At 53.6% G+C, this 119,679-nt stretch overlaps 4 protein-coding genes across 6 annotated transcripts; all 4 read right to left on the bottom strand.

Annotated features, from left to right (window-relative positions):
* Positions 1-570: 570 nt before the first annotated feature.
* UBE2G2 (ubiquitin conjugating enzyme E2 G2) lies at positions 571-31,373 on the bottom strand. Of its 2 annotated transcripts, XM_028504615.2 has the most exons (6): positions 31,220-31,373; positions 17,297-17,332; positions 17,159-17,204; positions 8,518-8,636; positions 4,843-4,983; positions 571-2,266 (listed from the first exon to the last, which is right to left on the bottom strand). In XM_028504615.2, the coding sequence occupies exons 1-6, from the start codon at positions 31,260-31,262 to the stop codon at positions 2,154-2,156; spliced, it is 498 nt and encodes a 165-aa protein (XP_028360416.1). In that variant the 5' UTR covers positions 31,263-31,373; the 3' UTR covers positions 571-2,153. The 2 variants fall into 2 exon arrangements, with proteins under 2 accessions (XP_028360416.1, XP_035873392.1); XM_036017499.1 differs by lacking the exons at positions 17,159-17,204; positions 17,297-17,332 and having other exon boundaries at positions 31,220-31,348.
* A 1,882-nt stretch (positions 31,374-33,255) lies between these two features.
* On the bottom strand, positions 33,256-50,049 carry SUMO3 (small ubiquitin like modifier 3). The gene is made up of 4 exons (XM_028505102.1): positions 49,858-50,049; positions 43,597-43,725; positions 37,125-37,196; positions 33,256-34,662 (listed from the first exon to the last, which is right to left on the bottom strand). Exons 1-4 carry the CDS (start codon positions 49,876-49,878, stop codon positions 34,570-34,572), a joined length of 315 nt encoding a protein of 104 aa, XP_028360903.1. The 5' UTR covers positions 49,879-50,049; the 3' UTR covers positions 33,256-34,569.
* Positions 50,050-60,214: 10,165 nt separating this feature from the next.
* LOC114490784 (PTTG1 interacting protein) lies at positions 60,215-82,873 on the bottom strand. Its single transcript, XM_028504839.2, has 6 exons — positions 82,689-82,873; positions 75,285-75,337; positions 70,257-70,365; positions 66,396-66,570; positions 65,352-65,398; positions 60,215-62,203 (listed from the first exon to the last, which is right to left on the bottom strand). Exons 1-6 carry the CDS (start codon positions 82,801-82,803, stop codon positions 62,157-62,159), a joined length of 546 nt encoding a protein of 181 aa, XP_028360640.1. The 5' UTR covers positions 82,804-82,873; the 3' UTR covers positions 60,215-62,156.
* Positions 82,874-84,264: 1,391 nt separating this feature from the next.
* Positions 84,265-111,423, bottom strand: ITGB2 (integrin subunit beta 2). Of its 2 annotated transcripts, none has more exons than XM_036017501.1 (16): positions 111,257-111,423; positions 100,644-100,704; positions 100,289-100,377; positions 97,769-97,949; positions 97,374-97,544; positions 96,458-96,699; positions 95,305-95,460; positions 93,612-93,707; positions 91,249-91,338; positions 90,225-90,365; positions 88,273-88,460; positions 87,942-88,186; positions 87,564-87,777; positions 86,921-87,156; positions 84,984-85,150; positions 84,265-84,770 (listed from the first exon to the last, which is right to left on the bottom strand). In XM_036017501.1, the coding sequence occupies exons 2-16, from the start codon at positions 100,699-100,701 to the stop codon at positions 84,708-84,710; spliced, it is 2,337 nt and encodes a 778-aa protein (XP_035873394.1). In that variant the 5' UTR covers positions 100,702-100,704; positions 111,257-111,423; the 3' UTR covers positions 84,265-84,707. The 2 variants fall into 2 exon arrangements, with proteins under 2 accessions (XP_035873394.1, XP_028360331.1); XM_028504530.2 differs by having other exon boundaries at positions 86,921-87,150; positions 87,558-87,777.
* Between the last annotated feature and the right edge of the window lie 8,256 nt (positions 111,424-119,679).

A 119,679-nucleotide genomic window follows, 5' to 3' on the forward strand; every position in this document is an offset into this window, starting at 1 on the left:
CCTCTTCACGTCTCCACATGCTAAGGAAGCAGCTTCAGAGGCAGGTCTGAGACCGTGACTTCGAGCCCAGGGAGGAATCCAAGTGTGGCCTTGGCTTCCTGCTGCCTCCCACTGGAGCGACTGCTCTTTGCTGCCTGCGTCCACAGTAAGAGGCTGGGAAACACGGACATCCCCTCCACCCGGGTTCACAGCCCTGAGTGCTGTCGTAGACCCCAGCTCGGAAACCTGGGAATTCCAGACGGAAGACATGGAGAGTGGAGAAAAGGAACTAAAGAGAATGAACCCTGCAACACTCACACAGGCCTTCAGGACGAAGCGACCCCGGGCAGTCCTGGGCGTGGGGTCCCGGGGCCCGTGCGCACTGCTCGCAGGAGGGCAGCCCCACAGAGGGGCTGCTGGCGCACTCCACATGGGTCTCGTGTGATTATAGCACAGCGTGACAAAGAGAAACACAGTGCAGAGTGGGGAAAAATATATAACTTTATTTTTAACCAGGGGATTCTCTCTTTTCCATTTAATAAATACAAACTAATAAAAATACTTTGTTTTGCAAAGAGACCGCCTCTCTTCTCCCCCCAGATTTCATGGAAGCCCCCGTGGCCACTGTCGATGTGGCCGCAATGCCCACGCTCCAGCCGCGTCCACACACCACACCCCCACATGCTCCTCCTCCCCGCGGAGAGGGCTCTGCCTCCTACGAATGGGCCTGCACATACAACTCAGGTGAGTATGTCTCCTTTCCCCCCTTCCAAATGCAAGCCCTGCACTGAATTCCTGACCTTAAAACGTGCCCTCTGCGAAGGAGAGACCCTGGTTTCCACGGGGCCCAACACGGAGCCCTTCAGCCAGAGCCCACTGTACTGACCCAAGAAACTACGTGAGGCGGCAGCACAGCAGAAGCCACTCCTGTCCGCCAGACGCATGGCGAGAGGGAAGGGAAGGAGAAATTACAGTAAAACCTATTCTGTGTCTTGGAGGCCGTCCCTTATTTCAAAAATAGAAATTCCTATTTAAGTGTAACCTGTCTGAAACAGGCCAGGTGTGTGATTCTGCACGCAGCAAGTCTGCTGTTATTACTCACAGTGGACCCTGGCAGCGTGCTGCGGAGCCGCCCACTTCGGAGCCCGGCCGCGTCAAAACCACAAGCCACAGCACGCGATCTGCGCCCACGGGCCCGGGCCCCGCGCGCCACACTTCCCCGAGTGCCGGTCGAGTTCGCAGGTAAGCCACGCCTCTGCGCTGCACTAACAGTAGATCCCTTCCGACCCCGAGTCACAAATCACAATTTTGCCCTAGTAGTTCCAAGTTCCTCTGCGACCAAGCATGTCCAAAAGCTTAGAACTCCCGGCTTTGAGAACGGGAAAGACAAACTCCTGCAGTTCCAGAAGAAGCTGTAACTAAACCTTCCAGTCTCCCCCTTTTCCCGCACTGGTAACTGAGACAGGGCCGTATTCTCTGGTCAGCGGGACCCGGAACGACCACTGGTCTGCGGGGTCGGCAGCGAGCTTCTGCACGCGCCCACTGTTCATCGGCCCGCATCTGAGAAGCATTTATCTCCTGGAAGTATTTCTAAGTGTGGGAGGCTGTGGTGCGGAACAAGTGGCGAAGGCGGGACCGGGGCGGAAGGAAAACACCTGCTGGTGAGCGGGAACACACTGCAGCAGCGGCACACCGCTCCTGGGGCGCACAGGGGGCCGGGGGGACCCGCAGAGGCGCCCGCCTGGCCTCTGGCTCGGCACCAGGCCCCCGCCCTTTGGAGAGCGCATCATGGGTTCCGGTCCCGGGAAGGCCAGCGCACACCCTCCCCAGCCCTTGGGGTGGGGGGTGGGGGGGGTGGGGGTTGGAAGCCATTCACTGTGAGGCGCACAGGCGCGTCACAGCTGGGAGAGGTAGTGGAGACGGCTTGCCAATCTACCTGGACCACCTTGCCGGAACACTCTACAGCTGCGTTCAATGGTCATTATTCTACATAAGTTGTAATTTCAGAAGAGAAGCCTGTTTGGGGTGGGAGAGGTGGCAAAGAAGACCAGAGCTGCGGTTCTGCAAGCTTGCCTTTTTGGTGCCAGCACACAGTGTCACTGTCACTAAGTGTCCTAGAGGAGAAACACTGGAGACCGCTCGGTGGCAGGCGCGCGCACACGCACGGGCGGGGCTCAGAGCCCCAGAGACTTCTGCACGATCTGCTTGGCGATCTTGTAGAACTGCTCCCGGTCATCCCGCCACATTTTGGAGGCATCCACGTTCGCTCCACTTTCGTCATTGGGCTCTGAAAGAGAAGGCAGGCATTGCCACTTGAGAGGGGCTGTTAAAGGGAGGTCTCGACTGGCAAGACTCCACTTCACTCAAAAACACTGCTGGATCTCCCCAGAGATGCGTCCCAGAAATAAGCAAGAGATGCTGACCACTGAAATGCTGGGGGGGGGGGGGGGGGGGAGAGTCTGCTCTTGAAGAAGCAAACGAGAGCCCCGCGCCTGAGCAGCAGTGTGAGCTCAGTGGAAAGACGCATCTTGGGGTGAAATCCACTCTCACGACTCCTTCCTTCTGAGGGTCTAAGTGTGCCCGCGGAAGTCATCTACTTCACTCTGGGCACCCCAGAGAGCGGGCCAGACGAGCCACCGGCCGGCTTACTGCCTCCGGAGCGCCCTGTGCAGACCGCGTCTGTCTCAGAGCCCGTCAGTGCAGCTGCCTCCTTGCTCCTACAGGAGTGCACGGCCAGGCTGACGTGGCTGCACATGGACACCTGACCCCAGGGTAGCTAGTCCCTGAACTGGCCAGACAGGGCCAGCAGTGGCTCCAGGGGGGAATCCGGAGACACACAGAGAGGCAGCCGGGGCCTGGGGGAACGGGACAGGAGAACAGTCAGCCACAGACGTGCAGGCAGTGAGCCCGGTGCTGGTGGCCAGAACTGAGAAGCGGCTAGATCAGAACAGAGGAGGCTGCCTGGAGGCCAAGAGGGCGGCGAGCGCAGCCCTGAGATCAGCCCCGGGTCCAGCCTGGCCCGCTCCCTCCCACTCCAGCCCTCCTCCCCAAGCTGCACCAACCCGACGGACAGGAGTGTTTCCCCTCCTTCCATGCACTCACAACCCCCTCCTCACCAGGTCCCCAGTGCAAGGCCTCATTCTGGGCACTGCTATGCAGCCAACCCCACTACCTGGGCCCTCAGAGAGGCACCGCCTAGCGGGCCCACAAAGGCCACATTTCAAACTAAGTGCTACAGCGGGGAGGACGGGACAGCAGCAGGCAGAATGACTGCTGGCCTCCTGGAGAGGGCGGCACTCAAGGGACTCCCGACCGGGCCAGGCTGCGGGAACACCCAAGCACGGGCAGAGCCTCCGACCGAGGGAACCCCAGGGCCCCAAGGGCACGCAGCGGCCCTAGGGCAGCCCCGGGACGGAGGGCACACACGGCCGCACAGGGGAGGGGCCCGGCCAGCCTGAGCACGGTGACAGCGCTGGAAAAGCTGCTCAGCGCAGGGGACTGGTATTCCGAGAGGAGTGTGTAAAGACTACATTAAAACCTTTAAAAGAAGAATGTATAGCTGACATAGGAAGACGGCCAAATCACTGCCTCCCCCCATCTTCAGACCCTTTCTCCTGATTCCAACCGCTCAGTGGATGAATGGGGAGCACCGAAATCCCGGACCTCAGCGCATCCCAAGCAGCCAGCTGAGGACATCCACGGCCCAAGCCCAGGGCCGCTTGGGATGGCCTCCAGCTGGGCCCCCCCCACCCCCCGCCCAGAGGGGCCTTCCATTCCACAGCACTGTCCACATTCTCCTTGTGGCAAGCCTCCATCTCCTCCGGATTTTCCAGACCACTCCACCCACGCTCCTCTGAGGACCCCTCTCCGTCCACATGCCCTTTCTCTATCATCCCCTCTGTACTACCGGTCACCCACTGTCTTACCCACAGATGACCCCACACCCTTACTTCCACGACCCACCCTCAGCTGAGTGGCTTCCGGGCAGGCCCTGGAGGGTGGTGGACAGTCACACCCCAAACTGTCCCCTTCCCCAAATCCCGCTCCCTTTGGATACACCTGTCCCCAAAGCAGCACCCCTTTGCCCAGGCACTTGGGTCACCCACCCCCTAGTTACCCGAGTTCCACAGCCTGTGTCTCCCATGCCCTGGCCCTAGGCCCCAGGACGTCCTGCCCTGCCGTAACCACGGCCACACCTGACCGCCTCTCCTCCAAGTCGGCGCCGTGGCCACAGGAGCATTTTCCTAAGGCTCAGCACGCATGACCTGACACCCGGGGGGGCCCGGCTCCGAGGGAGCGCACCGCTGCAGGGCCCCCTGCCCCAACTGGGTTCCGGCCATAAGGGGTCCTGGCAGTGCCCTGCCAGAGTCAGCGGCCTCCCCTTCTCCCTTACCTCATAACTCCCAAGTGTCCTAAACTGATCCCACACGGTCCCAGCTTGGGACCTGACCTGGGAGCCCCGGGTGTGTCATGCCCACAGGATTTATCAGGGTGGCCTGCAACTGCTGGTGAATTTGGAACATTTCCTGAGAAAGTGGGGCCTTAAAGCTGGGGTCTACATATCACACTGGGCTTCACACCCCTGGTACACTGTCTGCCGCAACACAGCAGGCCCCCTGACGGATGACTGAAATAAAGGAGACACCCACAGTCACAGTGTGGCTACCCCTGGTCTGCACTGTGATGCACACACACTGCTGGTCTACACAACACGGCATGCACGACACGAGGCCGTCCTTGAAGTTCAAGATTATGGAAAGCATCACAAACGGTGAAAGTGAGTTACGAAGGCAAGGATGAAATGAGCTGTCTGGCTGCTACAACTAGTGGCGAGCCAACCGAGCCAACCAAGGCCCTACTCACCCGCCAGCATGCTCACCACCGACAGGAGGATCTTCTCCACACTCTGCACAGGGCTCCACCTCTCGGCGCTGCTCTCGTAGCCCATGGGGTCGTCGCCTGGCGCGTGGAGGATGGAAATGCAGACTCTGCCATCGGGGTAGACTGCAGGGGCCAGAATACACCAGGTGAGCAATAACCGGGCCAGTGACACGGCAGGTGGTCAGGACCCAGGGAGGAAGTGAGCAGGAGGTGCCAACCCAGCAAACCATCCACACAGCTGGGGCACGGCCTGAGGCCCCGCCCACAGGGTCCTGGGGAGCCCGTGCAGGCCCCTCAGGGCACTGCTCACCTCGACGGGGCTCTGGGCTGACCTGTCCAGTTCTAGTCATCATGGGAAAACTCACCTTTGTATGTTTTTTTAAAAATATTAAGAGTATCAATTTCTCTTCATCCATTGATTACATTTAAATAGCCCCCCCCCCCCTTCCTGGGGCCAGTGTATTTGACTTTTTAAAATTGTTGTTCAAGTAAAGTTGTCTCCATTTCCCCCCTGCCACCTCCCACCTCACAGCATGTAATCAGTCCCACTAACAAAGTTAAAGCCATCTGGTTTTTTTTTTCCCCCTTATACATACTTGGAGAGATTTTCAGAGGCTTTGGCACACGCTCAAATTACCCAGGAATCCATCTGGAGAGACTCAATTGTAAACTTACAAGACTGTTAAGTTTAATTTAAAATGAAAATGCATCTAAATCACCTTCATGAGAATTCAGAATTGTGAGTAGTTCTAAACGGCCTTCCTTTCACACCGGCCCCTCACTTTCCCCACCACCCGTTCCAGTGCTTTCAGCTCTCCGGCTACCCAGGCACCGCACTGCCAGCTCCCGCCGAAGGACCAGGCTCAGGACACTGCACAATGGTCTGTTGTGGGCACCAGGACATCCCTCCACAGGCCCCGCCCACAGGCCCTGAGCACCCAGAACGCTTTGAACAACTCTCTCTGCCATAAAAGCAGGGTAGGTGTCAAGGAGTTTTCAACTCAAGAGTCACTTCTTCAAGGTGACAGCATTACGCAGTGACCCAGTACACCCAAAAGCACTGTGTCCCTTGCCACCTCCTCCTCACGGGGTTCCATCAGTTTTGTCTCCTAAACCTCCCCTGAACCTCCACATCCACAGTCCTCTCCCCGGCCCACCACAGCTGCGCCCCGGCCAGGCCGTCCAACTGGACTCGACCCCACACCAGAGTGGCTCCTCTAAGGCCACACTGACCACGCCAGCCCGCATACGCATCCCCCAGCAGTCAGCCATGCTCCTCAAATACACACCCGGATCTGAATCATTGCTCAAAGGCCTCAAGTGGTTTGGCCCCTACTCTCCTGTCCCCTCACCCCTTCCTCTGCTAGGTCCCCCCCTCGCCTGATGGATGGATGCCCAGGAACTCCCACTGCTCTTCCCCCGCAGACTGAGCTTGGCCACCACCTCTGCAGGGCACGCCCCCACCTCACCGACAGTCCAGCCCCCCACTTTTTATTATTGTGTTCACCACTGTATCCTAGCAACTCAGTAAATGTGCTCAACTATTTTTTAAAGTATTTATGGACTGATCGGTTTTTATTACAGTGAGACCTATCTAATAGCTCTTCTCAAAAATAATTTTTATAAAATAAAAACAGCACACATCTACTTACGGTAAGGCCAAATTTAAAAGCTATTTGTGCCCTGGCTAGTGTGGCTCTGTGGATTGAGTGCTGGCCTGCACACTGAAAGGTCACCAGTTCGATTCCCAGTCAGGGCACCTGCCTGGACTGCAGGCCAGGTCCCCAGGTGGGGGTGTGTGAGAGGCAACTACCTGATCACACAGATGTTTCATGTGATCCCATGAAACATGTGAAGCATCACATAGATGTTTCCCTCTTTCTCCCTCACTTACCCTCTCTCTAAAAGTAAATAAAATCTTTTAAAAAAGCTATTTTTATTAATTATCTGAACATTAAAATAGTATTATCAGACTATTCCTACTATACATTCACATAGTTTAATACTTTAATCAGTTTATCAGCCATATTTGTTTCTAACACTATGTTACAAGCAGTGTTCTAAAGACCACTTATCTTCTGTAAAATCTTATTTTTAATTACCCACAGTCCTCTATATAGTTGCATTTTGCCATTAATCAACTTGAAATTGTTGATCCTTCAATCCACTCCATCAACCATAATATATTTTTAAGCTCCTGGAGGTCTTCCTTCACCTACGTCTCCCCCCTTCCTTATGGCTGGATCTTTGAAAAATGCCTGTTAGATCTCTAAGCAAAATGTGACTCACTACTGGTACCATTATCTGAAAACTGAAAAACCCCACTCACCGCTTTGTATTACTCAAACGCCAAGGTGGCGGCGGCATAATGAACGCGTAGGCACACCTCATTCAACTGCCGCAACCAGCAGCCTGTGGCCAGCCTTCCCCACAGACTGCAGGCTTCTGAGCTCCCCCCACACAGAACCGAGAACTGCCGCTGAGCTAAGGAAAGGTCCAGACTGGCCACTGGCATCGGCAGCAAACAACAAATCCCTAACGGGGGCGTGAGCAGCAAGTCCCACAGGAGAGAGCGTGCCCACCAGGTGGGCCATCCTGGGCCCATCGGGAGAGTGGAGAGTCCGGGCAGGGCTTCCGAGTGGGGTGGGGGTGGGGCGTAGAAGGTGTGTCACGGGAGTTCATTTGCAAACCGAGAGAGAAGTCAAAAGCTGAGAACATCCTCTAAATTCTCTCATGATATGTAAAAAAGTACAGGAAAAGAAACTGGTTTCAAATAGGTAAATATTTCATTGCTACAAAAAGAAACATTTTGTTGTTGCCACAACTATTAAGAACATGATTAATGGCAATAATATTCATTTATAAAAAGGAACGTTATTTTAAACATGATCACTGAAAACGTATTTCCTTATTAACTCTCTTAACTATAATCCCTAGCTGTACAAGGAGGAACTAAAACCTGCAGCCATTCAGGAATTCTGATCCCTGCCTGCTACTAGACACTTTTTCAACCAAAGTATAGTAAGTTTATTTAAATGACCTTATTTTTTCCTCTTTTTAAAATACATATTTTAGGGAAAAAATTTACAAAAAGAAAAACTCATCCTACCACTAAAAAACAATCATTTTTGACATTCTTGGGCTACATTTCCAGTTAAATTATAACAAACTAACAGATTATAACCTGCTATTCTCACTCAATTAGCACAAATACCACCCCATATCATTAAATATTTCCCAAATCATTTAAATATCTATGTAGTCCTCTAGCATAGGAATCAGTACAACCTAGCTCATGCTCTGCTGCTGAAAACCTAGGCTGCCGCCAACTTGCCCACGTGAAGCACAACGCTGTGGCGAGGACGGGGAGCCCTCTCTGCGCACACTCCCCACGCGCACTCCCCACGGCCGCACTGCCAGCAGGGCGCCCGGCGCGAACAGCGTCTCGCTGGAGGGCCACATTCTCTTTCATCCACATTGAACTGTCCTCCTAAACTGAAACCACCGACCAACACCACCATGATTCATTGGCTACAACCCAGAACACAAAACCATTTCCTGCGGTCTGGGTCACTCACCGACACCACCTCTCACGCGGTCACGCGATCTCTGGGCCCCTCCTGGCACCCTCAGGACGGCTCCCTCGAAAGCACTTACTGTTGGGGTGGAACATCTCACAGGTGAATCTCATCTTTGGGGGACTCAGCGGGTAATCGAGCGGGAAACTCAGGATGGCAGGAAACACTCCAAACTCAAAGCAAGTGTCTTCGGGGCCCCTGGAAGACGTAAAATACACAGGACTTGAAGGCAGGTTTCCCCATGTCCACCACACTTAGAAGTGAGTTCGGGGAATTTTTACTGCACTGTTGCGCATGAAAAGATTATATCTAAATACTAATGACGAATAGCTACTTTTCTCTGAATGGAAAATAATGTCTCCCTATCCTGTTCCACTCTGGTTTACAACTCAGGTACGAGCACGAGACACAGTTACAGGTGGTTTTACATCGACAGAGGTCGCAGGGGAGCAGCAGAACCTCCACCCTCACGGGGTCACAGGAAACGCTAAGGCCAGCGCTGCAGGACCCCAAGGACTCTGCCTTTCTGTGTGTGTGGTACAATTACATTTTCGGAGAAGGGCATAATCATGGCACACATTACAGCAAGATTCTATTGATGCAAATAAACAAAGGGTTGGGAGTTGTTGTCCAAAAGCTATTTTTTATTTTTAAATGCTCCTCGGCAGAAATTTCTGTCACCTTCCAGAAACAGTTAAGGAGCACACGCGTGGTCCCTGCCAGGTTCCCCGCAGAAGCCCAGATGTGCACGCGTGCAGCAGTGCGGCAAGCAGGCCCCGCCCCGCGGGCCTAGGCTCGGGGCCACACCCTGCACCTGCACGGCCACCGGAGCACTCACGGTGGCTCAGCACGTGCGCGCCTCGTCTGCCTGGGCTTACTACCTCCTCATGGGGAAAGTGGCAGAAACGGACTAAACCACCTCTCAAAGTCCCGCCACATTTCAGAACTCGACGTGCACAAACGAGCACCCTCTTGCTCCATGCACAGCACACTGGCCGGCAGGAGAGGGGAGTGAGAGCCGCCAGCTCACACCCTGACACAGACGAGCTCCTCCACCCCACATGAAGGACATATACAAAATCCGCCCTGAGGTCGTGAACCCATCTCAGACCATCTTTCCCGTGTCCACTTGGACAGAAAACAGAGCCACCGAATGACAGCTACAGACCTACACAAGCAGCGATCACGCTGGCTGTGGCCCCTCAATTCAGTGAGAAAAGAAATCCCACACCGCTCCTGTGACCGAGAGGAAGCCCCCTCAGGACTGCCCATCCCTGTCCATGCCACGGCCCAACATATTAACTCCGCACACGGTGAGGGCCGCCGCAGGCCCACGGCCTCTCAAAACACTGGGCTGGCCAAAGAGGTGGCTTGGGTTTTTCTGCAGGATGGGTTAGCTGTCTTTAACTTCATCCAAAACCGTGTTGTTAGAGAGTATTGTGACGGCTGTCATACCAGCATGCACTTATAAGAAAGCAACACCAAAACTGGTGAACTTTTTGTGTAGCCAAATTAATATTGAAGATGGAAGACAATACGCAACACTGTCGGCATAGTATGCTTTATTGTTTCAAGAAAGATAAAAATGCAACCGAAACACACAAAAAGATGTGTGCAGTGTGTGGAGAAGGCGCGGTGACTGACTGAACGTGTTAAGTGGTTTGTGAGTTTCACGCTGGAGACGCCTCCCCGGACGACAGTGCTCCACAGGCAGGAGGGCCAGCTGAGGCTGGCAGCGACCACACTGAGACGGTAACTGAGAACAATCAACATCACACCATGAGGGAGACGGCGCATATGCTTGAAATATCCAAGTCAATAGAGTTACTGGTGAAAATGAAAAATGTGTCTTTCATTTTAAGGAAAAAAACTAAACGGACTTCTTGGCCCATGCAATAAATAAATAAAAGACAAGACATGGCACAGGGACGAAATTAAAATATATTAATTCTAAAACAATCTACCTATGTTTTTAAAATTGTTTTTTAAAAGTACAAGTTTATTTTGTCTTAGTAAAATTATTTTGATTCAGTGAAATTTTAAAAATTTATATAAATTTGCAAATAGTAGGAACAATATTTATTTCCACAATTAAAGGAAAAAGACAAAATTTCAGAAAGAAACTAAACAGAGCTCCATGTTCACTTGGTGTTGACACTCGAGCTCTCCCGATGACACCGCCACAGCAGAGCCAGGCCGAGTCACCAGCCCGGGAGGCTGGGCTGCAGTAAAATGGTCAAAATGGGAATGAGGCAAGAAATGCTCAGTGGAGGTAAATATTTTCAATTTAAGAGACAAATCTTGGTTCTGAAAACTTGTCTTTGCTACTTTGGGAGAAGCCACAGTGAATAGCTACTTTGTTTCGGAAGGTGTCACAGCACAACAGCGCCCAGAGCCTTGGCCTGAAACCAGGACAGGAAAGCCACATGAAGAGGCGGGCGTGGGGGGTGAGGCTCTTGGAAGAGGGGTGGCCCAGCTGCACCGCAGGGAAGGGCGTCCAGCCTGGGACAGGGCTGCAGGCCACCGCCGGGCAGCTCCGGCCCTGCTGGGCTCTTCCCCAACAATGCTCTGGAAGCCCTTCTTTCTGCACACAGGATCAAGCCCTTCTTTCTGCACACAGGGTCAGCACGGCCCGCACACATGCGCGTGATTTCCAAACAGCCCACGCTTCTTCTCCAGCAGGAGAACTCAAAGCAGATGGCGAGTGCCTTTCCATCCTTACTCCACATGTCCTTCAGATGAAAGGTGTAAGGAAGCGCTGCTTTCACTTGAGCAAAGCTGGGACACAGTGACTGGCCCGGGTCCTGAATCAGTTCAGTCCGGGAGTTAGGAGAACACCGTCCACACTGCTAAGCCAGAGGCTGGGCAGAGATGCTATCTTTAAAAGCAACAGTGTTACTATGTCAGGAATGTGTGCCAGTGCTTCAATCTTTCTGGCACCTCTGGTTCAGTGGAGAAAAGTATGTCTGGGTAATGTTTTTGGAATGAGCCAAATAGTACTTGCTCAATACTTTGATAACAGTTCTTTGTTTCTCATAATAGTGCTTTCTTTAAAATTAAAAAAAAAAAATCCCCTGGGTCGTCTGCAGCCTCATAAACATGATCAAACATTTCCTAAAGTGCTCCCACATCTTAAATATCAAAGCCATTTTCCAATGCTCTGGTTCACTACTGGTTTAAAACCAGGCTTCCTGTCTCCTCCAGAGGCCCTGGTGCCCGGGACAAGCCTGCAGCTGGGCCCATGTGGGCAGCGGCATGCCAGCTGACTGACGGAAGCACTAGCGAGTGCATTCCTGAGCCCAGAGAGGGAGACATAATTAGTGTTATTTTTGGACAAGTGTTAATGCCATCCTCCAAGTAACAAAGAAGCAACAGCCTCACTTCTTCACTGAAGACCTCATATCAAAATCTTCAGGGAAAAAAATGTACAAGAAAAAGGTAACAAAACATTTATCTGAGACAATAATATACTCTTCAAAGCCTGAAAATTATTTTCCATCTTCCTGATTAAAATAATGGTCTGAATCATGTCAGAGCTCTGAGACAAGTGTGTATCTATTTGTTGAGACAGGTATTAAAACAGAATCCCTGCGCTCCACTCTGTAAAGGAAACTGTTCTAAATCACCCCCTCTGAGGACTGCTCAGGCGAGTCGGATGCCAAGGAGCAAAAACTGAGAGCAGCACCAAGGTCCAACCCTAACCACCGTTCACAGTGCCCGCTCCGTGTGGGGGACAGCTGCCTGCTGCCGCCGCCCAGAGCCCCGGCACCCCAATTCCGTGCCATCCGTGACAACTGATCACCATTGGAGCTCGGCACACCTGGTGTGAGCCACCTGCGCTCAGGCGTGTCCCAGCACCGCGGCCCACATGACTCTCCAGCTGCGGCAGGTGGTGAAAAAACTGTCTTTTCGATTCCCTTTTCAGGTTTGTCACAGCGCACGAACAAAATGCCTCATACACATGACAAGGGTTTAAATAACAGAGATTGTAAACCCATTCATTAGTACTTAAGCCTGGACTGGATCGCTGTGGGAGCTATGCTCTACAACCACCTGGGGCACGAAGAAAAGCACTCCGCTTCATAAACTCTCCCCGCTTCCAGAAGGGTCCCCAACAGAGCCTGGCAGGCCGTGAGGATGCCAGCGTCACAGGAGAGTCAACACATTCATCCCCCAAGGACAGCAGATCGAATCCACAGTGAGGCCCCACGTCACAGCCAGCGGGGCAGCTGGAACCAGACGACACCAAGTCCGGGGGAAAGCAGAGAAAAGAAAACCCCCGTGCTGCTGGTGGAAACGTAACGTGGTGAGTGAGCCACCGTGGAAAACAGTTTCACTGTTTTATCTTCAAACATCAGACACAGATGTAGTCTACCCTCCAGCAACTCCACTGCTGCGTACCTGGCCGAGAGAAACAGAAACGCATGTCCACGCAGACAGTTCACGGCAGCACTGCAGCCCGAACACAGCGACACCCAAGTGTCCGCCAGCTGGTGCGTGCACATGCCAGATGTGGCCCGTCACACAGCGGGACACACTCGGCAACAAAAAGGGAAGAACCACTAACACTCTGCAGCACGGAGGAAGAACTCAATCCACGCAGTCCTCTGAGTCCCAGAGGTCAGACACAGAGGGCTAACAGTTTGTGATCCCCTTTGCAGCGGAGCAGCGGAAGTCCAGAAAAGGCGGGTCCATTAAGTCCGAAAGCAGAGCAGAGCTGCCGGCGGCTGCGGTGGCGCTGGGGGCTGCCTGCACGCGGGTGTGAGGGCCTTCTTGGAAGCGCTCTAAAACTGGACTGTGGGGGTGGTCACAGAGCTCATGTACTCACTGAAGTCACTGACTTGTACACTTAATACAGGGCAATCAATCTACAGCGTGTAAATTACATATCAACAAAGCTGTGGAAAACTTGACCCTGGGGGACAAGGCCACATGCCATACCAGGGCACCTTGACCTCGGCACGGCGGCATCCTGGGCCAGGCACCCCACGCCGAGTGTAGGAGCCACTGTGCACGCTGCAGGGCGCTCAGCAGTGTCTCATCAGATGCCAGCAGTGGAGGCCCCTACCCCCAGCTGTGATAACCAACAGTGTCTCCGGACACTGCCACATGTCCCACGGGGAAAAACCAACCCCGGGGGACAACACTGGCCTAGGCCTGTTGTTCCCTAGTTTGCTGCTTCTGCTCCGTAACCACCGGGACCCCTCTCTAGGCCACTATGTGATGCTGCCTGAACCTCTGCCGAGCCACGTGGCATCCCGGTGCACGGGTGACCGTGAATTGCACCGAACCACAACGCGCCCGCATCACTGCGGCCATGCTGCAGGGAGCGTCCTCACACGAGACCCGCACAGCGCTTCTGAGGAAGAAGTGCCCGGGGTCGGGACTGCTGGGTCCGAGAGCACACAATACACACTGTAAGCATCTACTTCAGCGTCTCAGGTTTATTTCAGTGGGCACAACACCCACGAGAGACGCTCTGTGACAGTGCTCTGGACACGAGAAAGCCTGAGGGAGGGTGGCAGCTGTGACCACGATGCTCACACCCGGTGTGAGCCAGGCACGGCCCTAGGGAAACGACAGCCTGGAATCCTCACACCCACAATCGTAACGCAGCTCAGCCCCGAACCTGCCACAGTAACACGGGGCGAGTCAGCTGAGGTGGCCAACCATTCTCGAAGGGGAAGACCTTGTCATTCTACCACAGTGGACAGATCCCCCTGGTCTGGACAGGGAACAGCAGCTAGGCCACAGACCGGGCAAGGAGGTCACCAGCTGCTTCGAGAATGCTGGGGCCGGACAGAAACGGTGGCAAAATTCCAAGGTACTTCACGCTTTTTCCAGCCACTGAGGACAGATGGCCGTCGTGCACCACAGAGCTCTCTGTCCCGCCAACGGGCTCGGAAAGAGCATGCCCGCCCCCGCAGTAGAGGACTCAGACAGCACCCCACACCACGGCCGGGGCCAGCAAGCTCGTGAGGCCAGAGACTGAAACGTCAGGCTGCAGGTCTCCAAGGATGCCGGACCTCTTTGTTTTGACCCAGGTAAGTGGAGGTCAGAGAGGCAGTGACTGGCTCAAGACCGTAAAGCCATGGCAGCCACACAGCCTTGCTGCCCACCTCCCTGGGGCCGCAGGGAAGCCCCTGCCCTTCCTACTGAGTGGTAGGCCCCAACACCAACACGGGCTCAACAGAGAGCCCTGGGAGTGATTTAGAGGAAAGGCTGTGGCGCTTCTGTTATTCAATTCTTCCCTGTTTGTCAAGGTGTTGCGCTCCCACCCCAGGCCCTCAAACTCTTGTTCTTTCAGGGTGGAGACCTGGGGTCGCCCCTGACAGCAGGCCTGTATCAGCGACAAGGGCCCGAGTAACAGGCGCTCGGTATTTGTGTCTGGAACGTGTGAACTGATGTTTTCTTCCTGGCACAGGTAAATGGAGGCCCCACAGGTAAGCTGCGGACTCTAGAAAATGAGACAAGCATGGCTTTTATAAACACTAGGGGATGGAAGAAACCCTGGGAATGGTCAAAGAATAAAAAGGAAGAAAAGAGCCCATCGCTAAGGAGGGAAACTCAGCCAGCTGTCTGCCAAGACAAGAGGGCGAGCCGAACCAGCGAGAGGACAGTTAATTCCTTAATAGATGTTTTCAGCACGCTGGTGAACGGCCTCTTGTTTGTGAAAGGGTCTGGAACGGGACCAAAACCCACAAACTCACCAGATCCTGCAGCCGGGGAATTCCACACTAAAGCAAAAGCCTTATTCAAACACAAAAGTGCTCTACCTAAAAAATAGTTCTAATTGCTTTTTAAGACAGGTTCTCAAAATATTGATTTAATTTTATTCTGTTTATCTAAAATTAGTAATAGTTACCCTAACAGATTTTTAACAATAAATACTATGAAAAAAACCAAAGTGAAAGGCTCATGTGTCCCTTTAAGGGCTTTTAAATAGTCTCGTGGCTGCGCGTAGTCACTGTCTTGTAGAGACAAAGGGCCGATCAGGTGCCCGGGGACCTTTGCACTCGGAGAGGCCTCCCAAAACCCTGCCCCCGCAACCCAGCCTGCCGCTTGGTGGCAGGCGTGTGTGTCCGTGTGAGCACCGAGGAGAGCGGGTGGAACAGTGAATGAGAAAAGCGGGCTACACGGCAAGTTCCTACAGCATGATCTCCTGTTTCTTCAAAAACACAGCCCCGGCTGGTGTGGCTCAGTGGATTGTGTGCCGGCCTGCAAACCAAAGGGTCACTGGTTCGATTCTCAGTCAGGGCTCATGCCTGGGTTGCAGGCCAGGCCCCCAGTGGGGGTCACACATGAGAGGCAACCACACACTGATGTTTCTCTCTCTTTCTCCCTTCCTTCCCCCCTCTCTAAAGATAAACAAATAAAATATTTTTAAAAATCTTAAAAAGCCAGGCTAACAGGAGTGTACAGCACTGCAGCCCACTGCACACAGGTCACCTCTGACCAGAAGCCCCTGACCCACTTCTCGCTGCGGGGGGGGGGGGGGGGGGGGGGGGGAGACTCAGTGCCTCGCGGACGCTGACACAGGCTGGAAGACGCCCGCATGCCAGAAACACCGAGACCCAGGAAACTGTGGGTACCACGGACCCAAGCCATAACGGCATCACGAACGATAAGGAAAACGTCAGCATGCTATACTGTCTCTGGAGACTATTTACTGACTTTTAAAATATTTTGCTTTTCAAACTCACCTTCACATCAACTTTCACACATTAATCTCACCTCACAGGCAACAGCTGGCAGCAACCTGTTTCTCAGACTAACAGGTAAGTATTAGGAACTAGTGGTGTATAAGCACCGGGCAAATCCAGCAAGTCTGATGACGGTGAGAACTACATCCCGAAACTAGGGTTCACACTTGTGGCAGCAACTTCATGCCTCTGCCAGTCCCTCCCCCTGGGGCACCGTATCCAATGGGACCTCATCTCCCTAATGAGAAAACTGAGGGACTGATTATAAATCTCAACTCCCTAAAGTTACCTGACCACATTTTCTTGAAATACACTAAGTCCAAGAATAGCTGAAAATTGCACATCACAGGTAAAAAGAAGACTAGCAGCGAGCCTGGGTCACAGCACCATAGAAGACTCTAGAATCAGAGGCCTGTCTGTCATTTTTTAAGCAACATCACTGGATGGGAAACACCATGCAATCCGGTCACAATCTTTCTAGAACGGGGTAGGAGGAGCAGCACTGGTCAGCCCAGAGGAGCAGAGCATGTCTCCTGGTCAGGGACAATGGAAGGCCAGACCAGACACGCAGAGGAAGGAGAGGTGATGGGGGGGGGGGGGGGGTAGGGGGCGGAGGGGTTCCAGTCCTGGTGCACAGGCAGGGTGGTGAACCCCCAGGAAGGAGCCTGTCCCACCTCAAAGCTGCAGCTCTCAGGGCTTCTTGGAACAGAGGCCACGCATGCTGTTCAAAGCTAACTCAGCACAGCACAGAACATTCGACATTCGCTATTTTAAAACTCTACAAACACGTTATGCTCACTAAACCTTTTACTGGTGTTAAGGAAACACTTTCATTTCTTCTGGATAAACATTTGTGTTATCTGTGGCCCTTAGAGTAGCGGACCAGGGAAGAGCTACATTTCAGAGACACGCCTAGCCTTTTTTCTAATCAGCACCTCTGAGCACAGCCGCACTGCCAAATACGATGGACAGATCGGATTTCCGGTAGAGTCCTACGACCAACAACATGTAACTTACATGATCAATGCCTCCCATTCAAAAAAGTTTTCTTCATTCATGGGGCCTGCAGGAAAAGAAAAATATCCACATTGTCACTCTGAAGGCAACTTTAGCTATTAGAAGTAAATTAGAAAAAGATTAACTTTAATACCTCACCTGCCACAATTCCTTCTGGAGGATTCAGTGTTAATTCTATAAAATTAAAAAGTAAAACCATTATGAAACAGAATGAATATTATACTGGCATTTTAACAAAACAACTGTAAAAAGTATACAAATTATAAATTACATAGTATACGTATCAGCAAATCAAAATTCTTTGTACAAAGTGGATTCCTGTTCCAGTTACATTTCTGATAAAGACTATGTGACCAGTTCTTTATACCAGCAAAAAAGCAGGATTTTAGTGCTAGACACCCCTTCATTTGACAAATGAAGAAACATACAAAAAGATTTAACCGTCTTCCCAAAGTACTCCTGCTGGTTATTTTTTTTCCAGATATATATTTTTTAAAGATTTTATTTATTTCTTTTCAGAGAGAGGGAAGAGTGGGGGAAAGAGAGGGAGAGAAACATCAGTGTGTGAGAGATATATCAATCGGCTGCCTCTTGCACGCGCCCCAACTAAGGACTGGCCCGCAACCCAGGTGTGTGCCCTGACCAGGAACTGAACCAGCAACCTTTTGTTTTGTAGGACAACGCGCAGCCGACGGAGCCATGCCAGTCAGGGCTGCTGGTTATTCTGATTAAAGCCCATAACTCAAACACAGTATATTATTTTCCAACTGAAAGGTACCTCCTGTCACTCGGAGACAAACCAGAGATGTGACCAGAGCCGAGGCTTTAAAAGCCTGACTCTGAAGCAAGGGCACCGAGCACCGTACAGCCCACCTGCCAGGCGCGCCATCACTGCACATCTACGAGCCCCGTGGAGACGAGGCTCCGCAGGACATCGGCTGCAGCACTGACAGCAGACACAGCGCGAAACAAGTCCGCAGCAGCGGCGCCGCTCAGCGACTTGGGATTAGCAATTGATGGAAAACCTGAGGCCCAGCTCTGTCAAGGAGGAACTGCCACTAAGAAAAGTCATTTTAACTTATAAGGCTTATTTAAGAGAGCAAAAAGGTAAGCCCCAGAGGAAGATGATATTTGCAACAGATATAAGCAACAAAGGGCAAACACCTGAACTTTTAAAGAACACCTTACAAATCAATAAAAATATAGAAATAATTCAAAAGAGGAGTCACGCACAAGAACTGAACGAGCAGTTCACACACACACACACACACACACACACACGGTCAATAAACCTGAGAAGGCGCTCACCTCATTAACTACAGGGAAATGCAAACTAAAATCACGGCGAGGCAGCGCTGCCCACCAGAATGACCCAGTCACCGCTGTTTAGAAAACCGACGGTAAGAAGTGTCCTCGCGGACGGAGAGCCATGGACACTTGCTCTCTGGACTCCTGCTGGGAGGAGGGCAGATCGCTACTTTGGAAATGAGGGTGCTGTCACCTACTATGACCCAGCAACTCCTCGCAGGAGCACAAACACATATGTGAGCACACGTGCACCAAGAGACATGTCTAATGACCTTTTCTTTCACTTGCTGATGTCATCACTCAGAAAAGCTTCAGATTCTAAGTAGCAAACAACATGCTTCTGTGCAGAGCAACTTATAGCGAATGATAACAACCCCCTACGAATCCACCTCTGAAAAGACATGGGGAAATAACAGGTAAAATGTTCCTGGAATAATTAGAGTTTGATATGTAACATTTTGGCACACTCCCTGAAGAGACAGAGTAGATGTGGACCGGGATACTTACTAGTTTAAGCAAGTGAGCATTCAATGGCCCTAAATCTTATAGAAAAAGAATCATTTAAATATTTCACCGCTGCCCTGGAAATAGTGCTCTAACTGGTTTAGAAGATTGCGTGTGCCTCTATTTTGCTATACAATTTTATGTACTGGAAAGTACACAATTGACCATTCTAATCACAAAAGCACTCAATTCCAGGTGACATTTCTTCTCTTTTACATTTGCATTTTGGTCACAGCTGAAGCTCTGAGGAGCTACACAAAGCCATGTAGAGCTCCTTGGCCAATATGACTAGAACTGGCCAACCACTTATCAAATATCAATCAACATATTATCGATTACCAGTACACTTTTTCTCTGCCAAGCACTATCCTAGGCAGCGGAGATGTAGTGGTGAAAGATACAGACAAGGTCCCCCCCTTAAATGAGCTTTTGTTCTAGTGAACAAAGACAGGTAATGAATGAACAAGGAAACATAAATCAGACGAGTTTCAGATACAGTGAGTGTAGTGAAGAATGTGGCAGAGTGAGTGACAGATACACCAAGGTAGCCAAGACAGGCCTTGCTGGGGAAATGATACTGGAGGTGAGTTCTCTCTCTTTTCTTGTTCTTTTTTTAAACTGAGATGTAAATGATGTAACAGGGCCATTAGTTTCAGGTGTACAACAGAGTGAGTCAATACTTACATATGTATATATATATATATATATGGGAAAGTGATAAATGAAATAACTCCAGTAAACATCCATCAACACACATAGTTAAATTTTTTTTTTAAGATCTACTCTCTCAGCAATTTTCAAAGATGCAGTACAGTATTATTAACTAAGATCATTACGTGAAATGCAGTACATTAACCCGAGAACTTATTTTATAACTGCAAATTTGTTCCTTTTGACCCTCCTTCACCCATTTCACCCACCCTCCACCCCCACCTATACAACCACCAATCTGTTCTCTGTATCTAGGAGTTCACTTTTGGGTTTTCTTAAGATTCCACATATAAATGAGATCATATAGTATTTGTCTTTCTCTGATTTATTTCACTTAGCAGAATGCTCTTCAAGCTCCATTCATGTTGGAGCAAAGAGTAAGATTTCCTTCTTTTTATGGCTCAATAATATTCCACTGGATATATACTACATATTTACAGCAGCATTATTTATAATGGCCAAAAAACAAACCCAAATATCTTATCAATTGTAGAAGAGCCTTGGCCGGTGTGGCTCAGTTGGTTGGAGCAGCATCCTATAACCAAATGGTTGTGGGTTCAATTCCTGACCAGGGCACATACCCAAATTGTGGGTTCAAGCCCTGGTCCAAGCAAGTACAGCAGGCAACCAACTGATGCTTCTCTCTCACGTTCATATTTCTTTCTCCCTCCCTCTCTCTCTAAAAGCATCGGAAAAAAAAACAAAAAACAAAAATGACACACAGCTACACACATTACTTTGTGCACAAGTACACAGACCTAAACACTATATAGAACACTGTGTATGTATACACATACACAATATAGAATATACACACAACACAGAATACACAAGTACATTTACAGACAGATTACATGTGTTAATAAGCAGGCAAAGCTGATCTACAGCGATTAAGGATGCACGCTTTGGTGGAAACACAAAGCCAAACAACGAGGAGACTCTCTTACAAAGAAGAGCTGCTCCTGGGGGCGGGGGCCCACACTGTGGGGCTCTAGAGGGCTGTCCCCCAGCTGCTGGTACTCACTCTGAGAATCCCTGAGTGGAATGTGTCTTTCCTTGTACTTTTCTTTGTTGGTTATATTTCAAGCTAGTAAATAGTTTAAAAGCTGTTACTGCAACAGTCCCAGCAGGGAAGATGACGCCACAGGTCAAAGTGACAACTGTGGAGGTGGTAACAAATGAGGAGGCTGGGGTCTCGTCCACAGGCAGAGGTGACAGGGCTTGCTGACGAAGCCGATGTGCCACGTGAGGACAAACGAGGGGCCCGCACCACTGAGTGAGTGGTGGCACCCTCACTGGACTGAGCGAGCCGTGGCGCCCGCACTGGGCCGGAATGGGGGGTTCTCGCGCCGAGACAACAGTAAGCAGACGAGCCGAGGTGGCTCTGAAGCTCCAGGGAGGGTGGAAGTCGGAGAAGGAAAGCGCGGAGCTACGGCGTGCGGAGTGCAGAGACCGGGGCCTGAAGGGGCTCTCGGGCGCAGTGTTTCCACAGGGGGCTATTTCTAGGCTGCACAGTGACTCGGGGACACTGCTGCCACTTGGTAGGAAAGGACCAGGAACACTTAACATTCTGCCACAAACAAGTCCCATACAAGGAAAACTTATACTCAAAATACTAGTAACACCTGTGGGAAAACTCGGACCCAGTAGACAGGTAAAGGGACAGAAGAGAGACAGGTCTGTTACCCAGGGTGCGCCAGCGCCAAGAGGGGAAGAGGAAGAGACAGCCGATGTTAGGGGAGGCCAGTGGAGTAACACAAACGAGTGCTGCTCCCAAATGCCAAGTGCATTAAGTATTTCACTGAGGGAAAACCCAAGGGCAAATGAGGTCAATTACCAGCAGGGCCGAGACCCTTGGATTTGGCAAGACAGATTCCACCAGCCACTGTCTGTATCTCTTCACAGAAGCAGAAGGGGGGAAGTAACCCCAGGACCCAACTCACCAGGCTTTATCCCCCTAGTCATCCAAATCTCACCTGATTTCTCTAAGTCAAATAGCCTTTTTGGAAGAACAAAAAGCAAACAACAGACTAAGGCAGATGGTTATAACTTGCTAAGAGGAGCGGGCGTAGGGGAGCCAGAGAGGCCGGCGGGGGACAATGTGGATGGGAGTGGGAGTCGAGTGCCGGAGAGCAACACAGAGGAATAATTACACCAATGATTTTAATGGAATCGTACACCAAAAGGAGCTGGCTTTCTTCTTCATTTGCGGAGTTTCCCCTTGGAACTTCCCCTGTGCCGCCCTCCCTTTGGGAGAGGCACAGGGCTGTCTAAACTGCATCGCGCGTCCAGCAGCCTTCCCACCGGCACTCTTACTCAAGAGTGGCACCTGCTGGTGGGTGCAGGACTGCAGCCACCCAACGCTCCAGTGGAGGGAATGCGCCTGACCGCACACAACTATACGGTGTCATGTTTACAGATTAAAAACAACTTCAAAAAGAGAAACAAATCTTAACGATGTCAGAGAAATTTGAAAACACCATGCCACTGGTCCCTTAACAATGTTAAGTTGTTAACAGCATTTTTTAAAAGTACCTTGAAAAATAGCTGCCACAAAAAGTGAAATGCAAATCTACCCTCTGACCCAGCAATCCCGTGCCTCAGAATCTATCCCACAGAAACGCTGGTAAAAATAAGGAAAGATACACGCATAAGGCTATTCATTTCAGGACCATGTGTAACAGCAAAAGCTGGAAACAACCCAAAGACTATCCATAGGGGGACCCATCAAATTATGTTCCGCCCGCCGAGAGAACACCTGCAGCTGTAAAACGGAGCGACGAACCCTCTGTGCACCAGCACAGGACGTGTCAAGTGAAAAAGCAAAGTGGGGGGAAGTGTGTCACTCGGATTCAGGTCAACAACTGAGGTGACTGGAGGGGCTCTAATGCAACCCGACTTGTGTCCTTAAAAGAAGATCAGGCCATAGGAGGTTACATTATACAAAGAATTCTTACAACTTAATAAAACAAACTGAAACATGACCAAAAAACTCAGGACACGTCTTCAAAAAGATATTATGGATAGCAATATAAACACATAAAATGATACTCAGTGTCACTGGTCACTACGAAGAAGCAAATTAAAACCACAATAAGAGGATGGTGACTTAGAAAGACCTTCAGCTCACTGCCCTGAACAGGCACACATTTAACACATATGAAACAATTTCCTTAAAAAAAAAAAAAAAAAAAAAACCCTAAAGGCTGGCTGAGCGGTGACTACACATCGGGCACACAGAGAAAAACGGCCCCGCTCCGGAACACCAGCCTCTCCTGAAAGGGAGCCTCACCACATGCCTGGTGCCCCAGTTTTTGCAGCTGCAGCACAAGGGATGCCTCTTGCCTGTCTGGCTCTGGAAGCCAGGGGACCTTGTGTTCCTGGTCACATGGGACTATAATAATCGGAGTCACCCAGAAAAGAGGTCATACCCTAATCTGGCACCCCAATTTTTGCAAATGCTGCCAGGCGATACCTCTGTATCACCTAGCTCTGGTGGCCAGTGGGGCTTACACTCCTGGGTCCCTCAGAGTGTAACAACAGGGAAAGAGTTCTCGAACAGCTACCACCCCGGATCACAGCAAGGGGCAACAGGCCCAAGAACTTGGTGTTCCTGTGAAGGACTATTAGCAAGTCACCATGGCTACAGCCTGTGGGGCAGGCTTCTAATTGAATTGCACTCCTTTCAGGAGACCAGAGACTGTAGAAGGCAGGTGCTAGCATCGCACTCACCCTCCGCTGAGCTCCAGAGTGCCAGTGTCGCTTGGAGGGGAGCTTTAAGCATGCTCTGGTTCTTGTGGCTGCAAAGGGCTGCCCCTTGGTCACTTTGCTGTGGTGGCAGGAGTTGCATTCTTGGGTCCCACAAGACCGGCAATCAAAGAGATGATCCTGGGCAGGCTACCCTACTCCTTTATGATTCGTATAACCCCCGGGCGCCCCAGGGCACTGCAGAGACCGTGGACTGAGGCACACCCCAGCCACGAAGGAGGCTTCTCTGCTTGTCCTAGAGCTTTGGCCTGAGGGGCAGCCTTCAGGTCTGCACACAGTTAGTGGCCTCCATACTGTCCTTTGCCATGTATAATGTGCACGTCTTACCCAAATTTTTGAGGGAAAAATAAGGATGTGCATTATACATGGGTAGTACTAATTCCAATCATACGTGGGAATTAGTACTAAAACATGGGTGCGCATTATACACGGCAAAATACGGTAGCTGCTCTCAAGGAACCTGGGCTGTGGATGCCATCTTGGCACTCTCCCTCTGCCTTGCTCCAGCTCCAGTTACACCCAGATACACTCGCCCGGAGCCACAGTCTCTAAGACTTCCAGCCAAGGGACACCTCCAGACTGCCTGGCTCTGGTGGCCGGCGAGGCTGATACGTGCCGTCCCACAGGACTTTATACATCTGCATACTTCTAAAAGCTGCTGCCTGAGGGTCTGGCTTACACTCAACCCAGATCGAGGAGTGAGATCTTCCCCTCTGGGACACTCCCGACTGCGGCTTGCACAAGCACAAAGATCTGAGAGACAACTAAGAGCCAAGGCGGGGCTGAATGCCAACGTTCATCTTCTACGTGAGGCCACTCCCCTTCAAGATGGGAGAGGCGACTGTTTCCTGTGCTGGAAACCAACACAGAGTGAAGCAAAATGAAAAACAGAGAAATATTCTGCAAAGGAAAGAACAAGATCAACTTCAGAAAAGACCTTAATTAAACAGAGGTAAGTAATCTACCTGATAATGAGTTCAACGTAGTGGTCATGAAGATGCTCGCCAAACTGGGGAGGAAAATGGATGAACAAAGAACAAACTTCAACAAAGAGAAGAGAAACAGAAAATACTAAACAGAGGTCACAGAGCTAAAAGCACATGCATGCGCGCGCGTGCACACACACATGTGCGCACACACACACACACACACACACACACACATTAACTGCCCTCAAAAAATACACTGGAAGGGCTCAACAGCAGACTAGATGGACCGGAAGAAAAGCTAAGTCAACTTCAAGACAAGGTAGTAAAACAACCAATCAGAACAGCGAAAAGAATGAAAGAAGTGAAGTTTAAGGGAATTATGAGACAAGATGAAATGGATCAACATTCGCATCCTCAGGCTCCCAAAAGAAGAGAGAAAGGGGAAGAAACCTTATTTGAAGAGATAACGGTGGGGGGGGGCATGGAGGCGGGCAAACAAGGGAGGGGGGAGTAATGGGGACCTCTGCAATAGTGTCAACAATAAAAAAAAAGAAGAAGAAAATAAAAAGAAGTAAAAGCTAAAAACTCCTCTAACCCTGAAAAGAAAATAGACACCCCGATCCAGGAAGCCCAGAGAGTTCCAAATAAGAGAAACCCAAAGAAACGCACCAAGACACATTATAATTAAAGTGTTAAAAGTTAAATTAAGAAGACTATTAAAAGCAGCAAGAAAAAACTGTTTGCATACCAGGGGGCCCCCCATGAGACTAACAGCAGATTTTTTCAGCAGAAACTTTGCAGACCAGAAGGAAGTGACATCATATATTCAAAAGGCTGAAAGGAGAAAAAAAAATAAAAACCAAGAATAATCTACCCAGCAAAGTTGTCATTCATCAGCGAAGGAGAAATACTACTGAGACAAGCAAAAGCTGAAGAAATTCATCACCACCAAATCAGATGTTCTAAGAAATAAAAGAACTTCTTCAAACTGCACAAGAAAAGGTGTTAGCAACAAGAACACATATAAAAGAATAACTCATTGGAAAAGTAAATACATAATAAAGGTATCATAATAATCACTTACAAAGCTAGTATAAAGGTTAAACGACAAAAGCAGTGAAAAAACTATAAGAATAACTAGTTAAAGGATACACAAGATAAAAGATGTAAAATGTGAGCCCTGGCTGGCGTAGCTCAGTGGATTGAGCGCGGGCTGGGAACCAAAGTGTCCCAGGTTCGATTCCCAGCCAGGGTACATTCCTGGGTTGCAGGCCATAACCCCCAGCAACCGCACATTGATGTCTCTCTCTCTCTCTCTGTTTCTCTCTCTCTCTCTCTCCCCCCCTTCCTTCTCTCCCTAAAAATAAATAAATAAAATCTTAAAAAAAAAAAAAAGATGTAAAATGTGACATCAAAAACAAAATGTGGCAGTGAGGAGAGAACTAATGTTGAGCTTTAAAATGTGATAAAACTTAATTACCAACATAAAACATACTGTTATAAATATAGGCTGTTATATATGAGCCTTATGGCAACCATAAAGCAAAACCTGTGAGAAACCTGCCAAAAACAAAGAGAAAGGAATCTAAGCATACCACTAAAGACAGTCATCAGACCACAAACAGAGAGAACAAGAGAAGGAACAGAGAAGACTACAACACAAACAGCCAGAGAACAATGAATAAAGTGTCAGTAAGCATGTGGTTCTCAGTAATTACTTTAAATGTGTATGGACTAAATTATCTAATCAAAAGACAGGGAGTGGCCAAATGGATAAGAAAACCCAGGTCCCGGTGGACCTGCTGCCTGTAACAGACTCAACTTAACGTGAGGACACACACGGGCTGAGCATGAAGGGCTAGGAAAAGATGTTCCCTGCAAACAGATAGCAAAAGAAAGCTGGAGAAGCTCTGCTTGCATCAGACAAAACAGACTTTTTAAAAATAGGAAAAAAGGCTGTAATAAGAGACAAAGAGGGGCGTTAGATAATGATAAAGAGTTCGAGCCAACAAGAAGATACACTTGGAAATCGTATGCATCCAACATAGGAAAACCTAAATACATAAAAGGAGTATCAACAGACCTAAAGGGAGACATCACAATACAGTACAGTAGAGGACTTCAATACCCCACTTACATCAATGGATAGATTATCCAGAAAGAAATTAAGGAAACGTCAGCATTAAATAGATGAACTTAGCCAGTATCTACATAACATCCCACCCAAAAGCAAAAGGATACACATTCTTCTTAAGTGCCATAGAGTATTTCCTAAGACAGATCATGTGTTAGGCCACAAAACAAGAGAATTCAAATCTCAGCAGGCATCTTTTCCACCCACAGGGTATAAAACTAAATATTGATTACATGAAGAAAACTGGAAAATTCACAAATATGTGGAGATTAAACAACATGCAACGGAACAACCAATTGGTCAAAGAAGAAATAAAAAGAGAGATCAAAAAATACCCTGAGACAAATGAAAATGCAAATGAACATACCAACATGTGGGACGCAGCATAAGCAGTTGTAAGAGGAAATTTTGTAGCAATAAAATGCCTACTTTAAGAAACAAGAAAAACCTCAACTAAACAACTTAGCATTTATTAACATCTCAAGGAATTAGAAAAAGAACCAAACAAAGCCCAAAGTTAGCAGAAAGAAATAACAAAGATTAGAGGAGAAATAAAGGAAAGAAACTAAAAAGACAATAGAAAATATCAGTAAAACTAAGAACTGGGTCTTTGAAAACGTAAAATTGACAAACCTTTAGCCAGACTGACCAAGGAAAAAAAAGAGGACTTCAGTAAGTAAAACTGGAAATAAAAGATGTCACAATTGCTACCACAGAAATACAAAGGATCATAAGACACCACACTATGAACAACTACAGCCTGACAACTTGGATGGATCACGACATAATTACGCTGAACGAAAGGAGCCTGGCAAAAACGATCTACAGTGACGGAGAACATGCCAGATGCTGCCTGGGACCTGGAGGCCAGGAGGGGAAAGGAGAGCTGGGTTATGAAGAGGCAGGAGGGACTTCAGAGGGCAGTGGTCACGCTCCTCACCCTGATTGTGGCGACAGCTCCACAGGTGTGCGTACCTCCGACTCCACTGCGCGTACACTCCAAATGTACCAGCCTAATGTAAGTCCATTACACTTCAATGAACGGCTTTAGAAACAAGTGTGGCTGTAAGAAGCACCACCACAAAGGCTGAAAGGACGAATCACAAACAGGGATAAGACGACTGTAACATGGATAAACAAAAAAGGACTGGGGATATACACAAGGACAAGAAATGTATAAAGAACTCCCACAAATCTGTAAGAAAAAGGCAAACCAGCCTATGGAAATCTGCTAAAAAAACAGGATGAACATTTTACAGAAGAAAAATTCACAAACGGCCTCCAAACCCGACAGGATGTTCACCTTCGCTCATGATCACAATCAACAAATCACAGCACACCCATCGGCTGACGAAAACAGAGACCGAATGCACAGCTTCGAGGTGTTAGCGAGCGCGCGATGCGCCACATGTGGGAACAACACTCCGAGAACCAGTCGAGCTGCTCACGTGAGCGCTCCAGGAACATGTCACACCCTGCAGCGCGCACCAAAACATTCCTGGAAGCACCACCTACGTAATCATGAAATGCTGGAAATAACCTAAATGCCCAGCATTGATGTAATGAACTTTGGCTCAATGTCAAACAAAACACTACTTAGCAGTGAAAATGAACTCCAGCTACATGCTTCAAAATATTCGATCTGTAGAACATGTACGGTAAAATTATGTTTCTATTAAGCACAGACAGACAGGTAGGTGATATGTTGTTTATAGGTATATTGAGTGGTAAAACTGAAGGAAAAGAATAATTTACACAAAATTTAGTGGTAGTAACTTCTCGTGGTGGTAGAAGGTGCACAGAGATTCCTAAGTCACTCTAGCCTTCTATTTCTTAAGCTCGCTGTCTTGGCTACAACTCTTCATTTTCCTCTTCATATGAACATACACATTTTACATACTTCTACACATACATTTCACAACAAGAAATGTTGTGAAAAGCTAAGGAGGGTTAATGACAGAAAGAGACAACAGTTCCAGGAAGGACGGGCTGAGGCTGGGAGTTCAGGGACAGCTTCTCCAGGGCAGCAGGCACAAGCGATGAAGATACCCAGGAAAAGCAAGTGCCAGCGCCCAGACAGGACTGTGCCAACAGCCAGGCCGACGGGGCTAGAGAGCAAGGTGCCACGGCAGAGGAGTAGATGAGGTCAGAGAGGCAAGAGGAGGGACTGGGCACGTCGAGCCTGACAGGTCACAGCAAGGACTTGGGTTCTTACTACAGCCAAGGGTGCTAGGCAGAGTGACATGACCTGACTTTCTGCTGTTTTAAAACTAGAACCAAGTGAGGCAAGAGCAGAAGCAGAAGACCCGTAAAGACTGAGGTCATCCAGGCCTGGGGACTGGCTTGGTCCCGCACGGGACACCGGATGAAGTCTGAAGTAGGACATCAAGTTACTTGTGGATGGATGTAAAAGAAAGTGAGAGTCGGGATGGGCACAATGTTTTGAGCCTCCAAAACAGGAAGAAAGAAGCTGCCAACACTTGAGATGGGGTTGGGGTGCAACAATGATGCAAGAACAGGGACTCAGTTTTACACCTGTGAGTCTGGGGTTCCTATTAGATACTGTGCTGGGTAGAATCATGTCCCCCAGAATACGTGAAAGTGACCTTATCTGGAAATGGGGGCCTTGCGGATGCACTCAGTAGAATGAGGTCATACTAGGCTGGGGTGGGGCCTCAACTGATGACCGGCAAGTTTAGAGGAGGGGGAGACAGCCATCCACGTGAAGACAGGAGCAGAGACTGCAGTTACACTAGGAAAAGGCCAAGGAGCACGAAGGATCGCAGCGACCGCCGGAAGCTGGAACAGGCAAGAAGGGATTCTTCCCCAGAGCTCTGGAAGGGAGGGTGGCCCTTCTGACACCTTGATCTGGGATTTCTGGCCACCAAAACTGTGAAAGAATCAACTGCTGTGGCATTAAGCCACCCAGCTTGTGCTCCTTTATTTCGGCCACCCCAAGAAACTCATACCTAGGTCTACCCCTGCTATCCCTAGGAAAAGCTAGATGATGTACGAAGACAAAACCTCAAGAAAAGATACCAGCTGAAACCATCTGGGGGTTTTTCCTGGCTCTCTCTTTTTTCTGCTTTTAAGAACTTAGGCAAATCATGTTGCTTCTGTTCATTCAATTTCCTGTAAAATCAGAAGCCTGAACAGAATCATATTTGAGGTCCTACCACCACTAAATTTCTGTAGTTCTAGGGCTATTCTCCAGTAAAGTCGAACAATGCAAAGACTGGATTGAAGCAGCAGCCTGAACTTAAATAATATAATTCCTTCTCTACAGAAATGAGAAAGTAATTCCTGCTTGAAGTCTAGAAACTGGGCAAAACAAACTAATACAGACCCAGAAACAGAGACCAGGGTGACAGGAAATGCTAAATGTTCCTCCACATTGACAGCCCCCCACAAACCAGCATCTTTCCCATATGGAGACAAGGGCACCAGCCTCTCCCCGCAACCTGTGTTCAGAGTGAGCCATCTCTCCGTGTGGTCCCCTCCCATTTCTCTCTTAAATACATGTTCCTACTGTGGAGGACACTAGGTGGTGAGCATTGCTTACACGTTTATGTTAATGACCCTGCATCTGTAACACTCTGATTTGCTCCTGCCAAACGTGGACCCTCCCTGCACAGTGCCACTGATATGGCTCAGGAGGTGGAGCTGCACACATATCTACCCATTATTTGTATGACTTCATTATGTCAGTTTACTTTCAACTCTCTTCTGAAGATACTGTCCATCTAATTATAACAACAACCACTAACATTATCGAGAGCTACGTATCAGGTATCCTGCAAAGCACGTCTTCCCAGGGAAGGAAAATGCAGGGGTTAAGGGCTGAGGCCAAGGTCAGAGTGCTAACAAGTGGAAGCTCCAGAGGCCCTTCTGTCCCTAACCAGGAGGGGGCTGCCACCCTGCCTCACCAGCTGTGCGATGCGACGGCATGCCAGGACTTGTCACAGGCGATCCTCCCAAGGGAGCACGCTGCTATGAAATCGTAGAATACGGAACGTTCCTAGGTTCTCATTTCCTCCCTTGCTCCCCTCAAATACTAGAAAAATCTACTGGCTACGAAAGCACCGAGGTTTTGTGAACACCACCTAGGAAGAGTTAACAGGTGGTGGCACTGTTCAAGGCCGCCATTCCCTTATTAAAGAGAGAACCGAAAGTTAAACTGTCACCTCAGACTCATCGCAGTGCGTTTTTTCTCTTAAAATACTCTTTTAACTTCTCGGTCGGCAATTGAGGCTTTCCTCCCCTCCTCTCACTGCACGTGGGCGAAGCTGGAACTAGGGAATTGTCCCAATGACTAAAAGGGCCAGAGACGAACACCAACAGCAAGCTGATGACTGAATGTAACTGTAAATATTTCTGAACCAGCGCAGCAGTAACGTTTACTTCTGCCCTTTAACGCATCCTCCGCACAAGCTTACGGACACATGGAGGAGGAGGCGGAGGCACAGCGGGGCAGGGCGACCGGAGGAGACCACTGCGGCTCACTCGCTGCTAATTGCGAACAAACGGGGAGGCACCGGGGGTGAGAGGAGTCTGCGCTCCGCAGGCGGCTTTCCCGGCCCCCACTCCGCCCAGGCCTCCAGGAGCAGCGGCAGAACGGGGGCCCAGGGCGGGGCCGAGGGCGCGGGGACCCGGGCGGGAGGAGGGAGGAGGGTGTGAGAGTCGGCGGCGGACGGGCCCGGGACTCACGTTTGTACTCTGCCATAAGCCTTTTGAGCGCCGTCCCTGCCATCGTCTCGGCAAAGCAGTGCCGTCGGGCCTAAGAGCTCGTATCCTCCCGCCCGCCGACGCAGTTGCTTCCGGGTCGCCGCTGGGGCGCAGAAGCCCATCCGGGCTGCGAGGCGCGCGTGCGCAGTGCAAGGCCGGAGGGAGAATGGTGAGTAGAACGGGGCGGAGCGTGGACCGGGCCGGGGCGGGGATGGGGCGGGGATGGGGCGGGCATGGGGCGGGGGAGCTGAGCACGGCAGGGATGGGGTTGGAACGGCTCTGGTTCCTAGTCCGCGAGAAGCTAGGCCCTTCCGCCGCTTTGTGGGGTTCAAGTCGCTTCCAGCAGCCCCAGTTCCTGTAGGACCCGGTCTTCCCGAAAATTCTGCGTAGCAGGTTCCCGGGTTCAGTGCATGGTAACCGCTTGTTCCGTCATAGCGGCCGCACGATGGTCTGATGAACAGGGGACGGGGTGACGGCAGGGTGAATTGGGCAGACGTCATTCAGATAGGGTTTTGGTTTTGTTTTTTTAAGACACCGTTGGGGGCATGGAGAAAGAAACAGCTGCGGTCGGTGGTATCCATCACGCGTGGCCACGACGTCTCCCCCCACCACTAACAGCCACTTTCCCTGGGGCCAACCGCAGCCGAAGGAGACCATCTCGTAAGTCACTGGCACTACGACTACCTTCCGACAGGGGTTAGGTTTGGAAAGAGGGGGTCGGCGATAGTAGTAGGGTTATTCTGCTAGCGTGGCCGGAACTCGGGCTGCCCAGACTCGTCCCCACGGAGAAACCTGGAGAGCCCGAGGGGCCCAAGCCGCAGCCAGCCCGCTCACCAGCATGACCTGGGTGCTGAGTAGCAGGTGCGATATTTGAGGGCCTCCTAAGCAGAGGAGCCCAGCAAGTGCAGAATGAAATGTTTTTCTTTGGCAACTCAAGTTAAGTGTGAAAGGTATCTCCCAGCTGAACCCGGTTTAAGGTAGAGCTTTATCAGTAAAGCTTCCCCAGCTGTGAGCTTGACCAGCACAGGTGACTGACACCTGCCAGGTTTTCCTGGGAGGGTTCCTGGAAAGTGGGGCTTTGGCTGCTACTGGGGAAGGCTAGCCGGGACCTGGGCTCCACTAATAGGATAAACAGGGCGTATCTACTCCTGAAGCATCAATTCAGAGACCCTGCGAGTTAGACCAAGAGGTTATTATTCCAAAGGCACAACCTCCAGGACATGCAGTTCTCCTAAGTCAGTGCTGTGGGTGGGAATTAAACAGCACTGCTCTGACCTCCCAGACTCTCAGCTCCACTCTCTTGAGGGAGTACAGGCTCTCCTCTGCAGATGTAACCCCACCCCCCCATGCACCCTCCAGGGCATCTAGCAAATGACTCAGTCCCTGTAATGTGCTTGGGCCCACCTACTACTTTGGCTAGTGTAAATGATCAGGTTCCACAGTGGACGTGCTATATCCCAGCTGCCCTTGATCTTTCAGCTTGTGTTCACCTCACTGGATGCACTAACTAAAACAGCTCTGTCATTTTCAACCCTGGTTTTGTCACAGCAGAGTCCACTGGGAAGTTCTGTCAAATTAGTAGCAGCTCACTCAGCTTCAGAGCAGGTGAGCAGGTTGTCAACCACACAGAGGAACACTAGTAGGACAGGAAGGCACGAGGCACCAAACAACTTGAGACGCCAGACTGATGCCCAGCTCCATCTGCTGCCTCCAAAACCCATCCTCTCTTTACAGGTGACACCCAAGACAGTGAGTGTCATCACAGTGTCAGCTCAGCTTACTGAATGGGAGAGTTCTGTGGGGCATGAGAGGGTGGACTTCTTGGCAGGAACATGGCAGCCCAACACAGGTGACCTCCCAGGGGCAGGGGGTGTTGGGGGTGAGGCAGCAGGTGAATACTTACTTTTCATCGACTAGCCTTTCAATCAAAATCTAAGTGGCCTCGCTGAGTGGTCATTACAAGTGTTGCATTGTGACAGTTGGCCACAACCTCCAAACGCAGTATATTTAATACAAGAGACAGAATACCAAACTATATTTACTGTGTACAGTAGTAAAGGACAACAAAGAATGTACAAATTGTGAACAAACAGCAGAGCCAGCAGACACCACATCCACACCCCAACAGCAAAACACAAAGGAAAGGCAAGATTCCAGGCAAGCAAGAGATGGTCGAGGTCGCACTGTCCAGGTGCCAGAACGAGGCACAGCAGGGCCACCGGGCAGCAGGGGCTCCACATGGAAGGGCGGGAGGAGAACGGAACGTTTCATAGGTACGGGTTCCAAAATGTCTCACCGAAATGAAATCACAGCTAATGTTGGAAAGTGGCAGAGCACAGTCCGTGAGGACGGGAAGTTGTCTGCCTGGGGCCCGCCTGTAACAGCACTCGGAAGTAGCTCTTTTACACAAAACTGTCACTGCAAAGTCAGCAATACTTAATCGTACTTTTTTTAGAGAGAGACCATAATTACTCATCCGAAGCAAATACTGGAAGAACTTGGAGGCCACAGTACTACTACCAAGTGAGAAACATGGGAATTACCTTCCTCTGTATTAACAAAAGGGGACACCTGAAACTAATACAAAATCGTATTGAATGTAAACGGTAAGTGAAAAAAAATTTTTTTAAAGAAAAAGGGAAAAGCCTATTTCCGCTGCACCCCGCTTTGCCCGTGCACCGCTGGGGGCCCCTGGCCCACCTCTGCCCAAGCAGACACCAGAGGAACAGAACGTCCAGGGCCATGCCATGGAGGGACTTCGTTATTTTTCTTTTCACCTTTTAAAAAACATTCCAGTATTCTCCCTTCAACTTTACTATATTCCCACAAGATTTAAACTTGCAATAGTTAGTATTTAAAAAACCTACAAGAAACAGTAAGTGGAAGTCTGTCGCCCATCCCCACAATGCCCCCAAAATGTGTCCCACAGAAGCACCCCCACTTTGGTGACTCCAGCTCTCTACATGATAAAATAAGCAGGAGGGCTTACTCAATACCTAGGATACGATCCCCATCTAGACTAAGAGGACATTCACACACCACAAGCTTCAGGGAAGTGTCATAGGAGGGGAAAGACAAAAATGAAAAGCAAAAACAAACCCCAGAAACTTTGCAACTCATCTTCCTAAACAAACATGACACTGTGGCTGGCCCGGGTTCAGGCGAGGACTTGTCCCTGCAGACAGTTCTGAGTTGCACCCGCAGTGTGTCGGAGAGGAAAGGAATTTTGGTGGATGTCCTTGGTTCCTGCAGACTCCTTTGTGATTGGCATGGTCACGTGTTCACTATTTGACAGCAAATGCAAGGACAGTGACAAAGTGGGGCCGGTCCCTCTAGAGACCACATCCCGAGAGGCAGCCAGTCACCCGCGAGCCTCCCGTCTGCTGCTGGAACACGTCGATGGTGTCTTCGTCCTCCATCTCCAGCTGGCAGGATCGACGTGGCGGCACAGTGAGAGAGGGGAGAGCTGTTAGTTTCCCCACCATCACAAGAACGGAAACTGTTCAACTGACCACAGATGTGCACCACCCTGTCTCCCTCGCACTGGTGTGCACCACCCTGTCACACCTTCGCTGTGTGGCCCTCCCTCCTGGGTCGTGTGCAGGGAGAAGAGGCTTTGTTTAGGATTTCCAATAAACTGCGTATTCACCAACATTCCCCTAACAAAACGAAGTTAAAACTAACTTTAACTCCTGGCTGGCGTAGCTCAATGGATTGAGTGCGGGCTGCGAACCAAAGTGTCGCAGGTTTGATTCCCAGTCAGGGCACATGCCTGGGTTGCAAGCCACAGCCCCCAGCAACCGCACATTCATGTTTCTCTCTCTCTCTCTCCCTCCCTTCCCTCTCTAAAAAGAAATAAATAAAATCTTTTAAAAAAGTAAGATAATCCAATTGTTTTGAAAAAAAAATAACTAAAATTATTACTTAAATATTCCAGTTAGCAACATCCAGTGAGCAGCACCAAGGCCTGGATGGTGCCTGGCCTGGATGGTGCCTATGGATTCCAAAGCAAACCCAGTCAACAGAGAAGGTCCTCTCAGTGAGGGGCCTGCGGCTGGCGGCACCGTGGCTGCCTGTCCTCACCTTCAAGACCAGGGCAAGGATGGGCAAATGCTCCCTGCCTGCTCCCCTTACTGACACTGTGGGCATGGACACCTGCCCTGACCTTTGTCCATTCTCAGAGCAAAAGAAAGCTTCTGCAAATCATAGGCTAAATAGGGTTGGAGGGCCCTGTCCTGCTGCAGACACTACCTGGGCAGGAGCCAAGTGACAGGTGGGCGGACGGCTTTCCAGCCCCCAGCCCAGGGCAGGCCTCCCAGAAATCTTCACAGAGCCAACCGCCATCTCCATGGTAGGGGAGTTCCTCAACTGGGCAGAAACGTGCAGCCCGTCTACATGAGTCTCACTCTGCTTGTCCCTCCCTGAAGGACAAGGCTAATGAGACTCCACCAGAGTAGGTGTCGGGAACCGCCCTGCCTGGTTTCAGAAGCTGTAACCGCCCCCATGGCTAAGGCTGAGTGAGAGGCCTTGGGACCATAAGCCACTAAGGGGACAAAGCTTACCTCCCTGGCAGAGGGGCTGCCTCTGCCCCCGCCCCCACCCCATTTTACTTCACCCTGCTTGGCCCCTAGCAGATAACCGGTTAGCTAGCTAGTGACGGGTAAGATTCCTCAAGGGAGGGATGACCTAAGATAGGCACGGTCACGGAGGAGCCCTCAGGGAAGGACTTGGGGGGCTATAGAAAAAGAGAGTGATGGACCCTCACCCCTTGGCTTTGACATAGCCTGAGTCCTCATTCTGTCTACAAGAAGTCTCCTAATTTCTTCGCTGCCTACTTCCCCTGCCTGACTTAAGCCTGAAACAATGACAGAGGGCGGTGCAGCCCTGTGCTGGAAAGGGCGGGTCCCCTGGGGGTGATCAGGCCTAAGAAAGAATGTAAAATCCTGTGAAACCTGCTTTGCTAAGAATGTCCTCAGTTTTCTGATTAGGATCCAAGCATGAAATGAGCTTGTTTCCCAAAGTTTTATAGACCCTTAGCTAACTGACCCTGACTCAGAATAAACCTTAATAGTTCTTTGTATGTCATCTATTGTTTGAGCCTTACTGCCTGACAATGATTGATGAGCTTTACCTGTATTCCCGTGCAAACAGAACCCAATAAAAGCCCATTGAGGAACAGGTTCCTGGCCCTTCTCCTTTGAGAGATCGGCCACCTTTCCTCCCCAAGCAGATCATGTCTTGGTAGACTTATTCTCACCTGTGGTGGATGGGGGAATGGGGGGGCGCCTCTGTGGGCAGAGCCCCCCAACAAATAAGTGACTGGATCACAAGGTCATCCAGATGATGAATGACAAGACCCACAGATCGACCCTCGGCCTCCTCCATCCGAAGCTTTTCCACTGTGGGACCACGCGCGGCAACAGGCTGAGCCAGCGCTGAGAGGGTTGCGGGGTGGGGGGTGGGGTGCTTAACAAAAACTAACTCCTGACTGATAAAAACTCACTCCTTTCCATTCATACCCTTTATGCACAAATGTTTACAGGGCATAAGAAGCAAACCACTAAGTTAGCTACAAACTGACTAGTGTCCAGACCACCAGTGGGTGTGAGTACTCAGCCCATCTCTCCTGGACCTCCTCTGCTGACCCCCCGGCCCACCTGCTGCCCCTCCCGGCCTGGAGGAGGACGGCCGACAAAGCAGCATCATTCCCATTGGAAACACTGAGCTGCCCAATTAGAAAGGTAAATAACCTAATGAGTAAGAACATTGAGAAAACATGCGCATCCCATGTGAGCACCCGTCAGTAGCCCCCCACAAGCATGTCTGGAACAGCAGTCAGTCAAAGTGCAGGTGGGAAGCAGCCCAGGGCACCTGAACCCTTTCTTACCTGGGCCGGGGTGTCTGCTTCATTAATTGGCTGACCGTCAAACCTGAATCTGATCTGTCTCATCGACAAGCCCTGAAAAGAAAAGGCAAATGCCATTAAATATTTCCAGGTAATGAATTAACTAAAACACATCAAATGTTTTACATCAAACTACCAGGATTCTGAACATGCAGACTGATGATACAGTGGACTGCAAACCCACCAGGGGGCGTGCAGTCCATTTCCCGTGCACCAGCACCTTCAGAGAGCGCTGCTCCAGCGACCTGTAGCCCCAGGAACTTGCCCTCACTCCTTCCCCGCACTTCCTTTAGAGGCCAAACGGGATTTCTACCACCGACACCACCACTTTCCCCCTTTAAAACGCTCTCAGAGAAAAACTGGGTCTGGACTCCAGGCCAAGACAGAGGCGTAGGCAGACACACTGCGCCTTCTCGCACCACCAAAAGTAGGACAACAACAAATTTAAAAACACAAAACAATCGGAACTGACAGAAAATCGAACTGTATGGAAGTCGGACAACCAAGGAGTTAAAGAAGACACATTCATCCAGACCGGTAGGAGGGGCGGAGTAGGGTGGACGGGTGGCGAGTGCTCGTGGCAAAGCAGCAGCTGGGGATGTGACGGTCCCACGTTCTCGCGCAGAAAAACCAGGAGGAACAACTGGGGAGGGAGATAGACTGCCCAACCCAGGGCCCCCGTGGGGAAATAAAGCCTGAAGCCTCTGACTGAATAAACCTGTGAGTGTTGAGGTGGCAATGGGAGAGACTCCCAGCCTCACAGGAGAGTTCGTTGGAAAGACCCACAGGGTCCTAGAATGTACACAAACCCACCCACTGGGGAATCAGCACCAGAAGGGCCCAGTTTGCTTCTGGATAGTGGGAAGTGACAAATCCGTCAGAGAGCGGAGCAAGCGCCATTGTTCCCTCTCGACTCCTTCCCCACAGACAGTGTCACAACGCAGTGACATGGGTTGCCCTACCCTGGTGAACACCTAAGGCTCCACCCCTCACTACGTAACTGGTGTGCTGAGACAAAGAAATATGGCCCAAATGAAAACACAGATCAAAGTTCCAGAAAAAACACAACTAAGCAACGAAGAGATAGCCAACCTATCAGATGCACAGTTTGAAACACTGGTAATCAGGATGCTCACAGAACTGGTTGAATATGGTTGCAAGTTAGAGGAAAAATGAAGGCTATGCTAAGTGAAATAAAGGAAAATGTACAGGGAACCAACAGTGACGGGAAGGAAATTGGGATTCAAATCAATGGTTTGGACCGGAAGGAAGAAATAAACAGTCAACCAGAACAGAATGAAGAAACAAGAATTCAAAAACATGAAGAGACGCTTAGGAACCTCTAGGACATCTTTAAACATTCCAACATCCAAATCACAGGGGTACCAGAAGGAGAAAAGGAAGACCAAGAAATTGAAAACTTATTTGAACAAATAATGAAGGAGAACTTCCCTAATCTGGCAAAGGAAATAGACTTTCAGGAAGTCCAGGAAGCTCAGAGAGTCCCAAAAAAGTTGGACCCAAGGAAGTACACACCAAGGCACATCATAATTACATTAGCCAAGATTAAAGAGAAGGAAAGAATCTTAGAAGCAGCAAGAGAAAGGGAGACAGTTACCTACAAAGGAGTGCCCATAAGACTGTCAGCTGATTTCTCAAAAGAGATCTTACAGGCAAGAAGGGGCTGGAAAGAATTATTCCAAGTCATGAAAGGCAAGGACCTACATCCAAGATGACTCTATCCAGCAAAGCTTTCATTTAGAATGGAAGGACAGATCAAGTGCTCCTCAGATAAGATCAAGTTAAAGGAGTTCATCATCACCAAGCCCTTATTATATGAAATATTAAAGGGATTTATCTAAGAAAAAGAAGATAAAAAATATGAACAGTAAAATGATAGCAAACTCACAGTTATTAACAACCACACCTGAAACAAAAACAAAAACGAACTAAGCAAACAAGTAGAACAGGAACAGAATCACAGAAATGGAGATCACATGGAGGGTTATCAGTGGGGGGGTGGGAGGGGAAAAGGTACAGAGAATAAGTAGCATAGATGGTAGGTAGAAAATGGACAGGAGGAGGTTAAGAATAGTATGGGAAATGTAGAAGCCAAAGAACTTACATGCATAACCCGTGGACATGAACTAAAGGGGGGGAACGTGGGTGAGAGGGGGTGTGCAGGGCAGAGGGCAATGGGGGGGGGATGGGACAACGGTAACAGCATAATCAATAAAATATTTTTAAAAACATTCTTGGGAACAGGTCAGGTGACAGGAGGCACACGACAAGAAGACTGCATAGAACTGGGACGCAGCCCTGATGGCTGTGCCCTTGAGGAAGGCAGAAGGGAGGACATCTTCCGTCCTAAAAGGAGCACCTGCTGCCCTTCTGCCTCCTGGGGGAGTGCTGACACGGCCAGGGTGCAAGGACACCGCCTTCTTATTTTCTCAATTTCATCTATGTTTAGAGAGAGGGGAGGGAAAGGGAGTGAGAAAAACATCGACACGAAATTCAGCAACCAGTTGCCTCATGTGCACCCCAACCAGCGACCATACCGGCAGCCCAGGTGTGTGCCCTAAAGGGGAACCGGGCAAAGGAGCAAAGGACCATTCACTTTGTGGGACAATGCCCAAAGGAGTCACACCAGTCAAGGCAAAGACACCGCCTTTTTAAAAAGTTTTTATTTATTCATTTTTAGAGAAAGGGAAGGAGAAAGAGAGAGAAACATCAGTGTGTGGTTGCCTCTCACACACCCGCAACTGGGGACCTGGCTCCAACCCAGGCACGTGCCCTGACCAGGAACCGGCGACGTCCCTGGTTTGCAGGCCAGCCCTCCATCCACTGAGCCACACCAGCCAGGGTGACACTGCCTTTTTAAAAGCAGCTCTGATTTTGCTTAAACAGGAGAAACAGGATTATAATGCACCTCTCTACTGCTCCTGAAACTCTACTGAAAAAACATAAAGAAATAAAAAAAGGCATAAACAGAAGGACAAACAGCAGGAGGGCCACGAGCCCGCAGAAAAGGGGTGTCACCAACGGGCTGAGAGCTCCAAAGCCCTGGACGCTGGACCCCAAGGTCCAGATGGGGTGGGGGCAACAAGACACAGCCCTGAGGGGCGAGGCGCAGGCATAGACCGTCTGAGAGGCAGAGATGCCGAAGGCAGCTGGTTTTGGATAATGCCTGAAAGTTCCTATCAGCCCCCCAAGTCAGGGCCACCAAGCCCAAGAGGCCAGGTGCTGTGCTTTCCACCGGCAGAGGGAGCCCTGGGCTTGAGTGAAGCGGTAAGGAGAGCAGGCACACCCCAGGCCACCTCGGAGCCCCCTCCATGATTCCACTGCACTCCCTAAGCACAGACAGGGGCGGGGCGGGGCGGGGCAGGGCTCGACTTGTGGGAAACTTGGTGACTCATCTGGAAGCCCCTCGCAAAACCACCACCCCAGCAGGTCGCCGTCCCCGCCACGTGTGAGCTCTGTCCACACACCTGTATGTGCAGTTTTCCACCAGCTTTCTAGTGCTTCAGTCTTAAATGTGAGTAGTTAACCAAGGTTAGAGGGTCTTTAAGGAAAGACTCCAATATGTGAGAGACCAAACCTCAGATGGAGAAACATGGGGGGTGAGGGAGGGGTGGGATCCAAGGACACTTCGCACACAGGCGTGCACAAATGCATATGCATGTACATGCACGTATGAACACTCGCATGCATGAATGCACACACATGAATACAGGTATGCACACATACGGAATTCTTAGTAAACAATAATTAAGTTGACACTAGGGAAGAAGGAGCCTCAAAGAACAAGAACGTTTGGAAATTGGAAATCATGACAAAGTTGTCCACATAAAGTTGAGAAAAGCTCCCAGAAAGGAAACAAACAGCGATGACAAACCCCCCCCCCCCCCCCATGCAAAACAGTGGAAGCGGTCACAGTCGGCATTCCCGAACAGCGCCGGCACTACGGACAGGGACTCCAAAGAGAGAGCAGAGACAGAGAGGGCACACACCGTAAAGGACTAATACAAGGTATACTTCCTGAACTAAAAGTAAGTTTCTAGACTGAAAGAACCCGAGAAATGAGTGGTAAAATCACACACCTCAAAGCACGTGAGGGTGAAACTCCAGAACGTGGGAATGAGGTCCCAAAAAGGCTCAGAAAAACCAAGATAAGTACAAAGGAAAGACAATCAGAAAGTCACTGAACTTTTCACACCAACATTAGAAGCCAGAAGAAAATCATGCAGTAACTCCAAAAAAAAAAGGAAAATGAATCTCAACCTGGAACTCTGCATGCTGTCAAATATTCAAGCGCACAGGTTTGTAAAAAACAAGTAAGTCATTTTCAGACTGCAGTGCCTCCGATGCTGCATCTTACATGCCCTTTCTGAACAAGAGACTGGAAGACATGCTCCATCAGAAAGGGCAGAAGATTAACCCAGAAAATGCAAAGGAGAGAGTGGAAGAAGTTTCCAGAATGACTCTGAGATGACAGACAGACACGCAGCTGGCCTCACAAAAAACCTTTCCAGGGGGGCAGGACAGGAGGGGCCCAGGAGGGACGGTGGGAAAAGCAAGGACACAAAGCGGTGGCTGGCGGTGACCACCAGTGCCTGCCTACGTGGGGACCGGGCAGCACAGGGGAGAATGTGGGGGCTGCATTAACAATGGGCACACGGCTACCACCAGACCAGGAAAAAGGACTTGGACGAGACAGGCGTGTAAGCAGGGTCCGCGGTGTAGCCCCGTGGGCAGCTGTCCCAGGGTCCCAGAGTCCAGCAGATGCCAGAGCAAATGACTGCAGGGGAGAGGGAAGGGTGTGAGGTGGCGGTGTTGGAGCCGCATCCCCACCTTCCACAGGTGAAGATAATCTCTAAAATCAAAGTGCAAGCACATTTACAGAACAAGTGAAAGAAAAGCGGAAGGAGTGATGACAGTGCCTCTGCGGAGCAGGGTCTGAGAAGCAGGAGGGCAAAGAGGGAGGCGTGGCTTCCCTATGGTGTCTTTTACAACAACAGAAGCCACGGCAAGAAGGACCAAAGCCGGGAACGGAAATGGGCTAAACGTTTGTATTTCCAAAGAAGCCAGAAGAAGGACCCCTCCCATTAAAAGGGACAGGGTCCCCGGGGAAGAGGCCAGGGCACCCATTGCACCCACGGCAGTACGCAGGCACAGCCACTGAGTGAGAGCACTTGAGTGGGTGGGATAAGCCCCAGGACCAAAGGTCAGTCCCACAGAGCAGGATGAGAGCGAAACCGACGCAGAGACGAAGCACAGATGCGTTTCAGCTGTAAGTTCATGACACTAACAGAAATAACCATAACTAAAAATGCTCAGTTTGGCTCTGGTTGGGTAGCTCGATTGGTTAGAGCATCATCCCAATATGCCAAGGTTGCGGGTTAGATCCCAAGTCAGGGCACATATAAGAATCAACCAATGGCCCTGGCTGGCGTAGCTCAGTGGATTGAGCGCGGGCTGCAAATCAAAGCATCGCAGGTTCGATTCCCAGTCAGGGTAATGCCTGGGTTGCAGGCCACCAGCCCAGCAACCAAACATTGATGTGTCCCTCTCTCTCTCCCTCTCTCCCTCTCTCCCTCTCTCCCCCTCTCCCTCCCGCTCTCTCTCTCTCTCTCTCTCCCTCTCTCCCTCTCCCCCCCGCCCTCCCTTCCCTCTCTAAAACTAAATCAATAAAATCTTAAAAAAAAAAAAAGACTCAACCAATGAATGCGTAAATAAATGGAACAGGTGATCAATGTTTCCTTCTTTCCTCTTCTTTCTCTCTCCCCCCACTACTTCCCCACCTACCCCTTCCCCCCTCTCTCTCTCAAATCAATCAATAGAAAAAAAATGTTTAAGTGCTCAACTTAGCTGGTCACTGTGGGAAGATGAAACTGAGTCGGCTTTTTATTTTGAAAACTGGTAAATAAAGGGAATCAAACATTTTGTGGAAGCTAAACTGATGAGGAGGGGTGTGAAAGGGGGAAAAATGGGACATCAGTAGTAGCATAAACAATAAAAAATAAATAAAATAAAAATAAACTGAGATGAGGGCTGTGTCTCCAAAGCACGTTCCAGCTACTGTGCGAAGGAGAACGGCACCCCACACGCTGTACCGTTCCGCACCCGCCCAGGAAGGCGGCTGCACCGGCACTGACCCCAACAGCAGAGGCGCCATCACGCTCAGCCCCCAGGGGGAGAGGCGGCCTTCAGTGCTGCCTGCTGAGACAAGAGCTGATGGGCACGACCTGGAGGTTAAGAGGGCTGAAGAGAGATGTCAACCACGGAACGTGCATGCTCTGCACACAGATACACATGCAAACACATCACACATGCACACATCCATGCATACATGCATGTGCAGACACATACACGGGCGCACACACTTCCAGGACGGTGGAGCCCTGAACAGCCCGCACACGCGGTGACAGCAGTCCCACCCAGCCCGCCGGCGCACCTGCCGCTCACAGTAGGCCTTCATCAGCTTGCTCAGCGGGGTGTGTCTCTTGATCTTGAACTGGACCACAGAGCCATCCTGCCCAGCCACTTTCAGGTTGATGTGGTCATTCTCTGTCTTCACTCCCTCCTGCAAAAGATACGACACTGGGCCTCAACACCGAGTCCCAAAATAACCACTGTTTTAAATAATCACCTTTTCGGTGATTGCTGCAGTATTTTTAAGTCATTAAAAGCAACCCATTTCTTCAAGTTCTCCAGCAAACCAGAGTCACTCATGTGAGGGTTTTATTTTGACACGGAATTTATTTTTAACTTCTACTTGTGAAGCATCCGTGTGTAAGGAAATTCAATGCAAATATACCGGGCTCACAGATTGGTCCTTCAAAGAAAAAAATCTGTGCAATCTAGAAAAAACTGAGACAAAGCCCACGTCTGCCGGCAGATCACTGTGTGAAGCCGAGGGGGATGAGCCCTCGTGTGCTCGTCTTTCTGGGGCCGCCGTGTGTGCGGCAGCCTCCACCTGCGAGCAGCTGACACCCTCGTGGGGAGCCAGCGCTCCCTCCGCTGGATCTTGGACTTGCTCACAGCCGCCGAGCAATCGCACAGACAGCAGATGCCCAGGTCTGTGTCCTGGAGCCGCAGCTCACTCTGAGAGGCACTTCCTGAGAACCAGGGCGCTGTGCCTGCAGGGCGTGCACAGTGAGGGTCCCGCAGGCACAGGGCCATCTCATTTATCTGGCACTGTTTGGGAATAAAGGTGTTATTGCTGAACAAAATGATGAAACTACCCCGAGTCAATCTGAAGAGAAAAAGACTTGATGGAACTCCAAGTGACTGTGCTTTTTCCAGCTGACACACATGCTCTTTTGCCTGTGTGCCCCTTGTCGGCGCATCCCCAGAAGAGCTGACCTCCACAGTGGGGTGGGCTCTGGGCCAGGGCTACTGCAGGCTTTGTGGAGTCACATCCGCTCTCCCTCCCTCCCTACTGGGAGGGCTGGGGCCCCTGCTGCCCTCTCTCCTAACAGAGGGGGTGCTGGGGGGCAAGCAGCTGCATCCCGCACTCCGGCTTGAGGCTGAGTGGTGGTGCAGCTCCGTCTGGGGAGCTCGGAGTGCCCCTAGGAGGCAAGTCCCCAGCAAGGAGCCCGGAGGAGGTCACCCTGGGGCGGTGCCTACCCCGCTGCAGCCTTGGGTGGCAGCTGGGCCAGGCACCACACCACCCCCTCCACAGTGTGGACTCCAGTGTGGGCAAACCCAGCAACACAAGCAGGGAGTGCTCAAGGACCCGAGGCCAGGATGGGCTGGGGGTCTCCTCTAGGAGCACCCCTCATCCCCCAGAGATTAAACATGCATTTGTTTTTGTTTTTGTTTTCCAAATAAAGCTTTTGTTTTGGAACAATTTTACATTTACAGAAAAGTTGCAAAACAGAGACAGAGAGCTCCTGTACATCTCTCCCCTGTCTCCCAAATATCAGCATCCAGCACCCACGGCTGCACCTGCTGCACCTGAGAAACCGGCGCTGGCTGGCGCATCACTAGCAACGACACTCCAAGCTTCGTTGCCGTTTCACCAGTTCTTTCGTCAGTGTCCTTTTCCTGTTCCAGGACCCAATCCAGGGTACCACACTGCACTTAGTTTTTTCCCAATTTTTTATTGTTAAAAAACACATGGCATGAAACTTACCATTTGAACCATTTTCAGTGGTATTAAACACATTCATAACGTTGTGGGACTATCACTACCGCCTGTCTCCGGAACGCTTTTCATCTCGTAGAACTCAAACTCTGTCGCTGTTAAACACTTACTCCCCTCCCCCAGCCCCTGGCGCCCGTCTGCTTTCTTCCTCTGACTCTGACGACTCCAGGTCCCTCGTATAAGTGGAATCACACGATAATCGCCTATTTGTGACTGGCTCATTTAACTTGGCATATGTCTTCAAGGCTCATCCATACCAAGGTCTGCGTCAGAATCTCTCTCCTTTTTAAGGCTGAATAATATTCCATTGTATGGGTGGACCACATTTTGTATGTCTACTCATCCATCGATGCACTTGGGTTGCTTCCACATTTCAGCTACCATTAAATGATGCTGCAGTGCGTGTGAGTGTGCCTCTTGAGAACCTGCTTTCACTTATTTTGAGTACAAACCCAGAAGTGGCATTGCTGGGTCATATGGGATAGTTCTATATTAATTTTTTGAGGAAGCTCCATACTGTTGTCCCAGCTGCGGCCCCATTTTCCATTCCAACCAACAGTGCACGAGGGTTCCAGCTGCTCCGCGCCCTCACCAGCACTTGTTCTCTGGTTTTTTGATAGTAACCGTCCCATTGCGTGTGAGGTCTTGATTTGTATTTCCCCAATGATCGACGATTTTAAGCATCTTTTCATGTCCTTACTGAACATTTGTTTTTTTTTTTAATTTTTTATGTGGTGATTTTAGAGAAAGGGAGCCAGAGAGAAAGAGGCAGAAACATCGCTTTGTTGTTCCCCTTGTTTAGGTATTCATTGGTTGATTCTTGTATGTGCCCTGACCAGGAATTGAACCCGCAACCTTGGCACATTAGGATGATGATCTAACCACCTGGGCAACAAGGCCAGGGCTCTTTTTTTTTAAGATTTTATTTATTTATTTTTAGAGAGGGAAGGGAGGGAGAAGGAGAGAAAGAGAGAAACATCAATGTGCGGTTGCTAGGGACCGTGGCCTGCAACCCAGGTATGTACCCTGACTGGGAATCAAACCTGTGATACTTTGGTTCACAGCCCGCGCTCAATCCACTGAGCTACACCAGCCAGGGCAAGGCCAGGGCTCTTACTGACTGTCTGCATATCTTCTTTTGAGAAATGTCTACTCAAGTCCTTCACCCATTTTTGAATGGGATTGTTTTTCAGCTGTTGGGTTTTATAAATTCTCTATATATTCCAAATATTAATCCTTTATTACTATATACAGATGATTTGCACATATCCTCACCCCTTCTGTAGGTTGCCTTTTTACTGTTGATCGTATCCTTTGATGCACAAATTTTTTAAATTTTCATGAAGCCAAGTTTGTTTGTTTTTACTCTTGTTGCCTGTGCCTACGGCCTCGTATCCAAGAAATCATTGCCACGTTCAATGCTGAGAAGTGTTTGTCCTGTTTTCTCCTAAGGGTTTTATTGTTTTAGGTTTTCCATTTAGGTCCTTAATCCATTGAGTTAATTTTTGTATGTGGTGTTAAGAATAGTCCAACTTAATTCTTTTGCTTGTGGACAGAGAAAACATTTGTTTTTTTTGTTGTTGTTGTTGTTTTTTAAGATTTTATTTATTTATTTAGAGAGAGAGGAAGGGAGGGAGAAAGAGAGGGAGAGAAGCATCAATGTGTGGTTGCCTCTCACATGGCCCATACTGGGGACCTGGCCTGCAACCCAGGCATGTGCCCTGACTGAGAATTGAACTGGCGACCCTTTGGTTCACAGCCTGAGCTTAATCCACTAAGCTACACCAGCCAGGGCAAAACATTTGTTTTTATAATGAAAAATTATGGATGTGTTCAAACAAACCGATACAGGAACCAAAACACAAAACAAACAGAAAGGCAGGGCAGCAGCTGCAGACCCGGCAGAGAAAGGCAGCAGGACTGGGCAGAGGGCCTCACCGGGGACAGTGAGGGCACCCGTTCCCTCGGGGGAGGGCCTAGTGCAGCCAGGGAAGGCCCCAGGCACCTCTCTCCTCCAAAGGAGGGTCGCCAAGAATAATGGCCTGTCCCAGACCCCTGGTGAGCTCCTGATAAACAAGGAGTAAAAGAAAAACAGCCCTGGCTGGCATGGCTCAGTGGATTGAGTGCTGGCCTGTGAATCAGGGTTCTCTGGTTCAATTCCTGGTCAGGGCACATGCCTGGGTTGCGGGCCAGGTTTCCCCACTTTCCACCATTAGGGGTGTGAGAGAGGCAACCAATCGATGTTTCTCTCCCTCTCTGTCCCTTCCACTCTCTCTAAAATAAATAAATACAACCTTTAAAGAAAAGAAAAAACAAACAAACCCTACAAACAATGAACACAATTCACAATTCACTGCAGCCAGTTCCCTGCCTCAGCTATGCAGGGGAGTGAGAAGCTGCTTTCCCCGCTGACCCGTAAGGTTTTCTTTCCGCCAGCCGGATGCCCTGGGAGTGCGCCTCCTCGCCTCGGGGCCCTACCCAGAGCAGGGGGGGGGCTCCTCATCCGGCAAACCACTTAGTCATTTTGTACACAATCCAAACACGTTTATTCAACTGAAAGGGCCATGGAAGCTGACCACATGGGAGAGTTAAGTTAAAACCCACTGAAGAAATGAGTACTGTGTGTATTTCATTGTAAACTTCAATAAGGGGAAGCTACCCGGAAAACAAAGGAAGGCATTTATATTTGGCCAAAGGACCGGGCTGGGAGGGGTGGTATAAAAGGCAAAGGCAGCTCCAGCCGAACACAGACAGAGGAAGTTTGCCTGGAATGCGATCTTCACTCAAAGCAGGGCGGGGGGGGGGGGGGGGGGGGGGGGGGGGGGGGGGGGGCTGGCTTCCACGCCCACCGTGTTGAGGGCTGCAGCCTCCAGCCCCAGGCCGGCATCGGAGGAAGCCTGCGTGCAGAGAATTCAACTCCACAGCAGCGCTTCCTCTTGGTCAGAAAAACAAACTCTGACAGTGCAGACCGAAAACTCTGGAAACCTGTTTTTAGTAGGAGTAATTTCACAACCACTGAGGACCTTCCCAAAGACTGACAGCCAAATACCCTGGAAAACTGACTTTCAACCGCTGTGCTGCAATACTCAACTATTTAGTCAGGGGCACTGCCCTCTTGTCCCTTAGACTGTCCAATAAAGAAATGACACGGCCAACACAATAGCCATCAGGTGTAAATGAATCGAAATTATACCTATTTTTGTCAGGTCAGCAAAACATATATTTTGGGGTGTGCCACAGAATGTTTGTAGTTAGTTCACGTGTGCCATCAGACGAAAAAGGCTGAAAATGGCTGCCCCAGGCCCTGGCGGGGTAACTCAGTTAGAACATCCTCCCCACAGCCAAGGTTGCGGGTTCCATCCCCAGTCACGGCACATACAAGACTCAACCAATAAAGGTATAAGTGGAAAAACAAGTCGACGTGGTTTTTTTTTTCTCTCTCCCCCCTCCTCTCTCTGTCTCCCTCTAAAATCAATAAATTTAAAAGAAAAGGAAAAGGGAAAGGAAAGGCAAAAAAAAAGGAAAGGAAAATCACTGCCCTGGAGGAGCACACAGCAGAGGGCGCCATGGGGACCAGTGGGGACAGCCTGGGGAGGAGGGGCGCACACGCGGGACTGCGATAGGGAGGGTGGGTGCACACCCGCAGGGCCTGGCGGTGCAACGGTGAGCGCACGCCGGAGGGTGCGGCAGGAGCAGCTGTAAGGTAAAGGTCGGCAGCGCGCCCAGACAGGTTAGTAGGTAGCGCACAGCGCCAGACAGACCGCTGAGCGAGGGGGCTACTGGGTGAAGGGCCACCGTGACACAGAAGGTCCTGGAGAGAGACGGTCCAGAAGGGCTGTGGCGGGGAGGGCGTTTCTCCGTGAAGGGGGTGGCAGGGCCCCAGATTCCCGCAACTGGGGATCAAGATGGAAGGGGAGCTGGTTTTGCAGAGCGGGAGGGAGCGATGTCCGTAGAAGGGACGCAGGAGGGGAGAGGCAGGAGACTCCCTGAAAGGGGGAGTCTGGATGCGGCAGGGGGTCCAAGACACGGTGTAGCCCGACAGGTAAGGGGCGGCAGTAACTGAGTATTGGAGCCAAGAGGGTTTTGACGAGGGGTCTCCCCGCGGTACCTCCGAGCTCCGTGTGGGCCCCGCCCCCGTCCTAGAGGAGGACCCAAACCTAGTGGCAGTGGGAGCAAGACCCTAAGGGCCCAGCCACGAGGCGAGGCGCGAGCAGTTGGGGCGGAGCCTGGGCAAGGGGTGTGAGGACCTGCCTGGGACGTAGGGGCGGAGCCTGAGCGGAGGGCAGCCTGGGCTGTGGGGGTGGGGGGCGGGGCGGAGCCTGGGCCCAAGGCGGGGCGGAGCCTGGGTGGAGGGCGGGGCAGGCGGGCTGGGGGAGGGGAGCGGAGCAGCGCGACTGCGGGGGGAGGGGCGGGAAGCCCCGGCTCGAGCAGGCCCAGACTACGCTGCTGTACCCTGGCCGGGGAGGCTGTGCTGAGCCCCGGAGGGTGCCCAATGTGCAGCAGGAGCGGACAGAACGGCGCAGGTGGGGGTCGAGCGAAGGATGGCCCGCGCCCACCAGCACTTACCTTGGGCTTCTCCTCAGACATGATTGCGAGCGGTGGCGGGGTGGCGGAGCGGTGGCGAGGAATTAAGCAGCGCGGGAGCGGGCAAGTCACGCTCTCGGCCCGCCGCTCTCCCGCCGCAACTGCTCGCGGGGCCGCGCTTTGCCCCCCAAATCCCCGCGCACCGGTTGGCCGGGGCGAGGTCACGTGGGGGCGCGCGTGCACGACGCGCGCGCCCGGGATCGTCGAGCGCGCGCCCGGTTGGGCTGAGGTTCTCGACGATTAGGAATGCGTCACGGGGCGGAGCCCCGCGCCATCTCAGCACCCCAACACCCGGGGGCGCTCGGGGCACCGAGGGGTGGGGGTGGGGTGCGCTGGGACTTTAGGGCCGCTCAGGGCACCCAAGGCGGAATCGCTCTGGACTCCGAGCGGGGGAGGGGGGGCCGGGGGCGGGGCATAGGAATGGGAGTGGCACACAAAGAGCTCTGCCGAGAGGCTGGGTCGGGTGCGGCCTCAGGGACCACAACTGATGCAATACCTTGGGGTCTGTCTGCCTCAGTGCCCTGATCCACAGACCTAGCCCTCGCCTGCATGAACTCAGCCAGCGAAGCTCAGGGGCCGCCACTCACTTCCCGCATGAAGAGTGCATTTCTCCAAGGAAAAAGGAAAATAAGGCCGGTCTGGTGAACCACCTCCAGTGGCCACAGAGGACCTGGGAATGCCAGAGCGCCTACTGGAAAAGGAGCCTTCACCCAGGGGCCAAATGTCAGGTCATGAAGAACTCCGGAACTAGAAGGCGGGCCAAAGCTGACCCTCTCATCAGCTCCATCCACCAAGGACACATTGGCATTTATTCATTTTGAAGCCCACAAAATCTCAGGTCAGGCCTCCACCCAGAGCTGCAGGTGGCCGCACATGAACAAGGATCAGGGATATAGCATGTCTTTTTCCTGTCCACGTCTCACTCTGGGCTTAGCCGGGCTTTCCTCTGAGGTTTCCTCCTCTTTTGTCTGGCCCCCCTTGAGGCTTCTGAACCTGGCAAGTGGAAGCTGAACACCTGGGGGAGATGAGGAGATGGGAGTAAGAGGCCATGTTGTGACTGGTCTGCTGGCATTTCTGGAGTGCATACGCTGCGCCAGATGCTAGTACTCTGAACCTAATTCTCACAGCAACCCATTTCACAGGTGAGGACGTTGAGATGCTCAGAAATTAAATTCCATACCCTGAGGTCCCAGAGTTTGCATGTGGTATGACTGGGATTTGAAAGCAGGCAGTTGGTCAATGAGATCGACTGATGGGCCCTATTGCCTCTCAGGGCAAACCCAGGGTTAGACCCCACCACGGTGGGCTACAGGAATGCTCCGGTGGACACCAAAAGTGTGCCAGAGAATGGGGGTCACAGTCGGTATGTCCTTTCACTACTTTGAGGTGCACATTCTTAGGAAGCCCTGGCTCTTTCTGCCCTCCCTGTCTGTAATCCTAATGCCCTCAGATGAAATGGACCCGTGATGGCCAACATTTATCTATCACTCAAAAGTGTGCCAAGCACAGTACCACTCAAGCATCACGAAACAGAAGCAGGGCCCCTCATGATCCCTGTTTTGCCAATTAGGAAACTGAGGTTTAGGGGGAGGGTGGACTGCATAGGATCACACAGCTACAGAGCAGCAGGGTCTGGATTTGAACCTAAGTGACAGATGAACCATGTCCATCCTAAATCCCAGCCAACTGGGCTCCACTCATTTCCTGTTCACATCGCAAGCCACGGAGCCAAGTTTTTACAGACTCTAATTTCACAAACCATCTCTGACTCTTGAAAATTCACTTTCTTGACCAGAGATGCCTTTAGGAGAGGGGAAGGGGGTTCCCCAAAATAGGGCTGTCGTATCACATGTTGATGAAGTCTCTTCGTGCAAGGACTAGTGGGAGCCAACCTGCCGCATCAGCCAGGTCCAAGGGTTTGGTCCTTTTCATCCTGGAATCTGGACAGTGACCCTCCTCTGCCAGAGGATCCCCAGGTAGAATGGCCAGCTCAAGCTGCACTTCCGAAAGAGGGGAGCCTTCTAGAACCAGCCCCTTCCAGGACAGAGATAGACAATGGGAATCAAACCCCAGACTGTTGGCTGTGGTGTGACTGGGGGTAGCAGTGTTCAGATCCATCGACAACTCTGAGACAGCCTCAATTATAAAAGATAATGTATGTGCCACATACACATTAAACTGTGATGGGTTATGGATGGAAGGTACATCCTGGTTTCAGACTTAAAGTGTGAAAAATATATAACTTAGAATTGATGAAACACAGTATCTAAATGTGTTTCTTACAATAAGAAATTAAACTATGGTCTACTCATATAATGAAAGGTTATGTCACTATTACATGTCTAAAAAAAAATGGCCCTGGTCCGATGGCTCAGTTGGTTGGAGCATTGTCTCGGACACCAAAAGGTTGTGGTTTGATAACCGGTCAGGGCTCATACCTAGGCTGCAGGTTAAATCCCCAGTCGGGAACAAATGGGAAGTCACTGGGTATCTCTCTCACATCGATGTTTCTCTGTCTCCCTGTCTCTCTCTCTCTCTCTCTCTCTCTCTTCCTCTTCTTTTCTCTAAAATCAATAAACACATCCTTGAATGAGGATTTAAAAAAAAAAGAATAGTTGATAAGAAAAGACACTCATATGATGTTAGTAAGTTTCTTAAAGCAAATTACAAAACCATTGTGGTTTTGAACAACCAGACGATCTATATGAAATATTTTGAAGATCTGAAGGCATTAGATAGCTACCAAAACACAGAAAACGTCTCTGAGGAGCGAAGATCCCAGAAAGGAGGGAAGTGATTTTTCCCTTAGACACATTTGGTGATTAGTATGATGTGTTAGTCAGCTCAGGCTGCCATGAGAAAATACCACAGACTGGGCAGCTTAAACGACACTTCTTCTCACAACGCTGAAGGCTGGAAGTCTGAGATCAGGGTACCAGCAGGGTTGGTTTCAAGTGAGGCCCCTCTCCCTGGCTTGGAGATGGCCACCACATCCCTGTGTCCTTCCCTCCGTGTGCATGGGGAGAGGGAGGGGGAGAGAGAGGGAGAGGAAGAGAGGGGGAGAGACACATGTAATACGATCCATAAATATATGCCATGGACAAGAAGTTAAGACACTGAACACTGCTTTTGAGTCTCCCAGAATGGGCACAGCCAACAACAGGATAAACTTGTGGGGTGGCGGCTCTGATCAATAACCTGGACCTTGACCCAAAGCACTGAGGCCCAGAGCGAAGGAGTCAGGCTGAGGTGTCAAGGGATCAGTCCACACAGAGACTGAACCCAGCATCCACACAGCTCGCTCCTAAGTTGGGCTAAGCTGATTGGCTCTCCTTCCTATGACCAACTTGAAGCAAAAGGGTGCTTTTGCTTTTGGAAGAAAAGAGCATCATCCAGGGTCTCAAATTAACAAAAATATTGTCATAACCCATATCCAGAATTGAATAAAAGTTTACAAAGAAAACCGAAGACAAGCGATCCAAAACCAAGGGAAATATGAACATGATGATGAACGAACAGATGAAGGCCAAGATAGAATTAAGTTTATATATATATATATGTTTTTAAAGATTTTATTTATTTATTTTTAGAGAGGGAAGGGAGGGAGAGAGAGAGAGAATCAATGTGCAGTTGCTGGGGGCAGTGGCCTGCTACCCAGATATGTGCCCTGACTGGGAATCGAACCTCTGATGCTTTGGTTCGCAGCCCAAGCTCAATCCACTGAGCTATGCCAGTCAGGGCATGTTATATATTATAATGTAATCATCACGATAGCTGTTCCCACTCACCAGACTGTCAGCCAACCAAACAAGCGACCCTCCCAACCGGGATGCCTACCCCCATGTTTTCCCCATGTGGGTTGTTTTTACTGGAATAACACAAACGAAGGAAGGGGACTAGAATAACAACAAACTGACCAAAGCCGCCTGAACCAAGACAGTGCTGAGTCTGACCTCCAGGAGACCCTGAAGCTCATTATTCCCTGCCTGCTAACGGACACACCCACTGGCGCCAAGACAGATCCGACTTGGAACATGAGAGAAGAAAGGGGATGGTGCCCGGGTTCTGGGAAGGGACCCACCCGTTCCCAGAAAATGAATGCACATGCCTCCCCCTCATTACGTTACCCCCATGATCTCCCCCAGACTTCTCTAGAATGAGAAACTGATCTGTGAGTTTAACACCTGCTTCTCCATTCTCTGGCCATTGAATTAAAGCTTGTGCTGATAAAATTTAAAAAAGAAAAAGAAAACAGAAAGAAAAGAAAAAAACAGAAGCCCTGGCTGGCGTAGCTCAGTGGATTGAGCATGGGTTGCGAACCAAAACATCGCAGGTTCGATTCCCGGTCATGGCACATGCCTGGGTTGCAGGCCACAGCCCCCAGCAACCGCACATTGATGTTTCTCTCTCTCTCTCTATCTCCCTCCCTTCCCTCTCTAAAAATAAATAAATAAAATCGTAAAAAACAAACAAACAAACAGGAGGGAATGAAGGGAGAAGGAAGCATGGGAATACAACAAAGAGCACACGTTTATAGAGAAGTCTAAATAAATACTGACTTTGTACAATAACATCTTCTATGGAAGGTGTTATTCACATCTTCTGTGAATCCATCCACTTATCCATCCACCCACCCGTTTACCCATACATCCATCTGCCCATTCACCCATCCCTCTGCCCAAGTCATCCATCCATCCAACTACTCATCCCACTACCCACCCACCCATTTACCCGTCCACCCATTCATCCAACCACTTATCCTCCCATCCATCTACCCGCCTATCCGCCCACCATCCATCCATTTATCCAACCTCTCATTATCCACCCATCCATCCACCCATCTATTAATCCATTTCACAAGTGCTTGCTGAGCTCATAGCAGGGGCTGGTGCTGTCCTGGGGCTCAGCCCTTTCTTGAGCGGCCCTGCTGCTCATGACCCTCCCTTCCTATCCGCCCACCCTGTGGACCTGAAGTCCCAGCATCAGATGGGGAGAGAGCCTTACAGGGACTGCATGGGACTTACAACCCCATGACTGTGGAAGCCAGTTCCCTGTGATTGATCCATAGAAGATGGATGGACAGGTGCATGAATGGAAAGAGGGATGGACAGATGGGTGGGAGGTAGTTGGTGGATGGATGGATGAGTGGATGGTTGGGCAGACAGCCCACTGGTTCTGCTTCTGTGGTTAAACCCTGCTACATTTGGTGGCCAGAACAGAACAGTAGATCTGAGTTAGGGAACAGATCATAGCAAAGGGGGGCCCTTCAGGTAGGCGGTGAGGGTAAGGTCACACACCTGCAATAGAGGGAGCAGAGTCAGGAGCTGCCTGGAAGCCTGGGAAGGTGCTCCAGGTGAGGGCCAGCTGGTTCCAGGCACGAAGGAGCTGGTGTGCTGAAGGAGGAGAGGGGGATGCAGATGGAGCAGAGCAAGGGGCATTCTAGGCCATCATAGCGCTCGGGCCATTTTCTAAGCGCAGTGGGCACTGTGGCAGAGGAGGGGCGTTGAGTGGGTCATATTTGCAGTTTAAAGGGGTCCCTCGGGTGAGGGAGAAGAGGCTCCAGGGAGGACAGTGGGGCCAGCCATGTTCCAGAGGAGCAGAGGGATGGTGTGGTGGACCTGAGTAGGGCAGCATGGAGACGCTGCCGTGCTCTGCAGACTGTAGAGCTCGGGCGACAGGGTCTGGCTTGGGCTGGTCGTGGTGAGAGCCCTGTGAGACACTATGGAGTCAGGGAGGGGTCTGGGGAGGAGGTGCGTGGAGTCAGGGAGCAGAGGAGGGTCAGGGCAGGGCTGCTTGCAGCCCCCCACTGCCCTGGGCCTGCCGGCTCTGACCCCCGAACACACCACCATACGCTCTCAGAGCACAGCACCAAACTCCCTGTGCCCTCTGAAACAGCCTCTCCCGATTTTGGTGTCCGGATCCCTGGGATTCGGTTGCCTGTCTCGGCCCTGTGGTAGGCTTCTCGAGGGCTGGCCCTACCTCTCCCTGCCCTCCCTCCTCCCTGGGTCAGTGTCCACTTGGGGAGGGGCAGGCCATGACAACATTCTTGGGAAACAGGCCTAGGGCTCCCGAGCGAGCCACCCAACTTCACGCTCCCACCCTGTGGTTTCCGTTCAGAACTCAGCACGGTAAGGCTTTCGAGCAAGCTCACGACAGGGTTACCTCCTGCTCGGGGCTGGGCCCACCACTCTGGTCCTGGGTGTGAATCACCCAACCTCCTCCTGGGTGCCAGCTGGTGCCTCTGTGGCAAGCAGGTTAACTATTCTCCATGCCTGGTTCACTGAATTTTTTTTTTACACTCACCCAAGGACACTTTGTTTTTGTTTTTTTTTCATTGCTTTTAGAGAGAGGAAGGGAGAGAGAGAAACATCAGTGCAAGAGAGAAGCACTGACTGGTCGCCTCTCACAGGCACCCAGACTGAGCTCGTACACACCCAGACCGGGGGTCGCCCATGCCCCTGCCTGGATCAGGGATCGAACCCGAAACCCAGGCACGTGCCCCGACTGGAAATCAGACTTGCGACTTGCAGTTACCAGGTGACATTCCAACCAACTGAACCACACTGGCCAGGGCCCTGGCTAGCTACTTTTATGGCTGGTTAAATTCTCTTTATACCAAGTTAATCATTTATTATGCCTACTTAACAATTCTTAATACTGGGTTAACTACTGTTTACATTGACCAGATTAACTCCTTGTTAGGTTCCCATCAGAGAGACCGGTCTGGTTTCCCCGTGTCAGCCCCCGGCACCCAAGCTGACACAGGGTGGCCCCCTCCCTACTGCCGCCCTCTGAACATGGGTCCTTGACACTCTGTGAGTAACTGGAGGTGGCCACCCCTGATTTTGTAAAACTGTTGAATAAACAAAAAGGGCGACATTGTCCATTAGGACAAAGTTGAAAATCACGAGGCACGAAGAAAAGGCCACACTTCACCCTCAGTGTGCGATACTCATCGACCTCACTGGGCCAAACGTGATCACGTGCAGTAGTCGAGAGGAACACGCAGAACACGCAAAACTTGAGAGTAAGTCCCAAGAGGGGCAGTGCCGGAGGCGTCAGTGATGACTGAGCATTAGTGTCAGGAAAGGGCAGCCGGCTGGTGGGGAGCCGTAGAGAGGGACGGGACGCACCCCGCCCCAGCTGGCCAGCGGGGAGCAGAGGGCAGGGGCAGGGCCCACCACCGACCCTCATCAAGAGCCGGCAGGTGGACAGCATCCTCTTGGAAATGTCAGTAAAAGTGCTGGCCAGGCCAGCACCCCAGCCTCCCTCCGAGTCACTGCAAAAGCCCCGCGGCCACTCCCACTGTCAAAGAAACTTCATCTTGTGGACTCGGTACTGCTACCCCTAACCTTAGAGAACGGGAACTTGGGGAATCACGCAAGGATGTCATGTTGAGTGTATTTTGTGACTCACCTGTAGACAGGCACTGTTCTCAGCACGCAGGCTTTAGAACAAGGAGACTTCTTCTCCACTACTACAGATGAATGTTTTTTTAGCTCTGGAGAGAAAGCCCATTAAACCAAGTCAAGTCCCCGCTGAACTGGCCAGGCCAGCCTCTCCGCACAGGGAGGGGCCCACGCTGGGCCTCTGTAGCCGGCTTTCCCGAGGGAGCGGAGGTGCTGGTGGAAGGGAATCGTCTCAAGTGGACACGGTTCCCCCACAGCCTGCATGGGCTCCCAGTGTGGCCCCGGTGAGGCAGGCAGCTGCCCGGCCGGGAGTGCGTCCTGCCAAGGGAACTGCATGGAGGTGAGTGTCACGTCCCCACCGGGGCTGCCCTGCTGTCCTCCTCACCTCAGCTGGAGGCACAGGACTTGGAGAGCCCAGGGGACACCCAGCCACGAGACCTCGGGGAGGAAAGCTGCCTCCCACCGGGAAACCTCTCTGGGCTGAGTCACCAGAATGCTGCGGTCTGTCCAATTCAGCAGCCTAGGGTAGCAAGTCCAGGTGGTGTAACTGCCTGCTAACCCCTCCCAGCAACTTACCTGGTGCCTCCTGCCCTAGCAGGCTTGGCTGGACACCTGGACCAGGGGACAGAGTAAGGTCTCCATTCCCTGAGGAGGTGACTGCTGCAGGTCCCCTCGGCTCCTTGAAGTGGACCAGTAGCAGGGAAACCCTGGGAGTGGCAACCCTGACCCCGAGGTACACAGGTTTATGCTAAGTACCAGGCCACAGCAAGTCTGTCGGGAGCTCTGGGGACCCACGGGCCATCTGTCATGCCTCCTGGTAGAGCAGAGGACGGCAAATGAACCAGCAGCAGCCTGACCAGGGCGTTGTCCCCGGGGCCTGGGACCTGTATGTACAACAGCACTGCAGGGAGCGGCCGGGCCAGCAGAGGCGCTGTGGAGAGGGGTCTAGAACGAGGGATGGGAAAGAGATTGGGGACCGGCAGTGGCAGGTCCAGGGCTTGTCCTGCTTCCCTCCTGGTCTCATGCCTTAGAAACTGTGACAGTCACCAACTTGCCAAAGTGCTGACAATATGGGGTGGAATTACCCATGATCTGGTCCCCCTGGATGGCTGCAACTGCTCCTCCCGCCTGTCACTCGTGGCCAGGCCTGCTCCTCTCGGCCACTGTGGTCCTAGTGCTCTTGACAGCGATGCCCGAGGCCAGCATCCGCCTGTGCCAAACATACACGCGTGCACACACACACACACACGCACACACACACACACACGTGCAGGGCCCGCGCTTCCGTCTGCTCAGAGAACTGACTTCCAGGTGGGGTTCTGGTTTGGGCCGCTGACCACCATCCATCCTGCAAAGTGTCACAGACCCCTTCAAGTGAGGGGTAGTGCGGCACATTCTACCATCTTAACTAAGCACCGTGGACACCTCGATCCAGAATTCTACTTCTATGAGCTGACCCCACTTGCGGTTCACACCCGTTTCATGCCAAAGCAGCATGAACAGCCTTGGACTGGGAACCAGGGCGCCCCCAAAGGGGATGGAGCAGGGGCTGCGAGGCCCTTCCGGCGGTGGCAGCCACGTGTGTGGATGCACAGCAGGACGGAGCCCTGGAGCGCGGACCAGCTCTGGGGGGACTCCGAGAACCAGTTGATGGCGACTTGGCCGCTACCTCCCCATCTGACTTTTCGTGTTTTTTACCCGGCAATGATTTCTCCTGAAGAGCAGACACTGGAACGAAGCACTTCACTCACTGTCCCTACCTTTCCAAGCGGAGGCCTCACCATCCGACTTCTTCAATGGAGTCCAAGGCTGATGTTAGCTTCCCACGTGGACTGAGACTCCAAGGACTCACCAGGCCCAAGGCCACCCTGGGACCACACCTGGGGGCAGAGACTCAACCTCCGGCCCCCCACATTCTAGACGTAGGCCTGTGAGCTCCCGCCACTCCGGGGTGGAGAAGCCGGAGTTGACTTGTCCGTGCACTTTCACCTGGAAGTGGGTGGAGCGCAGCCGGGCCCAGTGGGACTGACTCACACTTCCCCTGGGGACGGAGAGGTATCTCCAGCCACTAACTCGGCACACAGAAGTCCCAGAGTCCCGAGGGTGACACGATGGTAAGAACAGCTCAGCAGAGACTCGGGAGTGGGATGGGCTGCTCCCCACAGACCAGGCCCGCAGAAGAGGGATGGAGGGTGGGTGCCTGTGGACGCAAAGCGCAAAGGCAGGACTGCTTTCTCCTGGGGCCCCTGGGCGTGCCTGCAGCTCCGAGGAAGGGGGGCCTGGCCTGGCAGCACTACACAGACTGGGCTGAGGGCAAGGGCACGAGGACGGCTCTCGGACCCGAGACGGCCGCTCCCTGCCAGCCCTGAGTGTGAAAGCTGAGGGTGCTGCACACGGCACGAGGGGTCCAGAAGTCTGTCTTCATCCAGAAAGGCTAACAGGCTGCCCCACGTCTCCGAGTACAGACAGCCCCAGCTTATGATGGCTCTCTGGCTTTTAATTTTGCCACTTTACGATGATGCAAAAGCAATACAAATTCAGCAGAAAGTATAGTTTAAATCTGGAATTCTGGCCTTTCCTGGGCTAGTACCTGCGGTGTGACCCTCTCAGGGTGCTGGGCAGCAGGTGAGCCGCCGCTTCCCGTCAGCTGCGTGACCATGGGGGGTCGGCAGGCAGCACCATACACACAGCGCCTGTCTTCGCTGTCAGGCCGTTTAGCCCAACTGCGAGCTCGTGGGAGTGTGCTGAGCACGGTGACGGTGGCCTGGCTGAGTGTAACGCCCTGTAGGATAGGTGTATGACATGCATTTTCCACTTATACCTTCAACCGAGACTCAGTTTACCGGGATGTATTCCCACTGTTGCTTGAGGGGCACCCACAATCATACTGACGTAACACCACTGAGAAACGAAGCACAAGGAACACAGAGTATATTCAGTAAAAGCATGTATTCAATCCTTTACCAGAAAGTGGTTACAAGTTAAGGCACTGCAAACTGTATGGTTTCTTGAGGTTATCATTTCTAGCTGCTTTCAGTACTATTTCAGAGAAAAGCATATGTGCTGGGATGGCCTTTCAGACACCCTGGTGAGGGCTCCATGTCTCGTGAAAGATTAGTCACTGCATTTAACGATCCCTACCTTCAGCTCAGCAACCTACTCTGAGTGGTTTTACGTACAGACTAGCTACTGCATGAAGTACAAAGTTCCGTTAACGTGGGTTACAAAGTTTCTTCTATGTATCTTAAGTCAAAGTTTTAAGGCTGCTTTAAAATGCTAAGGAATGTTTAGTAATACTTGAAGTTGCTGTGAAATGCCCAAGAAGTCAGAGAGATAAAGACTACAGACGCTGCTCAAGGTTAGTCTCTCGGTTTGTGGAAATGCTATTCCTGGTGTGGCTCTCCGCGGTAGAGACCCGGCGAGCCGCTCTGGCCGTCCTCATCTGCGCGTGGACGTTGTCTGTCGGCACGAGAGCAGCAGGAGTGTGAACAGCGAGCGCGTGGCTTCCTTTCTGTGCCTGCCAGCCTACTTTCCCGGAGCCGAATGCTTTTCCAGTTCAAAGAGACCCGGCAGCGGGAGTGTGTTCGGGTTTAAGAAAGGCCGCTCCCCCGCCACTTCATTGTCTGCTGCTGTCCCTGCCACACGCTCAGTCTATTACTGAGGCCGCGTCTCTTGATCTGGAAGAAATGGAACCGGCATACAGGGTGCCAGAGGGCACCTGGAGGCCGCCAATGACTTTATGGGAAGCCACTTACAAAGGAAAGTCTCATGACACATCCGAGCCAAAGGAGCGTGGCTCAGAGCCGGAGCCATCCTATAAGCAGGACAGCCACCAGTGTGTCTGTGTAGTGTGTGGAGATTCCCCCGGCTGGCCCTGGACACCCCACTTCCCAGTGCAGAGCCCCACAGAGGGGCTGCCCAGGGCATGTGCCTTCCTCCTGCGGGCTGGCACACAGTCCGACAGCAGGAAGAGTCTCAGAGACCCCGTGAGGGCTCCTCACAGGACACGCGACTACACCCGGGACCAGCAACTGCTGACAGGGGCTAAGGAGAACGAGCAGGGCAGCTCACGCACCAGCACGCAACTCCTGAGCTGCGTGCTGGTGCGTGGCAGCGCCCGCCCACCGCCTTAGGCAGGTTGTGTCAAAACTCCCCTTACAATTCAGGCTTTCATTGGACAGGAATCTTCATGTGCTAGTGAAGGTACAAATTTAAAAATCATACAATAAGCAGTCTCAACATGGACCGTGAAATCTCTTAGATGGGGAAATAAACTCCAGAAACGATTTTTAAAAAGATTTCAAGTGAGTTTCATCCTCGATGCTTTTCATGGCAACTGCAGCAGGAGGCAGGGTCACTGCCGCAGCGCAGGGCCTGATGCAGAAAGCACCAGCGCTGACATGTGGGAGCTGGTGCACCCACCCCTGTGGCTTTGGGGGACAGACCAGGGACTGGACAACCCCCCCAGGTCACAGGTAAGGGCGACGCCCCCTGGTTGCTGTGTGAGGCTTGTTAGTGGGCGGGCGGGCGGGTGGGAAGAGGGCCCGCCGCTGCCGCGGCAGGAGGGGCGTTAGTGGTGCGGGCTGTCCGCCTGCGGTCGGCTTGCAGGCCCAGAAATGAAAGGCGCACGACTCCCCCTCAGATGAACAGCAGGAACAAAAGCAACCTCCTTCCCTTCCCAGGCTTAGTATCTCGAGTGACTAAATACAGAAACAGAAGAGGGCACAGAAGCTCATGGGACAAGGACAGGACCGTTCTCGGGGCGGCTGCACCGTGCTCATGTCATCGAGGTCAGGGGGCAGCCGGGTGGGTCGGCAGACTGCTGTCCCCAGGAGTGGCTCCGGGACTGCTCGACGCGGCAGGAAGCGTGCTCTAGTTGTTTTCGAATCTGGCATAGGGGTTTTCGTTTTTAAACAGACCTGGAAACAAAATGAATGGCCTTGGTTACACCCAGCCGACAGGAAATGAAATTCAAGAAAGCAATACAATTACGTCTTACATGAAGAGTTCCTAAGGCCAGTAGGAAAATGGGGGGGGGGGGGGGGTCTACGCAGGCTCAAATACCACAGCAAACCTTTTGTACATGTTACAGCACAGTGATTTTAAAACAAATAAAATGTACCCCAAACAGTAATTGTAAGAAAACCGGATCCCAAGAAATAAAGACTCATTTGCTGATTCTCTCAAAGTTAAGAAATTTAAAGCCACGATTTCTTCCCATAGTGGTTTACTAATCTTATACAGGAAAAAAAAATCCCCTTACTTTGTCCTTATAAATGTTGATTACCTTTTAATATTAAGGCTACAAAAAAATAAGGCCACCATTCATTTAGCTGTCAAGCATTATGAGGTAACTGTAGCAAAATGCATATTTAACCATAAAAATAAGTCTAGAGTGCTCAATACCCAGACTGGGAGTTTTTTCTTTGCATGTGGAACTGCCCCCCACCCCCGCCCCGCCATTAGCAGCCTGCACTACACACCCAAATCACCCGGAGCCACCGCCATATGCTTGCTCACTGCCGCTCACTGCCGGGTCTTTCAGGGCGGGGCATGGATAAGAATGGGGGGAGGGGGTTGGGGGGGCAGCGGAAGAGGCAGGGGCTGCAACAAGGGTGCGGGTGTCGGAGGAGGGCGGGAGCCTTGGGCCTCGCGTCGGCCACATGCAGATCCGGTCAAGAAGTACCACGTACTAAATGCCAAGTGCACGCGGTCTAGTTCAGAGGGTAAACAGGGGAAAACTGCTCTGTGACCTGGGAACCAAAGGCTTTCTGAAACCAAACCCGGGTTCTGCCGGCCCTGGTGCTCTGCCTGCAGACTGAAGTCCAGGACATCCGAAGGACCTCGTACAAACTGGCACGCGCGTTAACTTCATCAGCACAATTCAAGGCCACAGGCACCACGGAAACAGCAGAAGCGAAGCGATTCAGTGCACTGTTACAGGAAGCGGCACCTCCAGCGACAGCCCGGAGCCCTGGCCCCAGGCCCACCAAGCTCGCCACACGGAGAGCAGGGGCACCACAGAGTGCAAGGTTTCACACGCTGCTGCGCTTGGCCACAGAAAGTGCTTTGCTGTGTGTGCGTGTTCACGCCCACCTTGCCTTTTATTTACGTTCGTGTTTACCAGATGCCCGAAAGCTCCTTTCAAGGTCTCTCGCTTTTGTGGAAAACCACTGCCCCAGCCATGGAGTGTACACTACCACTCTGTGGGCACAGGGGAGCACCCACGCCAAGGAACCAGGAGAGTGGACAACACACGGAGGCCACGGGACAAAGGAAGCGCACCCACACGGGAGCCCGTCACCACCTGCGCCGGGCTGGACAAGGCCCAACTCGGGGTCCACGCCGTGGGCAGGGAGAGCACGGCGGCTGGGGGGCGAAGAGACAGTGGTGACCCTGACCTCACGAGACTCTGCAGGCCTGTGGAGCAGCACCCAGGGGGCCAAGGGGTGGGAGAACACAGGAAAAGGGTCTACCAGCCGTCGGACGGCTTGTCTCCATCAGAGGAGACCTAGCAGTAAGAGGCAGGGCAGCGGCCTCGTGCCCAGAACCAACCCTTGGAGGCCTCCAGGGCCAACCACAGCCTGACACCGAGCCAGGGCACACAGCACCCACTGTGTCCTTCAGGAGAGGTCACACAGTGAGAAGGACGTTCGGCCAGCGGGCCGCCTGCACCAGCGTGCGCAGCCCGGAGTACCAGCAGCCCCATCAGAGAACTGACCCTTCAGGACTTACTGCTTTCGTGCGCAGGACCCTGAAATGCCACCGAGTCAGTGTTTCCTTACACACACTGAGGACTTTAGTCAGAGAAGACCTTTTTTTTTTTAATCACCACCCAAGAACTTTTTCATTACTTTCAGAGAGAGGAAGGGTGAACGGATGGGAGAGAGAGAAACATCAACTGGTTGCCTCTTGTATGCACCCAGACCAGGGATCATAAGCTCTTGGATCAAGGATTGAACCCACAACCTAGGTATGTGCCCTGACCGGGAATCGAACCCACAACGTTTCAGTTACAGGACAACACTCCAGCCAACTGAGCCACACTGGTCAGAGCAGTCAGAGAAGACTTGACACATTCCTAGTCGGGTTTAGGATTCAGCACAGCTTCCCGGTCCACTTCATGGGATCCCTAGGTCACGAGGTCAAGGGAGGTACAGTGACTCAGGGCTCGAGGTCCCACGGCTGTCATTGGGGAGGGCCTTGCCTCAGGATGGGCCAAGCAAGTCCCCGCCCATCATTTCCAGCAATGCTGGTCAGTCGTGAGCGGGGGCATTGACGCTCTGTTGTCCCCGGATGGGAGCCACCCGAACACGTCAGGAGCAGACCTGATGTTCTCAAACACTGAGAAGAAAAGTCCCAGACCCTGGCTGCCCCCCCGCCACGTGTCCAAACAAAACCAACCCAGAACAAAGCACCCGGGAAAGAGGAAAAGGGTCGCGCGGCCTCAGTTCTGGCGGACGCCTTAGAGAAGGAACGCAGCTCAAACTGCAGACGTCGGGGTGAACCCGGGGTGCGGGGAATATGTGGAGGAGACCGGGCTCGCCCCCTGCACATCTGCAGGCTTGCCCTACTGGGGGGCAAACAAGGTACGCGACAGGAAAGAGGCGACAGCGGACCACCGAGATGGCCCACACCCCACCAGCCCACGAGCGCTGGTGGAGAAGTTTGGTTGGGAAGGCGGCGTGCCGAGGCTTCACCTCTCAAGACACTGAGTGCAGTTAGTTCACAACAGCACCACTGGGAATAACCTTCTCCCCGGAGAGACATCTCTTTCTTTTTTTTTTCATTTTTATTTCTTGATTTGAGATAGAGGAAGAAATGGGGAGAGAGGGAAACATCGATCTGTTTCCCGGGGAATGAAACCACAGCCCTGGTGTACTGGTGTACCAGAATGACACTCAGACCAACCGAACTGGCTGGCCAGGGGGGAGGTGTCTCTCTGTTCCCATGAAGAACCCACAGCCCGAGTCCTACGGTTACGCCTCATGGGCCAGCGACAATGACCAAGATGTCTTAGCAGCAATTTCTCACCAACTGAAATAGAGAGATTCAGTCGATTCTTACCATATTTCTTCCTGATTTCATCATGCCTTGACTTCATCTCTGCTCTCCTAAAAAACAAGAAAAAAAAAACCTTGTTCAGCACTGAAATACGCTGTAATTTTAAAAGAAGCAACTTTCATTTCCCACAGCGGACAAGCTGTGCTTTGTTCTTGTTTCCCAGAATGAGCGGCGTGGGGGCTGAGCTGGGCCATCAGGTGACACTCCCACTGGGACAGGCCAGGTGACGGGAGCACAGCCTTCTGCGGTTGCTCCAGTAACATGCCATTCAGTTCTTCCTTTCAATAAATGCAGTTCCAATGTTCGATACTGGCTTTTTAAAATTCTTTTCTCATGTAAAGAAAATGTAGTGATCGGTTAAAACCTTGTGCTAGTTTCTGAAGATGGCTCCGAACATGCCAACGCCAGTTTTTATCTGGGACACGTGACTTCCAGGTGACGACCTGGAAACCTGTCCAGCCTTAAGTGTCACCAGCTGCCATCCTGACAAGTCAGTGCCTCCCCGAGCCACAACCGTGCCCCTTATTAGGTAGAGACAGTAACCAAGGGCCATCCTATGACGGCAGCACACACCCACCAAAATGCTTCGTAACCAGGGCAGTGCCGTTTACCAGCATGGGTGGCACAAGACCCGATTCAGCCCCAGGCAGACCAGAGACCCAGGCAAACGCCTCCCTGCTTCTCTGAGCCTGGGTCTGCTCGTAAGTGAAGGCTGGACAAACTACCTTCACAGGCCCCTGCCCCGCAACGCTGAGAACCCACCGCCAAGATGTGAGCAGGACGGTTCGGCCGCCCACCCACCCTGATGTCACGGACTGGTGGGAACAGACAAGGAAGTGGCAGGCCTGCGACCAGAAGGGCCATGGCCCCCGGCTCGGTCCCCACATAAACAGCTTCCCCCCCTTTATCATGCAACCTGGAAAAACCCACACTCACATGTTCGTAGTTTAAAAAATGGAGGAGACTCATGACTTATCGACATCACCCTCCCGATCTGAGTCCCCTCGGAGGGAGCCCCTCCCCAGCGGGAACGTGTCTGGGCCTCACCTTTCCTCCTGCCGTATCCTCCTCTCCTCCTGCTCCCTCATGGCCTTCTCCTCGCTTTTGTCTGGCTTCCGGCTCTTCTTCTTCCCGCAGCAGCAGTAGCAGCAGCACACGGCGACCGCCAGGAGGATGAGGCCCCCGATCACCGACATGGCGATAATCAACGCCTCAAAATTCACTGCAAATGCACAGGGGCGGCTGAGTCAGGGCAGGACACCCCGCGGGAACCGCACGCTCTCCCCAGTGGGCAGTGAGCTGTGAGCTGCGTCAGGGTGAGGCCCGCACCCGCGGAGCAGGCCTTTCTTAGCGCACAGCCGAGCTGTCTAACATTCCTCGATGAACCAGGGGACCCGGACTTCGGGGTAGCTTTTCCCACCCCCGGACACTGAAAAGAGGTTTCAAGCCCGAGGAGAGTTCACAAAACCAGAAAGAAAATACTCGGCTGTGTATTTGGGCTCTCCTAAAACATTTTAAGTCTTAATGTCGTGGAACTCACAGACACAAAATTTAAGCCTGATGCGGCTTAGTTGATTTATTTAAGTCAAAGTCAAGAGCATTAGTTTACTTCTCACAGACACTACCTTCTGACCACAGCAGGCGGGGGGACAGGTGATCTCCCTCAGGGGGTTGGAAGTGGCTGCCTGAACAGCGTCAAATGAGTTTGCAACTTTCTGTCCAAACAAAAGTTCTGAGACAAAGACAAACTTATGACAAGTTTTACCATCTTTTACTTTCTCTTAAGGATTTATAAGTAAAACTAGTCACTATTTTCTATTCCATCTGACCTCTAGTATCAGTACTTCTTCTGTGAATGTGTTTTTGAACCCTCTGGTTAAAACAGCCACCGAAGAGGCTTGAACAACTGTGTGGCCCACGACGGGCTCCACGCTGTGCACGCCCCAGAGCGGTGCCACTGGTTTCCTGGAAACGAGGTGGAAGTGCCCCCCACACGGGGCTGATGACCTCTGACCTCACTGGTGTCCTGGCTGTGGCTGGGGTCAGGCTGGGAAGGGGGTGTCTGCCTCGGGGACAGAGAGGCGAGTGCTCTGTGCCCCTCGAATACCCTGCCGCTCGCCCGTGTGGACCTGTGACACCTTCAGACTAGCTGCCGGCCAGCACACGGCCTGCTCAATCATTTTACAATCAGGAATAGGTGTGACATCCGACCAACTCCTTCTGAGCAATAAGACGCGTTTTTGCCTTTTCTGACCTGCTCTGGAAGCGCTAGAGCCCCAAGAAACAGCAGTAACAGGTGTTATTCGGAAGGAGACCTTCACCAGCAGATGGTGTCATTTTTGCCTCAGGAACCCTGTAATAACCAACCTTAAAAGCCAACGAGATCAGTAAGACAGCTGGCTCTAAGGTATATCCACCCCCGAAAGAGCTCTCCTGACTCACAGCTAAACCCAGTTGTAAATTAAAAACAGATACTCGACCACCAACAGGAAGCAGAACTCTGGGCCCCTCTCCCTGTCCACCGTGCGCGGCAGATCTGTGACACTCCACTGAAGGAGGAAGGGATGACCCAGAGGAGGGACCCCTGCTTCTGAACAAAGGTTCGAATCGACAAAGACCTCATTTTTCTCCAAGCAAACACAGATTTCTAAGGTCATTACAATTAAAGTCCCAAAAGACTTCTGCCTCAACCGGACGAGAGGACTCCGAACCGTGAGACCACAAAGCACCGTGGTGTGAGGCCCAGCGTCGGCGTCAAGCGCGCTCTGACAGCTGGCGAAACCAGGGGGCCTCAAGGGGCCCAGACATGAGTCCCCCTGCCGGCCCACTCCCGCAGGCTAAGGCCCCTGGCCAGACAACCGTCCTTACTGTGGGAACCAGGTGGAGTTCCGCTCATACCTGAGTGGCAGGTACCATTTCCCTGTCCGCCCTCACAATTGCTCAACATCTTATCTTCGGTCGGACCACACACCACACTCTCTTGTCACTGCAGAGCCTCCTCCCGCAGCCTCTAGCTCATTCCCAGGTCCCCTCCCTCCCCCAGGGCTGTGACTACAGTGGGTGAGTAAACGGCTGTGGATCGCATCTGTCCAGTGCTAGCTGTCGTGTTTGACCACCCCCACAGGCCCTGGGGAGGGGCTTCCACTTCACAAGAGAATGATCAAACTGCACACCACCTGGAAAGGGGCTCAGCACCCTCCAGAGAAACGCACACTGAGACCACAGTGAGGCGCCGCTCACACCCACCAGACGCACTACCAGGAAGACGACCGAGTGCCCAAGTGCTGGCAGGGACGTGGAACCACCGGAAGTCCCACACTGTTCAGAGGAGCATGAGCTGGTACGCCGCTCTGCAAAGAGCTTGCAGACCTACTACGGCCAAACACAGCGCATGCGGTGAGGCAGCCATTCCACGCCTACGCGAATGCCCCGTGCACAGGGCGCTGCAGACGCAGCCCGCACGTCCCTCGGCGGCAGAATGGAGGAACGCCTGTGAACGCTGCCCGGTCACAGACAAACGGGCACGCCCGGCGCACGAGGAAGGCCCCCGACACGCACACTGCCGCGTGAGGGCAGGGAAGGCAGGACAGGCTTTCCTTTACTCAAAGGGCGGGGCCAGGTGGCGCTGACCTGTGCCGATGGCAAGTCAGTCCCGTCATCACCCACGGGGTCCGGACAGCACCGCTGTGGGTGCCGGAAGTGGTCCGTGTGTTCTCCTGAGGGGGGATCACCTGTGCCCTTAGGTAAAGCTTCACCGAATAGATGTACGTGTGTTTATGCTGCCGACTGTGGTCCGCAGGGGGAGAGAGGGAGACTTGACATGTTTGCACCCCGTCAGAAGTTGACCGTCAGCTTAAACAGCTCATGCTCAACACGCCCAGGGTCCCCTGGTCCAGAGGCGGGCTTTGTGAAACAATGGGCGAGAACAGGGTCCACGCAGGAGACAGCCAACAACACGGGAGCAGAGGGCGGTGAGGCCCAGTGAGGCCTTTCTGGTACGAGGGCAGCAGAGAGAACGCCAGCTGGGTGGACGTGACGGGTGTGCACATGGGCACAGGCACATACACGTACACGCCCACACAGCAGGCACCCTGCAACCACTCACAGGTATGTGCGCGCACACACACACACTCCTGGATTCCCTGGGGCCTGGACACCACAAGTATTTATTTCCGACGGAGGCCGATGGATTCTAAGACGGGGATCAGTTAGAAAACAGACAGATGAACAAGGAATAAGCTGCAGACACACAAAGTGAAGCACTGAAGTGCCCTAAGGCAACCACGGTCCTTCAGGCAGGTTTCGAAGGCGGCCCTGTACGACCCCAAATCTGAAGCCATGGAAGAAAGGATCAATAAACCCTACTAACTACACTAAAAATGAGTTCCATATAGCAACATACACCACAAACCAGCGTAAAAGGCAAACTAGGAAACAACTGCAATCTCACAAGGGCCGACTTCCGAGGCAAGGACACCGGTAACAACCATATGCAGACAAGGGGAGGCAGACGAGGGGATACATGAGAAAAGGTAAGGGCGTGCCCACGCTGAGCAGGGTGTCCCTTGCTTGGGAAGTTGGAGCCCCTACAGGAACCACAGATGTCACGGTGGTACACAGACACCACCTACATCAGCCATCCAAAACACAGCTCTTAATTCACCACCCCCCAAGGGTGCAGAGACCCAGCTTGGAGCCAAGGCTGCAGCCTGAAGGTGGGCCTCCAGATCCCCACGGACCCCTCGGCTGCTCTGTGAGATACCATGAGCTCTCGCTGGCTCCCCCGTCCCCCGCTGGGAGCATCCGAGAACCGCTGCGGTCTGTTTTCTGGCAGCCTACGTTATGGGCACAACCAGCATCTCCAAACCTGCGCTGATTTTGCAAGAAGCCGATGAAGTGACCACTTACCCCAGCACACGCCCCAGCGTGCGGAGCTCAGCTTACAAAGAGAAGCAGGCGGCAGGATTTTTGTCACCGGGTAGTCCAGGCACGTGTTGTCGGTGTTGCACCAAAGACACTGAGAGAGAGAAACATCAGATGTTAGAAATTCAGCGCAAACACCAAAGAACCAGACCGCCCAGGACTCGATCCCCTAAACCATCAACCACCCCCATATGCTCACCCTTGGGGGATGATAATGGCTTTGGCCCCACTCCATCACAGCGGCTCAACTGCTCACCAAGAACCATGTTACCGAAACCTCTCCCATTAGGCACCCTGAATGGCCACACGGCCTCTGTGTGGGTCCTGAAAAATGCCAGGTGGTTCTCTGCCCGGGGCCTTTGCAGGGCCTGCTCCTGCCTGGAACATCCCTCCCAAGAGACACATAGCTCCCTCGCCTCCTCCTGAGGCCTACCCTGAGCCTCAGTAGCTCTGAGCAACCTACTCAAAACACTCCCCGCCTCTCCCCTCACCGCCTTCCCTGCTGTGGCATCGCCTCCTGATACACTGGGCTGCCGATCTCTCGGCCCATCTGCAGGAGCCCATTGAGTATTTGTTAGGGATCCGCTGTGACCACGGCCACCACTGTGCTAAGACCCCACCTCGGACCTCTACAAGTGCAGCAAGTGAGAACCACCTCCAGCCCTCTCAAGGAGGGTGCACTGAGGCTCAGAGGCGCCTGCCCGAACCTCAGAGCTGGAACCCCACAGAAGCTCCTGAGCCCCCAACAGTGTCAGCGGAGAGGCGGTCTGGGGCGGGGACAGCGCCTTCACCCCAGTGTGCTGGGGGGCCCATGGCTGCCAGCAACAAGGAAAGCATGATTTGGCTCATTTTAGATTTTAAAGGTCATAGTTTTATGGAGTTTTTTTTCCTTTGAGTTTTTAATAGGCTAGAAAGTCATGGTACTTTTTGTGTGTGTCTCGGGTTAGGGTGAATAGCTATTAGAAAAATATTAAAGCAAAGCCTGCGCTTCCCCAGGCCTCTTTACATAACACCCACTTTAGTGGGTTGTGTTTAAAATGGTTGAGCACACTTAATACACAGCAGGAAAACCCTTTTTATTTTGGATAAAGGGTTTGAGGATATCTTGCATTTTAGTGTTTTGTTCTGGCTTAACAATTTTTGGCAAATCTTCCATTTTCAAAGAGTTTAAGTCATAAATGTCTAATTTTCCATTTTTACATGATGGTTTTACCAAGGGCCATAAGGAGCTGTGGTGGTCGTTTCGGTTGGATTAGTGACAGAGTGTGCCGTGGCGAACAATGCAAGTGACCCCAACAGCACACCGAGTGCCCTCGGCCTCCCTTCCAACCTGCACAGGCCCCGGCCAGGCCTCCCAGGCACTGCACGTCCTTTCGGAAGCTCCTGCGCACTCCCGGCCTCGCAGGCCGCCCCCTGCTTTCACCCCCACCCCCTGTGCATGCTGCAGCGCTGATCTGCCCGGGTTCAGAGTGGGGGTAGGACTTCGGATGAAGTGCCCATCCCACACTGTGACCTGAACCCACCCTTCATCTGCACCTCCCCCTCCCCAGGCTCCTTCCCAGAGAGGCTAGGGTTACACAGGACACCCCTACAGAGGTACTCTAGGAAATGCAAAGCCAGGAGACCCTGAGCCATTTTATGGCTGAAATGACTTCCAACAGAAAAACCGCAGGCGCTGAAAAAAAGGCACCACCAAGAAAATGCCACCCTGAGGACAAGAGCCACCCCAGCCAGTTCAGTGTTGTCAATGCTAAGACCTGAAGCCGCCATACAAGCTCCTGTCCAGTTTATCTTTTTATTTTTTCAATAATTTTACTTTTCAGTTATAGTTGACATGCATGACGTTAGTCTCAGGTACACACTGCTGTGATCGGATGTTACAGAACTAAGTGACCATCCGCTCAATCTCGCACCCACCTGGCGCCATCCACGGTTATCAGAATATTGACTATGTCCCTGTACTGTACTGTACTGTACCGCACACACCCGTAACTGTCCTGTAACAACCAATCTGTAGTTTTCAATCCTCACCTTTTCCGCCCACCCGTCCAACACCCTCCCATCTGGCAACCATCAAAACGTTGTCGGTGTGAGTCTGTTTCTGTCCTGCTTGTTCAAGCTTGGTTTCCAGATTCAATTTTTGATAGAAATTGCATTTATTGCCATTTTGTTGTTCAAATTATTTTTTCCTTTTTTTTTAAAGAAGCCCCTTTAACATTTCATATAATACTGGTTTGGTAGTGATGAACTCCTTCAGCTTTTTCTTGTCTGGGAAGCTCTTTATCGGTCCTTTGATTCCCGATGACAGCTTTGCTGGGTAGAGGAATCTCGGATGTAGGTTCCTGCTTTTCATCACTTTGAACATTTCTTGCCACTTCTTTCTGGCCTGCACTTCTGTTGAGAAATCAGCTGAGAGTCTTACGGGAACTCCCCTGTAGATTTCCAACTGCTTTTCTGTTCCTGCTCTTGAGATTCTCTTCTGCCTTTAGCCTTTGGCGTTTGAATTATGGTGTGTCCTGCTGTGGCTTCTTCGGATGTCTGGGACTCCGTGCTTCCTGGGCTCGTGTGTCTATTTCCTCCGCCAAGTGAACGAAGTTTTCTGTCATCATTTTCTCAAATAGGTTTTCAATTTCTTGCTCTCTCTTTTCCTTCCAGCGCCCCCAGGATACAAATGCCGGTTTGCTTGAAGTTGTCCCAGAAGCTCCTTACAATATTCCCATTTTTTTTGATTCTTTTCTTTTTGCTGTTCTCACTGGGCGCGTTCCACTTCCTTATCTTCCAAACTGCGGACTGGGTCCACCTGTATCTTCCTCTGCTCCACCTGCTCTACTGTCGGTTCCCTCTAATGGAGCCTTCACTTCAGTTACTGTCTTCCTCATTTCGGATTGGTTCTTTCGTATGTTTTCTACTTCATTTCTGTTTCCTGTATCTTTGTTGCATTTCTAAGTTCTACTCTTCCTCTAAGGTCACTGAGCATCCCTGTACCCAGTGTTTTGAACTCTGCATTAGATAAATGGCTTGTCTCCATTCTGTTCTGATCTTTTTCTGAAATTCTGTTCTGTTTTTTCATTTGGGACACATTTCTTTGTCTGGAAACCACTTGGGTGGACCTGAAAGATGGGTGAGGCGGGCCTCAGGGAATCACCAAAGCAGGGCAAAGAGTGTAAGCCAGGTTGACGGAGTCTCAAATGTGGCACCGACCTGCCGGTTCTGTGTGGGGGACGGCTCCTGAAAGGAATGCTGACAGTGACCTCTGCCAGTACTTCTGTCTGGGAGAAAGTGGCAGCGCTCAAGTCCTTGTCCTGACATCAGACTTCCCGTATGTCTCTGGTGCATTTTGAGCCGCTGCCCCTGGAACGGAGCTCAGAGGGAGTAAGTCCGTGCACAGACCCTTAAGAGGAACTGCCTGGGAATCCAGAAGCCCTCTGTCTCACTGGGCCTCAATCCCCACCCACTTTTGCAGCCAGAAATGATGGGGACTTCCCTTCTTAGCACTGGAACCCTGGGTTGGGGGGCCTGGAACCCCTCACCCCTCAGGGAGGATCTCCACAGCTGAGACGCTCTCCTGATTTTTATCCACCACACGTGGGTGACGGGCCAGCCCAGTCCACCTCTCTATTTGTCCTTCCAGTCTCGATGTGGCTTTCTTCTATTCCCCAGTCGTAGGACTTCCATTTGGCTAGATTTCAAGTGGTTCTGGATAACGGTTGTTCTGCATTTTGGTTACAGTGTTGATGTGGCTGTGAGAGGAGGCGAGCACCACATTCACCTGCATCGCCACCCCGACTGCAAGCCGTCCTTTCCGGTTTAACTGGCAGGGGCGAGCAAGTCCTATCACCCACAGGACGGGTTTGGAACCCACAACACTGCCTCACGGGGGCGATGCTTTGTGAAAGCCTGGCCCACGTCCTGGAGCAGTAATCACCTGACACATCTTTCCTGACCCGTCCAGTGTCTTTAAACCCCACTGCCAGGGAAAGAGAAACACAGGCTGTGTATTTCCAACACACGTGAAGACCTGACCAGAGGGGACAGGCAGCCTCTTCCAGAGCCCCAGGCCAAGGCCCCACAAAGGGTGTTTTCTCTCCCAGCCATCCCTTCCCTGGGTCGGCTTCCCTTGGGTCCTCGGTGCTGACCACACAGTGCTGCGGTGAAATGAGGCCACACACTCGCAGCCAAGGGGCCTCTGGATCGGGAGCTGCCCGGAGAGGCAATGCCTGAGGAGCAGCAACAGGACCCTAACAAAGTAGTGTTGTTCCCACAAGCCCTGTGACGGGCCAGATACGATGGGAAACTTCCCCAGCGTCACATGTCATGCTCTACTTCTCCCAGGTGACAGGCTGAGCACATCCACGTGCAGGATCCCAGGACAGTGGCCCCCCCTGGAGCTGACCCCCATGAGCCTCAGGCCTCTGCTCCAGGGCAGCTACCCTCTTAGTCACGGTCACACAGGGACCTGAAAGAGCTAGGAACATCAAAACGTCCCGGCTGTGAGGCTTACCTTGTTACTAGTGAGCTAGGGACAGTCAGGGCCCATCTGCAAGACGGAGCCATAATCCCTGTCCCCAACCAGCCTCTAAGGGCTAATGACACCAATACAGGGCCTTAGTCAGAGGTTAACAGTCACTGATTACGGGTAACTATGACCCCTCGGCCCAGCACTCGTCCCACCTGCTCCTCTGTCCCCGCAACCCCCGTTCTGAACAGCACCATTCACCAATGCCCGTCTGCCACCTCAGGGAGGCCTGCGGCTTCCCCACCAGCCCACACATGCTCCCAGCCACAGGCCTGGTGCACATCTTTTAAAACCCCCACACTTGTTTCAGGAGTTAAACATGCACATTAATGATGCTCAGGTGGTATCTGCAGCCTTCCTAGGACATCTTGAGGTGCCTGAGAAAGGCTAAAATAATATTTAATATCCATCACAAAAATACCCCATGTCTCCCTTAACACACACCAAGGACCCTCCCGTAGAGAAAAGGACCCTGCTTCCAATCACATGCTACTTACAGAGACATTTTTCAGGCACTCCTGGCAGGTCCTGTTTGTGTTCTGGGAACAAGCTGTGGGAAAAGAAGAACCGAATCACTGAGGATCATGCGAATCAGCCAGGAGGGCAGCAGTGCACTAGTGAGTGACACACGGGCCTCTCCAGGCACCGGGCCTTACTGAGCCCCGCTGCAGGTACAAAAACCAGCACCCATGTCACACCCATGGAGATCTTCTGGGGGAAGGTGACTCAGCATACCCTCAGGAGGTAAGCCACAGCATCAGGCACCACGGACCACTAGCTGGCCGAGGCCACCAGCTCAGCAGCAGACACTCTTTAGAAGCAAAGGCCACATCAGTGCCAGGCCCACATGACTACGGCCAGAGCTTCGGCCCTCTGGCCGGTCGCCCCAGCTCCCAGCACGTACGGGAGAAGCTGGCTGCAGTCCTGCAGAGTGCCCGGGACTCTCCAGCACTGCTGCTCCAGGGAGGGTCAAACCCCACACCAAGGATCTGTGTGCCAGTGGAACAGTTCCAATATGTAATGAGGGAGCTGCTCTTTACCCCACCCCATCCCTTAAAACAAACATTCACTTTGAAAAGAGCTCTGCACAAACTCATTAATCACCAGGAACTGCAACTTAAAAAATCATGATAATACACCACTTCACATCTACCAGTATGGCTAAAATTAAAAAGACTGACAATACTAAATGTTGGCAAGGCTGCAGAGCAAATGGGGATTCTCATATGAGTTTTGGTGAGAGTGCAAAGGGGCCCCACCACTTGAAAACATGGATCTGGCACATCCCCGGAAAACAAATACATTTGCCTACCCTATGACTCCACAATTCCACTCTCGGGTATTTCACTCAGGAAAAATTAGAACGTACATCCACAGGACATACATACAGGAGTGCTCATAGCAACTTTATTTACAAACGACAAAAGGTGAAAACAGCCCAGGTGCCCAGGTGTAAAAGGATGGACAGACATACCTGTAGTCATACAATGGAACACTACTCAGCCATTGAAAAGCAGGGCACGGTATACATAAAACAGGGGTGGGTCTGTGAACAATACTCTAAATGAGGCCACTTGAAAATGGAGCCGGGGCTGCCACGCTAGGAGCACTGTTTTGCACGAATTCCTTCCCAAATCTCAGGAATGTTCAAACGGGAAGATAACCTGTGTACTGGGCCTGAGCAACCTCATGTCTCAAAAAACCGTCTGCAAAGCAAGCAGGTATTATGATGTCTGGACTGGAAATTAAAAACATTACTGAGAATTAGTGTCACTGTATTATGTTGTCTGCACCGATATCAACGCGTTCCTCCTATCGATGTGATTGTTCCCCTTCCCTTTCTCATACGTACTCACTGCTCCCGTCTCCCAATGGGAACACAACTCGGGCTTCTGCCTGGGTAAGTGCATCCAGAATAACTATTCTTATTGATCTCAGACAGATGCTCATTGCCTCTCACTTTGAAAGGCCTTTTGTTTTTAGGTTAGATCTGTTAACTCATCCAATGGCATACTTACTATTCCTGCACTTCACCCATGTACAATTGATCTCAAGAAAAGACAAATTTTACTCTGACCGGCATGGCTCAGTTGGTTGGGTGCTGCCCCACAAAGGCAAAGGTTGCAGGTTCGATTCCTGGTCAGGACACATGCCTGAATCACCGGTCTGGTTCCTGGTTGGGGTGTGTGCATGATGCAATCCACTGACGTTTCTCTCCCTCTCTTTCTCCTTCCCCTCTCTCTAAAAATAAATAAGTAAAATGTTAAAAAAAAAAAGACAAATGCTGAACTCTGGTTAATGGTGCACAAGGAAGCACAGGAGGAAGTGTACAATGTCTGTACCTGACTCCGAAATGCTTCCATGGAAGAACACAGGGAAGATGCCTGGACAGAGGCAATTCAGCAAAGTGTGAAGGATGAGAGCATGTATGAGTGTTCACCATCCTACCCTTTCAACTGTGCTGTCCAATTTTCGTAAGAATAGGGGAAAGAGCTTTAGCTTCAGGTTACAATTTCTAGTCACTGTGGTTGCTAAGTGGGACTCACTCTGAAATAGTTGGTTCTTCTATTCCATAATCTGGTTCTTCTACACTGTGTTCCTCTAAATAAAATCCTATTTTATTTTCAATGAAAACCCGTTCTTTTGTGTATTATTCTGCAGCAATTATTATTAAATAGTACTCTTTTCAGCACCTCTAGTGGTGTGCTATTGAGTTTGTGTCAAAGCTTATTTTTAAACTACTTTAAGTCAAACTGGGACGATTTAAACATCCCAGTGAATGACAGCAGGGGCCTCTGACCGCCTGATTAGGCTATGGTGTCCCACCGACTTGAAGTAGATAAACACAGAGCAGGTAACCAGCAGAGGTGGTCGCATCTCCACCTTGTGACCATCACAGTAAACAGGGACTCCAAGACCACTGTGCCCATTGGTGGCACCTCCCCAGTTTCATCGTCACTTAACCTTGAGAAAACAGCACATGGAACGTGATCAAAGTATCACCAGTACAATGTGTGACCATGCGATAAGAGCACAAAGTAACAGCAGGTGCCCCTGGAGGGTGAGGGAGGCCAGTCAGAGCGGCTGAATCCTGCTGAAACGCATCAGGGTCGAATCAAAGGAAACCCAGACGAGCCTGAACCGAGGGTCTTTCCACAAAGCGGCTCTCCGAAAACACAGGACTGAGAAGCGATTCCAGGGGGAGAGATTAAGAAACAAATCTAAAGGTACCATGGGAGCCTGGGTGGGGACGGAGGGCGGGACGGGGAACCTAAGACATTACTGGGCTAACTGGCAAGCTGTGTACAAGGATGCATGTGTTAAATCAAGCATTCAAGTATCACATCACTGGTAATTGTCCAGATTTTGGTCCTTATACCTGTTGCGTAAAAGAATGTCCTTGTTTTCAGGAGACACATCCTGAAGAGTTTAGTGGTGAAAGGTCACATCACAACTTACTCTCACATGGTCTGTTAAAAGCAGAGCAAGCAGACAGGGAGAGGGAGTGGCCGAGCAGACGTGGCACATGCTGTGGGAACAGAGAGAGACCCAGAAGCTCGCTGTTCCAGTTATTTCTTCGACAACTACTTCCGCAGCTTTGAACGTTTTCTAAATAGAGAGCTGGGCAGGGGAGGCTCGGTGGGAACCTGTACACTGCCAAACACGGCCACTCTCCAGTCCTTTTTGAGAACTTTCAGCATAAAGGACGCAACAGGGAGCGGGGCTCATGCGGTACAGGAGTTTTCATTTTTAAAGCCTTGGGGATAACTGGTCTCGCGTGAACGAAAAGAACTCCGCTCCAAAGCACATACCAGAAACTTCGTCCAGCCCCAGAGCCCCTGATCACCGGCCAGGGTGAGTCAAGCAAGAAGCACGGGAGGGGAAGGCCAAGGAAACTGCCCCGCCCTCTCCCTGAGCCCCCAGCACAGCCGGGGACAGGGCAGGTTTGCAACACAGGCAGAAACGTCATGTTAGATGAGCTGGGAAAGATTGCCATTCTGCTCGCCCTTGAAAACACCCCAATCTCAGCCCTGGCTGGCGTAGCTCAGTGGATTGAGCGCGGGCTGCGAACCAAAGGGTCGCAGGTTCCATTCCCAGCCAGGGTACATTCCTGGGTTGCAGGCCATAACCCTCAGCAACCACACATTGATGTCTCTCTCTCTCTCTCCCTCTCTCTCTCTCTCTCTCTCAAAATAAATAAATAAAAAAAAGAAAAGAAAGCACCCCAATCTTCTTGCCTTTTGCAAGAGTCACTCACTGTACCTCGTCTCATTGCATCATGGCCATCTCATCTCACCACGGGACACAGAAAACCGTGTGCTCAGAGCCAGAGAAAGTTAAAAAAAAAAAAAAAAAGCTCTGTTTCTTGAATCTACTGCTGAATGTGAGTGTCCTGACTTCTGAAATCTGATGATTGAAAATCTTCAACTTAAGATTCTGTTCATCAACGATTAGAGAACTTTATGTCTCAGTCACTTTGGAAATGAAAAGACAAAAAACCCAAAAAGGTTTCTCCTGTAGGATACACTAACCCATGACCCACTTCGAGTTCTTTCCTAAAGTTCCGGGTGAGTCAGCTGATGAAGTACAAAAGAACATACACTCGCTTGTGTAAATAGGTATGTTATTTTTAAATGAGAAAGCAAATGAAGTATATTATCTACAGTCCCTGTGTCACACAGCAGGCCAAAGGGCTACAGCTGCTGCGCCCCCAGGCAGTGAAACAAGCCCCTCATTCAAGCATTTCGCCCATGCTGCACGTGACAGAGCCTACAATGTCCGCTTCACGTGAGAAGTGAGGGTGGAAAGTTCACTTAGACAAAAAAGCCCTGGTTGCCCTGGCCAGGTAGCTCAGTCGGTTGAGTGTTGTCCCATGCACCACAAGGCTGCAGGTTCGATCCCCAGTTGAGGTGCATGCAGGAGGCAACCAATTGATGTCTCTCTCTCTCTCTCTCTCTCTCTCCCTCTCTTTCCCCTCTCTCTCTCTCTCTCTCTCTCCCTCTCAAATCAATGTGTCCTCGAGGGAGGATTAAAAAAAAAAAAGGAGCCCTACCCATCTTCCTCACCCATAAAAAGGAGTCAAGACTGCAGTAGTACATAAAACCATGGACATGTGCCCAGGTACAGGAACCCCTCCATCCCCTGCTGAGAAGGCCCCAGTTCTTGGTGGGAAATGGGAAGGGGGGGTTGCAGACCCCCGCAAATCCAGCTCGCAGTATCAGGAGCAGGCGGGTGGCCCCACGAAGCCCCTTTGGACCCTCCATGGAGGGACACCAGCCTGAGGTCATTCCTCCCGCAGATGGACAGATGAAACTCTGGGATGGAGTCTGACCCCACGCACAATGCAAGTGAGGTCCCAGAACACAGGAAGATTTCTTCAATTGTAATGAAATTGTTCTCAAGATCTTCGATGCCTGGTGAGCTCCTCACACCTCCCTTCCAGCAACGCACACAAAAAGAGAGTAGAAATTGTTGGTTTGGGATGGGTGTGATATCTGCTTAAAGTTCACACACCTGGGAGGGTTAATTTTATCTATCACCTTGACTGGGCTGAAGGCCACTCAGAGGCTGGTGACACCTTACCTCCGGGTTTCCTCGGTGAGGGTGTTTCAGAAGAGATTAGCGTCTGAATCAGTGCACTGGGGAAAGCAGGTGCCCACCCCACACACAGTCTGTCCAGGGGCCCAGAACTAACAAGCAGACGAGCGGGAGTTTGCTCTCTTCTTGCTCAAGCTGGGACTTCTCTCTTCCCCTGCCCTGAGACATCAGTGTTCCCGGTTCCTGGGCCTTCAGGCTGGGCTGCAACTCACACTGCCAGCCCCCTGGCTCTCGGGCTCCCTAATTTGGACCAGAGCCACGCCGCCAGGTTTCCTGGGCCTGAAGCTTATAGATCATAGGACTTCTCGGCCTCCTTTGTCACGTGATCCGATCCCTCATAATAATTCTCTTCTGCTTCTCCGGGGAACACTGACTAACATCCTTACAAGGAAGACACAATATTTTAAATACTGTCTTCACATTCCTACAGTATGACAAGCGGTGAACACCTCACACTAATTAAATACTCCGTGGGAAGGGGAGGACCTCAGGGCCCTAACACTGCCCCCTCTCCACTTAAAGTGAGCACAGACCCCAGGGGCACCTGGGCGGTGAACACCTGAGCAACAGGACACCTTTCCTCCCGTTTCAAGGTGTCACTGGGGAGAAAAACAACAGCTCGCTCCCCAGCGACCCAAGACTTGGGGCATACCTTAGAGACAAAAAGTGGGGTTACCAGGAGCTAAGGCAAATGAGGGCAGCCTCCCCCTGGGCTGACAGTAAGTGCATGTCATGTGGGGAGGGAAGGAGTTACTTTTTATTCAAAATACTATAATGACAGTTCAAGTTTCACTCCCAAGCACTTCAGGGCATTTCCTGACACATGACCTCGGCCACTGAGACATTCTTGTACCATCAGATTCTTCTGGCAGACATCCATTCTGTTTGCTGAAAAGTCCCACTCCCCACGTCAGCTGAGAACGTAACTTAGACCAAAAGTTCCCTCTGCAGTGCCCTGGATGCTTCGTTAACAAATGTCACGAATACACACAGAGAATTACATGAGGAAGTCGATCAGAAGAAACTCAAGCGGTCCTGCCCTGAAATAAACATGCGACACAGCCACAAAGAGAAAAGGTGTTTTCTGTGCCAACTGGACTTTGACGAAGCCTGGGCTAACGTGAGTTGAGAAAAATTCCAACTCCTCAAGCTGGGCCCAGGTCAATTCTCCTTGTAAAGAAAGGTCTTGAAACAGAGACGAAGAGGCCTGCCCCAAAACAAACAAGCAGAGGAGCGTGGATTTGCTCTCTTCTGGCTCAAGCTGGGGCTTTTATTTCCCCACAACTAGTGGTCATGTGGGTAGCCCGCACACAGCAGAGCAGCCAGCTTGAAACATTTCTGAAATAGATAAGATGCTAGTCTCAGCTCAAACTCTTCCTCATTTGGTCGCAGGCCCTGGGGCTATCTATCGCCCCCATCACCCGGCCCCCCATGAGGCTACCCTCCAGCAATACAGTACTCATTTCTACAACTCCTTGGCCCTCAAGTCATGCAATTTCCTCTACTATCGCTCCCCTCACTTACCCTCCCTCCTACCCAGCACTCTAACAACTTGTTTTTTGGTCAGTTTCCCCAGAAACTCAGCTTCTTAAGGATAGAGGGAAATTCTGGGTCACCACCGCGGTCCCGACCCAGCACTCACAGGTGGTTAACAACAAGTGGGGTGCACCAATGCAGAAGACCCACGAGCGTAGTAGGCCTGTTCTGGAGTGTGCAAGGGAATCAGCTTGCTTCAGAGTGGCAGACGCTATGGCACTGGGCATTCCTGCCTCAACCTAAGGCCCCGAATAACTCCTAGTAACCCTGCTCGGTGGAGCAGTGCCCGCGACACCAGCCACGACCAGCTGTGGGACTCCAGCAGGTTCTTGAGTTTTAACAATGCAATCCCGACTCCGAATCTAAACCCAAGAGCTGTTTCTGAGGGGATCAAGGGTCGTGGTGAAGCTCAGTGAGTTGACAGTGGCTGAGACAGGACGACCCCACAGGCTTAGCAGAAACGCGCGAGCCTCGGACCGGGACCACCTAGCACAGCCGCGCTGGGCGGCAGCGGCAGTAGCAGCAGCAGCTGAACCAAGACAAAGGGACGGCCTGCCACCTCCAGATGCTCCAGCGGCGGTTAGACCCGCGGGGCCGGACACTCGAGTGGCCCCAGTCTTCCACCTCCACAGACCGCGGCCCAGGACTGGGAGTGGGGCGGCGACCCCGCGTAGCTGTGACCCCGCGCCCCCTAGGTCTCCCCGGCGGACCCCCAAACCCCACGCCCCCTCCCACCTCAGGACTGGAGCCCCCTCCGCCGTCCTCACCCACTCCGGGAGAATTCTGCCCCGCGGCCGCCGGGAGGAGCAGCAGGAGCAGCGTGGCGCCGCCGAAAGGCAGCCCCCAGCGCATCTTCCGTCCGCAAATCCAGCCGGACCCCATAGTGCCTGTGGCCTATCTGACCGCTCCGTCAGCCAGGAACCTTGTGTTGGAAAAAGACTCGCGGCGGAAGTGGGTGGGGCGGGGGCGGCACCGGGGCGAGTGCGCAGCCGCGGGAGCCAGCTTGCCCCGCCCCTTACCCTCGGGCCCTCCCTTGTGAATGGGTCTCCCCGCCTCCGCGCGCGACGCGGGCGGGGCTCTGTGCGCCTGTGCAGCTGAATGGCCGCTGCGCAGGGCCCCCAGCTGTGGGTCAGTGCGCCTGCGCGGCTAAACTGTGAGGGCTGTGCCATGGTCACTGCCTTTTAATGGGCTCTAAAATGGGGAAGAAGATCTGGAAAGTGGCCCTAGGGACTAACTGTGCCTCAGCGCTCCTACGTTGGTCTTGCGGGCCACGCACAGCAGATAGTCTCCCGACCCCGCCTGGAAGGCATATCCCCCGTCTGTCCTGGGGACCCCTGTTCCCTGACGCACTCGCTGGCCATTCATCGCCAACCCCCAAGTTCTCCAGAGCCTGCTTCAGGCATCCTGATCTCTGGCTGTTTATCCACACACCACCATCCCTTCCCCAAACACCACCCCAAGAGGGAAAAAGGGGCTCTATATTAAGTCAGTGGCGGAAAGTAACCTCACAGGATGAACTGATCGCAAATCTCTAACTCATGATCAGGGTGGGTAGTCACTCCCCAGGCATATAACTTCTTTAGTAAACGGTTATCTGTGCCTTAAGCAAGCCTCATTCATTGTCCTTGTGCACCTGGGTTAACTGTTGAAACACCAGAGTAATTCTCTTTTCAGACCCCTCAGATGCTAACTAAGCACCCCCAAGGGAGCCCATGGTCTCGTTAACGATCCTGTAAATCCAATCACAGAGGTTTCCCCACCTGGCTTTCTCCCACCTTCAAGTAAACTTCTTTACATTTCCCCATTAATTCCAAATGTATAAAAAGAACCGCAAAACTGTCCTTCACCAGAGCATTTGAGATACTGCTTCCTGGTCAGTTGTCAGTTTGGCTCAAATAAAATGAAAATTCACTTGGCCAAATGGCACTGGATCAGCCACGGCTTCCAGGTTCCTTGCATGAGATGGCTAGGGAAAAACCACTCACTTTAAATTCACTTGCCTCCCACACCCCCAAGTCTCTCCGTCGTCCCCCTGCCCCCGGGGGAGCAGGCCTAACCCTGGAGAGGAGGTAAGGCATGCTCATTTCTGTGCTTGCCCTGTTCAGACTCTGCATGGCTCCCCTTTGGTGGGGCTGCCCCATGTCTTCTGAAAGCTGCTTAAGCTGCTTATGTGTAAGGCAAGGACGGGGACCAGAGAGGCCTTGTACGCATGGCCAACAGAGGAAGAAGGAGACAAGAAAGTCGAGCCCCAGGAGGGCCTGGGGTTGAAGTTAGCATGGACCCCTCAAGTGTGTGGAGAGCAGGGTGGGGGAGGGAGGACAGAGCCTGCAGAATAAGCTCCCATAGAGAGACTCTAGGAAAGTTTATTAATGTTTCCTATACACATGATTGGGGAACAGTATAATCAACAGATGTGATTTTATACCCTGATAATCAGTGCAAATATAAATACGCTTTTACCACCTTTCATCAGACAGCCACCCTCATTTTTATACAGGAAAACATGTATCTAAGCGTGTAAGACCCCAGCGATCCCTTTCGCAAGTCTGTATTAAAAGGTAATACACATCAGAAGGGGCAACTGTGTCTCCTGAGGAGTCCACATAATCATCTTGCCTTGTCGCTTTGAGCCAGAAAATAACGGTGAGTTTCGGTTAATAGGAGTTATCAGGCATTGTAAGCCATGTCCACACGGAGCAGGGTTGCAGTCGGCTTGATGCAGGAGACGTGGTTTGTGGGTGGTTCCATCTGGTGGGCTCAGACGACCTTGTCTTCACCAAGTGCCCCTAACTCTCGGCAAACTTGGGGTTCATGACTGTGGTGGTGGCACTCTTGAAAAGTGGGTTATCCTGGTAAGAAAAGCAAGTTGGACTTGTGAGTGCAGGGGAGGCAGCAGTAGGGCAATCTTCCCGCTGGTTCTAGTCCCATTGGCAGGGCTTGCACCCAGGAGCTCTAAGGTTGGTGGTGGGGGAGGGGAGGCGGTAGCCCTGTGTGTGGGTTACACAGGGCTCGATGGAGAGATCCCCCATGCGGGACCAGGGCCCCCAGGGACGACCACTCACGTTGTTCCACTGAGACTTGAGCTTCTCCTTCTCAAAGCGCTTGTACTCCCTGAGGTCACTAAGGTGGGTCAGAGCTTTCCAGATGACCAGCAGGAGGACACCGATCAGCACGACTCCTGCCACAGTGCCCCCCACGATGGCAGCGATGTTGGGGCCTTTTGGACACTCTGAGGTGGGGAAGAAGCACATACACACCCAGCATCAGACTCTCCCCAGCTGCCAGGCCCCCTGGGTGCCCCTGTCCCAGGTCACTGCTCAGTCCTCAGGCGGACAGATCTTTCCCACTATCCGGCTTATAGCCATCAGTAGTTGAGCAAACAACCTGACCCAGCCCCAAGTCTGGGTCAGGGCAGGGTCGGGTCAAGGCCAGGCCATGCAGCTCCAAATGCAACTGTGTGGACTCTTGTTTACAAAGAAAGAAGGGCCCCGATTACCAGCTAGCCAGGGCAGAGCACGGATGGGACGCTGCTGCGAACACGGAGCCTCCCCGCTTGACGTGGAGCCTTCTAGGCCACAAGGAGGGCTCCCGCTGTGGGGAAGGGGGCTGAGAGCGGGTCTCAGTACTGCAGGGGCCCTGGTGGCCTGCTGACCCACGTGCAGCCACCTGGGTAGCTGGGCATCCCAGCCCTGTGTCCCCTTAGCCTCTCTGGGCGGGAACAAGGTGGAGGTGCTGGGAGTTTGTGGGCTCTCAATGCTGCTTGTCTAAAGCCCTTAAGCCATCCATGGGGGTCTGTTTACCACAAGTCCCAGTGTCCCCACGTACCCCTGTCATTGTCACCCAATGTAACTCCTCAATATTGACCTACCCTCACCCCCCCAGTACCCCATCATGGCCTGTGGATCCTGCACCTGTCCCTCATTTCTCCTGATGAGGACCCTGTGTTCCATCAGCGGGCAGTTCCCTCCTCTGTCCTCAACAGACCCGGTGACCCAGCCCAGCCCACCCTCTCCATCTCCCAGCCTCAGCACCTGGACCTCGGCAGCCCCTCCCGGTCTGCATCCAGCTGGGCCCCTGGAAGTCCTGTGTTTAGCAGGCACCCCCCAGATTAATGTCCACGCCCTGCCACAGGTCTGTGTCCAGTTTTTGAGAACACAGTTCAGATTGTCCCTCACTCTCCTGAAATTCTGCTAAGGGCTCCTTATCACATTTGGAAAGAGACCCAAATGCCTCCTAGGACTCACAGGGGCCTCGCACGACAGGCACCCAGTGCCCCAGACTGTACACCCACTGTCCCCCACGTATGGATGCTCTCATCACTGGCCTGACATGCAATGCGTCCTCCTCCAAGAGACCTCACCTGTGAGCTCGGGAAGTGTGCTTGGCCATGCTCTTTGCGACTGTGTCCCTGGCTGCAGCCCTCCGCCCCCCAGTCTTGGCATTAGTGTTCTGACGTGTTGGCGAGGGACTCCCACCCCCCTGGCACATGAATCCTGAGATGACAGGGTTGGCGTCCTTGTGTCCTGCACTGTTACTAGGCCTGGTACAGACCTGGAGCCGGGCAAATGGGCAGTGAGCAGCACTTGGGAAACACGATGCCTGGTCTCTGAGGGGCCTTGGATTCCCCCACACCAGGGCTGAGCTCTGAGCATGCAAATTGTCCACTGGCCACATAGCTGTTTCTGGACCAGCTCGGGGACACAGGGATCCAGGCCTTGGTCAGCATCCCTGGGGATATCACCGGCTCGGGCCATGTAGTCCCTCCAGCAGAGTCCCATGCCCTCGAGCTAGGGCACAAGCTATGCCCTGCCCCTCACAACTCCAGAAGGTACGGTCGGAGACTGGAGTCTAGGGCAGGAGGCCCACGGTCCTGGATGCTGGCATGGCCCTGCCAGGCTGGCCTTCCCATGAGGAGAGGGCCCAGTGTGGCAGCTTCAGCATCACCAGAGGCCCCACAACTCAAGGTCTTGCGCCCATGCGCCGTCTGGCAAGGACTCACCTCGAATCTCTTCCACGTAGATATCATGTGTGTCCTTCCCATCCAACTGCCACAGGGTGTAGGTCATCCAGCAGTCTTCCGAGTCGCGCTCCTTGCACTTCCGTGTCAGCTTGGGGTTCCTCAACGGACTCCGCTCATGGGGCGTGCTCAGCAGTTTCAGTCCCTGGCACGCCACACTGCAGTTCTTCACGAAGGGGCCCTTGTCGAATTTCAGGCACTCAGCACAGGACCTGCAGAGGGGCCACTGCATGAGCATGTGTGTGAAGGGAGTAAAATTGTGTGAAAGCGTGTGGCAGCGCGAGCAACATTAGGAGAGAGTGCTGGTGTTTGGGCACCAGGGTGGCCCTGGTGGGGCTGGTCCTGGCTGCTCAGGGGCTAACCCTGGTGCCCGTGTGACCTTTGTGGCTGGGGCGGGAGGTGGTGCTCCTGGGGAGTGAGGTGGGCAGAGGTCCCGGGACCTGGAAGCCTGACAGATGGGGCCCCAGACGGCCGTGGCTCTTGGAGCTGAAGGACAGCAGTGGGTGTGCGGACGTCTGGAGGAGGGCAGCCCCCATCTCCTCCTGGGGTCCCAGCCAGGCAGCAGATTTCTGCTGGGGGGCTCACAAGCGCGCCGGTTTCAAGCAGGGGGAGCACTCACTTCTTGTCGCTGCAGAAATGGGGGCACACTGTGCAGTCCTCACAGAAGGGCAGCTGGTAGCCAGAGTCGCACTGGCACGTGTTGCACAGGCACTGGCCTCGGCCACTGCAAACGTTCCCCCGCAGGTTCAGGCAGCCCTCTGTGGACTGTTGGCACTGGCAGGCCGAGCCCCCATAGCCCGGTTTGCAGAGGCACTTGCCGCAGCGGCATTCACCACGGTCTGGGAAACAGTAGGGACCCCACAGAGTCACCCCTGCCCAGCCCCAGCCCCCACCCCCGACTCGGCCTCCCACTCACCAGGGCCCGGCCCCAGGACCCACTCCTGGCCTTACGTCTGCCTGTCCGCCGCACCGCCCACTCTGCCCCTGGCTCCCGAGCACTCACCAGCGCCTCCGCAGACTCTGCCGTTGTAGCGCTCGCAGTTGACGTTGTCGCACTCGCAGAACTGCCCGAAGATCTCCTTGTTGGGCACGTCGCTCCTGTGGCACACGCACTGCCCGCAGATGCAGTCCCCCAGCCCCGAGCAAACGATGGAGCTGTTGTCTTTCCGGCAGCTGCCTTCCAGCTCCTGGCTGCTCCGGCCCTGCGTCTGGCACTCACAGTTCTTCCCAATGTAGCCGGCATCGCACCTGGACAGGAGGGACACCGCTCAGGGCTCCTCCCCAGGACCCTCTGCCCTGTGTGTGGCTCCTGACCTGGGGGCGGGGTGGCTCACCTGCAGATGCCGCACTCCACAGAGCCCTTGTTCCCACAGTGGTTTCGGTCCCGGCTCATGTCGCGGCACTGGCACTCGCACTGGGGAAGTAGCCTCACGGTCAGCGTGTCCGTGAAGCCCAGCGCCCGGATGACAAACGACTGCTCTTGAATGCACTCTGTGGCTGTGACCTTCACCTGGAAGGTGACCTGTGTAGGGAAAAGCACAGCTCAGGAGAGGCCAGGGCACTGGGGTTGGGACCCTGCTTCCAGGCGTGGAGGGCGTAGGCCTCTCAGGGGTCCCGGGAGGGAATGGATGGAGGGTGGGGGCAGGGGAAGAACAATGAACACTAAAGGATTTCTCCGGAACTTGGGGCTTGAGATAAGAAGAAGATTAGACGCCAGAACATGGCAAGCGCCATCTTGTGGTCCTCCCCGCACCGGCCATCTCCGGCCTGCACTTCGGCTGGGGAGATGGCTTTCAGAATGCTTTGTGCCGTACAAGCATTCAAAAGGATTTTTTAAATGGGGTACATATTATTTTCATTGAGCTGTAAGAGTTTTTTTTAAGATTTTATTTATTTTTATTTTTAGAGAGGGAAGGGAGGGAGATAGAGAGAGAGAGAAACATCAATGTGTGGTTGCTGGGGGTTATGGCCTGCAACCCAGGCATGTACCCTGGCTGGGAATTGAACCTGTGATGCTTTAGTTCAAAGCCCGCACTCAATCCACTGAGCTATGCCAGCCAGGGTCAAAAGGATTTTACAGTGACTTTGGAAAGGACATATACTTTGTCCCTAAGTTCAGCATGCTGACGTGCCAGAGTCCCACAGGAGGTCCTAACGTCGGAATGGGGAACCGTGTTCTCACCCGGGATAAAGGGTCAAAATCATGCCTGAGAGGGCAGGCTGAGACAGAGCAGAGTCCCTGCCAGCCACACGCCTGCTGGAGGTGGACACCAGCCCTGAGCTTCAGGAAACGCCAGCTTGTCAAGAGTAAGGCACTCCCAAATCAGTTTCAATAAATTTCCAAATGGTACATTAACATAGAGCAGAAATGGCAGGAAACATATGTGTATATGAAGCAATCAGCCAACCACAAGATTAAATAAATTCTCCTGTGAATCACCCAGTGCAAGAAGGAAACGTTTCAGTAAAAACTCTCGTGTAACATTTAGTAAGTAATATGTTTGAAGACATTCTAGTGTCATATTTAATACTGCAATACAAGCAAGCATTTTGCTGATTAGTTCACAGCCAGTGAAAGGAAAAATGTAATTGTTATGGTCATGATAAATTTAAAATATTAAGGAAGTACGTCAGTGTTTGTTTCCAATCATCTGCTTGGCCTCTACTTGAATGTGTTTTCAAAAAACAGAACAAAAACATAAATCAAGAAAACCAACCCAGCCCTGGCTGGCGTAGCTCAGTGGATTGGGCGCGGGCTGCAAACCAGGCATCGCGGGTTCGATTCCCGGTCAGGGCACATGCCTGGGTTGCAGGCCATGACCCCCAGCAACCACACATTGATGTTTCTCTCTCTCTCTCTCCTTTCCCCCTCTGAAAATAAATAAAATCTTTAAAAAAAAAAAAAAAGAAAACCAACCCAGATGTGTAGCGGGTGGAAAGAACACCCTTAACCGAGAAGCGCTGTTCCAGTGTCTGCTCCCAGGGGGCGCTGCCGACCTTGTGGTCATTAGGGCTACGCCAGGGATTTCTTGGGTGATGACAACAAGGATGCCCTGTGCCAAGGACGGTGCTAAGCACACCGCCTGCTCCTCCTTAACAGGGAAGATAAACTTATGTGGATCCCGTTTTGCCTGAGAGGTTTCCAAAGGAAGGGAACTGGACCTCTGGTGGGCGGACCTTGGCTCCTACCCATGACTTACTTCTGAGCTTTCTGTTTCGCCTGGGTGCACTCCCTTCTAGCTGCCACTGGGAGAGCACCTTCTAGAATGTTGGGAAGGAACCTCACCGGCACATTGATCTGGACACCGTCGCAGTCCCCCCGGGGCTGGTTCCTCCGTGGTTCTCTGTTACCGCAGAATGAGTCATAGGTGACTTTCACGGTGTTGGGGACGGCGTTGTGATCCAGAAAGACTCTGGAGGAGAGTTTCTGTGGGCAAAGAGTGGCTGCTGATTCAGGTGGGTCGTTCTGCTGTTCCCAGGCAGTTCCAAGTCTGGGCTTTCGCACGCTTCCCCATTCCCCTCTCCCTGCGCCCACAGGCGCACAGAGAGCTGGGAAGGTGCCTGGTACCGCACCGTAGAACAGGTGTCGGGTTACCAACACCAGGGCTCCGCCCTCGAGACAGGCCAGTGAAGGAACCTCCATGGAGACAGGTCTCAGCCCGCTGAGAATGGGGTTTGACCCTCCTGCTCACCTCTGAATCCCCAGTGCCTGGCACAGGTAGGAGCTAGAAAACTGCAGTACATGACAAACAGAGAGAGAGTGAGGAGAGGGAGACAGACAGACAGACAGAGAGACAATGAGGAGGAAGAGACTGAGAGAGAGAGAAAGAAAAAGAGAGATCGGCAGAGAGATGGTGAATCAGCCCACAATGGTGCACCACCCCAGAAGACAGGGAAACACACGTAGGCAGCAGCTGGGGTTCAGGAGGACCCTCTTTGGGAGTACAGGGCTCCGAGAACATGCAAGAAGCCATCAGAGCCTCCTCGGTGGGACTTCAACGAAATTCAATGGCTTTGGCATTTTGTAGGGTGCTTCCAGAGAGCCTGGCTCAGGGAGGCCATCAGAACCTTTGGCCGAGGAGACGGCCTGGGCATGTGTTTCAGAGAAGGCGCTGGTGAGGGTCCCACATGACACGTGCCATGCCAGCGACCAGAGAAGGCGCAGCGGCCCTGTCGGAAGTCCAGAGTCAGTTTGCCCTCAAGGCCTGCGGGTGGTCCATACAAGGCATGGGGTCTCCCCTCCAGAACACCCTTTTGTTGACCTACAGGGGGATGGCATCTGGCCCCCAGCAGAACACCCAGGGACTCACATTGTAGGCATTCTTAATGAGCTGGACCACGTTGCTGGAGTCATCCGACAGCTCCCCAACCGCAGACTTGGGGATAATCTTCGTGAGTTCCTGTCGGGCAAGAAGACCAGGTGGGTCACGGTACAATCCCGGGGCTATGGAAATCTCTCAGCCTCTGCCGGTTTGTAACACCCCAGAGGGTTCCTTCCCACCTGTACACTGACTCAGACGACCCCCCACCCAACGTCTCCCAGTACTTAGTTAAGACAGTGCATAGTTAGTGGTGTGCTGGTGAACTGTTAGCATCGGGCTCTCAGGGGAGAACACCCTGAGCTATAGCATCTGCCAATTTCCTTGGTGTAAATACTCCACCTGGGCAGACTTCACACTGCTGGTATCGCTGAACAAAGAGCTGAAGAGAGATGTGCCTTGAAGAGATGGTTAGGCAGTGTTCCCACCGTGCAGGTGTAACCGCTGCAAACCGTGAGGGCATGGGTGATGGAGAATGTGACAAGGCCTCAGGAAGGGGTGAGTTTGGAGCATTTCAATAAGTTGATATAACTGGATTTTCATAATGACCATGTTAGAAGCAATGAGATAGTCCACTCTGGCAGGCCAGGGTGAGCTGGTTCCGCTGTGCCCGTGGGGTAGCAGGCCCAAGCACCGGTAATACAGACAGGCCTGGGGCCAGCCGCCAGGGCGGCTTGGACCACTTCTCCCCCACACGCACCTTAGCCTGGTTCAAGGGTCACACCATCATTCATTGAGGATTGCTCTAACACTTTGCCCTATGGGACTGATGGTTGGGCCAATTTCCTGCATCAAAGCCCTTCTGTGACCACCCAGAATCAGGTCCCGTGACCTCCATGAAGCTCACAAGGATGGTTACAGCCTGGCCACCAAGCCCCTCTGGCCTCCATCACCCCACTCCCCATCCACTCCAGCAGTGGGACTCCGCCATGACTTGGGAAAGCCTCGAGCTTCCGCATCCTGTCCTCTCTACCCTGTGGAGCCATGTTGCAGGAACACCAGGAGGGCCCCGTGTCCACCACTGCCCTTACAAATCACTGGTCACCTGGACACCCCTTTCTCATGAGCATTGCGAAAGGAAGTCAGGGGACAGTCTCAGAAAGGCCTGTGACCTGCCCAGGGCCTCGTGTATGCTCCTAGGAGGGGAGAGTTTGGGGTTCAAGTTCCCGTCTCAGCTTGCACCCTGTCACCACCCTGTATTCTGGAACACAACTACTGCTGCTCACAATAAACAGCCGGGACCTACTACAATTTGGTGTGAAGGGGACTGTCACGTCTCATAATACAGTCACCTCCGCAGCTGCGAGGTCCTGACCTGCTGGTGCCCATGCAGCTAGTGCGGGTGGACTTTGAACCTGCTGCAACCAGCCAATAGCCCTGGAGGGGGCCTGGGCACTGTCCCTGTGTCTTGGCCAGCTCCCACTGCCTGCCCCCTCCCACTTCTCTGTGTGCCCTGCAAAGTTCTGGCCTTTCTCCAGAGTCTGGGGAAAGTGACAGCAGGAACTGCTGGTCTCACCATTGGCCATAATCAAGCGCCCTGCCCCTCCTGAGCAGAGGCCACAGCGGGCTCACCAATGGCAGGAGATTGTTGCACAGGGCGTAGGGACGGTGAGGAGCCGGGAGAACCTCATGCCCATCAGGGCAAGAGGAGCTCCTTCGCTAAACACTGGCCAGACACCAAACACACACAACGGTGACCAGAAAGAGAGGACAGACGGAGCGAAGCTGCGGCAGGAACAGGAGGCAACCCCCCTGAGGGTTCCAGGCTACTAAAGAATGTGGTGAAGACAGTAATTCAGAAAAGTCAGGAAGGACCACGGTTCCCCAGGCGGAGAAAGGGAAGTGATCTCGGGGTGTTGAAGTGTCAGCTTCCGAGAAGGGACAGCCGCTGGCCGGGGCCCAGGGTCTGTGGGTGACATGGGTGTGTTTCCCTGGGGCGTCCACCAAGCCACATGTTTACATTCGTGACCTTTCCTGAAATATCATCTCAGACTTCATGAAAATGCTCATACTCCATGTACGTGGATGAAAGCCTAGAGAGTCTCCGTCAAATAAAAAAACTGGATCCGCTGCTCCAAAACACTCACTACGTTGTAGCCAAAATGAGCCAATGCCAAGCCATGTGCTGCAAATACGCTACATTTCAAGGGAAGCAACCCTCTTTCACCCACACAGAGACGTCACGTGGCAGGAAGAGGCTTTGAATTTCCCAACAGCAGCGTTCGCACCCCTGAGCCGTGGCCCTGCGTGGCCGCCTGCCCCACACACCCAGCACGCAGAAGCAAAACTCAGCCTGTGATGACACTGAAATGTCCGTGTCCCGCCCTGTTGCCCAAGACCTTAAGTCTACTTACTTCATAGGTCTGCACCATTTTCTTGGTCACAGCAAAGATGGGCTGGATGTTGCTTTCAGCCAGTTTGTGTGCCAGCTGGCCCACCGATGGGTAGTCCTGGAGAGGAGATGCCCAGTCGGACAGTGCGGAGGCCGGCACAAGCTATCCAGGCTGACCGTCCACACTGCCCAGCACAAAGCAGGGGCCTGAGGCTGAGTCCTTCCCGCGCTGGCCCGAGGGCCCTTCCCAATGATGTGGACAAACGAGCAACATAACAGGATTGCAAGGGAAACCAGTTAAGAATGATGACCCTGAGAAAAACGGTAACTAGCAAGAAGGTGTGACTGGGCTCAAATGTAAAAACTGAACCTGGAAGCCATTTCTGAACAGGGACCTCTCATGCAAGACCTGCTTCAGGGAGAAGCCTGAGCAGAGCTGCCTACCTCTCGCTCAGAATTGCATGCCTGCACTGTGCTCCTGCCCTCGGAGGCAGTCCATATAAAGGAGTTCCTGGAACCGTATTCCAACCAATAAGACTGAGGTTTTCCAGGTCCAATTGGTGCTGCACAGTTAGAGCGCCATGGGCATCTTCACTGACCAGAGCGGCTCCATTCTGACCAATTAGGATCGTGCTTTTCTGGACCAATCACAGTGTGAGGATTTGGAATCCTCACTTGCATGAGAATGGATGACCAAGCAAAGGGACTTCTCTCTCTCTCTAGGGCAGCTCCCCTCTAGCTTGGTGGGGGAGGACATTTTCTCTTCCCACCAAAGACTGGGTTTCCCTGTCTACAGGTGTCAACACCAGAGGAAGCCACCTCAGCAGACTGGACCCCTGCAGACTGGAGCAGAGCAGAGCTGTCTAGCCAGAGGGGCCACGTTGAGGGGCCTCACCCTGCGGAACCTCACAGCCTTATCATAATTGAGCTGTTTGCACTGAATAAAGATTCTTCACCACATCCCAACTTGGTGACTCCTATTGGCATTGAAATGGCAATGAAATGGCACCAACAACTATCAGTTGATAAGAAAATGTGAAAGTGGTGACATGCTTTTGATCGGTGCACTGCAGAAGGAACCTCTCCCAACGTGGGAAGCAGAAACGAGAAGGAGCAGAGGGGGGTGTCTGTGATTGCACGGTGCCGGGGAACTCCTCCAACTTCCCTTGTGTGGGAGCTCCCACACCACCCCCAGCATGGGGCGCCTTGTTTTCATGATTGAGGGACAGTCTCGATTTCAAGCAGAGGCTCACTGGAACCTCAGATGGCACATTTCTCCTGTCCAAGTGATGGTCCCCTGGCATTTATCCACCGACACCCGCCCCTGGAGCCTGTAGGTTCGGGGCGAAGATCCCTGAGCTATACCATCTCTGAGGTGCTGTGTAGTGCCTGGAGTTGATGATTTCAGGGTGCAGAGGACCGTTTCACAGCAGGCCAGGCGAGAGCTGGCGGTTCAGGATGGCGGCTGCACACCCAAAGTGGAGAATGGCTGACCTCTTCGTGACAGTACAGCTTCTCACCCCAGACAAAGGGCCTCTTCCCATCCCTCTGAACCCCCGGAAGTGCTCCTCAGCCAGCCTGGAGTGACTCTGGCCTTCGGTCCCCCTGGACAGAACTACAGACACCCCGAACTTTGCCCTTTGGCCCAGGGTTTCCTCCCCAGTCCCTCGTGCTGTGTCCCCTCCCAACAAGGGCCCTAGACGGGGAGCACTCACAAACTCATTGCTTTTTTTGTACATGTTGTCCTCCAGGTGGCAGCGGCCGTCATTGGGGGTCAGGATGGCCCCCAGCTTCCCATCACCTGCAATGTGGAAGCCGTCGTCGGTGGCAAACACCAGCAGCCGAGTGACGTTGCGCCAGCCAATCTCATCCTGAGAGGGAGAAGACGGGGTCACCTGCCTCAGTTCCCTTCGTGGGGCTCTCACAGAGGGGAGGTGACAAGGGGCTACGCCTGTCCCCCCATTCCAGGGTTTTCAGGCAGGAGGCCCCAGAGACAAGATGCAAGCTGGGACCAGCTTCCCAACTCTGGTTCCCAAGGGTGGTCCAGATTCCAGCGCCTGGGGCTGGAGGTACTTCTGTAGGACGACGCGTTCCCAAATGCCCAGCGCGTGTGTGGGACCCAGAGGGGAACTGACATGCATGTTTCTATGAAAAAATATACACCTCTGAGGGACTAAATCCCCAGGGACTATTCCCAAAGAAGAAAAGAAAATACTTGGAGGAAAGTTTGTCACAGCGTAAAAACACTGCAGACACAAAGAGGAAAGAACCTCAGGGGCCCCGAAGTGGGGGATGAGAGGGGCAGGTGCGTTAGCAACTCGCCTGTTGTCACCGGGACATCACACAGAAATGAAGTGTGTGTCGGTGACGTAAGGACAGTAGTGCGCAGGGACCCGCAGAGAAGCTGGAGGAGGAAAAGCCAGTTGGCAGGTCAGGACTGCGAGGTTAAAACCACGAGGTGATGGTGTTGTACCATTGCCATCATGAACCCCGTGGGTGGATTGACCAGACAGGACCCTGTGAGTGAGGGGGCAGTCAGGGGCAGGGGATGGTCGCTGGGCGAGGGGCAGGCCAGATGTGGCCACCTAAGCCACATGACATGGGAGAGCCTCTGAGGACACCTCTTGTTTCCCAAGGGGCAAGGAGGCTGGCGGCAATTCTGCTCTAGCAACCACCAGCATCCGGCCACTCAGTGGTCTTGCTTTACAAGATCGTTTGCTCACATTTAGGCTTCAGAAGATGTGCCCCACATCACAAACTAACAACAGTGACATCTCTGGGTGACTGCAGGGTCTTCTGAGAGTGTTCAAGGTGAAGGTGGGGCCTGTGGCTGGGGGACCCAGGAACAGAGCAGGGACCGGGCCTTACCGGGCACGCTGCGACTTGCATCATGGCGTCCAGCCCCCCCTCGGGGGCGTCCAGGTTTCCTGAAATCAGCTGCTTCCCCACCTCGGTCTGGAACTGGTTGGAGTTGTCGGTAAGCTTCAGCACGTGCCTGAAGGCGAACGGGGGCTGGCACGCCTTCTCCTTGTTGGGGCACGGGTTCTTCAGCTTCTCGGGGTGCGTGTTGACAAAGGGGAGCACGGTCTTGTCCACGAAGGACCCGAAGCCTGAGGGGCAGAGGTGGGGGCAGGGGTGGGTGAGTGGGGGGAGCAGGGGTGGCACCAGGTGCTGGGGGGGCGGGGCTACAAGCCTGGGGAGTACGAGGGTGGGGCCTCAGTTTCCCCACTTGGCACAGGGCAGGAGAGGAAGGGGGGAGGGCCCATGGGGCGTGGGAGCATGCAGGTACGTGACCAAGCGTGTGTCCGTGTGTAATTAGGTATGTGTGAGTGTGTGTGTGTCCCCACACACAGACACAACAGCTCGGAGGGAGCAGAGACGAGTGTGACGTTCCACTCCCCTCACACACATGTGCGTCTGAGACTCGCACTTTGTAAGCGAGCCCGTGCCCGCCAGGCGTTGAGGCCCCTCTGCCCAGAGGTCAGGGCTGTGCTCGTGTGCCATGATTATTTCATTCAAGTTGTGATTGCTCTGCAGGACTGGCGCTGTAGGACTGTTGTCTTTCAAACCCATTGAGGAACAAACGAAAGGAGAAGGGAGGAGAGGAGAGGGGAGGGAGGTGTGGGATGGTGTCAGGAGAGCCAGCTCCCAGGTGTGGCCTCGGTGAGGATGCAGACAGGGGCACTGTGCGAAGCCTCCTCCCCCCGCCCCCCGCACCCCGTGCCCTGTCCCTCGGGACGTGGGTGGGGGTGGGGTGGGGTGGAGGCTCAGCTGCGGCCCTCACCGATGCGGCCAGACTCGGTGATCTCATTGAGGGCCCGGAGCAGGTCGCCCCCCAGCTTCTTGACGTTGATGAGGTCATCGAGCATGGAGTAGGACAAGTCCATCAGGTAGTACAGGTCGATGGGGTAGCCTTTGGCACGCCGGAAGGTCACGTTGAACACGGCCTCCTGACCTGCCGCAGACACGGGACAGCGTGAGGGGCGAGCCGGCTGGGGCAGAGCCGGTGTGAGTGGCTGCGCGCGCGGGTGGCCGGCTGCGAGGCCTGTCAGCCTTGGCGCCGCCTTCTCAGAGGGGAACAGAACAGTGTTTTCCAGATGTTTGCCCCTCCTTTTTACACAGAACACAGGATGCAGGGCTGAAAGACACCCGGCCGGCAGCCGCAGACCCCAAGCCCACCTGGTCTCAGATGGAGCGTCACTCGCTGGGGGAACAGCTGCTTCTGGCCCCCCTGCTGGTTCTCGTTGGTCTCCGAGAAGCTTTTGGGGTCCATGATGTCATCCGGGTCACAGCCCCTGGCCGTCAGCTGTGCCCTCGTGTCGCAGCGGACGGAGTCGGGCTCCCCTCGCCCGGTGAAGTTCTGGTGGGGAGAGGGAAGAGGGAGGGAAACGTGGAGGGCCCACAAGCTGGGAGCGGTGGGGGCTGACCTTCAGGGTCTGAGGAGGCAGACCCTCCCCATTTGCTCTGGCATTCAAGACAAGTGTCCCTAGAATACGGGGGTGAGGTGGGGGGGCTGGACAGTCCCCAGGGACGCCTGCCTCAGACAGCTCCTCCGTGAGGCCCCCAGACACGGCAGCGGCTGGGGCAGGCAGCTGTCCCCCTGCCTCCAGCAGCAGACACACAGGGGAACTGGTGTCCAGTCCGGGCTGGGCGTTGGGCGAAACTTCCGAGGCCCAGAGCTGAGTCTGGCCGGGGGGTTCTGCCCTCTGTCAGCAGAGCCTTTCTTGGTGGGGTGTGGCTCTCTCCCAGGGAAATGTGGGTGTCCCCTCTGAGCCTGCATGGCAGTCCCAAGGCACCTCAGAGCACCCACCGAACCCTGGACCCCAGGCCAGTGCTCTGGGCCAAGCCCCTCAAAATCCAGGAAGGGCCATAGGGGAGCAGAGGACTGGGGCCAGGGTACTTTCCTTGTGACCCTTTGCCCTCACAGATTCTCGTGGATTCTGACACCAGCAGGAAAGAAGAGGTCACACTGGTTGGGTCCTGACACTGGGCCCCAGCCAGCTGCACCCAAGGGAGGGTGTGCTAACACGGGAGTTGCTAAAAACCATGTTCACATCTCCGCCCTCTTTCACAGTGGAGAGTCACCAGACAGGCAGGAGGCCGGCTAGGCACAGGGGCTTGGTGACCGGGGTGGGGACAGGAGAGGGGGCAGAGGAGGGGCTATGCTTTCTGAGCTGCCCCTGTACTGTCTTCACTTTCGGAGCCCTGCGAATACTTTAAGTACCTGAGAAATAAAATGAACTCAACAGGCACGGAGAAGCAACAACCCCAAGACATAACTATGGGGCCTGCCGGTATTTCAGATGAATGTGGCAAATGCACGACAGGGGAGGAGGACCCCAACCCGAGAGGGATGCTTCCACCTGCTCGGCCACACCCCCATCGGAGGAGGAGCACCGACCACACCGACGTCTCCCGTGGGTTGCCTGGGGCAGGGGCGTGGGCTGGCGACTCAGAGACGGCTTTCTGTGTGTCAGAGGATCGAGACAGTGAGGAACTGTTCTCAGGCGTCTGGAGCCAGGCCTTTCGGGGGAGGGAACCAGGAAGCCTCAGAGAAGGGCTGGATTCCACGACCGGGAGATCTTGTTACCCCCGAGAGTAAGAAAGTGCTCGAAAACGAGGCTGGGGCCGCCAAGGTCACGGAGCCGGCCTGGAGGGGCGTCCCATGGCCAACTTGGGAACAATGTGAGCGTGAATGTGTCAAAACAACAACGATAGTTTATAAGCTACCAAACACAGTACAAATCAGCGGGTCCCTACCTACGAGAAAGAGATGACGTCATGGCCCTGACGTCAGAGCCATGAGGAGTCAACCAGCCATCTCACTGACAACCGATCGAGCACAAATCAGGGATGGAGGCCGAGGTTCGTGGTGGAAGCTTTGACGGGGCAGAGTGTCTGCAGGCCTCGGGCACCTCCCTGCAGATCACTTGTCCGTGCAAGGGGAAATAGGGACGTCGCGGTGCACAAGCCTGACAAGAGCGGCTCTAGCTGGTGTCATCAATAGTGGGACAGTGACAGCAGGAGCCGCCTGCATGGGGCTCCCACCAAATGTCCACCCGGACAGAATGGGAGGGACCGGCAGACAAACGCACAGTGGGGGCAGCACGCAGCCCTGCTGTCCTGAAGCTTCGGGCACGTCAAGGGTGAGAAGAACGTCCCACGTTCAAAGAGACGAAGGAGACAAGACATTCGAATGCACCGTGTATCCCTGCATTATAATATTGACCGGGGGGGAAAAAGCCTGGCCGTCCTGGGCTTTTGTGTTTCTTCCCAGGGGCCTCACCCTTAAAACGACAAGAGGGAATTAGGGTCCCAGGAGGGAACTTCTCCGCTTCTCATCGTATTCTGAAAGCTGGACTGCCTCTCCCCTCCCTGTGTGCCCCGGGCTGTAGGGGACACGGGCATGGAGTGGGCCCCTACTGCAAGTGTCTCCCCCTGCCCCCTGCCTCCAGGGGCCCACGGTGTAGGGCCTGGACCAACCTAGCACAGCCTCACTGTCTGGTTGGCCTCCAGGACGGCGTCGGGTCCGCCTGTCTCTCTGTGAGTTACACAACCCTTTACCCTGTTCTGCTCCTGTCCCACTAGGGAAGGGGCTGGTGATGGTCCTGGGGTGCCCGCAGTTCCAGAGGCAGAGGGGGGGGGTCCATCCCGGGAGGTGTGCAAGTGGGAAGGACCAGCCAGGAAGGAAGCTCTTACCAGCTTCTGGCACCAGGCGCAGCCAGGCCCTGACTCGATGCAGTCCCGGCAGGTGCTGACCTTGAATTTGTTGCACTCCTGGGAGAGAACTGGGGGTGAGATGAGACAGGCTCTGTGAGTGGGACTGCTGACCCCATGTGGAGTCTGGCAGGCATGAGGGGCTGTGAACATGGGTGGGTGGACAAATGACCAAGCCCACACGCAGGAGGTGGAAGGAAAAGGGGGGTCAGCAGGAGGACCAGGAAGGATGGGATCAGCCAGGGGGCCTGTGTCTGCCAGGATACAGAGAGCGGCCTCTGGAGGGTGTGAGGGTGGGTCCCACCCTTCCCCACGAGGAATGTCCAGCAGAACTCACCAGACCCAAGGAAAAGCAGACCGGAGAGGGTGAGCAGCAGGGAGTGCTGACGCAGCATTTCCTGTGGAGGGACGGGGCCTTGGTGACAGTCCTCAGACCCCAGAGTCTGGGGCTTCCTGCCCACGGAGCCCCTCCTCGCTGGCCTGGAGATGCAGAGCCAGGAGGCTCTGACCCTGCTGCTGAGGGTGTTTAGTATCTGGGTGAGGCCAGCACGGTCTGTCTCCCTGGCTGCCCTGCCCACCGGGCCTCCAAGGAGGAGCAGAGAGAGGGCCTCATGCTAGCAGCACACAAGGGCACACATGTACGTACACACCCACAGCACACAAGTACATGCACGAACACACAGCACACACGTCACACATACATGTGCATACATTACAGAGAGACGCCTGTGAACCATATGCCTCACACACGATCACATGTGCACATACACCACACATGTCATGAACAAACGCATGCCGACCACACACAGACACGCGGCAGAATCAGGACCAGAAGGAGAAGCCATCCCCAAGAGCCGAGGGCGCCCGGCAGTGAGGAGCGAGGGAGCGTTAGGCAGAGCCACTACCTGCCTGTTCGGGGCACCAGCCGCAGCTGACCGTCGTTTTGTTTTCCTGATGCGCAACTGCTGTCCTTACAAACCCAGTGCCAGGGGGTGGGGCGTGGACAGGGCGTCCAGCGAAGTGGCTCAGTCAGTGGTCACTGACCGCCAATGCTCCCAGAGGCACGATCGTGGGTGCAGGGTCCCAGGCCTGGTGTTCGAACTCTGTTCTGGTTCTCGGGGGTGGAGGCAGGACCTTCCAAGCCACAGCCCACTGGGCAGGGACCAGAAAGGGGCCGCCACAGGGGCCGCAGACCTGGGCTGGGCACCGAGCAACGAGGGCCCCTCAGAACAGCAGGGGAGGGGAAGCAGGGCTTCCTGGGGTAGGTGGGTCCCCCGGTCTGAAAACACTGTCACTGGCTCTGACATTTTATCTGACACCAAGGAAGCGGAGAGGGTGTTGAGCAGCAAGAAGCCAGGAGTTCACAGGCAGGAAGGAGCCGTGTTTTATCAGAAGCAAAAATCAGCACAACTCACCCTGAAAGTAACTCAGATGCCAGCTGCTCTGCTGGGGTGGGCCTCTGAGGCTCCGCGGGCATCCTGCCCCAACACACTGCCTGACGGTAGTGGGCCACCAGTGTGGCCTCGGGGCCCCAAGTCAGGGTGGGTCCACCCGGCTGGCAGAGGCCCCAACCCAGAGCCCAGAGCCCGCCTGCTTATTCTGGGGACCGTGTGGTCCCTGCTGTGGCCTGTAGGCTTCTGAGTGCATGTGGTCCCTGCCATGGGTCTCTGTGTACACACCATGGATGATCCGGCCCTCCCTTTTTTTTCTCCCACCCAACCCCAAGTCCCTGTCTTTCTGGAGGTGACCCTGCTCCCTACTTCTCACCAAGATTATACTCAGGGCCTGGAAGTGTCAAAACAGAACCCTCAATTCTTCCCAACTGTGTCGAAAGCAGAACCCGGCCTCCTCTGGCTTCCTGGGTCACAAGCACAGCCAGCAGGGGAGGCGGTTTCGGTTCGCTCCAGGCCGCCCGTTGTGGTCCCTCGATTGTGGAACATGGGCTTCGGCCAAGACCAGCCTCAGCCTTCCACCTGGGTCCCCCAGACTCTGGCAGCTGGACCGGTGCCCCGAGTGTGCCCACTGAATCCTCAGCTGACCTGCATCGCCCCAGGACACAAGGTCTGGTCGACCCCAGGATAGCACCCCCACTTCTGAGGCTAAGTGGGAGCAGAGGATGAGGGAACCCCTCCCCAAACATCCCAACTATGCGCGTGGTCTGGCAGAGTGAGTGGGTCCCCTGGTTTGGGGGCAGGACCTACAAACACAGCTCTGCCCCCTCCTGTGGCCACAGACCTGACACCCGCCCCCCCCCGGCCCCAACAGTCACCACAACCAGCTTGTAAACTCCTCGGGGCCGAGCGGCAGCAGGACAGGGACCTGGGCACAGTCACCCTTGCTGCACTTCCCCCCACAGAGAGTGGACCGCGTCTTTGTTCGGGCAAGACCCGCAGGCCGCAAGGCCTTATCTGAACCACAGGAAGTCGGGGAGGGGTGGGTAGGGGGGATGCGCTCTCCCCGAGGGTTACTTCTCATTTGCAGTAGCAGTGGGAATGGCCACTGCGGAAGGCCCCACCCCGCCACTGTGTGCCCCACAGGCCAGTGGGGACAGCACACCCAGATACGCGCAGCTCTGGGTGGGCAGAGGGAGGGAGGCAGAGCATGGGGCCTGGGAGTTAGTGCTTCTCCTGGCTGCGGGCAAGCAGGGCTGGGTGGGGCAGGACTCTCCTCGCTGGGCCTCAGGTCACAGGGCCCCAGTGGCTCAGCACGGCAGCCAGGGCTGAACCTCAGAGGCCCGGGCCTTGCCCCAGTCCAGACTGTCCACACTCACAGACCAAGCTCTCCTAGGCATTGTCCCGGAGGCCGATCCCCAGGCCAGCGCTGTGCAGGGCCTGTGCCTGGGTGGCGGGCCTGCCTCAATGGCTCACTCTGCCTCAGTTTCCTCTGTCCAACTGGAGGGGTTTGCAGGCCTGTGCCTGGCCCTGGGGAGGACAGGCTTGGCTTGCAATCATGTGTGAAGCAACCTCCACACCCGAGGGCCCCGGGATCAGCGATGACAGCTGGCCGGGGAGTGAGCAGGCCAGTGGGAGCCCCAGGGCTGAGCAAGGAGAGGGGGAGGGTGCAGGTTCCAGCCAGGCCTGCAGAGCATGTGCCAGAGCGGGTGCTCCGACAGACAGCCCCCTGCCTCCCTTCTGCTGGAGGGCTGAGTGCCTCTCCCCAGCTAGGCCGCCATCTCCCCAGAGCTAGGAAGCACCCATCCCCAAGACTCAGGATACAAAACCCTGAGTTAGGCTGTTTGAGAAACCCCAGACCCCACCAGCCTGTGAGGACCTGGGCCCTGCCCACTAGGGGAGAGATGGCACAATCCAGCGGAACTGTGGGCAGTGGCACCCCCAAGTTCCCTGTGCCAGCGGGCTTCCCAAAAGACCAGGCTCAGCACCCTCCCCTCTGCACCCAGTGAATGCAGCTACCCAGGGGCCCACTTCACCACAAATAAAGTGCTAAGCAGTCGGGTTCTGAGATGCGGAAGGAGCATTAGAAGAAAAAAGACAATATTCTAAACTACACACGCATGAAAAAATACCCATATTTGGTGAGACAGAGAAGAAAAGGGAACATTCGAAGAGAAACACCACTTTGAGCAAGAAGCAGTGGGAGGCGAAGCCGGTGAGTCAGGGAGAGCCGGCGTCGGCGTGGGTCGCCGCCGGAGAGGAAGGTTTTGCCCAAGTCCAAGTCCAAGCCCTCGGCCAAGGCCACTCGAGCTGCCATGGCCGCTCTGACTGCCAGCACTTGAAATGGGAGCTTGGCCTTGCCCTTTGGGGTCAGAGTCTAAAGCCACCTGAGTGCTGACTTACAAGAGGTCCCCAAACCAAGTGACGGGGGCCACGAGCATAGACGACATTCCGGGGAGGGGAGGAGAGGAGAGGGAGGAGAAGGTAGGGGTCCCTGCTCACTTGGGAGTGGGCGAGTCAGGGCTGTTTCACGGAGAAAAAAGCAATCGTCTGCCATGGACGAGAAAGAGGCCTCAGCCTGTCAAAATCGCAGTGTCAGGATGTGATCTGTCGTACTGGCTTTACATAAACGCAAACGAGAAGTGAGCACAGCTCAGCTCCGGTGGGGGCAGGGGCCCCGCCCCTCATCTTGGAGGTCCCGAGACGGATCCATTGGATTAAAAGGACACGAAGATTGAGGAGGACAGAGCCTACAGTTCTCCAAAGTTCCAGCCCCAAAGACAGTCCAAGCGCCCGTGGCCGTGGTCACAGCTATTAATTTCACTGTGGGTGATGTGCGAGAGTAGGGATTTGAAGAGACACAGCTTATGACTTAGTGGAGTAAGACAAGACTTCTCCGCGCCCCGCCCCACACATTAACTAGAAATTTCAAAACGCTATTATTTCTTTTCTTTAAAAAATTTGTCTTTTTCCATTACCATTTGCCCCCCTTATACCCCTCTCCCGCCCCCCCCCCCGACTATCTCTTAAGTCCACGATTCCCAACCTTTCCCCCTCGTGGCACACACAAACTAATTCCTAAAATTCGGCAGCACACCAAAAAATGTCTACTCGTTTCCAAGATCTGACCCAAACAACAGGTATAGTTTTGATTCATTTACACCAGACGGCTACTGTCGTGTTGGCTGTTGCGTTTTTTAATTTGACAGTCTAAGGGGAAAGAGGGCGGTGCCCCTGACTCAATAGTCAGCTGTTGCCTGCCTTAAAAATTCTCGCGGCACGCCGGTTGAGAAGAGCTGTCTTCGGTCGGAGAGGAAACGAATGCCACGCACAGGGTTTACAAACACAGTGGAAGAGGAGGCGAGGCCAGCGCCCTCCGTGCAGGGCGATGGCGCACTCAGCCCCTCGGGGATGTGAAGCGGATGCCCTAGATGCTCTAATGGTGGATGTAAAGGAAAGTTAGTTCCCGTCCGGGGCTGGAGGATCCAGAAGTGAAAGAGCAACGAAAAGGGGGTGGAAGTCGGTGAATCAGAAAGCAAACACGAAAGCAAAAATGAATAATTACATCGAAACCCATTTCCTGGGGAAAAGCCATAAAACGGGTCCCCTGGAAGGGAAAAATGTATGATAATCACGGAGGCCTTTGAAAGGCAGAGTCGGACCAGGCAGGGCGGGTGGTGTTAGTTCCCGGGCTGTAACTGCACTGAGAAGCCAGGGGTTGGAGCCTGGGTGACCCTGGCTCTTGGGGTTTGAGGCACCCCCCCCCCCCAGCCCGGCCAGTCGGTCTTGGGCTCACTGGCGCACCGCACACCTGGTGCCCGGCTGTCAGGGACCCCCCCCACCCAGGGCCCTTCACACCGCAGGCACGTTGTTAATTCAGCTTCAGGAAATAAATTTCTAGAAAAGGCAGATGAATGTCTATGTGACATTGAAAACCTAAAGGGAAAAGAGGGCAAGAAGAGAGGTGACTCCGAAACAACAAATGGGGACATAAAATGAGTGACAGATGAAAAGATGTAAATACTATCTAATGCAAAAGGGGAGTGGTGATCTTCCTCTTCAAGGAGATCTCAGAAATTAATGGCAAAACAGCAAATGGGCCCCGGCAAAGGCCGTGGGCCGACAGACGTCCCACAAAGGGGGAGATGCCACTGGCCAGGGAGCTTTAGGAAGCCACGCTGGCTGGGGGGCAGGCAGAGCTATCGGAGTAGTGAGATTTCCGGCCCAGCTGTCGAGGGGCACGCTTCTTTAAGATTTCTAACACCCACCCAGCGGAACCTGCACAGCAATGAGAACGTGTGAAGGGCTTCGTTTTCGTGGTAAAAAGTGATTGTGTGGGAAGCTAGTATGTTTACCAGAACTGCCTGGGTTTCTCTCCTGGACAGGAGAGAAACACTTACGGGGCGGGGGGGTGGGGGGGGCACCCTTGTAAGTATTTGCGATTTTCTTTATTATCCTGTTTGCATTTTCCAAACTTCCTACAATAAATATACATAGTGGTTTTTAAAATATTCATTCACCTAAGAAAATCCCCGCTCGCTGGCAGCAGAGCAGTGGTCCTGAAGATTCTGTCCCTGCTGCCGGCATTTCTGAGGACGGTTGGTGGCCCCGTGGTGGTGGGAAGGACGGACCGCTGACGTCAGGGCCCTCCCTCATTCACGCACTAAAGACACACTTGCTGCTCTCTCCCCTCAGGGTGCTGCCTCCCTGATTCTGGGATTCTGACCCCTGCCAAGACCTTGCAGAACCCGAACCCCGCTGAACACTCCCGCTGAACTGTCATCACACCCCAGAGCTGCTGCACTGCAAAAGCCGAAGTGTGGCCACATGCACACAACCTAAGATGAAGTGGGGGGAAGCGCTGCTCCCGTGGGCTGGCTCTGCAAGCGTTCCCCGCCCCCCCAGACCCTAAAGCACTGGGAGTGAACCCACGCCCCATGGCCAGGGTGCTCCCAGGTAGCCCGATGCTCACCAAGGCACCGGCGGGGGGGGTGGCCCTGCTGTCCCCAGGGCTCCTCCCAGGTGAGGAGAACCCTGGCTCAGTGAGGTCTCGCTGTCAATGAGGCCAGCCTCGGGCCCTGCCTCAGCTCCCCAGCCCCCAGCAAACCCCTCGGACCACTTCTAGCTGCAATCCAGGGTGCAATACTTGGGTGACCCTCTCCCTAGAAGCATCCAGTGTAGCGGAATGACACCCCGTGGGCATGGAGGTCTCTGCATCTCAGACTGGCTGGATCTGAGCCCCCAAGAGGCCCGAACCCCACCCCAACCCCACATCTCCTGCCAAAGGGAAAGAGGCCGTGACTGACCCTGTGACACCTCCTGGGTGGAGGGCAGTGGCTGCAGGAGGCCTGGCAGGGAAGCAAGGGATCAGGACAGACACAGCCAGTCTTCTGAGGGAGCTTCTGCCTGTGGGAGGCGGCCCGTGCCGAGACGGCCAAGCAGGACAGTGGGGCCCTTAGGAACAAGACCGGGCAGAGTTCCTAGCACCCACCCTGTTGGCTCCAGCCTGCACTCACGGTTTCAGCTCACCCCCATCCACCAGGGAGCGAACTGCACCTGCCTGCTGTTCCGTGCGACGGTCCCAGCAGGGCCGGTGCCTTCCCCAGGCATGACCGCATCAGCCTGGCCCCAGGGCCAGCACTCTCCAACCTGCCCTCAGCCGCTGAGCGCCTGCGGACAAGCCGTTGTAGCCAGCGGAGCCTCCCTTATCAAACAGAACCAAGGATGCTGTGACAGTGACTTTCATGTACCCATTTGGCTGGGCCACAGTACCCAGGTATTTGCCAAACTCCAGTCTACATGCTGCCAAGAAGGTATGTTTTCACATGAGATGAACATTAAATCGGTGGACTTGGAGTAAAGCAGATTGCCCCCCCCATAGCATAGGTGGGCCTCACACAATCCACCAAGGGTCTTAAGAAAACTGAGGTCCCTGGAGGAAGAGCGAGTATTGCCACCAGATGGCTTTCCAGCTCGAGTTGCAACACCAAGTCTCCCCTGGGTTTCTGGCCTGCCCTGCAGTCTCGGCTGACAGTAGGTCCTGCAGTGGCACGAGCCAAATCCTCGAACTAAATCTCTCTTCATGTACACACACACAGGCACACACACACACACACACACCCATCCTATTGGTGCTGCTTCTCTGGGGGACCCTAATTGCTTCAGGTGCCGAGACAGGCGCCCGGGCTCACGGAAACTTGCTAGAGGTGTTTTTAACAAGCTTGTTGCTGATGAAGGTCAGCCGCACCGCAGTTTCCTGCTCTGCAGGTTCTAAAGGCCACAACAGCCCTGCTGAGCCCGCTCCTCTTCCCCCCAAATCAGAGCCAGGGGCTGTGACACCACAGCTCCCCCGGAGCCGAAATGACTCCACACGACGCCCTTCTCCGACCTGCGCTGTGTGGATTCTGCACTGGGTGGGGGCCCATGTGAGGGGCTCACGCAGAAACTAGGGTCGGCCCGCTCTTGAGCTCTCCCGGGCCTTGCTTCCTGGCTGCTGGAAGGCTCAGTGACATGAACACCTTCCAGTGCAGAGGAAGGAGCCCTGGGCCGAAGCAGAAAGGCCTGTCCGGCTCGCAGACTGGGCAGCTCCAGGACTTGGCTGTGCCCGCCAAGCCTCAGCTCGCCTGCGCCACGTGACTACGGTGCCCTCTCGCCAATGGTGGAAGCTACTGGAAACCACCAGCGCTGTCGAGAACTCCCACTCCACCCGCAGCCCGCCCCACCCTGAGAAAATGTGCTGGAGGCCCTTTCCCGCCTGTCCGAGCCCAGGGCGGCACCCCTCTCCCCTTCTGGCCCAGCTGCCAGGGCTGAACGCCGAGTTCTGCCAAGCCGGCTTCGTGGGAAGCCCACATGTGGAGAGGAGGCCCAGCTCCTGCGGTCAGACGGTGCCAGGTGGCTCAGGATCACAGGGCCCACTGACACACGGGAGCCCCGCCCCCGCCCAGCTGCCTGCTTCCCTTTGGTAGAGTGTTTGTTTAGGCAGATGCCCTCTATCAGGGTACAAGTCCCATGGGGATCGGCAGGGTCGGAGGTTAGATGGCAACACAGTCGACAGCCTCATGTGGGGTCCAGTTTGTGCAGAAGGGAACAGGCAGTGAGCACGCCCGCCAGGTCTGTCTGGTGGGTGTCACCAGAACTTCACCGAAAGGGGCTCAGCGCTGGGCAGAGGGGCCTGGCGTGGCCAGGGCCCCAACTCCCTGGGCGAACACAAGCGCTACCAACCCCTTGCAGGCAGCGTCCCCATCTGCAAAACGGAGCCAGTCGCCCATGACATCGCCTCGGGCAGGACTGGGGGACGCTCACTCAGTGACAAGCGAGCAGAACGATGAGCCCCGCCGATGCGTTCCACTGAGCTGGTGGGACCTTGGGTCACATGGCATCACCACAGGCTAGGCGCTGCCCTGTCCAAGGGCAGGCACTCATCTGCAGCCCTGTTCTCTGGGGAGCTTGGCCGGGACCCCTCTGGACACAGACATCCCTTGTCCACTTGTCCCCTACACCTCCACCCCTGGGGAGTGAGGCACGGATTCTGCTTTGGTTATGGAGTCTGTTGGGATTTAAACTACAGGCTGCCCAGCCAGGCCCTCCCATTTCACAGATGGGAAGCCAAGCATCCTGCTCACATCATGCTCCTCTGGGTGGGATGATATGTGGACGGCCCCTCCCCTGCCCCGGACAGCAGTGCCTCCTCTGCAGAACTTCAGCCAGGCCCTGGGTTGCCTCCTCTCCCCATACGAAATCACGTGCAAGCTGGCAACTGTAGGGCAGGTAAACCCACCCAGATCTCGGCGGGAAGACCCGAGGCTGGTGGGTGGGTGTCTGGCTGCCCAGCCTGCCCCGCCCCCCATCGGGCAAAGCCTTCGGGCAGCCCTGAGTGCCCTCAGCCCACGTTTGTCCACAGGCGCCTCTGCCAGTTGCTGATCAACTCGCTCACCAGCTAGAAAAAGAAACACTGGCACACCTCAGACCCTGAGCTCACTCCCACGGAAACCCTGCCCTTGGTCACTCCTCTGAGGTCACCTGGAGGTCAGGCATCCACAGAGTAAGGCCTTCCTGTGACCTTGCGCAGGATGCAGTACAGAGGGGTGTGGGCTCAGCCAGCGCAGTGCCAGGACTAGGCGGGAAAGAGACGCCCTCGGTGCGGTGCTAAGGGGACGCCCGCCCTGGATTCCCAAGGGGCCGAGTGCAGGCGCCGGTGGGGTGGGGGCCCTGCACCGGAGTGGCTGCCGCACGAAGGACCTCCCAAAGCTTTGCAGCAGCTCTTCTCTGCCAGCAACCCAGCATCTGGCCTCCTCGCTGTTTGCAAGGCCCTGGTGCCCTCAGCCAGCGGAGAACTCATCTCCCCTTCCTGTCACGGTGGCCCCTCCTCCTCCCTCTCCTGGTCCCAGGTGCCCTCTAAGGAGGAGCGCTCAGGTGCAGGGAGGTTGGCCGGGGACAGCAGCGGGGTCCCCAGCACACACACAGACACTCCCGCAGTCGGCAGAAGAGAACAGGGGTTGGATGCCGGTGGAGGGGCAGGTGGGACTGAGGAGGGGCTCGAGGTAGACCCCAGACTCTAGTCCCCCCAGTCCCAGGAGACCGCACCAAGGTGGAAAGTGCCACGCATTGTGCAAGCCACAGCGAGTGTTCAGGACAGGCCTCCAGGAGGCCAGTTTAGGTCACACAACGAATGCCTGTCTCCCGAACACTCACTGTCACCCAGCACTCTCACATCCTCAGGCCCAGCCTTGTGAAACGCTGAGAATCTGAAAGAAGTGACAGACACACCAGCAAGAAAGTATGCCATGAACACACACACCTCACAGAGATTTACACACACACGCACACACTCATACAACACACACTCACACAGCCCCATGTATTCCCCATACACCCACATTTAGACACACACACCCACTGACACATCCACACACACCACACACACTGATACACATCTTGGCACGTACCTACACTCACACATACCACAAACTCACGCCCCCCTCACATACGAACATGCACGCTCACACTCAGACAGATACCCACACTGTGCTGGAGACAGACCAGCGCAGGCAGCTCTGGGGGCAGGAGGGGAGCGGGGACTGACTCAGGCAGGGGAAGGAAGGCACAGCTGGCGTGGCCCCGCTACCCTCCTACACAGCCCGGCCTACACCTCCCACCATCCTCCTCTGGCTCTGCCAGCCTCGCAGCCCTCATCTCAGGGGCTCAGCAAGTGTCTGTGGCTGTTGGGACCCAGAAGCCTAGGACTGGGATCTGTGCCGTCCCTCCCACCACGCCAGGGCCCGGAGTGCTCAGTGACAGACACTCCCATCACTTCCACACAGCTCTGCCTGCTGTGGGTGCAGCGCTCCCCCTCTTGGGGTCTCAGTAAAAGGGAGCCTAGAGTGGATGATCCCAGGGCAGGTGACAGGGACCAAGGCCATCAGGGCTCCCTGCAGGGCCGGGCCAACTGGGGCTGCTTCCCTGGGGAAAGGCTACAGCCACCCTCCAGGGAAGAGCCACAGGGCCAAACTGCTCTGCACTGAAAGAGCGGCTCAGACACATGAACCTTGATGTCACTCACTCCGCTTGATGTCCTGCAGGCCGTGGCAGGGCGTCGGCTACGCTGGCAGGAGCTTCTGCTCACCCTTCACCAGGCTGGCTCTGTGGCACGTCGGGGAGGACACTGGCCAGCCCAGACTTTGATGGTGAAGGCGCAAGTCTTCCTCTTCTAAGGCTAGGAAAGTGAGGAAGTAGTTACATGTGGGTGATTGCACCACGTGTGGCCCAGCCTCCCTGCTATATATGGGCTCCTGAGGGGGCGTCAGAGGAGCGCGCTTACAAGGCAGATGGTGGAAAGTGCCACGCATTGTGCAAGCCACAGCGAGAGGCAGGGCGACGGGAAGGAGGCAGAACCGCCCGGAAGAAGGACCCATGGTGGCACCGAGGGCCTGCCTCCGGTGCCCTGCAGGGAACAGGGAGCCGCAGAGGGAGTGCCCCAGAGAGGGGACTGGCCTGCAGACTGAGCACCCAGAGAGAACGGCGGACCTGTCAGAGAAGGAGCAAACGGGGACGCAGGGGACGAACATTTGTTTATGGAAATAAAAATATTTACATGCACCAGAGCTGGAGAGTGAATCAGAGAGCGGGGTGGGTGAGCAGCTCAAGGGCACAGGAGATGGGAAAAGAAAGACACGGCCCTTTGTCCCGTGGATGCTGGACATCCACGTGACCACAGGAGTCGACAGCCACGTGACCACCGGAGTCGAGGAGAAAGAAGGATGAATGGGGAGGAGGAGACGCTCAGACAGCAGAAGAAAAGAGCCAGGTCGAGGGAGGGGCCCAGACTCAGAGTCTGTCCGGGGAGGGCGGAGAACGTCCTGCGACTCGGTTTACTCCGGGTCTGTCACCAAACCTACACACGATAAAGTGGGGGTGGGGGAGAGGGAAGAGAGAGAGAGATGCGGCGAAGGTCCCGTGGATTGCCAGATTTAGGAGACATTGACCAATCACCTGCATGGGTGATATGTCACTGTCAGTATTTTTAGGGGTAACAAAGGTTTCGTGATTATACGAAAGCGTCCCCATCCTTTAGATTTACATGTTGAAATATTCCAGATGATGTGATATGACGTTTTCAATTCACTTCCAAGTAGCCGGGAGGGGAGGGATGGGGGAGAGTGAGGAGGGGTGTAAACACGACAGGACAGGCCGCGTGTTGGTCATTATTAAAGCAGATTTGGGGACATGTGAGTTGATTGAACTATTCTGTCTCCTTTCACAAACGTGTATAAAGTAGTTTAACGGGCACAGAGTTTCAGGGTTGCAAGATGGGAAAGCTCCAGAGTTCGGCTGCACAACAGCGTGCATATACTCATATACTCAACAATACTGAGCTGTGCCCTGAAAAACGGGACAGACCGTTAAATGGTTAAATTTATTGTATGTGTATTTTATCAAATGAAGTAGAAAAAGGACGTGTAAAAAGTGCTACCAGGCGAACTGTTAAAACAGACAAGGCTTGCATTTCGAAGCAGGAGTGGGTGAGACTGGGGACAGAATATTCTGGAATAATCTTTTTTCTCCAAGTCACCCAAGACCCTCCCTTGGCTGTCACTTTCACTCAGGCCTCCCGAACACGGGCTGCATGTCACCGGGCGTCACGGAGGACGCCCCGACCTTGGCCGGTGCTGAGCTGGGTGGATGCCCAGAGGCCACACAGCCTGAGCCGTCCAGAACGTCGGCGCCTGGTCAGGAGACAGGCAGGTCCCAGCCAGCCCTGGTAAAAGGCAGAACGGAAGGGGTCCCCTGAAGTGTAACCCAGGTGTGGGGGTGCAGGGGCCAGCCAGGTGAGTGTAGAACGGAGGAGGAGCTCAGAGAGAGAGGGGCTGTTTTCATCTCCTTGCTGAGCACAGGCCTGGGTCACCTAGTCCTTCCTCCTGCCCAGCCATGTGCCAGCAACACACAGCCCGAGAGCTCGAGAGCTCGGAAAGGGGGCTCTTTTGTGATGGTTTAGAGATTAGAAGCATTTTCATAATGGGGAATGTGAGGCAAGGGGACCTGGGCCCACTTTACAGAGGTTCCCTGGCAGACGGAGGTGGGGGGCGGTGGTGGAGGGGGCCATGCCACCAGTCAATGCTGGGATGAAGGTTGGAGGGTCAGACACTGTAGCCCACAATGCTGTGCTGGTGGGTGGGGCTGAGTGAGCCCAGGGCACCAAGGTCTGCCCAGCAGAGGAGGGGCCTAGGGCCCAGCCCCACCCCCTACATCACCCATCACCCCAAAGGCAGAAAGCCGGCTCACCTGGGTTGCCATGAGGACGTTCAGGGCACAGCAGGCTGCTGGCAGCACTTTCTCAGCTCTCGGCTCTTCCTTCTCACGCCTGTGTCCCCTGTGCCAACTTCCCTCCCAGCGACCCAGCCCCAGTCTTTTTTCTGATACTCCCCCATCTTTGATTTTAGTTTCTTCCTACCATGAACTTCCTCCTGCAGTGCTGACTCAGCGGTTTCGCCCTTTGCCCCTTTGAGACAGAGAGTGTGTGGCAGAGGCAGCTGCTGGGGGCGGGGGGAGGGGGGCTGGCACATACCCTGGGGATGGAGGTGCAGAGCAGGAGACAGTGTGGCCTCAGGGAAGTCCTCCAAGTAGCTCTTTCTCACTCCATGCCCTGCAGATGCACAGCTCTGCAGGTCCACAGCAATAGGCAGGGCAAGGCGTGACCCAGCCAGGGCCCTGGAGGTCCCTCAGTGCAGTCCAGGTCACGTCCACACAGGGGTGGCCAGGTGACTTAGAAAGGCGGGAAGGCATGCCAGAGTCTGGGAGTTTCCAGCTGTCCCGCTCACTGATTGGACGCCCCAGTCACACCTCCCACCCAGTCACCACCCCTACCAAGCCCACTTCCCCTCATCCTTCCTCTTTTTGGCTTCCTCCTTCCTCCCTCCGTAGGAAGTAGCTGAAGAGGTGGTTGGTACTCTAGCTCCCCTGACTCGCCCAAAGGATGGTGTCAGAGCACTCAGGAGGGTAGGAGGTGGGGGAATGGCCTTTGGACCGAGCGGGGGTCCCCAACCTTCGTAAGAATGCAGAGATGAACTGACAGGCTTGGCCGTGCGGAAAATCACACTGCAAAGTGCGTTACAGATCTGTTGGGAGGCAGACACGGAGCTTTAAATTTAAAGGAGAGCAGTGAGCAAAAAAGTGAAGCAATGATCAACTCGGGGCGGGGGGAACCAGAAAGCTGCAGAAGAAAGGGAATGGAATTACCGTGTGTGCACTTTGCCCAGTGATGCACGACCTTTGCACGGTTAGGATGAGGGAAGCGCTGAGCGCTCACCGAAAAGCAGACCATCCCACGTCTCTCCGGAGAGGAACGGGCTGTGTGGGGGTTGGGGTGCTCACCCTCATCTGCCGGAGCAGGAAGGGCATAATACCCTCCCACCCTGGAATCAGATTCCTCCCTTCAGCAGAAGGCCGTGCTGACCTGTGGGGCTGCGGCATGTCAGAGGGGCCACCACACTCTAACCCAGGCTCCGGTCACCCCTCTGCTTCCCGGGACTCGTCAGACTGCCATTTCCCACTCAATCTGTGGTTCCCACCAACACTGAACAGAGCCATGAAGGACAGCTTTGGGGACGAGGGCCCACAGAAAGTCTGGGTCGCCTCGGTCAAACAGGTGTGCCTCTTCTGACTAAGGGACGCGGTTTCACAGGTGCTTTCCAAGCTCCAGGGTGCCCCAGGGTGGGGCCGGGCGGGGGGACGTGGAGGCTGAGGCTAGAGAGACAGCTCACGCTTGAGGACCCAGGGTTGGGCCTACCAGGAGTGGTGGCACCCTGGGGACACTGGGTCCCTTTCCTTCCCTGGGCCTCCGTTTCCCTCGCTCCTCACCCCGCTCCCTCACACCTCCCACGTTGTTAGGATGGATGAGAACACGCGGGAGAGTCCCTCGAAGGGCCTGGCACGCAGCAGGCACCGGGGAACGTGAAGACGTAAACAACGAGAAGAGTGAGACGCGGTCCCAGAGATGGTGGGGCTTTGGATAAAATCACAGCAGACGTGTTCTGTTCTGTTTTTTATTGAGGGGAGGGTCTATATTTGGACTTACGAGAAATCTCTTTTCCTTGGATTTCGTGCTTCAACTTTTTAACCTTTGAACCTGGGGGAGCAATTTAACTTTTCTGCGTTGGGGTCTTCACATGTCACGGACAGGAGTTAAATTCTTTCCCCCCTTCCCTCCCGGGGACCTGGGGCTGATGAGACCCTGGCCTTCTCTGAGCGTCGAGAGCACAAAGCAGGGGGGCTATGGAGCAAGGCCTGGCGTCCCAGGCCTTCCTGGGCCGGGGGCGGGGGCACACCTGTCTGCCTTCCCAGGGGAAGGTGGGCTTGGGGCAGGTTGATGTTTCGGAGGACTGTCTGAGAAATTCTTTTTTTTTAAAAAAGATTTTATTTATTTATTTTTAGAGAGGGAAGGGAGGGAGAAAGAGAGAGGGAGAGAAACATCAATGTGCGGTTGCTGGGGGCCATGGTCTGCAACCCAGGTATGTGCCCTGACTGGGAATCGAACCTGCGACATTGGTTCGCAGCCCACGCTCAATCCACTGAGAAATTCTTTCTCGTACCACTCTGCCTCAGTCCCTGGAAAGGTCTACAGAGAAAGCCCACTTTCAACCTCCCTCCCACTGGGGACCCCTTGCTCGAGCCAAGTCTAATTACCTGACTCACTCCTGGGCACACCGGTGTCGTCCCACCCAACAGTGGGCTCTCACGCTCCACCCCCCCGTGCCCCCTACTTCCCCTCCTGCAGGGTCCAGCCCAGATGTTGTCTCCCCAGGGCCTCATGTATCCCTGCCTCATTTCTAACTTGTGAGGAGTTGTCCCTTCTTCTGGCCCTGGGTGACCCTTTACACACACATGGGGCACATCTGTTGGACGGAGGTAAAGGGCATGGCGACACCCAGCCCCACTAGAATCTAGTCCCTTCGCTGGCCAATGGGAAGGATGCCCACTGTGCTGTGACGCCCACTGTGTGTGAGGCTGTGAGCAGATAAGACACAGAACGTCACCTGGCACAGAGACAGTGCTCCACAAATGTTAGCCGTGGTGACCCCGCTAGGGCCAGGCGGGGACACTTTTTCTGGAAAGGGCAGACAATACAGGTTTTTTGTTTTTTCTGGCCTTATGGCTCCCGCCACAATTACTCAGATCTACTGCCGCGGTGCCAGGGCAGCCAGCCCCAGGTCCCCTGCGAACGCATGAGGGTAGCTGAGGGCCAGCCTGTGGGCGGTAGGTCACTGAACCCTGCCCTAGACCAGGGATTCTCTGGGGGAGTGAGGACAGTGTGAGGGGACAGGGAGCTGCACACAGGACATGGGAAATCCTGGGCCTGGACTCTTGTCAGAAATGTAGATCTGACCCACTGGTCCACGCCCAAACCACTGGGTCCACACCTCAGGTCAGCCCTGGTGTCTGTTTAACGCGCCCTGGGTGGTCTGATCATCAGCCCTGGGACAAAGTCAGGACCAGACCATGAATCTCAGGTCCCACTGGGCCTGCACCTAGAAGGTGCTTGGGACTGGGGAAGAGTAAGAAGAGGACATCAGAGGTGGGGGACAGAGCAGAGACCTCCAGATGCTGAAGGGGCCCCCAAGGGGGGCCCTCTCTCCCCTCTCCTCTAAACCATTTCTCCTGGCCTCTTCTGCCCGTTTCAGGATGCCTCCTCCTCCCCAGAGGGGACGGAAACACCTCATCTGGGGCCCCTGTTCTCTCAGATCCTCGCGGGCGGGTGCTCCAGCTCCTGCAGACACCAGGGCTGGGACGGGGCCTCTTTTCCCTCCTGCAGGTGCAGGGCTCCACCTCCGACTGCCTCCCTCCTCCCCCGCCCCCTCCCCTTGGGCTCTGGGGCCCAGTCCGGAAACAGCATCTCAGCCCAGAAGACCATTCTAGAAAGATCCTGCTTTCCTTTCCCTGGAAAGCCCCTGCAGGTTGGGGGTGTCTTCTACCTTCCCTGTCCCTCATATTTTTCTCTCTTAAGGAAAAGTAGCACGCCTCTCATTGTGGGGCCCATGGGTCTCTCTTGCTTCTGGCACGGGAAGGAGCTGGGCATGTCAGCACTGGTGGCCCGTGTGGCTGGGCTCTGGGAAGTCTGAACTGAAGTTCTGGGCACCCAGGGAGTACCCACTGGGCAGGTGGCAGCATGGCACAGGCCACCTACAGAAAGGTACCTTTTTCTCTCTGCAAACTGCGGGTGCGGGTCTGCGTCTGCGTCTCAGGACACTGAGATGAAGTACGTGAGACTCTCAGCGGAGCAGGGATGCACGGCACTAGGGTGGGGGGTCAGGGCCAAGTGCCCGGGGCCGGCCCAGCAAGGCTGGCAAATCACGCAGGGCAGAGGGGGAGGAGAGAGGGCATCTTATCCTGATGTTGGCTAAACAGGGGTGAGGCAGAGGCTGATCTGGGGAAGGAGCGTTTGTCCACATGGGCGTGACTTCATCCATGCAGGAAGTGACCCGCTGAAGGCCACCCACGAGTGGGAGGCCAGGCTGGGCAGATGGAGCTGAGGCTGTGGGCTGCGTGCTGGGTGGTTATCAGGAGGGACTAATCTTTTTCGCACTTGAGCTACAATGAAAAAGTCCAAGTTAAACAGGCTGCCTGACCCAGGGAGAGAAAACGGATGCTGGGAGGGTCTGGCCCTAGGCACTGCCCAGCCTGGCCCCTATGCCCTACCATCTCTGAGCAAGGGGGTCAACGGGGGTTTAGCGTTTAAAAGGTTTTCCATATTTTCTGTGATAGCCAGCAATTAGTTTTATAGTCAGAAAAGGACGTTGTGATCAATCAAGTTAATCAGACACAACAAAATCAAAATGATCTACACCCCACATGCCTGCCCAGTAAGGAGCTGGTGGAGGGCTGGAAGGAGAGGAAAGAAGCCCAGCTGAAGGATGGGGGGGGGCACAGGGGCACCTGGAGGGCGACAAGGCCAAGCCCCCATCACAGACAGGCCCCAAGGGCCCTGGGCGGGCAGAGGCCACTGTCGAAATCATGGCTTGGGCAACCTCCTCCTGGGCCTCTTCCTCCAGCCCCACCTACTTCCTCCGAGTGGCCCCAGGGATCCCATGGCCAGTCTGGCCCCGGGGTGGCCCCAGGAGTTTCCAAATGCCGGAATTCCACAGATTCAAATAGGTTGCATGCGACTTCCTGACCTGTTCCTGGGCGTGGACATGGGGGCCTGGCCACCTCCCACTGCCGAGCGCAGAGACGCACAGGTTGGGCGCCCACCTCGGTGCCCCAGCTGCCAACAGGGTGGTGTTGCCCTGAAATGCGCCCAGCTGGGCAGATGCTCAGATGACCACCTGTCCAGTATAGATCCAAACCGATCATTGTAAACCCCGGATGTCCCTGAACCGAAGTCAAAGGCTGCGGGTCCAGGGGGTTGGAGGCGACTGGCAGCCCAGTGCACCAGGTCCCCGAGGCCAGGGTGCCTCCTTGGAGCAGTGGGAGTGAGAGGCACACGCTTCTGGGTGCCTGCGCTTCCACAAGGTGCAGGCGACCCTCCCCCACCCTGGGGTGGGCAGCTGCTCACCTGTTGCCCCCTTCTGTCTGGGAGACTGCTGGGGGGCAGTCCAGGGCACCCCTCTCAGAACCAGGCCTAGCGCAGCATAGTGGAACTTGGCCACCTGCCTGTCTCCCAACCCGCAGCAGAGGACAGAGCCCACTGAGTGCTGAGACTCGTGAAGGTCTGAGCGGGCCGCGGTACCTCCTTCCCATGGCTGATTCCCAGGGGGAGCAAGGGAGGTTCCCCAAGAAGGTGGGAGGTGGGAGGGGAGGAAGCTGCCTCCTTTCCCCACTGCACCTCGGCTGGAGCGGGCAGGAAGAGCTGGGGCAGCCTCAGAACTTTGCCCCTGACTAAACACCCCGAGGCCTGTTCACCGAGCCCCCGCCTTCCACAGGGCCGTGCTGGCCGAGGAGGGCTCATCTGGAGCCCGGTTAACCTGGTGGGGGGCTGCACCCAAGAGGCTGGTGGCCAACCCCTGCAAGCAGCCCAGAAAGGAAGGCCTGACACCGAGCACATGGGCACCTGGGGTCGCGGCACTGGATCAGGGCCAGGTGAGCCTAGGAGGCAGCGCACCTGGGAGCTCCAGGTCCCAGGATCGTCACTGATCGTGTCGGGAGAAGCAGCTCTGCTGTTCGGGGGTTGCCATGCACCCTAAAGCGCATCCTGGGAGTTTGGGAACCCAACGGCAGAACCTGTGCTTCACTAGGAAGTCCTGGTTGTTGGGGGGGGCCCAGACCAGGTGGACAGCAGTGTGGCCGGGGGAGTTTGCTTGTCCTGGAAGCTGTACTCCCACAACAGTACAGGACCCCAGACCCCTGTGTGTGAAGACCTCCCTACAGCTCCTGTGTGGTCCGTGTGCGGTGGGGGCTCGACGGGCCTGGGGTCCGAGAGAGGCAGCCGGTCACTAAGATCCTCTGGCACCCCTGAGTCCGTTCCCTTTGTGCCCTCAGCTCCCTAGAGTAGCG

This window comes from Phyllostomus discolor, chromosome 2, assembly GCF_004126475.2.
Source record: "Phyllostomus discolor isolate MPI-MPIP mPhyDis1 chromosome 2, mPhyDis1.pri.v3, whole genome shotgun sequence".
NCBI classification, from domain to species: Eukaryota; Metazoa; Chordata; class Mammalia; order Chiroptera; family Phyllostomidae; genus Phyllostomus; species Phyllostomus discolor.

Coding starts and splice junctions, on each gene's coding strand:
- UBE2G2 (XM_028504615.2), bottom strand. CDS start 31,262: ATGGCAGGGACGGCGCTCAAAAGGCTTATGGCAGAGTACAAAC. Junction 17,333..31,219: donor GCTTATGGCAGAGTACAAAC/GTGAGTCCCGGG, acceptor TTAATTTTATAG/AATTAACACTGAATCCTCCA. Junction 4,984..8,517: donor TGAGATGTTCCACCCCAACA/GTAAGTGCTTTC, acceptor TGGCCCCTGCAG/TCTACCCCGATGGCAGAGTC.
- SUMO3 (XM_028505102.1), bottom strand. CDS start 49,878: ATGTCTGAGGAGAAGCCCAAG. Junction 43,726..49,857: donor TGTCTGAGGAGAAGCCCAAG/GTAAGTGCTGGT, acceptor TATCTTTTGCAG/GAGGGAGTGAAGACAGAGAA. Junction 37,197..43,596: donor AGGCCTACTGTGAGCGGCAG/GTGCGCCGGCGG, acceptor TTTTCTTTTCAG/GGCTTGTCGATGAGACAGAT.
- LOC114490784 (XM_028504839.2), bottom strand. CDS start 82,803: ATGGGGTCCGGCTGGATTTGCGGACGGAAGATGCGCTGGGGGCTGCCT. Junction 70,366..75,284: donor AGTGCCTGAAAAATGTCTCT/GTAAGTAGCATG, acceptor TCTCTCTCTCAG/TGTCTTTGGTGCAACACCGA. Junction 66,571..70,256: donor ACGCTGGGGCGTGTGCTGGG/GTAAGTGGTCAC, acceptor GTGCATTTGCAG/TGAATTTTGAGGCGTTGATT.
- ITGB2 (XM_036017501.1), bottom strand. CDS start 100,701: ATGCTGCGTCAGCACTCCCTGCTGCTCACCCTCTCCGGTCTGCTTTTC. Junction 90,366..91,248: donor TCATTAAGAATGCCTACAAT/GTGAGTCCCTGG, acceptor CTTTGCCCACAG/AAACTCTCCTCCAGAGTCTT. Junction 88,461..90,224: donor GTGTCCAGATCAATGTGCCG/GTGAGGTTCCTT, acceptor TTCCCTACACAG/GTCACCTTCCAGGTGAAGGT.